Genomic DNA, 140,160 nt, shown 5'->3' with positions numbered 1-140,160 from the left:
CTCCTTCCCTGGGCACTCTGGTAAGTTCTGCCCCTTCCCACTTTTGCAAGCTCCGATTCCTGGAACCCTTGGACTGAGCTTGTTGCTTTTCCAAGCCTGTCTCCTGTGTTGGGAGCCCTGCCTCCAGCAGCCCTGCGAGGAGGCCTGGTGCCTCGGTGACCACGATAGGCAGCACAGTCTTCTTCTAACCACCTCTCCTCCTCCTTCCTTGTCCCGATGCCAGATTTCTCCTCCTCATCTTTCTCCTTCAGTCCCGGGGCTGGTGCTTTTCGCTCTGTTTCTACGTCCACCACCTTTGTCCAAGGACGCCGGATCACCACACGCAGGTAAGGGCTCCTTCTGGGGCCATAGAGGTGTAAGAGGTCTGCTGGGTAGCTGTATTCGAATAGAAAGTTGGCTCTTTGAGGGCAGGGCCCAGTCTGCACTCTCTACTGCGGTGGCCAGAACCGTGACCAGCACCTGCAGGAGTCCATCACTGCTCATTGCCTGAACTGTGCTATCTCCCACAGAATCATGGAGAACGGGCAGGAGCGGGTGGAAGTGGAGGAGGATGGGCAGCTGAAGTCAGTCACAATCAATGGTGAGGAGTGGCTCCACCACCCAGCCCCTGGCAGGAAGCCCCAGCCCCCACCTCAGCAGCCTCCTCCCCAAACTGCTGCTCTCTGAACTCGCTTGGGGGTTGGGAGGGAGTGGCAACAGGCCAGACTGGTAGGATCAGAGATGGCAATGCTGGGAAGGGGGCGGAGTCTCACGAAGCCATCGCCATCACTGTGAGTGGGGTGCCTTACATTTGCAAAGTACTTTACTATTTCTAAAGCACTTCCAGATATACGATATCCTCTGTATTCTTCAAGCATCTGGGGGAGTACACAGGGCAGATGGTATCCACTCAGTTTTAATTTGGGGAGCCTGAGCTGCAGCATAGTTAAATGACCCTAACTTCCAAGTAGCCCAGGCTCAAGACTCTTTTCTTCCAAGTAAGGGGAAGACCCAGGAGTCAAACTCAGGACGCATGATTCCCGGAGCAGAACTGTCTCTGCAACACCATGCTGTGCAGGACCGTCACCATAGCTCACCTTTCATGCCTGCTGACTCCGAGCACTGTGCACCAAGCCCTTTACATGGGCTGACATATTTAATCAGTGGAACAATTTGAGTATGAAGGCACGATCATTTGCATTTTCTTTTTCTTTTTTTCTTTTTTTTTGAGACAGGGTCTTGCTTTGGTGCCCAGCCTAGCACGATTATGGCTCACTACAGCCTCGACCTCCTCGGCTCAAGCAGTCCTCCCACTTCAGCCCCCTGTGTAGCTGGGACTACAGGCGTGTACTCCCATGCCCAGCTAATTTTTAAATATTTTGTAGAGATGGGGTCTCACTATGTTGCCCAGGCTAGTCTCGAACTTTTGGGCTCAAGCGATCCTTCTACCTCAGCCTCCCAAAGTGTGGGGATTACAGGCACAAGCCACTGTGCCCGGCCATCATTCCCACTTTCTAGATGAGAAAAGGGAGGGGTAGGAATATTGAGTGACTTGCCCAAGGGTAGGAGCTCCTACCTGGTAGAGCTGAATACTTCCCTGTGCTCAAAATCACAACCCTAGGTGCCGAAATGCATGTGTGCCAATTCCAAATGAGAGACTTTTAAGTGGTCAGGGTCATTACTGTGTGAGGCAGCCTGGCAGTAATACCCCTGGCTCAGGTTGGGGCCTCATGGTGGCTGTGACTCTTGCAGGTGTCCCAGATGACCTGGCACTGGGCTTGGAGCTTAGCCGTCGTGAGCAGCAGCCGTCAGTCACTTCCAGGTCTGGGGGCACTCAGGTCCAGCAGACCCCTGCCTCATGTCCCTTGGACAGCGACCTCTCTGAGGATGAGGACCTGCAGCTGGCCATGGCCTACAGCCTGTCAGAGATGGAGGCAGCTGGGAAGAAACCCGCAGGTGGGCGGGAGGCACAGCACCGACGGCAGGGGCGGCCCAAGGCCCAGCACCAAGATCCAGGCTTGGGGGGTACCCAGGAGGGTGCGAGGGGTGAAGCAACCAAACGCAGCCCATCCCCAGAGGAGAAGGCCTCTCGCTGCCTCATCCTCTGACCACCAGGCCCAACCTGACCTGATCCAGGTCTTGACTGGGGGTCTGGCTCATTGTGGGAAGAGCAGAGGGGAGTATCCTGAGTTGTAGGAACTGCTTTGCAACTCCATGCTCCCTCCACAAGTTTCCCTCCCAGGCCCCCCGCACCCCAGTGTGGACTTGGGATTTGCTGTGCTCAGCCCAGGACTGATAGGTCCCTGGTGAAACCCAGGGTGGGGGGTGTCAGGACAGTGGAAGGGCCCTAGGAGCCAGGTTGCATTTATTGGATGGGGAGCTCCAAGGGGCATTAGTGGTTTGGGCTGGGCCTTTTGTGCCCAGGTCCTCTGCCACCTGTGTTGCTGATGGTGTCAAGGAAGGAGGACTTGGCCTAGGGTTGTCTGAGCCGGAGCCGGCAGCTCCACTGGGGAGCAGCGCAGGCGGAGTGGAGCCTCCTGCTCTCCTGGTCCAGCTGCAGACCCCCAACCCTGGTTTCTGTGCCATGTTGTGCTCTGACCGTCTCTGTTGCTTCTCTTCTGGTGTTGCTTCTCCTCCCTCCCATTCTCTCTGCAACTCCCTGCGGGCCGCATCGCTTGCTTTCACTGCCGTCTGGCTAGGACTCCCTTCTTCCTTCCTTCCCCGAGAAGGCCTCAATGTGGCGAGGAAGATGCTGGGGCCGGTAGGGCTGTGAGGTCTTCTGGGGAGGCTAGCCGGGTGGGGCGGGAGCCTCTCAGCTGTCCAGATTCAGAACTGGAGCCCACTCCTCCTCCCTTCCTCCCGTTGCCTCAGCCTGCCCTCACCCTCAGGACTAGGCAGAGGTGAGGCTTGCTCACCCTGAAGAGGTGGGATAGGACCAGGGGGAACCAGGAGGGAGGCCTAAGTGGGGACTGCACCCGTACTGCTTCCCTACCGTACATCAGGGCTCAGGGAGAGGCCATGCGGCCAGCCCAGGTCTGCATGCTGAGCCCCGTCCTCCACAGCTTGCCGCTGATGCTCTCTCCTGTCACCCCGCCCCCGCTCTCTCCCCAGATGTGTTCTGAGCTGGATGCCGGGATCCAGAATCGCTGCACAGTTCCAACAGGACAGCGCCCTCCCCCATGCGCTGGGAGGGGACCCTCCATTTCTCCCCCTCACCCATGCTGAGTGTAGAGCCGGGGACTGGGTGGGGTGGGGGCTGGGTGGGAGGCGGCAGTAGTCTTAGCCTGTGCACTCTCTTCCTTGGGTGTTTCCGTGCTGGCTCCTGGGAACTACAAATCCCAGAGTGCGGTGCGCCCGGCCTCATTTCTGATAGATCCCGCTTGGGGGAGGTGGTGTGTGGTTACTGAGCTGTGCATCTTGGGACATAGTAGCCCAGGTCGGCTTGTCACTCGCTGTGAGATGGGGAGATTTTGTCTTTTGATTTATCCCTGGAGGGCTGGCAGGGTTGTAGATGAAGGAGGAATGATCTGAGCATTGGTTCCCCTGACACGTCTTGCTAGCCCTAGGGTTAGAGTGGGCAGGGCAGAACCGTGCAGCACCTGGGAGAGGTTCCTTTCCCGTGGGCAGCCTGGGGTCCCAGGAACAAGCCAGGGCGAGTAGCATGTCCGCCTGAGCAGAGTGTGGCCCCAGAAAGCTGAGGAGTGTGGGCTGGCAGAGAGCTTTGAGGGCAAGGCCACCCGCAGGGGCGTGTGTGTGGCGGGGCTTGGCATGTGATGGCAGCTCCAGGCATGCCGCTGCTTGTATGGCTTTCTTTGGCCTCTGACCCTGCTGCCCATTCTTTTCAACATCACAGATGAGCCGCCTCTCCTCCTCCCTGCCTGGGGATCCCGGTGGCCAGGGAGGGGAGTGGTGGAGCCAGCCGCTGTTAACACTGAGCCTCAGAGACGAACCAAAACCACCTGGGCTGAGCTCAGATCCAGGGGGAAATGCTGGAAGTCAATAAAACTGAGTTTTGAGAGCTCGGTGGCATGTTGTGTTCTTGTGTTCCTACTTTCCGGGGTGGCCCAGGAGGGCCTCTAAGGGACAGTGGGTGATACTTCAGGCCTCACACCTCCCTTTATGCCCCTAGAGCTAGGGGTGCAGGCCTTGCCAGTTGAAGGCAGAAGTGCCCTCTTTGACCAGGCTGCCCTCCCCAAGTATGTTATGGAACACCAGGCAATGCTCCATTCTTTGCTTTCACCTCTTGGGGGCCCACAACCAGCTTTCTCTAGCAGCTGATACTCCCCTTACGAGGGGCCTCACCCCCTAGTACTCCACAGCACAGCTAGGACCATACTCAGTTAAGACTTAACTGAGGCCGGGTATGATGGCTCATGCCTATAATCTTAGGACTTTGGGAGGCTGAGGCGGGCGGATCACTTGAGGCCAGAAATTTGAGACCAGCCTGGCCAACATGGCAAAACCCCGTCTCTACTTAAAAAAAAAACAAAAACAAAAACAAAAAGCCGGATGTGGTGGTGCATGCCTATATGCCTATAATCCCAGCTACTCGGCCGCTGAGGCAGGAGAATCGCTTGAACCTGGGAGGGAGAGGCTGCAGTGAGCCAAGATCAAGCCATTGCACTCCAGCCTGGGCAACAGAGTGAGACTGTCTCAAAAAAAGAAAGAAAGAAAGACTAAAAGCACAGAAAGCTGAGAACACACAGTAAAACCTTTAAACTGTACCCTCGCGAGGCCCACAGACTAAGCCCCTGGGCAGGTTTCATTGGCTCAGCCCAAGGTGTGAGCCAGTGGCACGTGGAGTGGCACGAGTCCAGCCCACCCAGGGCCCAGGGCCCACGGAAGAAAAAGCCAGGTACCCCTTCCCTTTCATCTCCAGCCACCGTGCTGGGACAAGCACCTTTCTGTTGTCAGGGAGGGCCGGGTGGCTCCCCAGGCCTCTCTTCCATTCTAGGACGGGCTCTTGCTTCAGCATCAATCACCAAAGGGCCTCTACTATATTTTTCTCAAAGCGAAGAAGCAGCCTACCCTGAAAGAGGAATTTCAAATTTCCATCCTGAATCGGGTGGAAGTTTGCAAATGGCTGTTTCGTCTATGTCTGTCTAGCCCTTGAGATGGCTATCACTGGCGCTGAAGCTCAGCAGAGTGTGGGTGAGACGGCGGGAGGGCCTGTGGTCAGCTGGCGGGTCCCTTCACTCCTGCTCCAGGGCAGATGGTGTTTGCCCTGTTTTTATTTAAGGAGACTGAGTCTCAGCATAGGTAACTGGCCCTAACTCCCAAGTAACCCCAGGCCTAAGGCTCTTTTTGCCTTATTTCATGTCCACCACTTCTGTCCAAGGACACCTCATGACATGCAGGTGAGTATACCTTCTGGGACCATACAGGGTGGAGGGTTCTGGGAGCTGTAGTGAGACAGTGTGTCCTTTATCCCCAGGGGAACGCCTGTCCTAGCATCTCACAGGCCCAGCCTGAACTCACTGTCAGAGTTTTGCTATAGTTTTGCCTAAGGTGTGGCAGGCACTTTGCTAATATCACCTTGTTCAGGCCTCACCTCAATCTGGCAGCAGAAAGGCACAAAGCAGCTGCCAAGAACTGAGAGGAGGCAGGGTGCGGTGGCTCCCGCCTGTAATCCCAGCACTTTGGGAGGCCGTGGCGGGCAGATTTTCTGAAGCTCAGGAGTTCCAGACCAGCCTGGGCAACATGGTGAAACCCCGTCTCTACTAAAAATACAAAAAATTAGCTGGGCGTGGTGGTGCATGTCTGTAATCCCAGCTACTTGGGCAGCTGAGGCAGGGAAATCGCTGGCGCCCAGGAGGCAGAGGCTGCAGTGAGCTGAGATCGTGCCACTGCACTCCAGCCCGGGTGACAGAGCGAGACTCTGTCTCCAAAAAAAACCCCAAAACAAAAAAAGAACTGAGAGGAGAGGTAGTAGAGAGGAGATTAGTCAGCCAGGTGCAAACTCTTAACTCCACCTTACTATATATATACACATATATATATATTTTTTATTTTATTTTATTTTATTTTTTGAGACAGAGTCTTGCTCTGTCACCCAGGCTGGAGTGCAGCAGCACGCTCTCAGCTCACTGCAAACTCTACCTCCCGGGTTGAAGCGATTCTCCTGCCTCAGCCTCCCAAGTAGCTGGAATTACAGGTGCCCGCCACCACACACGGGTATGGTTTTTTTTTTTTTGTATTTTCAGTAGAGACAGCGTTTTGCCATGTTGGCCAGGCTGGTCTCGAACTCCTGACCTTAGGTGATATGCCTGCCTCGGCCACTCAAAGTGCTGGGATTACAGGCGCGAGCCACCACGCCCAGCTAATTTTGTATTTTTAGTAGAGATGGGGTTTCTCCATGTTGGCCAGGCTGGTCTCCAACTCCTAACATCAGGTGATCTGCCTGCCTCAGCCTCCCAAAGTGTGGGATTACAGGTGTGCGCCATTGCTCCCAGCCACCTTACAGTCTTACAAGTTGTGTTATGTGTTACCACAAGCAAGTTCTGTGCCTCAGTCTTTCCATCTGTAAAATGAGACTCATCATGTAAAGCACCTTGGAGACTGCTGGCCATGTAGGAAGCCTCTTTGTAACCTAGCGTTCCCGCCTAGGAGGGCCTTACTGGCAGCTGGTGTTCTCCCGCTGTCCTCTCTGCACCTTCTGAGAGATCAGCAGGGACCGGCTCCAGGATTAGGCTGGGTTTGGAGTCCAGATGCCCAGCGGACAGAAATGTGTAGGAGTCTGGGTTGCAGCTGCACAGACAACACACTAACTTTATTCACACTGGTACAAAAGTAGATTTTTCTAGAAATGTTCTCTTGCACCAGAAGGAGAGAGGTTGAGCAGCACATGGTGGGAGGGTTGTGGGTGGAGGCTGGGCGTGAGGCCAGGGAGGGCAGAGCGCCCAAGTGTGAGTCAAGGAGGCAGGCCTGGGGCTGAGAAGCAAGGGGAGCCAGGTGTGGCGACCCTCCACCCTTTTCTTCCACATTGGAGCATAGAGGGGCACACATAGATGTTGGGGGAGCTCCCAAAAACACAGGAGAGCCACAGGAGAGCCAGGCCAGGGAATGTGGGCAGGAGAAGGCTCTGGGTAGAATTGCTGCCCACGTCCTTTCTTCTCCTGGCTGCAGCACCCCCGTGGGATGCCCCAGGCTCTGGGATGCCCCGGGCTCTGGCATGCGTGAGGCTGGGCAGGCGTGCCCCTTCTGGCTTCCCCTTCCTGACTCTTCTAGAAGGGCTGAGCATGCCCAAGAGGTGGCCGGTGGGGCAGTGAGGAGTGGGTTCACAGAGATGCGCACACAGGCAAAGAGGGACAGAGGCTGGGCTGCCTGCCAAGGGGCCCCAGGGTCTCACTGGGGCAGGGCCTTGAGGATGGCATTCACCTCCTCCGCCACGGCTGTCAGGGCAAATTCAAACTGGTCCTGGGGAAGGGCAGTGGCAGGATAGTCACGGAGAGGCCTTACCTCTGCTCTGCCCTCAGAGTGGGGGGTTTTCGGTGGGGGTGTGGGGCCCTGGGCAGGTCCCCTGGGAGGAGGGGAGTCCTCCTGGAGGAGGTACAGAGGCAGGTGGGAGAGGTTGGCAGCTGCTGCTTTCCCTGGGGTGGCGAGGAAGTGGGTGCTAGGGAAGGGTGGCAGCTGGGATTGGGGCAGGAAGGCAAGGTCACCTTAGAGCGGACAAGGCCAGGCCGCTGGTCACGGACATGCTCCAGGGTGGCAGCGATGTCAATCTCCTTCACTCCTGGAGATGGAGGCGGGGATGGGACTGCTCAGGGGGTGTCCAGAGGAGGACAGGACCCAGAAAACCTGGGGCCTCCTGGAGGCGAAGAGCTTTGGAGGGCTGGGCAGAGCCTAGAGGTTGATAACCTGCTCCTTCTGAGCTCCCAGGACCCTGTGTGCTGGGGAGCCTCTAAAAAGGGCCTGGGGGCTGTGGGCGCCATGGGGAAGCTCCCTACCTTTTGCCATGCGGTTCAGGACCATGTCGATGAGGATGTAGGTGCCGGTCCTCCCCGCACCATCACTGAAACAGGAGTTAGTGACAGGTTAAGCTTGCGATGCAGCAGAAAGGAGGAGGGACGGAGGAGGCCTGAAGGCCTGGGGGAGGGGAGGACACTGGGTGACCCTTTGGGTTGGCTTGGAGAGGGAGGGAGTGAGCCGAGGATGAAGGAAAGCTCATAGCACCTGCACGCTGGGACTTGGGCCTTGAGAGGGGAGTCTGTGACTTGTGGGTGTCACTTGGGCAATAGGACAACCAAAGAGGACAGCCATGGCTCAGCCCTGAAGCGTAGGCAACAGGAGGGAACTGGATGGGCCTCTGTAGCCTTCAGCAAACTTTTTGTGTATAGGGGGCCAATGGTCAATATTTTTCAACTTTGTGGGCCACATACAGTTTGTGTCACATACTTTTCTTCTTTTTTCTTCACCCATTTAAAAATGTGAATGCCATTCTTAGGTCTTGGCCATGAAGAACAGGTGGTGTGCTGGATTTGGCCCATGCCTGGTTTGCTAGCACCAAGGGGACAGGCAGGCAATGTGCACAGGAGACGCACACAGGGAGTCGGACCAGAGAGAGGGACCTCCTCTCCACCCACCTGCAGTGCACGATGATGGGGCAGGAGCGGCCCCGGTAGCACTTGTTCACCTTCCTGCAACAAGAAATGGGTGTGAGGGCCAGTGGGCACCAGCAGAGAGGGAAAGGGAAGCTGAAACACATGGCATGGGCCTCTCTTTCTTCCTTTTCTCCCCACCTGCTGGGGGCAGAGGGGGAAGATGGTCGGAGAAAGGAGCCAGGGCTGGAGGCAAAGAACCAGAGCTGGTGTGGGTGGCATTGGACTCGCCTTGCAAGCTAGGTGCCCAAGCTATGTGCCTGGAACAACTGATTTAACCTCTTTGAGCCTGTTTTCTTACCTGTAAAATGGAGGATAGGAAGAATAACCTCCATAGGGTTCTTACATTGATCACATGAGATAACCCATGTAAAGAGCTAAGTGCCAGGTCTGGCACACAATAGGTGCTCAATACATAGTAGCAACTATTAATGATAATACATCATCATATTAAGAGCTGCCTCTGCCCAAGTCCAAGGGAATAGGCTTTCTGGTGACTTCAAGGGTATCCGTCTTGCTACATCGTTGCTCTGCCCCTCTGCCATCCTCTATGACCACCCAGGCTGTTCTCCTCCCGACTCAGGCTCCAGTGGTCCTTAACAGTTGTGACATCAGGCTGCCCTGGGCATAGCATTCCCCGGGCCAGGGGAAGACAACCCCAACCTCTCAACTCGGGACATTGTGCTACTGTCTATCTCCCTGGAGCAGTCTCACTTCAGCACAGGCATTCTGTGGCCACATTACATTCAGACTTGGGGTCCACTTGGACCTCAGACCTTGCTCTGCTGCTCCTGACCACGTCTCAGTGAGGAGTAGGGGGCTTCTCCATCTCTCAATGAACCCATCTAACCTGCCCTTGTCCTTTATGACCTTTCTGCTTTGGGAGTCACCTGTATACTCTGATATCCCTGCAAGCCAGAACTAGGGAAGATCTTCTTAGGGGTTGTCAGATTGAAGTTTGGAACTTTGCAGTCCTTCAGCTATGGGACTAGGTGACTTAGAATGGCTTTATAGGAGTCCACATGGTTTTCTAGCTTGTTGGCTGTTCTGTCAGAGGGCTGGGGTAGAAAAGTAGTCACAATAGTTGTTTTTGTTCATTTAATAATGATGATAATAGGCAGCATCTAGAGTTAACTGAGCCCTTGCTATGTATCAGGCACTTATGCTAGATTTTACATACTTCATCAAATCTTGCAACAACCCTCTAAAGCAGGGGTCCCCAATCCCTGGTCCATGGACCGGCGTCAGTCTGCGGCCTGCTAGGAACTGAGCCGCATAGCAGGAGGCGAGTGGTGGGCAAGTGAGTATTACCGCCTGAGCTCCGCCTCCTGTTAGATCAGCCATTGCAGTAGATTATCATAGGAGTACGAACCCCATAGTGAACGGCACATGTGAGGGATCTAGGCTGCGAGCTCCTTATGAGAATCTAATGCCTGATGATCTGATGATCTGAGGGGGAACAGTTTCATCCCCAAACCACCCCCTCTCCCAGCCATGGAAAAATTGTCTTCTACAAAACCAGTCCCTGGTGCCAAAAAGGTGGGGGACCTCTGCTCTAAAGCATGTGTCATCATCCTCATCTCACAGGTAGGGGCATGGAGGGAGGCCAAGGAGCTTGCTCAGGGTCACTTCCTTAGGGTCTCTTTTATTAATTTGTTTTCCTTCTGGGGGGGCTTGACTGAACTGCATTTATTTTTTCTGTTTTTGTTTTTTTTTGAGAGGGAGTCTGGCTCTGTTGCCCAAGCGGGAGTGTGGTGGCACAGTCTCGGTTCACTGCAACCTCTGCCTCCCAGGTTTAGGAGATTCTCCTGCCTCTCAGCCTCCTGAGTAGCTGGGAATACAGGCGCTTGCCACCATGCCTGGCTAATTTTTGTATTTTTAGCAGAACAGGGTTTCACCATGTTGGCCAGTCTGGTCTTGAACTCCTGACCTCAAGTGATCCACCCACCTCGGCCTCCCAAAGTGCTGGGATTACAGGCGTGAACCACCGCGCCTGGCCCCGAACTACATTTATTAAGCAACAATTTATTTGTTCTGGATGTCTAATGCCAACTGAGTTTACATAATTCCAGCCTAAAGCAATCTTTTAGCTTATCTGTGCAGCTTTAAAACAGATCCATGCACTAGTTCTATCACGATTTTTTAAATGTGGAAAAAAGGAAATAGCTCTGATACCCTGGCGCTGCTTCAAGATGCCTATGTCTCAGGCCTCAGGGACCCCAGTTAGAAACTGCTGTCCAGAGGTTCAGAAACTATACCACGTCCCCACCCCCAGTTCTGCTCCTCTGTCCAGTACCTAGAGACATCAGACCAGCTTGACAAGGGACAGAGAACTAGAAGGGTGCAGTGCGGGTGGGCCCCTGCCCTTGGTGGCAGGCTTCCCAAGTACCTGTCTGGGGCTGGGAAAGGCAGGGGACGCTGGAGGGCTGACTTGTCTTGGTGTCATTGTTGGAAAAGGGTAAGCCCCTCAGGTAGCCCCTGTTTAGTCCCCACCTGCTCCACTGAGCCCCCCAGAATCCAGAGATCCTCACACACTCCTTTTGACAATCTTTGCCTCTTCCCTGTCCCCCTTGCTCCCAGCTCGGGGTGGTCCCCGGGCCACATGTCCTGTCTGTCCATGCAGCAGCCACACCTGCCAATGATCACTTTTGTGACTATGCAACTGGAGTGAGAATACTAGCTGCAGATCACAAAAATGACACTGGCAGCTGTGAGGGAGAGAGAGAAAGAGGGAAGAAGGGAGGGGGAAGGACAGAGAGAGAAAAGACACGCAGGGGGAGGGAGAGGGAGAGACGGACAGAGCGGCAGAGAGAAACTGGCAGACAGGGGAAGGAGGTGGAGAAAAACAGGGGAGAGGGGCAGAGAGGGAGAAATGGAGAGAGAAGGAAAGGGTGAGGCAGAGACAGAGTGAGACAGAGATGGGGAGAGAGAAGAGGAAGAAAGAGTAAAGTAAAAAGAATGAAAGCCACATAAATAAAAAAAGAGAGGCGGAGAGACGGAGAGGGATGAAGAAGAGGGATGGAGGGAGACGGGCAGGCGGGAGTGAGAGACGGAGGGGGCAGCGAGGCAGCGCAGTGCAGGGCCTGGAGACAGCGGGGCAGGAGGGACCAGGAAGGAGACAGGAAGCAGGGACCTCGGAGAGGGAGGGGAACCAGAAAGCGAAAGGCCCTCTGGAGGAAGCAGGTGGAGGAGAAGGAGCCAGTCCCGGGAGCGTGAGAGAGAGGGAGCGGAGCACCAGCGGCCGGCGCGGAGCTGGCCCACGCGGGTGGTGGAGGCGCGGGGACCGGCACAGCCGGAGCCTCAGGCCTGGTTTTAGGGGTGGGAGCGTGGGGTCTGGAGGGGGCGGCCAGAAGTCAGAGGCCCCAGGCTCCAGGCCCGACCCGGGGCTCCAAGCCGAGCTGGCGGGCGGACCTCGGCTCCGCCCCCGCCCAGGCGGCCCCTCCAGGCGGGGGCGCCCGCGCTCACCTGCGGAAGTCCAGTAGGGGCCGCGTGGAGGCCGGTGTGCCCTCTGCCGGCCAGCTGAGGAAGTGGAACTGCGTGAGCGTGCGCGTCTCCAGGGTCTGCACGTTCTTCAGGTAGAAGCTCCGCACCAGAAAGTCCTCGCACCAGATGTGCTCCGACACCAGGTTCACCTGCCCGGCAGGGGCCCAGACCTGAGCACCGCGGGCTGCCCCAGTCCCCGTGTTTGCGCGCGCGCTCCTCGCGACCTTCTCGGTCTCTCCAACCACCCCCCGGCCTCCTAGGACGATTCAAATGATAAGTTCCAGCGGTCCCAGGAACCCTGGCTACCTGTCACTTATCTACTGCTTAGGACTACTGGTAGCTTTTCCACCCAGACACAACTATTGTTGTGAGCCTCTCGAGGTCGGAGTTTCTCCTCCCTCTTCCTCGCAGGGTCTACCAGAGTGTCGGTGCTACGCGTGCAATAAACTTGGATGAAATTCTGTAATACTCTTATTGGATTTTCTTCATTAACCACCAGCAGGACCAATGTGCTTATTTGGTGGGGAAAAAAATTACTATTCAGGCTCATCTGGTGATGAGAAGCTTCTGTTGTGTTCTTAAAGTCTTTTGTCTTAGTGGGGGCTCACATTCTCCCATTTGTCTGAAATCTTTCTCTTTCCCCTGCTTGGCCTCTGCCCAGTTCCCCCTCCTTCTCCACCCCTCTGCCTAGTCTATCTCCGAATGAAAAAGTTTGTTTCTCTTTTACATTAGTAACATATATAATGGGTATTTCTTTCTTTGCTTTGGCCACCAGGAAACTCAGAGCTAAATTAGGCTCAATTAACGTAAGTCTTAATCTCAGTATTTGGGTATACTTATCTTCCCTGTCTAATATACACTTAGCTGTTAGCTTCTTACCTCGGTTTTGGTGGTTTTATAGTTTCATTTCTGTGCCTTTATCATAAGTCTCTATGAATGTTTTTTGACTCTAGACAGGATACACACACACACACAATGTATATATGTGAATATATGTGTATGCATATATGTGTTTATATATATTCATATATGTATGAATCATGAGCAGGGCCAATAAAAGTCTTTTTAAAAAGACTGTTGAGTGCTCATTTGGTGAAGACAAAGTTACAAAAAGGCCATCATCTACTCTCCCCACATCCATTGTCCCCTTGCTGTGGGGCCCTGCTGACCTCATATACATGATAGAGGGAGGCACCCTCATCTGGCCAGTAGCGGTCACACTGCTTGACACCATCCTCCACCAGCGGGGTCAGCATGACGATGACGGTGCAGCCGCTCTCCCACACCATCTAGGGACAGAGACCCAGGTGAGCTCCACTCTAACCTCCCTGGGACCTGGCTGGCCACAAGGACCCCAGAGAAGCCCTCCCTTTAAGAGCCCACCTGCCAGAAGTCTGCGATGGTATGGGACAGCGGGCCCTGCGTGGCTATGTAGGCTGGCATCCGAGGGTCATGCTCAATCTGGAGGCAGGAAAGATACACCATGAGCCAGTGTGGGAAATGCCACTATGGACAGGTGTGGTCAAAGCAAGTGGGTCAAGGTCTAAGAAGGCTGGCAATTCCCCCTTTCCTTGCTAGGATATCAGGCCCCACCACTCCAGGGGGTTGGCGGGGTGGGAGGTGACCATGGGGAAATGGAGTGCCTAGGGCCAGGATAATGATGGGGCAGAGGTGGGGGCTGGAGTCAGGGCCACTCACAATGGGGCTGGCGTTGATGTAATCGCTCCGAGAAGGACTGCTCTCCACTTTCAGTTTTATGCGGGCATGGTCATCTGTACAGACCCGACACCCCACCCCAGATGGCCCTCTGGTCATTGGCGTCGCGGGACCTCTGCCACTCAGCCTTAGCCAGAAGCCCAACCCCTTACCCCAAGCCCTCCAGACCTCACAGCAGAGAGAGGGCTGGGCCAGGTTGACCAGTAGGGTTCACTCACAGGGCAGGAAGTCAGGATGCCGGTTCTTTTTGATGTTGCCCTCCCCTTGCGCGGTGGCACAGGTGTTTGGCTCTGCTTGGTAGGCACAGAGGGCCTGCCACTCCTTGGCCAGGCGGTCCCGGTTCCTCAGGTGATCCTCCATGTATGCCTGTGGGGGCACCACGGTCTGGCTCTGGCCCACACAGCCAGCCTGGCCTCTCTCACCATCCCACTCCTTCACCCACTCTGGGCTCAGGCCCTGTCCTGACCAGAATCATGTGTCCCGTGGAGATGTCCATGTTGGCTTGGGCAGGCTCCTCGCACCAGGACGGAGTGCTGCTGTGGGAGCTGGGGCTGGCCTGGGCTGCGTCGCTGAACTGGGAGGACACACTGCTCACCCGTGAAGGCTCCGGCGGACCCTCTGCCCGGTTGAACAAGGACTTTGTGGCCATGTGCTGGCGGCACAGGTCCTGTGGAGGAAGAATCAGGTGAGGTCCAAGAGTCCCCTGAAACTTTTCAGCAGGGCCCTGGGTTCAGCTCTGGGCTCCCAGGCTTGTCCTTGACTGATTTTCAGTGAAACTCAGCTCCTCTAGGGTAGGGTCTTCTGCCTGGCCCTGATCCTTTACAGGGTTGTTCTGCTTGGGTGGTGCTTATGTCAACCTCAGACGTGACAGAGTGGAATCCCAGAACCCCAGAAGCACAGCACCAAGAAGAACCTTAGGCACTGTATGCTCCCAGTTCCCATGTGTTCATAAAGGCCCATACCATACTCCCTCCCACCGGGGCTTCTCCAGCCCCCACTGGACCTTCCCAGGGATGAGGGCTCACTCCCCATTCAGTTCCTACCCTTACTCCACACAAGACCCAGACTCCCAAGCCCCTTGCATTTCTTCTGCTCAATCAGCTTCTGGGGCTGCACACCTGGTACTCAAAGGTAGTGTCACCATGGGCCCCCTCAGGCCCCAGGGCTGCCAGGCGCTCCTTGTCCCGCTGCCGCGCATGCTGCCGCACACACAGAGCCACAGCCAAAGCCACCAGCAGCCCAGCCACACCTGCCAGGGCCACCAGAGTGAGCAGCACTGAGCGCATGGGAGAGGTGCTGTGAGCGATTCGGGGAAGGACTGCAGCTGCCTCCTCCCTCTGTGGGAACAAGGCTAGAATCAAGGGAGGCAGTGGCACGGGGAGATTTCAGAGCTGCTCCTCACCCTGGTCCCATGTCACACCCCTTGCTAGGACATCTCCTGGGGCAAAGCTGGGAGAGTAGGGGTATGCTGGTACAGCCAGATGGGCTCTCAATCCCCATCGGATCAACTCAACTACAGTGCAGTGCCAGAGGCCCCCACCAGGAGTGTTTGCATTTAAAAACGGACAGAGAACCCTAGGAATTGAACTGTAGAATGTGAGGCATCCATGTTGGACGCAGAGGACAAAGATATTTTGAGTATAGGCCGGGCGTGGTGGCTCACGCCTGTAATCTCAGCATTTTGCGGGGGCCAAGGTGGGCAGATCACCTGAGGTCGGGAGTTCGAGACTAGCCTGGCCAACATAGTGAAACCCCATCTCTACTAAAAATACAAGAAAAAATTTAGCCGGGCTTGGTGGCGGGTGCCTGTAATCCCAGCTACTTGGGAGGCTGAGGCAGGAGAATCTCTTGAACTTGGGAGGCGGAGGTTGCAGTGAGCCGAGATCCAGCCATTGCACTCCAACCTTGATGACAAGAGTGAAACTCTGTCTCAGACAAACAAACAAAACATATTTTGAATATAATGTCCTTTCTGTGCAAGGTGTTCCCTTGGAATTTGGAGACTTCGCTCCAGCAGGCTCTCAGGCCTTTTTACTGCATACGGCTGGTCCTGCAGGGAAGGGACAACTGCGCCATCTGCTGGTCAGAAAGAGAACTGCGGGGGGAGGGGCTGCTTGAGCGAAGGCCGCGCCCACCCAGCCGGGCCTAGGGACACATGAGGTTTCAGCTCCAGTTCTCCCCTCTGGTTTGCCTCCAGCTCTTGTGGACAATATCAGCCCTCGGGGGCCTTTGACTGATTCTCCAGTTAGCGCATACCTGTCCCACTCCTGTCTGCAAGATTTGGAGCCCTGTCCGTGCTTCCAGTTCAGACTTCACCAGCCCTGCAGGGAGGACAGAGGTCAAGCTCGCTCCAGCCCCATGTGGTCTCCGTCCTCTGTCTTGCTCTGCCAAGCGGCAGGCAGGGCCCATGTGGGCTGGGAACATTTCAAGGGGGCATCAGCCACAGGCCTGGATATATCCACTCAGGAATGGGGCTGGGGCCAAGCCTGGGATTGAGGTCGCAGAGATATTTACCTGCTTGTTGGGTCACATCAGCCAAAGACAAGTTCTGCTCATTGTGCCGGATGCGGAAGGTGAGGGCTGGTCCCACCACACTGCCAGATAGGAGCTATGTTACTGCCTTCTCCACCCAGACTGCAGCCCTCTCCCCATCAGAGCATGGGGCTGGAGCAGATCCGGCATGCCCTACAGGGGCGTCTGAGGCAAGGAAGATGCTGGGTGGGGCCAGCAACAGGCTGGGTGTGGCTGGACCTTCAACACAACTGGGAGCATCCCTGAGCTCAGAGCTTGTCTGCCCTTCTTCCCCCAAGCCCCTCCAGCCACCTCCTTGCTCAAGCTGCTTTCTAGATCTTGGCCACTGCCCCAGCAAGATGCCAGCCCCACCTGATGTTGATGAAGCTGCCCGAGGACATGTGCACATGCTCAGCCAGGATCTCCAGCAGCTTCACTCCTGCAGCCAGGCTCAGGGGCCTGGAGACGGGAGAAGGCAGAAGAAGGAAAGTGGGGAAACCCTCTCAGTCATTTTCTTAAAGCAGGCCACTCCAGGGGTGCAGAGCAGCCCTCCAGTTCCCTGTCCCTGCACATCTGCACGTTTTGCTCTCTGCTTCCAGCCAGGCAGGCCAGCCCAACTCCCAGCAGACCAGAAGGCTTCCCAGGATGCAGCCCTTACTTCTGGTCAGTGACGATGTAGCCATATTCCTCTGCTGCTGGTCGGGCTGAGGGCTGTCCTGCCACTGTGGGCTGGCTTTGGCCCAGTGGGCTTTTCTTCTCTAGCAGGACAGATGTGGCAGCGGGTCTGGCAGCTTCGGGAGGCTCAGAGGAGACAGGGCTTGGCACCTGCTGAACTTCACTGGAGGTGGGGCTGGCAGTGGGGTGTCCAGGCATGAGGGGTGTGCGGGCTGGAGGCTCTGCTGTGTCTCTGCTCTCCACTGGCCTCTCCATTGTCTGTTTAGAAGAGGGTGGAGGTGTGGCCTCTGGACAGTGCTGGGGGAACGGGTACCCTGGACTCAGAGCTCTCCACAGTGGAGCTCAGGACCTGCTTTTCGCTTTCTACCCCCAGGGACCACTGCAGTGCTGGATACAGAGAGGACACCAGAGCATCTGAGACAAGTAAGTGGACGCATGAATGAATAAAAGATTGAATGATTGAAAATGGTCTGTACTAATCCACAGAATGGGGCTGGAAAACCCCTGCAGCAAGAGAAGCTGGGGTGAGGGCAAAAGACAAACAGGCAGGCAATGCTTTCTAGACTTTTGTTTAGCCACAAAGTCTTAGAAATCCAACACGTGAAACAGAAAGAAGCAGAGCTCCTCCAGCTACAGAAGCTCAGGAAGGGCTCCCTGCTCGAAACTTCCCTCCTCCCCTAGGATGATCTGAAACGATTGCAGTGAAAAGAGGAATGAATTAAGAATTTGGTTTTCTAGCCCCAGTTCTACCATCAACTTGATGGGAGACCTTAGGCAATAACTTGTGGTCTCTGGGCCTTGGTTTCCCCCCAAAATGAGGGGTGGGAGGATACAGATTCTGGGTCCTGAATTTGAGATTTAGGTTTGGCGAGGGGGCGTGCTGCCATGGAGTGATTATGAGTCAAGGAGGTGCCGGGGACTCACTTTCTTGATATCAGCTCCAACATTTACAGCCCCTCCTGCAAGACAGAAAAAACAAGAGTCTGGAAAAATGGCTGTGGCCAAGGTCTACACAACACAAGTGGGAGGAAGGGCCAGAGACCCTGAACTTGGTACATTTGCTGTGGTCTTCATCTCAGTCAGTGACCATGACCCTGTTACTGTCTCATTCTAAGCCTGGCCTCATTCCTCTTTGCTTCCTCCTCCCAATTTATGGTTTTATTAACTCCTCCCTCTGCCATTGGCCATCTCTCTCAAAGCTACTCTTTGTTCAATTATTTCTCTACACATCAATTACTGGTTTCTCCTTAGCACTGGCTATGCCTGTTTTTAAGCCTTCATTCTCACCAACTCATCCTTCTCGATGCCTCCCTTTTCCTGCTCACACCCTCTGTTGGCTGCTTTTTCCATTACTTCCACCCTCTAACTCCTAAGCTCACCACCCTACCCCCTTGCTCCCTGTCTTGCTGGCAATGACCCTGTGTCTCAAAGGAACTCTCTCCCCTGAAGCCTGACTTTACCCCTCCAGGCTACTCCAAGTGGTCTTGAGGCAGGGCAAACGGCCTCCATGGAGCTGGGAGATGGTGGTCCCTCCCTCTGCCTGGACACTTACCCAGATTTCTTCCTGCACCCTTGGGCAGTAGCTGCAGCAGGGTCAGGAGTGTGGAGAGCTGCTCAGGGGTCAGCTGACGCAGCTCTACCCCATAGCCCGCCAGCACAGCAGCCAGCCTCTGCAGAGCCGCATCTGCTGAAAGTCAGACACAGAGCTCAGGGCTGATTGCGCGGTGAACTTGTGGGATGCTGATGAGTGAGTGAGGATGGGAGGGGACTAGCGTATTAAGAGACTCTTTCCAAACACCAGGACACCAAGGGGTACTCTCCCTTTCCCAGCCCTTGTCCACACTTTGGGGGAAAGGTCTTCCTGGGACCCAGATCAAACTTCAGGACATTTTGAGTCTCCACTGGAAAGAGTCACGTCAACTCCTCTCCCCACAGTGTCCCCACCACTTTCCTAGTGCCTGGCACAGAACAGCTTGTCAGTAGACATTCCTTAAGTGTATGAATGAATTTAAGGACAAGTTAACAAATGCGTGGATTGTCAGGGAAGGGCCCAACTATGGTTCCCCCAAAGCAGCCCTCACAGGGAGGTGGATGCTGAGGAGCTTGTTACCTGGCTGCACTGCTGGGGAAGCAGGCTTCTCTCCATGACCCCCTAGTCCTTCCTCCTCATAGCCTTCTGGGGAATCCTCTGCCTGGCTGCTGCCCCCTTGTTCTGGCAGCCTTGGCACCCTGGCCCTGCTGGGTGCTGGCAACTCCTGGGCCAGATAGAGGAGCCCAGAGTCCTGAAAAAGCTGGGCAGGTGAAGGCCCTGGAAGGTCCCCATAGGAGTGGCCAGGGTGGTCCCCAAATATGCCCTTGGAGGCAGTTCTGCTGAAGAGGGCAGGGGCTTCAGCCTTGGGCAGGGGGCCGACACTGACCATCCCTGGGGAGCCCTCTGAGACACGGGAGCCATCACGGGAGCCAAACTGTGAAAAACCAGAAATCTGGGTAAGAGCAGAAGTCCGGGCTGAGAGACTGCGGTCAGGGTGGGACCAGAGTCAAGGGCTTACCTGGTGGAACAGGTAGGGCTGCAGCAAGGCAGGTTCGTAACTCAGGGCAGGGTGGGGAGGCTGTGGGGGCAGCAGCAGGTGTTCCAAGAGAGGGGGGAGCAGCTCAGCCTGCAGAGGGGGCAGAGAGGAGCTGGCCCCAGCTCCACCTCTGCCCATTGGTGGTTGTGGAAGTCGATGCTGGGAAGCAGGGGCAGAGCCAGTGGGGATGTCCTGTAAAAGCACCTCCCCAGCAGGACCAGGTCTCCTGGGTGCCAAGCCAGACCTGTAGAGGAAAGCAAAGTGTGTGTGTTGGAGCCGGGAGAAGGGCATAGAGAACCTGCAAGGCAGAACTAGTCAGGTCCAGGCAGGCTCAGCAGTTAAGAGCAGGCCTGACCTCTTTAGAAACTGGGTGACCTCAGGGGAAGAGAGATGGGCTGGGTGGGCATGGGGAGGGACCAGAGGGCCAAGCTGAGGGCAGAGGTATCTGCCTCCCTAGCAGGCATGGCTGGGTCTCTGAAACAGCTGCAAAGGCTGGGTAATCATGAGGCTGGGGATGGAGAAGGGGCAAACAGGAGCAGGGGAAGGCAGCCAGGAATTTCTCTAGATGAACTGTGGCTGCAGCTGTCCCCATTGCCCCGTGTGCCATGTCCCCACACCTGGCTCTCCAAGTGTATGTCCAAATATTCGGGACTGCTCCTCCACCCCACATCACTATGCCGTCTTCATCCTGGTATTCACCATCTAAGCTCCGTAAACCTCATTTACTTTCTCTGCTTTGCAGAGTCTGGATGATGTCTTTAGAGGCCCTAACCACAAAAAGATGATGGTGGCTCCTGTCATATAGAAATTCACATAATAATGAAACGGAATATTGAACAACTTCAGTCCAACACAATTCTAATTTCTCCCATGATGACTACGTTGATGCTTCTTTTCAAGTATCCAAAGTAAAAGTTTTTCAAAACATTTAAAAAATGCCCCTGTTTTTCTGGATCCCTAGAGATAAGCTCAGCTCCTCTTGGCCATGTGAGCATGTCAGAGAGTGACCGTTCCTGCACCTCTTTACCTGTGTCCCAGCATGCTGGCCTCGGTGCCCACTTCCTTCCCCTTCCCTGCATCCATTAGGACAACCACAGACTCACCAGCCTCACCATTGCTAGAGTTGTCGAGAAACGCTGCCTACCTGTCCCTTGGACGGGGCTCTGGGGGGCGAAGCCTGGGAATGCGCTCCATCTCCTGAGAGATCACGTACTGGGTGAGGTCATCATGCCAGGACAATCCTGTCAGGAAAAAGGATAGCGTAAGTTGGTTCAGGAGTCTGGGGATCCAGTAATGGGGACCACTGGGGATCAGAACTGTACCCTCTGCCCTGCAGCTCGTGGGGTTTGTCAGAGTAGAGGGACAAACTCAGTGGGTGATCTGAGCTATCCTCTTCCCACCCTTAGGTACAGCTATTGGAGCCAGACCGCCTGGGTTTGAATCCTGCCTTTACTACTGATGTAACCTTGGGCAAGTTGCTGAACCTCTCCAAGCCTCAATTCCCTCATCTATAAAACGGGGATTTATACCTCCTAGGATTGTTATTATCATTAAAATAACACATATAAATATCAAACAGTTAGAATAGTGCCTGTCATGTAGTGAACTTTTAACAAATGCTATTACCATAATTATTATTACTATTGTTATTATTCTTTGTGTTGACCCTGAACCTCAACTTTCTCTGTAAAGTGGAAACGATACGCATTTCAGGAGGCTGTTGTGAAGATCAAGGGTGATCAGGGAAATCAAAGTGCTTAGAAAACTCTAAAGCACAATCCACATGTTTTAAACATGTATAATCATCTTCAGTGTTGTCATCATCATCACCATCATCATTATCATCATCATCTTATTCATAGACAGCTCTCCTGTTTGACTCTTTCCCCAGAAATCTCTGCTGTCAGGAGTTATTCTAAAGGAATAATTTCCCACTTTTCACCCTCATTTTTTCTTCTCTGGTTCTGGATTTAAAATCTGTGCTGCTCTTAACTTGTATTCTGGTATCTACCAACATCCACACCTGCCTCCTTGCTTATTCACATTAGATGAGCTGTCTGTGTTCCTATTTAAAGCCAGTTCCTCTGAGCTCTAGATTTCATTCCCTTTCACCTACTCAGGAATATTCTCCTTGCAATTCTCTCCTCTTTCCTACGTAATTTCCTTTGTTCTCTACTGAATTATTCACATTATTCCCATGCAAACAATATGCAATTTCTTCCATCTTAAGAAAAATACTGCTTGATCCCACGTTCTTCTCTAGCGATCACTCCATTTCTTTGCAGCAAGACTTCTAGAAAAAGTTCTCTGTACTGACTGTATCCAATTCCTCTCTTTCCATTCCCTCTTAATCCACTTTATTCAGGATTTTATTCCCAACTATTCTACCAAAGCTGCTGTCATCAGGATCACCAGTGACGTCTGCATGTCCAAATCGGGTGGTCAATTCTCATATCTTATTTTACTTATCCCATAATCATCATTTGACACTGTTGGTCACTCCTCCTCGTTGGTACACTTTCTCTTGGCTTCTGGAACAATGAACACTGTTGTTTTTATTCCTACTCCACTGGCTTCTCCTTCTCAGTCTCCCTGAGAGGAAGTTGATGGTTCCTCTTTTTCTCCTGGTCCTCTTTTTTTTTTTTTTTTTTTTTTTTTTGAGATGGAGAGTCTCACTCTGTCACCTAGGCTGGAGTGCAGTGGTGCAATCTCAGCTCACCGCAACCTCTGCCTCCCGGGTTCAAGTGATTCTCCTGCCCCAGCCTCCTGAGTAGCTGGGATTACAGGCACTTGCCACCATGCCTGGCTAATTTTTGTATTTTTAGTAGAGACAGGGTTTCACCATGTTAGTCAGGCTGGTCTTGAACTCCTGACTTCGTGATCTGCCTGCCCCAGCCTCCTAAAGTGTTGGGATTACAGGTGTGAGCCACCACACCTGGCCTGGTCCTTTTAATGTAAGAATTATCTAGGACTTGATCGTTGGTCTTCTTCATAGACAATCTTTTGGTTATCTCATCCACCTCATGGGTTTAATTACCATTTATATACCAAAGAATTCCAAATTTATATCTACAGTTGAGACTTCTGTCTCTCAGAATCCAGTCTCATGTACTCAACTTCCCACTTCACTTGAGTAGACATCTTAAACTCAACATATTCAAAGCTGAACACCCCCACAAAGTTGATCCATTTGCAAGTTTCCACATTATAATTAGTGACATCTCCACTGATTCAGTTATTCAGTAAATAAAACCTTTGACTCCTGGCTGGGCGTGGTGGCTCACGCCTGTAATCCCAGTACTTTGGGAGGCCCAGGCAGATGGATCATTTCAGGTTAGGAGCTCAAGACCAGCCTGGACAACACAGTGAAGCCCTGTCTCTACTAAAAATATAAAAATTAGCCAGGCATCATGGTGCGCACCTGTAATGTCAGCTACTTGGGAGGCTGAGGCAGGAGAATCACTTGAACCTGGGAGGTGGAGGTTGCAGTGAGTCAAGATCACATCACTGCACTCCAGCCTGGGTGACACAGCAAGACTCTGTCTCAAACAACAACAACAACCAAAAAACAAAAAAACCCCAAAAGATCTTTGACTCCTCTCTTTATAACCATATCCAATATTTCACGAAATAATGCTGACTACCTTAAAAATAAATGTAGAATTCTGTCATCCTTCATTCCTTCCCTGCAATCACCCTGGCCTAATCCATATTCATCTCTTATCTGAGTTATTGTAGTTTTTGTTTGTTTGTTTTAGTAAAGTGAAAGCAGTTTATTAGAGAAGTGAAGAAACAAAAGAATCGCACTCCATAGACAGAGCAACCTATTGTGGCTGTTTTTAGTGGTCCCCCTCACCAACTCTTGACTCCATCTATTCTAGTCTCACTACAGCAGCAAAAGTGATGCTTGTAAAGTGTAAATCAGATCATGCACCCCTATGCTCCAAATCTTGTAATAGTTTCCTTCTTTACTCAGAGTAAAGCCAATGTCCATACATTCCCCTATGAGGCCCTAAAGTGATCCACTTCCCTTCCCCCATTACCTACCTGACTGGACCTTCTACTCTTCCTCTCCATCATTCCTCTACAGTCCCCTGGCCTGCAAGGTGTTCTTCAGAATTGTGCTTTTGTCCTAGCTGTTTAGTCTGCCTGAAATACTCTTCCACTAGATAACCTTCTGACAAACTCCCCTACCTCCTTAAAAAGTCTGTTCAGATTTCATAGTCTCAATAATGTCCACCTTGACCACCTGATTTCCTGATTTAGTACTGTAGCTTTCTACCTCACCATTTTTACCCCTTTATCCTGCTGTGATATTCTATGCTATTTATCATCTTCTAAGACACTATGTATTTTCTAACTTTTATAATGTGTTCCCTCCCCTTATCCCCCAAACACAAACTCCGGTAAGCAGAGATCTTTGTTTTATTCCCTGACACATTCCAAATACCTAAAACTATGCCTGCTACATAGTCAGTACTCAATAAATACTTGTTGAATGAGGAATTGGGTGAGTGGAATATTATCCTGGCTGAGGATTCCAGAGTTCTTGGCTCTGCCAGGGAGAGGAACTGGTCCTAAGGAGATGGAAGCTGGCCTTTTCCAGTGACTTCTTCTAGAAGCCTCCTTTGGGCTTCTCCAGAGAGTCCATATGTGAATAGCCCATCTCTAGGGTTCCACCTCTCACTCCAGCAAGATCTGGGAAGATGAGGCTCCAGCAGTGGGGGTGATAAGAATATTCCTTGTAGAAAAATCTTCTTCCCCACTCATAACTAACCAAGTTCCAATCTCTGTCCTCCAGTGCACCCAGACCTTACCTTGAGACATGAGTTGTCGGAGTACACCTTGTAAGCGTTGGAGAACTGGGGAGGTGACTTGCAAAAGGGGCCGGGCCTGCCCCACTCCCACCTGGCACTGCCCAAACAAGCCATCTAAGGGCACAAAAGTGGTATCAGCAGGGGGCTTGAGTAAGAGGCCTTCCAAAGTCCAGGTTGCAAATGAACAGTACTCTCTTCACCTCCTCCCCTACCTCTCCTCTTCCAGGCAAGTCTTCCTTCTTCTCAAGCCCAGTAGCCCTCTTCCTTTCTGGGCCTTCTCTCCCCTTCTAGTTTTTTATTACCCCTCTCCCCACCCCCCACATCTTGTGAGTTCTATGCTTGGGCCTCACTCACCCTGAATACAGACTTCCAGGTGAGAGCAGAGCCTGCGGTCAAATAGACAGCCTGTAGAGGAACAGGTGAGCAGAGGCTCAGACACCCACACACAGAGAATGGGCAGATGGGTGGACAGGCTGGGAAAGGGAGAAGCAGATGCAATTTATTCTTTCATTCTAAAGAAGGCCTTAAGCTGGGAGGAGAGTAGGAATCAGGCCTGAAATTCTTAAAAGAAAGCATGAGATCTAGTTTTGGATTTTAAGAATTTGTGAGTCTGTATCCTTAAAAGCCTGTTTGCTTAACTGAGTGATGGGGAAGAAACCTTCCAGGTGCAGGGAGAGAGACTCATAGAATTACTGTAGGAGAGGTTTTGGCCAAATTCTGAAAGGGGAATTTCCTTCCCAAATATCCAAAAGCATCCTATAATGGCCTGGAACTCAGAAGAGGTGGAAACCCTAGCACACTTAGTCGGGGGAAAGAGGGTATGGGTGGGGCTGGGGAAGGTGCCTCTTAGGCAGCTCTTCCCGCGCTGTCCCGAGCCGCTGGCGCTGTCCGCGGTGCTGAAGCTCTGAGTCTGGCGCCGCCAAGGGCTCGCCTGGAGGCGGTTACCAGAGAGGAAGGGGTCACAAAGCGAGGACTGTCCACCAGACCTGAGCCCTCTGTTCTATTCTGCCAACCCACAGCGTCACAGGAAGTACTCTGCCTCTCGGGCCTCCAAGCCCGGGTGGGGAAAGAGGGCGCCAGGCGGCGAGGCTGCGCCCCTTCCCCCACGCGCCGTCCTCCTACCCCCACCCCCCGCCCGTGAGTCAGCGCTGACTGTCTCTGTCCGCACAGATGTGAGTCAGCACCAGGCCTGGCTGTGGGGAGGGGGACAGGAGAGGACCCTCCCCTCTTCATCCTCTTCTGCCCCCTCCCCGTGCTGTCCCCCGTTACAGGAGATCAGATCGCTGCAATCAGCCTTTCTAGGCTTACGGAGAAATCCTGGTCTCTCTCTCGGCGCAGCTGGGACTCTATGCCTGCGGCCCAGGCTTCCACTGCCCAGAGATCACCGTTCCCTCATCCTCCCCGCCACGTCCCCGCCCCCTCCTCTTCCCATTCCTCAGCGCCTGTCACCGCCTCCCAGGCGCCTCGGAGCAACTGGCTTCTCCTGTGGTCTCGCAGCCGGTCTCTAAGTCCCTCTGCCCACATGCACCCCGCGTCCTTCTCCCCAACCTGCAATTTTCCCCTGAGCCCAATTCTCTTAGGTCCCGCCCCCGTATTCCCAGCCCCACCTCCAGGCCTACGCCCCTTTCCTCCCAGATGCCCTCTCACCTTCCTCATCTCGCATGCCTCCCCCAACCCATATTCTACCCGAGCTTCATGACATTTCACCCCACCCCCACCGAGTTTCGCTCCAGGCCCCAAGCGGCTCCCCGTCCCCCACCACCCGCCAGCCCAAGTTTCCTCCTGACCGTGGGCACTAACGGCGCTGCAGCCCCCCGGGCGGCTGCTCAGCAGCAGGAGGCAGAGGAGCAGCCGGAGACCCCCGGATCCCCCGAGACTCCCAGGCCGCCGCGGGCGCCGCATCCTTCCGAGCTCCGGGCGCTCGCTGCCGGGCCGGAGCCGCAGCGACGCTGGCGGGAGCCTGCCGGAGGGGCCGAGGCGGGGCCTGCCGCTCCCCACCTCCCTACGAGGCGGGGTCTACATGCCCCTCTCGCTGCAACGCGGCCAACCGCAGGCGGGTGCTGACGACACCTCCATCCCCGACTCGTAAGCTAATTTGCGTCACATATGGCGTAAGAGCCCTGTCGGAGCGGGGGACCTACCCAGCCCATCCCTCCTTCGTCAAATAGTAGGCGCTTCGCTAGAATTCCCACTTGGCCCCACCCCTTTTTGACCTGTAGCCCTCTTCTAGGACCACCTCTGTCTCCCCGCCCCAGGGTGGGCGAAAAGGGTCAAGTTAAGTGGGGGGCCAGGAAAGATAGGTGGGTCCAGAATGATAAACCCGAAGACGAGAAGCAGAAAAGTGGGTAGAATAAGTACTCTTACTCATTGTCATTGGTGGTACTGGTCTCTTCCTTAAGAAGAAATAGTTAGGTGTGCCTAGATTCCAGTTCTAGCAGGGCATCTACTAAGGGTATGACCTTGGGCACCTTGTTTAAATTGTCTGCGTCCAAGTTTCCTGATCTGCAAAGTGGAGGTACTAATAGTACCTGCCTCACACGATGATTGTGAAGATTTCATTAGTTACACTAATGTGGATCACTTAGAAGGATGACTGGACTGGTACATACTCCATGCTCCATACATATTAGCTTTCATCATTAGCTTTTTTTATTTTTTATTGAGATGGAGTCTTGCTCTTCGGCCAGGCTGGAGTGCACTGGTGTGATCTTGGCTCAGGGCAACCTCCACCTTCTGGATTCAAGGCGTACTCCTGCCTCAGCCTCCCTAATAGCTGGGATTACAGGCACAGGGCACTTTGCCTGGCTAATTTTTGCATTTTTAGTAGAGATAGGATTTCACCTTGTTGGCCAGATGGTGTTGAACTCTTGACCTCAGGTGATCCAACAGCCTCCGCCTCCCAAAATGCTGGGATTACAGGTGTGAGCAACCAGGCCTAGCCTCATCATCAGATTTGACTCTCCTTTCTCTCTCGCTGTGCCACCTCAATCAATCATTTCATGGTTTTTGCCTGCAAAATACATCTCCCATCAGTCCACTTCTGTCCATCCTCACTACATGAACTAAAACACTGCTCTTTCACCACAACCACTGCAACAATCAGCTAACTGCTCTTTTGCTTCCACTCTGGACATCCAATAAGTAGCCGAGTGAGCTTCTTAAGTTCAAGTTTGATTTCCTTCCTCTTTTGCTTTCCAGTAAAATAAAATAAAATAAAATAAAATAAAATAAAATAAAATAAAATAAAAAAAGGACAGAAATGCATATTGAATAGCTACACACTCATCATCCACACTTATTGATGTTTTACCATATTTGCTTCTTTTTAGTATTTAAACATGAGTGATAGACATCATGACATTTCTCTTCTAAATATTTCATTATGCATCTCCAAGAAATAGAGACATTTTTCTGCATAACCTAAGTGCCGTTACAACACCTAAAAAATTTACAATAATTCCTTAATATTATTTAATGCTCAGTTCATATCCAAATTTCTCAGATTTTTTCCCCCAATGTCTTTTCTGTCCAGGTGTTTTGTTCAAAATAACAGTCAATTAAAGACAATCACTGCCTTTGTTATATTTCTTAATTCTCTGTAAATTAGCATAGACACCATCTCCTGTCTCCCCTCCCCCATTTTTGACATCGTCATGTTGATAGACTAGGTCAATTTTTCTTTAGAAGTCTTCTGGGTTTATCTAATTGTTTCTTCATGTTGTATTTCCCTATATTTCTCCAGTGTATAACCTGTATATCACCTGTATTTCCTGTAAACTAGAAGTTATATATGAAGTCTTGATTGTACCAAATTAAAGAATTTTAAAGCAAAATGCCTCTCATTGCATCATTTCAGGAAGTACATGATGTCTGATTGTTCTATTAGTGATGTTAAAATTGATCACTGATTTAAGGTAGAGACAGCCAGATCTCTGCATGTAAAGCAGTGTTTTTCTAATGTGACCAGCATGTGATCCTTGGATGATACTTTGGCACTGTGAGGCTATATAGTTCCTCATCAACTTTTCACCTAATGGCTTCACTATTCATTGGTGATCCATCCTTTATTAAATGATTTCATTAGAGGTTGCAAAATGGAGAGTTTTATAATCCTATCATTCCATTCACATTTATCGCTTATTTTATTTTGTAAAGAAGGGCTTTCTCTCATCAACTGGGTTTAGTTTACACTAAAAGGCAACTCCAACTGGAAAGGTAACATACATTCTTAGTTTTTTCTCTTTATCTTTTTGCAAAATAATGAGTCGGTGTAGTGTTGTGACCTCTAACAGTGACTAATACATTTTAAAACATTTATTTACTTATTTAGAGTCAGGGTCTCACTCTATCACCCAGTCTGGAGTGCAGTGGCAAGATCATAGCTCACTGCAGCCTTCAACTCCTGGGCTCAAGCAATCCTTCTGCCTCAGCCTCCTGAGTAGCCACCACCATGAACCACCATGTCTGGCTAATTAATTAATTTTTTTTTTTTTGTAGAGGCCAGGCACAATGGCTCATGCCTGTGATCCCAGGACTTTGGGAGGCCAAGGCAGAAGGATCACTTGAGCCCAGGAGACTGAGACCAGCCTGGGCAACATGACAAAACCTTGTCTCTACAAAAAATACAAAAATTAGCTGGGCATGGTAACACGTACCTGTAGTCTCAGCCAGGTGTGGTGGCTTATGCCTGTAATCCCAGCTACTCGGGAGGCTGAGGTAGAAGAATCGTTTGAACCTGAGAGGTGGGGTTGCAGTGAGCCGAGACTACGCCATTGCACTCCAGCCTGGGTGACAGAGTGAGATTCCATCTCAAAAAAAAAAAAAAAAAAATTGTATCCATTTTTCTGCTGATGGACATTTGGGTTTTTCAGGTTTGGTATTATTATGTATAATTTTTTTTTCTTTTTTTTTTTAGACAAAGTCTCGCTCTGTCACCCAGGCTGGAGTACAGTGGCACAATCTCGGCTCACTGCAACCTCTCCCTCCCAGGTTTAAGTGATTCTCCTGCCTCAGCCTCCTGAGTAGCTGGGATTACAGGTGCAACCACGCCTGGCTAATTTTTGTATTTTTAGTAGAGACAGGGTTTCATCATATTGGTCAAGTTGGTCTCTAACTCCTGACCTTGTGATCCTCCTGCCCTGGCCTCCCAAAGTGCTGGGATTACAGGCGTGAGCCACTGCGCCTGGCCGCTATTATGAATATTCCTGTACACATGTCTCTTGTGTACATATGTGTGCATTTCTCTAAGATAGTAGTTCTTGAACTGTGGTCTCTGGACCAGCAGTATCAGTATCATCTGAAAATTTCTTAGAAATGCAAATTCTTGGGTTCCAGAACTACTGAAGAAACAACTGTGAATGTGACTCTGACTTTAACAATCCCTCCAGGTGATTCTAAGGCATGCTGAAATTTAAGAACCACTGTATACCTGGGAGTTAAATTGATGAGCCCTAATAAGTGTATGTTAAACTTTAATGGCCAATATAAAACTGTTTTCTAAATTAATTGTACCAATTGGCTGGCGTAGCCAATTGGTACAATTAATTTAGCCAATTGGTACAATTTGGGAGGCTTAAGTGATCCTCTCCCACTTAAGCCTCCCAAAGTGTTGGTATTACAGGTATAAGCCACTGCACCGGGCCAGTGTCAATGATTTTAGATCATTCTGATTTTCGAATATATGCATTCATCACTATACATTTCCCATTAAGCAATGTTTTTACTGCATCCCACAAATTGTGATAATTTGTATTTTCATTTTTGTTTAATTTTAAAATTTCTCTTGGGGTGGGGCACAGTGGCTCACATCTGTAATCCCAGCACTTTGGGAGGCTGAGGTGGGCAGATCGCTTGAGGTCAGGAGTTTGAGACCAGCCTGACCAACATGGCAAAAACCTGTCTCTACTAAAAACACAAAACTTAATCGGGCATGGTGGCACATGCCTGTAATCCCAGCTACTCAGGTGGCTGAGGCATAAGAATTGCTTGAACCCAGGAGGCAAGACGAAGGTTGCAGTGAGCCAAGATTGTGCCACTGCACTCGAGCCTGGGTGACTGAGCAAGACTGTCTCAAAAAGATAAAAGTAAAAATAAAATGAAACAAAGTATCTCTTGAAACTTCTTTGACCCATGGGTTATTTAGAAGGGTGTTGTTTTTCAGATATTTGAGGATTTCAGATATTTGAGCTATCTTTTTGTTATTGACTTCTACTTTAATTCCATTGTGGCTGGAGAACATATTTTGTATAATTTCTATTCTTTTAAATTTGTAAAGGTGTGTTTTTATGGTGGTCTGTCTTGGTGAAAATTCCATGTGAGCTTGAGAAGACTATATTTTGGCTGGAAGCAGTGGTTCATACTTATAATCTCAGCAATTTGGAAGACTGAGGCAGGAGGAACACTTGAGGCCAGGAATTCAAGACCAGCCTGGGCAACATAGCTAGACCTCATCTTTTTTTTTTTTTTTTTTGAGACGGAGTCTCGCTCTGCCGCCCAGGCTGGAGTGCAGTGACCAGATCTCAGCTCACTGCAAGCTCCGCCTCCTGGGTTCACACCATTCTCCTGCCTCAGCCTCCGGAGTAGCTGGGACTACAGGTGCCCGCCACCTCGCCCGGCTAGTTTTTTGTATTTTTTTTTAGTAGAGACGGGGTTTCACCGTATTAGCCAGGATGGTCTCGATCTCCTGACCTCGTGATCCGCCCGTCTCGGCCTCCCAAAGTGCTGGGATTACAGGCTTAAGCCACTGCGCCCGGCCTAGACCCCATCTTTACAAAAAAAATTTAAAAATTAGCCAGGCATGGTGGCATACCCGATAGTCCTAGTTACTCAGGAGGCTGGGGCAGGAGGAGCTTTCAAGCCCAGGAGTTCAAGGCTATAGTGAGCTATGATCACACAACTGGACCCCAGCCTGGGTGACATAGTGAGACCCTGTCTCTAGAAGAAAAAGAATGTTATTTTGCAGTTTTGGGATGGTGTATTTTTTTTTTTTATAAATTTATAGTTTTATTAAGACAAAAACTGACAGTGTAGTATGAAGTTTACATTTAAACAAAGTTTACACAGAAATCTAACACATACTTAAAAGGACTTTACAATGTAGCTCTAGATGCAAGTCTAGATAATTATCAAGAACTGATGGATCTCATGACTCAAGACAGAGCATTTTGGGTACCAGTTACTTCTTAGGATTTCTTAAATTTGTGTGTGTGTGTGTGTGTGTGTGTTTTAAAGTGAACCACTGCCCAATATGAAAGTTTAATCTTCTCCTGAGACCAATGCTTTTGAAATCACTAAACTCTTGGATCAATTCAGTGACACTTGTGCTGTCAGTGACTGAACTCTGCCAACAATGGTTTCAGAGTTCAACGCTCAAAAAAGGGAACGGCTCCAAGAGTTCTCCCCACTAAAAATGGCTCCAAGAGTTTTCCCCACTAAGAGCATGGGCCCTTGTCTTTCCCTACTGTCTTATCTCCTCTACCACCCTCTTCTTCTTCCCTAACACCTCAGCCAGTGGCTTGGATGAACAAGCTGATATTTATAACTTCATTATTGGAAAAGAAAGGGTCTTCTAATTTCAGGAATTAGCACCACTGAGACAGAATAATCTGTTTGTATTGTATACTCTCCAATAAAAGACTGTCCCTCCTCATCAATTTCCATCTCCAAAATGGGAACTTTGGTAACTTATGAACTGGCTTAGTTCTTTGTGGGAACAGCAATAAGTTTAGGCAGGGAACACCTTGGCTAATAGGTTTCAGACATTCACAGCTTTTAAACAGTCTCTCACAGTCCTTATTTATGGTGCCAAGGACATTGTTTTTTAAGGTAAAATGTTCTGGACATAGAAGCAAATCATTAGTTGTCTGTTCTTTTCCATTGCTTCACCATTTCCCCTATCAGGCCCCAAATGTTAACCAAAATGATGCTACCCATCTCCCTTTCTCCCCTCCCCATCCCTCCCTCCCCCAAATAATACACCAGTAATAGCCAAAGACTGCACACATGCTATGCTCTAAAAATGCAGAGTTACCACTATTGGGAAGAAGGCTGTGGGCTGTGAAGATGCTCAGTGTAGATCTTCAATCTACAGTGATTTTTTGCTCTCCCACACACCCAATTTTGCAAGTTTTGTCCTTCACAGAAGGCCATTTGCTTTTCTCAGCAAAGTGCAGAAAACGTTGCCTTGAAACACTTATCCCCTTTCCCCTCCACTGGGATGGGTATGCAAACTATACAGTTTGAAACAGCTTTAAAGCACTTGGGCTGCTGCAGGGCACATAAACTATACTGGGTCTTCAAAGGACATCTTCTCAAGCCACCTCTATGGTGTCAAGACAAGTAGAACTCCTTCCCTTGGGATGGTGTATTCTAAATGTCGACCAGTTCTGTTCAGATCATTTATAGCCTTATAGATTTTCTGCTTGCTTCATCTATTAATTACTGAGAGAGTGGCGTTGACATCTCCAACCATAAAACTGAATTTTTCTATCTCTCCTTTAAGTTTGATCAGTTTTTGCCACGTGTATTTTGGCATATTTAGTTCTTTTAAAGATTTTTTTTTTTGTTTTTTTTAAGATCAAGTCTCACTCTGTCACCCAGGCTGGAGGTCAGTGGCTCAATCTCGGCTCACTGCAACCTTCACCTCCCGGGTTCAAGCGATTCTCGTGCCTTAGCCTCTTCAGTAGCTGGGACTACAGGTGTGAGCCACCACACCCAGCTCATTTTTGTTTTTGAATTTGTTTTTGTTTTTGGTTTTGAGATGGAGTTTCACTCTTGTTGCCCAGGCTGGAGTTTACTAATAATATAAAATAAATTTATTTTTTGTACATATGATATATATGTATATATACATACATATATATATATATATATCTGTGGTTTCTGGTTTCCTGTCAAAAATTATAGTTTGGTCTTCGTATGCTTGAATATAGTGAGCACAGATGTTTTATGTTGGAACCAATGTTTTTCACTGAAATCACTGTGAGTCTGTTTTTGTTATCTATTGTGCAGAGCATAGTATTTGGAAAATTATTTGTAGAAATAATTTAAGGTTTTGATAGATTTTCATTTATGTCTGCAGGTGCCTGAAAGCACTAGCAATCTAATATAACCTTACTCCAATTTCAGAGCCATACTGCAGACTAAGCAAGGGTTACTACTTTTGTATCTTTTTTTCTTCTTTTTTTGGAGACAGAGTTTTGCTCTTGTTGCCCAGGTTGGAGTGCAATGGCACGATCTCGGCTCACTGCAACCTCCGCCTCCTGGGTTCAAGTGATTCTTCTGCCTCAGCCTCCCAGAGTAGCTGGGATTACAGGCATGCACCACCATGCCCAGCTAATTTTACTTTTTTATCTTTAGGCTTGGAGTTTGTTTCTTGTTCCCAGGCCAAAACAGGGAGAAGTTTACTAGAATTCTTCCTTTCACAAGCCCTGGATTCTGACATCTACTCCTTTAGCTCCACAGGCTATCTAAATCAGTGTTTTCTCTACTTCTTTTTCCGAGAGAGAGGGTCTCGCTCTGTCACCCAGGCTGAAGTGCAGTGGTGCAACCTTTGCTTACTGCAGGCTCGACCTTCCAGGCTCAATCAATGCTCCTGCCGCAGCCTCCCAAGTAGCTAAGACTACCAGTGCGTGCCGCCCCGCCCCACTAATTTTATTTTTTGTAAAGATGAGGTCTCACTGCATTGCCCAGGCTGGTCATCTACTTCCTTTTTTTTTTTTTTTTTTTTTTTTTAAGACAGAGTCTTGCTCTGTCGGCCAGACTGGAGTGCAGTGGTGCGATCTCGGCTCACTTCAAGCTCCGCCTCCCGGGTTCACGCCATTCTCCTGCCTCAGCCTCCCAAGTAGCTGGGACTACAGGCGCCCGCCACAACGCCCGGCTAATTTTTTTGCATTTTTAATAGAGACGGTATTTCACCGTATTAGTCAGGATGGTCTCGATCTCCTGACCTCGTGATCCACCCGCCTCGGCCTCCCAAAGTGCTGGGATTACAGGCGTGAGCCACCGCGCCCGGCCAATCTACTTCCTAAGAATGGAAAATTTCTGCAGCAATTTCTGCAATTCTCCATTGCAGAAAAAGCCTGTAATTTCTCCATTGCAACATTGGGTCTACTACCTCTGGATTCTGTTCCTTTCTTGGATCTTGGTCTGTGTCAGTTTCTCCTCACTCTCTTGCTTGCTCCTTGATGGTTTAAAAAAAGATTTTGGTAATTTTTCACCCACTTTTTTTTTTTTTTTAAGGCAGAATTTCATTCACCCTGTTGCCCAGGCTGGAGTGCAGTGCTGTGATTTCAGCTCACTGCAGCCTTGGACTCCCAGGCTCAGGTAATTCTTACTTCAACTTCCCAAGTAGCTAGGACTACAGGCATGCACCACCATGCCCAGCTAATTTTTATATATTTTTTTGAAATGTGATTTTGCTATGTTTCCCAGGCTGGTCTCAAACTCCTGAGCTCAAGTGATCCACCTGCCTCAGTCTCCCAAATTGCTGGGATTACAGGTGTAAGTCACCTTTCCTGGCCTGAGTTATCTTTTAACTCCAGCCATTGCTGCAGCCAGCAGCAGCATGCAGGCATCATCTGACACCACCTGCCTCACCTGCACTAAATATCTCTTGTTTTTGGTTTGAGTATGCTCTGCTACGACAGTATTAGGCACTCCTGGGAATCTGTTCAGTCATTCTCATCCATGAAAAACCTGGAAGTATGAGGAAATTAACGTCCCACAGGCCAACTCTTGATCCAATGGTGGACGGAAACTAGAAGATAAATAGTTTTCTTTCTGAAGGACAATTGTTGGGTATATCTTGTACATGATGCTTAAAGAGTCCCCAGAAGAACTGATTCCCAGTGGCTTACAACTCATTCTCTTTCACTGTTTTCATTTTCCCACTCTTTTTTTATTTTCTTTTTTTATTGTTATACTTTATGTTGATCTTATGATATCTTCCCAAACTAAACAACCCCTATACAAGACCTTATTTCACAGTTTGACTTTGGGAGGAATCAGTCTAAGACAAGTTGTCTTCAGCGGAGGCCTGAGGAGTATGAGCTTGAGGTATTGACCTAGTGCATTATTATCAGAAGCAGAAATTGAGGAAAAAATAAATATAGGAGATATTACAACATGTGCTGACAAAAATGATCAGACATCCAAAGGGCTTGAGGTAATGACCTGGTGCATCATTACCAGAAGCAGAAATTCAGGAAAAAATAAATATAGAAGATATTACAGCATGTGTTGACAAAAATGATCAGACATCCAAAGAAAAGGTAATGAAGTAGGAAAGAGACAGGAGGACACAGCTGTGGTGATGTCCTTAAATGAGCTCCCAGCTTTAACTCTTCAGAGTCAATCAATTTTCCTTCTCCAACTAATTCTCCAGATATTCCTGTTCTGTGAATGGCACTTTAATTCCCTCGGTCACAACATCTCTAAATTCAGGTAAGGCTCCTCTCTCAACAAAGCCCCGTCATCTGCACTAGTTTGCTAGGGCTGCTGTGACAAAGTACCATAGACTGGATGGCTTTAACAACAGACATTTATGGTCTCACAGCTCTGGAAGCTAGAAATCTGAAATCAGGCTGTTGGCAGTGTTGATTCTCTCTGAGAGCTGTGAGGGAGAATCTGTTCCAGATCTCTCTCCTTGCCTTGTGGATGGTTTCCATTCTCTTTAACTTTTCACATCATCTTTGCTGTAGCTATGGCTGTCTTCAAATCCTGCCCCTGTCTTTTTTGAGATTGGGTCTCCCTATATTGCCTAGGATGGTCTCAAACTCCTGTGCTCAAGCGATTATCTCGACTCAGCCTTCTGAGTAGCTGGGACTACGAGCACTGGCCACTGTGTATTTCCCCTTTTTATAAGGACACCCATCACATTGAATTAGAGTCTGTCCCAATGACCTGATCTTAACTAACTACATCTGCAACAACCCTATTTCCAAATAACGTCACATTTGGAGGTGCTGGGATTTAGGACTTCAATATATGATTTTTTTGGGGGGGGGGTGGTGGACAGAATTCAACCCCTAACAGTTACCAAGACTTATTAACTCATCCTTCAAAATATCTCTCATACGTGTCCTCCTTCTCTCCCATTCAGGTTGTGTGTGGCACACCCCTACCGTTGCAACAGTCTTTCTAAAATGTTTCCACTTTCTCCTGTTCTCTAATCCATCCTTAAACAGAAATGTGAGGCTATGCTTAAGCACAACTTTCATCATGTTCTCTTGCTCAAAGACATTTAGTGTCTCCTCACTACCTATCAGATACTACCCAAATCAGATAACCTGGTCCTCTGCAATAGGAACTGAACCTGCTTTCCTTTCTAAAAACTCCCATCTTTCCTACCCATTCACCATGTCCCAGAATTATCAGATTATTTAATGTCCCTTATAGATTTTTCCTTTCCAACCTCTGCAACTTTGCTCTGGGCATGGGGGTGATGTTAGGAGGGTCAGAGAATGGACCACAGAGGAGAATTTAGATTTTTCAGATAAGATTGACAATGTGTGCTGGGGATGGGGCACTTATATGCAGAGGGAACTGCTGATACAAGGGCCCAGAAGCATAAACCAGCTGGGCATGTTTGGGGAAATGCAAATAGGGCTGAATTGCTGGTGCATATAGGACGGCAGAATGGGGGAAACACCGCAGTGTTGAAGAGGTTGGTGAGACAAGAACTTGAATGCTCTCTGGGCCAGATAAATTGCTTAGATTCTTCCCTATACCCAGGCAGTTAGTCAATGATTTATAAGAAAATCCATGGCAGTGGATACTCTGACTTGTTCACAACTGTATCCCCAGGGCCTAGAAGAGTGTCTGGCACATAGTAGGCTTGGTCTGGGTGAACCTAAGAGCACAGTGAGACAAGAACTTGGGCTGGGCATGTTGACTCATGCTGGTAATCCCAGCACTTTGGGAGGCCAAGGCAGGAGGATTCCTTGAGCTCAGGAGTTTGGGACCAGCCTGGGGAACATAGTGAGACCTTGTCTCTACTAAAAACCAAAAAAATTAGCCAGGTGTGGTGGTGAGCATCTGCAGTACCAGCTAGTCAGGCTCAAGTGAGGTGGAAGAATTGGATTCTTCCAATTTTTCACAGCAGCCTTAGTCTCTCGGGCTCAAGTGAGGTGGAAGAATCCCAAGAGACAGGCTGCTGTGAGCTATGATTGCACTACTGTACTCCAGCCTGGGTGACAGAGCGAGATCTGGGTCTCAAAAATAAATAAATAAATAAATAATAATTTGGGTGCAGGTAGTTCATGTGGGAGATGATTCCAGAAATCACAGATGAGGGACAGGGAAAGTAAGCCACAGAAGGAAGAAAAGTCAATAATATTAAGTGCGTTGCTGAACAGGTTACCACTGTGGGCGACTAGGCTGACTCTCACTAGGGACCCTCTGAAGAATCATATTGAACATTCCTCAGAATAGTCCACTAAGGGCTGGTGGAAGCTGGGATATTTTTGCACTAAATTTGGTCCTTAACTGGTTGAGAGTTGCCTCTAGGGGCATTACATCCCAGGTGCTTCAGGGCTGCCTGGGGCACAGGTGGGCAGTCCCTTGGCATTCCAGAAAGCCTGCAGGATGAGAAGCAGAATCCCACGGCATGAAGTGGGAAGGTTGACAGGTTCAAGAACTGTTCACCTGCAGCTGCAGGCAAATGGAGATGCAGGCCAGGAGATATGGGGTAGGGTGTCCACTGCATTCACTCCCTGTAGACACCTGAATGATGCTATGTTATATGTGGCTTACTTTCTTGACTATTTTTTTTTTTAAACAGCCTCACTCTGTCACCCAGACTGGAGTACAGTAGCACAATGATGGCTCACTGCAGCCTCGACCTCCTGGGCTCAAGTGATCCTCCCACCTCAGCCTCCCAGGTAGCTGGAACTACAGCTGCACACCACCACGCCCAGCTAATTTTTGAATTTTTGTGAAGATGGAGTTTTGCCATGTTGCCCAGGCTGGTCTCAAACTATTGGGCTCAAGTGATCTGCCTGCCCCGGTCTCCCAAAGTGCTGGGACTACAGGAATGAGCCACCACACCCCACCCTGACTACTCTTAAAGGTCTTTGAGGGCAGGAACCAAATATGTGACTCAGCATAAAGGCCAGGCACGGTGAAGCACATGATTACATACATGTTTGAAAATGAATTGAGAAAGAAAGGTGTAAGAAGGAAAGATGGATGAGTGGCAGGGGTTAACTGATTTGATGAGAACTAGGTACAAATGAGTATGACTGGTCTAACGTTGGCTTTAGCTACGTCCTTGAACACAACAAGAAGGGAAAGGGCAACCACAGTAGCATGACTGAGAATCTGGATCATTAAGAACTAGTCATGGAGTTTCTCTGGGTTATTTAAATGGGGAAGCTGTGGTGTGGCCAAGTTCCAATCCCTTAGAGAAACCCAGTGTTTTCTTTCTGTTGTTGTTGTTGTTGTTTATTTGAGATGGAGTCTCACTCTGTCGCCCAGGCTGGAGTGCAGTAGTGAGATCTTGGCTCACTGCAAGTCCGTTTCCCAGGTTCAAGCAATTCTCCTACCTCAGCCTCCTGAGTAGTGTGCCACCATGCCCGGCTAATTTTTGTGTTTGTTTATTTATTTATTTATGATGGAATCTTGCTCTGTTGCCCAGGCTGGAGTGCAGGGGCATGATCTCAGCTCACTGCAACCTCCACCTCCTGGGTTCAAGTGATTCTCCTGCCTCAGCCTCCCAAGTAGTTGGGATAACAGGTGTGCACCACTACACCCAGCTAATTTTTATATTTTTAGTAGAGATGATATTTCACCATGTTGACCAGACTGGTCTGGAACTCCTGAACTCAGGTGATCCTCCTGCCTTGCCTCCCAAAGTGTGGGATTACAGGCGTGAGCCACCGTGCCCAGCCTAATTTTTGTATTTTTAGTAGAGATGGGGTCTCACTATGTCGGCCAGGCTGGTCTCAAGCTCCTGACCTCAAATGATCCACCCGCCTTGGCCTCCCAAAGTGCTGGGATGGATTACAGGTGTAAGCCACTGTGCCTGGCCAAGAAACCCAGTCTTGATACCTGCCCATTTGGTTACACCTGTGAGCCTCCAATGTGTGTGGAAGTGCTTCAAGACATATAAAGCTCTGCAAATAGGACATTCTAGTGTTTGGTTGTTGGCTGAGCATGGGTGGCGAGATTACCAACTGCCTTTTAAGATTTTAAGCTACCAGGAGCAAACTGGCAAGAACAATCAGAATATCCAATGTGTGTACACTCTGACCTCAGCACTGATCTGTTGGTACTTGTAGAGAGGATGGGTGGGAAAGCCTAGCAGGGGCTATAATGCTGGAGGTGGGGACCCTCAAAAAACAGCAGGGGCCAGGCCTGTCTGGCATGAGGGGTAAAATAAATGAATATGGAGTCCACCTCCCCATAATGTGAAAGGATGGGTAACTAGACCACACAATGTGGCTGGGATGTGGCTGGGGGTTGGGGGGCTGCCATTCCAGCTGTGGTCTCACTCACACTTTCCCCACTCCAGGAATTATCAGTGGAAGGAAAACAAGACAGAAATCAGCCTTCCATCAGTCAAGAGTTGTGCTCCCCTCATCCCCACCCTATGTTTTCATCCCACCTCCCTCCCTTTGGAGGCTCTGGCCAAGTTCAACCCCCACCCATTTTGCCTCAAGACACGCTCACAGACAGTGTTTGCTTGAGAGTCTACTTTAATCATTCAGATCTGGGTCATCCAAGAACTGCCAGTTCTGAAGGTCAGTGGGAAGGGTGCTGGGGCAGGGAGGCTCCACATGAGGTCTCAATCAGCCACAAGGTTGCGGCCCACTCTGGACTTTCTCTGGAAATGGTCCAGAGAAGTCCTAAAATGAGAAGAAACAAGGGATCTAGAGTCAGGATGTGAGATGGTGGCTCCTCCCTCATCTGCCCTCCTTCCACAACTACTGTAGTAACAGCCTGATTTGAGTAACCCTTCAGCATGGTGACAGCTCACCGACTGAGAGCCTGTACACTTGGATCTCACACGTAGCCCCATCTCTCCATGGTTTGCCCTTAAGCTCAGGTCTGGAGAAGAATGGCAGCTCCTTGTTTGTTATTCCTGGGAGTACCAGGGCAACCAGTCCCCCACAGGTAGGTCTCTGTCACTTCTGTCACTGAGCTCTGATTATGTTGCCCCAGCAACCAATCCAGGCTTAGGAAGCCCAGCTGCCACATATGGAAGTAGGAATCCGTTTCCTTGGAGAGTATGAGGAGCTGGAACCCCCTGTGGTGCAGGTTGCCTTTAGATGGAGGGTGCAACCAGCCAGGGGTGCCCTGCTTCACTGCCACCACCCAAATCCAAGCCACCTCGGTCTCCCTGGACCAGGATGAGCCTCTCCTTATAGACTTCTCAGTTTTCACTCTTGCTGTCCTTACAGTTCATTCCTCAACATCACTAGGGAGGCCTTTTAAAATCATATCACATTGTGACATTCCTTTCCTTAAAATTTCCCAGTTAAATTCCCACTGCACTTAGAACAAAATCCAAACCTTTTGCTATGATCTGTGAGCCCCTGTGTGGTCAGTCCTGGGCCTAATTCTCCACCTTCATCTTCTGCCACTGACTTTTCTGTCCATTCTTTAACATGCCATGGTATGGGTGTCTCAGGACATTTGCAGTGGCAATGCTGTCTGCCTAAGATGCCCTTCCTTTACATCTTCCTCTGGTTGCCACCTTCTTATAAGTTAGGGCTTAGTCCAAAAAAAAAAAAAAACAAACAAGCAAACAAACAAAAAAAAACACCACACAAAAAAACAAAAAACAAAAAACTCTTTTTTCAATGTGGAGGAGTCTGATGTTTGGAATGACCCAATCCCATTGCAGTTCTTGAGAGGAAGGGCAGGGACTGTGCAGGGGAAAGAGCTGGAAATCAGGAGACCTGGGTCCAGTCTTGGCTCTGCCACAAACCCATGGTGTGGCCTTGAGTACGTCCCATGGCCTGGGCCTCAATTTCTCATCTATAAAGATGGATGGGAGTACTAGATGGGTGGTTTCCATTCTGGATTCTGAAGAGTTCAAAGATCCCAAGGAGATGTCTCAGAGCCTTGCCTGGGTGACTTGCCCAGGCCATAGAGTAGAGCAAGGGGGAGGCTGAATGTGAGGGTCTCTGAGCTGCACTTCCCATTCATCAAGGGAGTGTTGCTATCACTTGTTATATACAAAGGCATATATGGCAAAAAGGAAGACCTTTAATTTTGAAAACTCTGCAGTTTCAATGCCTATTTTAAACTCTCAATGCCTATTTTAAACTCAATGCCTATGCATGATCTTATAGATAATTTCTTCCTTAGAGGCTCCCAGCGCCTGCATCATGTCCAGCCCCCCATATGAACGCCTATAGGAAGTCTGAGAGATACAGGAAATTAGGGGTACCTTTGATTAGGAATGGAAAAATCTTTCCTTCAGCTGTCTGCCCTCACCCCAATGCCCATTCCCTTCTTTCTATCTGCCTCCCTCATTTAAACAGGTCCAACCTCCTGAGAAAAAGTGAGCCCCTTACCTTGACAGGGTTGGCCACCTCTTGTTTCAGGACCTTAGAAACCACTTTGGAGGTAAAGCACTGATCCCTGTTCACCTTGGCCAGGGGACTCTGTGAAGAGGGAAACCAGGAGTCGAGAAGGAGGCAGAAAAGGGTGAGAGGGCCCCACAGGAAAAGCAATTGGATACAAAGTCAGGGATTCACAATTCTTTTTTTTTTTTTTTTTTTGAGACGGAGTCTCGCTCTGTCCCCCTGGCTGGAGTGCAGTGGCGCTATCTTGGCTCACTGCAAGCTCCGCCTCCCGGGTTCACGCCATTCTCCTGCCTCAGCCTCCCGAGTAGCTGGGACTACAGGTGCCCTCCACCGCGCCCAGCTAATTTTTTGTATTTTTAGTAGAGATGGGGTTTCACCGTGGTCTCGATCTCCTGACCTTGTGATCCGCCCGCCTCGGCCTCCCAAAGTGCTGAGATTACAGGCGTGAGCCACCGCGCCCGGCAAGGGATTCACAATTCTTGAGAAGATACATGAGACTCACTGTGGGGAATAGGAATCGAAGTTTCTCCTCTTGCTTGCTTCTAGAAGAGACAGGGAATGACACACTGGACCTAGGCTTGCCACACCCACCTCCCCTCCCTTTGCAGATATCACTAATGGATCATGAAATTGTTCTCTGCTGATTCCAAACAGGACCTCTGAATTATTCTCCTCACAGTGCTCCTGGAAACTTCTACCCGCAGTTTTAGCACACATTCCTTCCCTGTTCCATCTGTCTGCCAGAATGCTTGGAATGACCACAGGTCTCACACACCTCACCCCAGAGGTTTTAGTGGGGAAAACTGCCTTGCCATCCTTCAGGCATGGATCTTGGGGATGCAGTCTGCTGGTGTGCTCCATCTTTTGGATCATGGCATCCTGGGTGATATCATCCTTCCAGAACAGACCTGCAGGATGAAAAGATGGGGTGAGTTGACACCTGGGACACTCAGATCCACTCCAGGGATCAGATCAACCTTTCCCTCAAGTACACATTAGATTACATTTTACAGAAAGAATTAAACAAGATGATGTATTAAAGTTGCTTAGCATAGTGCCTAGCATATAATATTCAAATTAGGATTATGATGACAGTCTCTTTGCTGGTTCATTTGATGCTATTGTGAGGATTAAATGAGGTTAGGAATGTAAAGAGTGCTTAGAAAATGCCAAGGCAGGCCGGGCGCGGTGGCTCAAGCCTGTAATCCCAGCACTTTGGGAGGCCAAGACGGGTGGATCACGAGGTCAGGAGATCGAGACCATCCTGGCTAACACAGTGAAACCCCGTCTCTACTAAAAAAATACAAAAAACTAGCCAGGCGTGGTCGTGGGCGCCTGTAGTCCCAGCTGCTCGGGAGGCTGAGGCAGGAGAATGGCGTGAACCCGGGAGGCGGAGCTTGCAGTGAGCTGAGATCTGGCCACTGCACTCCAGCCTGGGCGACAGAGCGAGACTCCGTCTCAAAAAAAAAAAAAAAAAAAGAAAATGCCAAGGCAGTGATTATCAAACTTTAGCGTGTGCATCAGAATCTCCTGCAAGGTCTGTTAAAATGCGGACTGCTGTTTCCCACCCCTAGGGCTTCTGAGGCAGTAGGTCTGTGCTGAAGTTCAAAAATTCACATTTCTAACAAGTTTCCTGGTGAAGTTGATGCTGCCAGGCCAGGGGTGCACTTTGAGAACTACTGCTCTAAGGCACTATGCACATATTAGGCATTAGCAGTGGCAATAAGAACTCAAGGAATATTTCCTATCTGACTCTCTCCTCCCCAACATTCATGAAACTCTGCTCCAAAACAGGGTCAGCCATAAGTTGCCAATGGACTCTCCACTCCCTTTCATTCCTTCCATCTGTTTGTCATACAATTTCCTACTCAGAGGCTAAAGTGGGTGAGTGTTTTCCTGGCTGAGAACTTGAGGAGTCCTGGCTTTGGGAAAGCTCATATAGTACCGGGGTTGAGGGGAGACTAATCTCAAGGAGTTGGATGCTGGCCTTTTTCAGGTGTTTTTTTCCCTAGAAGCCTCTACTGGGCTCTTCCAGGATGTTCTAGTGCAAATAGTCCACCCATCCAGATCCCACCCCTACTCCTGTCTCATCCCCATGGGGGTAAATGTGACAAGAAAGTTTTAAGTAGAGATATTTGGGGAACAGAAAGCCTGTCCTCAGGTCAGATAGCCCCTCTTCCCCCCTCCCCATATCTAACCAGGTCCCAACCTCTGTTCTCCAGCTTTTACTTACCTTGGAGTAAAATCTGCTGGAACACAACCTGTAAATGCTGGAAGACTGGGGTGGCAAATCCTTGGAGGGGCCAAAGCTGCCCTACTCCTACTTGGTCCTGACCATCTAAGGGCAAAATAGTGGTGTCAGCAAGGAACCTGGCCAGGAGCCCTCCACATCTCAGTTGAAGAGAAGCAGGTTCCTTGTACTGTTGCTCTTGGACCCCTGACCTCTGTTCCCCCTACCAGCACCTTTGCCTGCTTCAAGTCTTCCTTCTTTAATTTTTCCCTTCCTCCATCACCACTTGCCATATTCTTCAGCCCCCGGGCCTTGTTCACTCTTGGTACCAACTTACAGATTAGAACCAAACTTACAGGCAAAGGTAGAAGTTTAGGTGAGCAGAGACTCAGAAAGCTAAGCACATGGGAAAGGTAATCAGGTGGGTAGGTGGGGTATGGGGAAACAGGTAAGCTTCATCTTAGGGAAGTCATTGAAGTCTGGAAGTGTTAGGGAGGAGGCCTGGAATCATTAGAAAGAAAAAGTATTGATTTGTTTACGGTTTGAGGGTCTGGATCCTTTTCCTGAAACCCACAGTTTGCCCAGTTGTGCATGGGGGAAGGACAGGGGTTGGGAAAGAGAACCGCTAATGCTATGCACACCTTCCTTCTTCCAGATAAGTGAGATGGGGCTGGAGGACAGTCTGTTTTTTGCTATAGTGTAGTTACCATGAGCCATTCTGGACAGGTCTTTAAAAAAGGGAATTTTCCTACCCAATCAAGTGGATGTCTAATAATTTCCTGGGGGTGAGCGTGACAAGAAAGTTTTAAGTAGGCCGGGCGCGGTGGCTCAAGCCTGTAATCCCAGCACTTTGGGAGGCCGAGACGGGCGGATCACGAGGTCAGGAGATCGAGACCATCCTGGCTAACACGGTGAAACCCCGTCTCTACTAAAAACTACAAAAAACTAGCCGGGCGAGGTGGCGGCGCCTGTAGTCCCAGCTACCCGGGAGGCTGAGGCAGGAGAATGGCGTGAACCCGGGAGGCGGAGCTTGCAGTGAGCTGAGATCCGGCCACAGCACTCCAGCCTGGGTGACAGAGCGAGACTCCGTCTCAAAAAAAAAAAAAAAAAAAAAAAAAAAAAAAAAAAAAAAAAAAGAAAGTTTTAAGTAGAGACATTTGGGGATGAGAAAGCCTCCTTAAGGAAGGAGTGGAACCCCCAACACCCTGAGGAGAAGGAAAAGAGTTTCGGGAAGGGGAGCTGGTTCTCTGAGGCAGCGTTCCCAGACTGGTGGGAAGGAGTGGCGACCCGCACGGTCTCGGCCTGGACCCGGAGCGCGCCTGGCGCTGTCCGTGGGGCTGAAAGGTGGGGAAGCAGGCGTGGCGGCGCCTTGTGGGCGGAATGTGGGCGAGGCATCTCCGCAAGGCTTGGCGGTCCTTCCCCACGGCCCTCATCCTCTCATTGCCACCAGGCCTCCCCTCACAGTTGTTCCCGAATCCGCTGCATTGGCCTCTAAGCCCAAAAATCCGGCAGGGAGAAGGGGCGACACACTAGGTGTTTGCGCTCTCTTCCCCGCGCACTCTGCGCAGGAATTCTCGAGTTTGCGCAGTCGGGCGCGTGAGTCAGCGCGGGGTCTACCAGGGTTGGTGCGGGGGAGGGGGAGAAGGATGGTCCCATATCCGCTCCATCCTGCTTTCCCTCAGCCTAGCGGTCCCCTTATTGGAAATCGGATCACAGCACGAGGAAGCCCTGGCTCGTCTCCCGGCCCAGCCTTCTCCCTGGAGCCAAGACCCCGATACCCGCAGCCCTGGTCATCTCTTTTCTGGCCTTTCTTGCTTCTCCTGTGGCCACATAGGCCAGTTTTACCTCTCTCTGTCCATTTGTCTTTCCGACTTCTTTTCCAAATCCCCAATTTTCCCCTGAACCCCCTTCTCGTGGGTCCAGACCCCATATGCCCAGCCAATCCCAAGCCTATGCCTCTTTCCGCGAGATGCTCTCTACCTTTTTCTCTTCTCACGTCCTTAAGCACATTATTTTACTTCCGAGTTTCCTAGCCTTGAGGCCCCCTTCAGACCCCCACTTCTCAGGATCGCTCTCTGGGCACTGCCCGCACCCCCCAGGATTCCTTCTGACCGTGGGCACTAATGTCGCTGCAGCCCCCTGGGCAGCTGTTCAGCAGCAGGAAGCAGACAAGCAGCCGGAGCCCCTCGGAGCCCCCAGGCCACAGTGGGTGCTGCATCCTCCCAGGCTCGGCGTGCTCACTCCGCGGCCAAGTCTCAGTGAAGGTAGCGGCCGTGGCCGAGGGGCTGAGCGGGACCGAAGCTTCCCACCAGTCCGCGACGCGGAATCTGTTTAACCCTCCTCGGCAGTTCAGCCAATCGCGAGCGGGCCCTGCCCCTGCGGTCGCCTCCCTAGCTCCTTCCCCTACTGCCTCCCCACCCTCACCTCTTGGAATTCCTGACCCAGCTCCTTTTGGGCATTAGCTGGATCTCAAGAACCACCGCCTGTACTCCCAGTCCTAAGGTTGGAGAAACTGATGGCGTGTAAGATACGGGTGCTAATTGTACCTACTCAGGTTTGTTGTGAGAATTAAATATGAACAGCGATGGAACAGTAGGCACTCAAGGAATTTAGTTTGTTTTATTATCCTTGACACTGTCTTTACTCTGACCCATTTAAAAACCTTTAGAAATCATATAGGTTCGATCTGCAATATATATATATATATGGCACATCCATCCGCTGTACTCCACATCCACTGCCATCGCCCTGGTCCAAATCACTGTACACTATACGTTTTGTTTTTTTTTTTTGAGACAGAGTCTTGCAATTTCAGATCACCACAACCTCTGCTCGACCTCTGCTCAACCTCAGGCTCAAATGATCCTCTCACCTCAACCTCCAGAGTAGCTGGGACTATAAGTGTGCACTACCATGCCCAGCCAATTTATTTATTTATTTATTTATTTATTTATTTATTTATTTATAGAGACAGAGTTTTTCCATGTTTCCCAGGCTGGTCTCAAACTCCTAGGCTCAAGCAATCCTCCCATGTTGGCATTACTGGCATGAGCCACCATGCAAGGCCTTGGACACTGCACTCTTTAAAATTGAGCTATTGTAATAACTAACTAGCTAACTGAACTCTTGTTTTCACTCTTGTGTACTTATAAGCTAGTTTTTGAGCTTTCTAACTCCTAGACTGGCATTAAAAAATTTTTTTTTCATTAAGCTTAAAACATTTGTTAAACTGGGCTTGGTGGCTCATGCCTGCAATCCCAGCACTTTGGGAGGTCGAGATAGTGGATTATTTAAACCTAAGAGTTTGTGTACTGAACATTTGGGGTTGATACATTACAAAGGATTTTACAATACAATACAAAGAAATTATATTATTATCTTTAAAGGGTAATAGTTTGAGTTTGTTCTGGCAGGCAATTAAATTTTTGGCAAAAGTCTTGATCCTGTGGCAGTCTGTTTAGGGAAGGATTACTTCATCCTATTCTCAATTCTAGGCCATATCTCTTAGTCCTGGGATATGGTACTTATGGCTAAGGTGTGGTCCTTTTGGATTTCAACGAAACCCAAAGTCATTTACCAAAACTCTCTATTTTATGGGTCCTGAACTCCAAACTCGGTCACCCTAACACTGTGACAGCTGCCAAAATCTCTGTTCAGATATTTGACTTTCTCACTAGGTTCCTTGAAATCTCACCCTGCACAAGTGCCATTTAGAAGATAGCTAAGGATTTGAGGGGAGTTGGTATGCAGATTTTGAGTTCCTCTCTGTGTAATTTACTCATTTTCTAAATTTCCTCCTCAATTTCCAGCTGCTCTGGCATCTCTATACTCCAAAAGCTGCTTCCTCAGTTAGTAAGACTGCCACTTGCTGACAGAGCTGTTTCCCTGTGTACTGCAGTGAACTCTGAAGTATCTTCAGAGAAAAAGCCTATACACGTAGAAGTCACTTGGTGGACTTCCTTTTTTTGAGGATGATACTCCCTGTAGGTTTCTAACTGTTGATCAGTCTCCATACTTTCATACAGTTATTTTTATTATTTTGCCTGGAGTATATATTCAATGTTAGTAGGAGGGTCTGACACAAGTTTCTGTCTTGTCATGCCAGAAGCTAGAGGTTTATCTGGTTATCACTGATTATGTACTGGACATATTATTTTAAAATAAATTTACAGCAATAATTTGAAGCCTAAGAACAAATGAATGTGAATCTGCTTTGTGAAATATAATGCTCATGGAAAAAGGGAAATATTGGTCTTTGGGTGGGCCGAGCAAAGGTGAGTGTGCTCCTCTTGGTATTTTAAGATTTTAAACCACCAGGAGAATGGCTATCAAAATGATAAATGTACAGGAGCATTGATGCTACTCTTCTTTTTACTGTTCATTGGAGGGGTGAGAGTAATACCCTCAGAAGACTTAGGTTCTCAGGCCTATTGAACCAGGGGTTCATAGGAAGGAGCTTTCTTTCCCAAGAAGAAAGAACGACTACCATAAAGTGTAGCTGGGGAGAGTGGGCGAAGGAAGATTGTAATTCAGCTGTGGTCCTACCCTGCCTTACATTCATGTTACAAATGATATCTGGAAGGAGAAGGAGATCAGAAGCCCAGGCTCCATGTGTACTAAGGAGTTTTATTGTTTCAATCCCTGCCCCAAATGTACCCTCTGTTCTGGTTTTACATATTTTACTTCAGAAGCTCTAGCTGGGGCCCACTGTCTTACCTCCAGACAAGCCTGCTTAAAGAATTTTCATGAAAACCCACTTCAAAAAATCCAGTAGGAAGTTGTCCTAGAACTGCCTCTCTGCAGGGTAATGGGGCTGGGAGAGGAGGAAGGCCTCCCAATCTGTGACAGAGTTTTGCTCAGAGAAGGAAACAGTTCAAAGAAGCTCTAAAATGGGAGGAAAATGGGATTTGGAATTTGTGTGTATATATGCTAGGGGCTCCTCCTCCACAATATAAGCTCCCCTCACCCCACTATATAAGAGCCTCTAGTAGCAGTCTTGACTTGGGCAAGTCTTTAAGAACGGTGACTCAGCAACCACCTGAGAGCTAGCTTCCCCTTGGCTCCACTGTCATGATCTTCTATCCCTCCCTGATTTTTCCTTAGGTACAGAGCTAGCCAAGGACCCTAAGCCTGCAAAAGAAAGGCAGATTCTTGTTTGCATAATTAGTAGCACCATGGCAACCAGTTCTTATTGTGAGGATCAGTCATTTAGTGCTGATGATGCCACTCCAGCGACCAATCCAGGTAGGAGAAGTGTAGCTGCCATGGTGACAGGAGTCTAGAAGCAATTTCCTTGGAAGCATAAGAATCTAGAGCCCCTTGAGGTTCAGGCTGCCTGTGGGGGTAGTGCAGGGCCAGATGGAGGTGCTCAGCTCCACTGTGATTGCCTCGTCCAGGTCACCACAGTCCTTCTTGGACCAAGACAACACTTCCTAAGTGATCTATTGATTCTACTCTTTCTCCTATCATACATTCTCAAATAGCCTTTTAAAATTGTATATCACATCATTCTATTTCCTTCCTTAAAATCCTGAGTGATTTTTCCTCTGTACTTTGCATAAGATCTAGACACTCTACTGTTGCCTACAAAGCTCTGTCTAGGCAGTTTTGGGCTTATTTCTCTAGTCCCATCTCCTGTCACTGGTTGTTCTGTTTGTTCTTCCAATGTGCCATTTGAGAAATGAAAAAATATAATAACCAAAATAAAAACTCACTGGATGAGCTCCAAGCAGGATAGAAATGACAGAAGAGTCAGTCAACTTGAAGATGGGTCAACAGAAATAATCCAATCAGAACAAGAGAGAGAAAAAACACTGAGGAAAAAAAAGTTAACAGAATTTCAGAGACCTGTGGGACAATATCAAAAGTCCAAAATCAATGTCATTGGAATTCCAAATTGAGAGGAGAAAGTGTAGTACACACAAAAATTCTGAAGAAATAATGGCTGAAAAATTCCCAAATGTGTCAAAAGACATAAGCCTAAAGATTCAAGAAGCTTAATGAATGCCAAATAGAATAAACTCAAATAATTCTATATACTCTGACACATTATAGTCAAAATTCTAAAAACTGAAACAAAGAAAAAATCTTAACACACGACTAAAGAACAATGGGATTCAGAAAACTGAATTTTTCATTATAAACCATGGGGGCCAGAAGGAAGTGAAATAACATCTTTAAAGTTGTGAGGGAAATGAGCTGTCAACTAAGGATTCTATACCCAGTAAAAATATATTTTAAGAATGAAGGTGAAATAAGGATATTCTCAGATGAAGAAAAACTAAGATAATTAATTGCTAGTAGAAACATCAGGAATGAAGAATAGAAATGACAAGTGTCTGAATAAATATCATAGACTATTCTTCCCCTTGTGAGTTATTTAAAATATATTTGGTTAAAAGCAAAAATTCCAGCCTGGGCAACATGGCAAAACCCTGTCTCTACAAAAAAAAAAAAAAAAAAAAAAAAAAAAAAAAAAAAATTAGCCAACCATGGGGCACACACCCATAGTCCTACTTACTCAGGAGGCTGAGGAAGGAGGATTATCTGAGCCTGGGGAGGTCAGGGCTGCAGTGAGCCATGATTGCACTACTGCATTCCAGCCTAGGCAACAGAGTGAGACCCTGTCTCAATCAATCAATCAATCAATCAATAAAATAAGGTTGGGCACAGTGGCTCACACCTGTAATCCCAGTACTTTGAGAGGCCGAAGTAGGAGAATCACTTGAGCTCAGGAGTTGGAGACTAGCCTGGGTGACATAGCAAGACGTCGTCTCTACTAAAAATTAAAAAATTTCTAGCCTGGAAACATGGCGAAACCCTCTCTCTACAAAAAAATACAAAAATTAGCTGGGTGTGGTGGTGTGTGTGCCTGTAGTCCCAGCTACTTGGGAGGCCGAGGCAGGAGGATTGCTTGAGCCCGGGCGGTGGAGGTTACAGTGAGCTGATATCATGCCATTGTACTCCAACGTGGGTGACAGAGTGAGATGCTCCCTTAAAAAAAAAAAAAATTCGCTGGGTCTGGCTGGGTCTGATGGAACAGTATGCCTGTAGTCTTAGCTACCCAGAATGCTGAGGCAGGAAGATCACTTGAGTCCAGGAAATAGAGATTGCAGTGAGCTATGATCACACTACTGCACTCCAGCCTGGGCAACCTGTCAAAAATAAAAAAGCAAAAATTATAACATTGATAGAATTTTCAATGTATGTAAATGTAATTGATTCTAATAGACGATTACAGCATAAATGGGCAAGGTAAAGAGATCTGTGTCCTGGTAAGATTTATATATTACACTTAAAATGGTAAAATAGTGATTAAAAGTAGACTTGGAAAAATTAAGTATGTATACTGTAATCCCCAAAGCATCCACTGAAAAAATTAAACAAAGAAATATAGTAAAAAATTATAACAGATACATTAAAATAGAATATTTAAAAGTATTCCAATAATCTAAGGAAGGAATGGGGAGGAAAGGAACAACACAATGAAAAAGAGGAAACAGAAAGGAAACAATAAAATGGTAGATGTAAATCCAAAGATGCCAATAATTGTACATTGTCTAAACATATAGATTAAAAGACAGAAACGACCAGAATGGCTTTAAAAAATAACCCAACAACATGTTATCTACAAGAAACACACTTTAAATATAACTATGTAGATAGGTTAAAAGTAAACAAATGAGAAAAAGTATGATGAATCAAATAAAAATTGGAGTGGCTATATTAATATTAGATTAATTGACTTCAGCACAAAGAAAAATACCAGGGATAAAGAGGAACATTACATAATGATAAAAGGGTCAGCTCATCAAGAAGACATAGAACTCTTGATGTGTATGTACCTAACACCAGAGCCTCAAAATACATGATGCAAAAATGAACAATTCTAAAAGGAGAAATAGACAAATCAGTAATAATAATAATAATAGTTATTATTATTCGAGACAGAGTCTCTCTGTCACCCAAGCTGGAGTACAGTGGCATGATCTTGGCTTACTGCAACATCTACCTCCAAGGTTCAAGTGATTTTCAGGCCTCAGCCTCCTGAGTAGCTGGGATTATGGGTGACTGCCACCATGCCCAGCTAATTTTTGCATTTTCAGTAGAGACAGGTTTTCGTCATGTTGGCCAGGCTGGCCTCGAACTCTTGACCTCAGATGATCCACCTGCCTCGGCCTCCCAAAGTGCTGGGATTACAGGCATGAGCCACCTCACCTGTCCCAAATCCATAATTATATTTGGAGACTTCAACATTTCTCTCTCAGAAATCAAGAGAACTAGTATACACAAAAGCAGCAGGCTTACAAGAACTTAATCACACCACAAACCAGTTGATTCTAATTGACATTTACAGAACACTCCACTCAACAACAGCAGAGTACACATTCTGGATTTCTTTCTCTTTTTTTTTTGTAATCCTGCATATGTTTCTTTGGGATTTCTTTTTTTTTTTGAGACAGAGTGGCGCGATCTCAGCTCACTGCAACCTCTGGCTCCCGGGTTCAAGCGATTCTCCTGCCCCAGTAGCTGGGATTACAGGTGACCGGCATAATGCTGGACTAATTTTTGTATTTTTAGTAGGATGGGTTTCGCCATGTTGGTCAGATTGGTTTTGAACTCCTGACCTCAGGTGATCCGCCCACCTCGGTCTCCCAAAGTGCTGGGATTACAGGCCTGAGGCACCGCGCCTGGCCGGGAATTTTTACATTGAAGGCTTGCATATGTTTTTGTAAAACTCTAAGCCATTAATGCTAAGTATCGTATCTTCCCATTCTGTCTCACCTCTCCTTTTCAGTCTTCAGTGAAGTGCGTGTTAAACATTATTGCTCTATCCTATATAGTTTTTTTTTTTTTTTTTTGATACAGGGTCTTGCTCTGTGTCACCCAGGCTAGAGGGCAGTGGCACAGTCACAGCTCACAGTCTCAACCCCCTGGGCTCAAGTGATCCTCTCACTTCAGACTCCTGAGTAGCTGGGATTACAGGCATGTGCCACCATACCTGGCTAATTTTTGTATTTTTTGTAGAGGCAGGGTTTTGCCGTGTTGCCCAGGCTAGTCTTGAACTCCTGGACTCCAGTGACCCATCTACCTCGGCCTCCCAAAGTGCTGGGATTTCAGGCCTGAGCCACTGCTCCCAGTTCCTGTATAGTTCTTACCCTCACTTTTGTATTTTCAACAGCTTTCATCCAGTATTTTCTTCTTATTTGTACTCCAGTTTATGAATGAATTATCTATTCCACTGTTTTAATCTGTTATTAATCCTATCCCATGAATTTTTTAACTGGGGTAATATAAGTTTTTTTTTTTTTTTTTTTTTTTTGAGACGGAGTCTCGCTCTGTCACCCAGGCTGGAGTGCAGTGGCGCGACCTCGGCTCACTGCAAGCTCCACCTCCTGGGTTCATGCCATTCTCCTGCCTCAGTCTCCCCCGAGTAGCTGGGACTACAGGCGCCCGCCACAATGCCTGGCTAATTTTTTGTATTTTTAGTAGAGACGGGGTTTCACCGTGTTAGCCAGGATGGTTTTGATCTCCTGACCTCGTGATCTGCCCACCTGGGCCTCTCAAAGTGCTGGAATTACAGGCGTGAGCCACTGCGCCTGGCCAGAAGATTACTTTTAAGACACAAGTTACAGTTATGCCAATAGCAATAATGGCACCCAAAAGATACTATACTGATGTCCTCAATGTGCCAAAAGAAAACAATGGACAACCTAGAATTCTTTTTCTTTCTTTCTTTTCTTTTTTTTTTTTTTTGAGTTGGAGTGTCACTCTTGTCGTCCAGGCTGGAGCACAATGGTGCGTTCTCGGCTCACCACAACCTTTGCCTCTTGGGTTCAAACCATTCTCCTGCCTCAGCCTCCCGAGTAGCTGGGATTACAGGCGTCTGCCACCATGCCCAGCTAATTTTTTTGTATTTTTAGTAGAGACAGGGTTTCACCATGTTGGCCAGGCTGGTCTTGAACTCCTGACCTCAGGTGATCCACCTACCTCGGCCTCCAAAGTGCTGGGATTACAGGCGTGAGCCACCGTACCAGGACTAGAATTTTTAAATTCTAGAATTTTTCTTTGGTTCTTTTCCAAATTTGTTTTGAAATTTCTGATGGTTTTCAGTTCTGACAATATTTTCAAATTTGTCCTTTATTGCCATGAGCAGAGTAAGCCGTGATTTTTCATCTGTATCTGGCGACACTGTGGTACTATTTTTGTTTCCTATTATTTTTACTGCTTCTCACTCAAATTGTCTCATTTCCTCTTGTGACCGTTTATCTTTGATTGTGTGCTGGACACACCGTTTGACCAAAAACATAGCAAAGCAAAAAAAAAAAAAAAGCAGAAATAATTTGAGACCTACCTGCACTAGCAATCTAAAATCACCTTAATCTAATTTTAGGATTCCTCGGATGAGTTGAAGCTTGACTGCTTTGTGAACAAGTGCTAGTGTGCCTCTGTTTCGCCCTTCTCGGGTGTAACTCTGCGGTCCTAAGGGAAAATGAAGCTTTGTTCTTATTGTTTTTTGTTTGTTTTAAACCGGAGACCTTACTCTTCACAGGCTGTGAATTTCCACATTTGATTCTCTAGTTCCACAAGGCTGGCAGAATTCTAGCTCAGCCTCTCAGCTGCTTTTACCCAGTTAGCAAGCTTTCTTATCCCTCTGGATTCTGTCCCCTCCTGGATGCTGTCTGGCCCCATTATTTTCTCATTATCTTGATAGTTGCTTGGTGCATTAAGAAGGTACACTTTAGATCTCATCTATAATTTTTAGTTGCATATTAGACATGGCTCATGCTCCACCTCACATCCTCCCAGCCCATCTCTTTACTCCAACCATTGTTGTGGAAGCCAGATGGGAGCAGATGTAGCCTGAGAACAACTTGTCTCAGCTGTGCAGTCAATGCCTAACTTTCTGCCCCAAAACTTATCTGTCCCTGCAGTGCGGGGTGCCTGTAAGAATCTACTCAGACATCCTAATGCATGAACAAACCTCCTCTATATACAGATTTCCTTGACTTGGGCTATTCTTGACTAATCAGGGACAGAAGCTGGTCAATAAGCACTGCCCTCCCCTCAGTCTTAGGCAAACAAATCACAGGCGTATTCTCCTTGGCTCCTCAAGAGTCCCTGGTGAGCTTGAACCCTAATTGTCCACAGTGGTAAGTAGTTCAATTACACACTCTTACATTGATTTTCCCTACTTTCCAGTTTTAATTTCTCACTTCCCCAACCAACGCCTGTTCTTTAGGATCATAGCCAAAAATAAGCTACCTGCATGTAAGCCCAATTCTTGAACTCTTAGGGGAAGTTGGGGGCTAAACACAAACTAAGACAAAGTGTCTTCAGCAGGATTGGTATAAATGATCAAGTCTACCATTGCCAGGAGCAGAAATCAAGTTTTCTGTTGTTCTTTTGTTTTTAATATGGGAGCTATTCCAGGATGTTTGTATGTGTATGGGAGCTGTCTAGAAATGAGAAGAAAATGATAGAGAAAAGAGAGGACAGAATTTCTTTCTTCTTTTTTTATTTTTGTTTGAGATGGAGTCTTGTTCTGTCGCCCAGGCTGGAGTGCAGTGGCGCAATCTTGGCTCACTGCAACCTCCGCCTCCCAGGTTCAAGCGGTTCTCCTGCCTCAGCCTCCCGAGTAGCTGGGATTACAGGTGCCCGCCACCACGCCCGGCTAATTTTTGTATTTTTAGTAGAGACGGGGTTTCACCGTGTTGGTCAGACTGGTCTCAAACTCCTGACTTCTGGTGATCTACCTGCCTTGGCCTCCTTAAGTGCTGGGATTACAGGCGTGAGCCACTGCACCTGGCCAAAAGAGGTGAGAATTTCTAGAGTGATGATCCTGAACAGGTCTCTGGCTTGCCCCTCTTTTCCTCCCCCTGCCCCCTTCCCTCCCCTCCCCTTCCTTTCTCCTTTCTCCTTTCTCCCTTCCCTTCCCTTCCTTTCTCTCTCTCTCTCTTTCTTTCTTTCTCTTTCTTTCTTTCTTTCTTTCTTTCTTTCTTTCTTTCTTTCTTTCTTTCTTTCTTTCTTTCTTTCTTTCTTTCTTTCCTTCTTTCTCTCTCTCTTTCTTTCTTTCCTTACGTTCTTTCTTTTTCTTTCTCTCTCTCTTTCTTTCTTTCTTCTTTCTCATTCTTTCTTTCTTTCCTTCCTTCTTTCTTCTTTTTTTCCCCTAGAAATAGGGTCCTGCTCTGTCACCCAGGCTGGAGTACAGTAGCATGATCATAGCTCACTATAACCTCGAACTCCTGACCTTGAGGGATTCTCCCACCTCAGTCTCCCAAGTAGCTGGGACTACAGGCAGGGGCTATCACACCTGGCTATTTAGAAATTTTTTTGTATATATAGGGATCTTACTATATTGTCTAGGCTGGTCTTGAATGCCTGGCCTCAGGCAATCCTTCTGCTTTGGCTTCCTGAGTCACTGGGATTACTGGCGTGAGCCTCCGTGCCGGCCTCTGGCTTTAATTCTTAGGAGTAAACCAAATTTCTCTCTCAAATCCTTCCTTCTCCAGTCACCCCTTTTTCTTAAGTAGCATGATTATTTTCCCAGGCAATAGTTCTCTAAATTTAGGTGGCTTCTCTCTTTATCACTTCACTGAAACCCACATAGTTGCCAAGGCCTCTCAACTCACTCTTCAGCACAACTCTCAAAGGTGTCTCCTTTCCATTTGCTCCATCTCTGCCCAATTTCAGGCCCTTAGAGCACATGTACGTCATCGTATCACTGTTCTAATTGACTACCTCCTTCTCATGTATTTCCCCCTCTCTCCTCCTGCATTCATCATTCAAATATGTTGTTTCTTTGACTACAAAATGTCAGTGTTCCCCATGGCCTCTTAAAAATGAGACCTAAATTATAAAGCCTGGCCCTTCGTCATCAAGCCTAAACCTACTTTTCCAGACTTACCTCCAGCTGTTGCAGAATTACTCGTTCACCCACTAATCTTCCTGCTTTCCAACTTCTTCATCTTCTGTGCTATTGTCCATACTTTATCACCTCCTACTGAAGCTCCCCAGAGCTCCAGGGCCAGCTCACAAAGTTTCTTCCTTGCTGGGGCCTTTCCATATCACCCAGCTGCATGTACAATCAAGGGTCACAGACTGTCAGAGTGGAGAGGTCCATTTTTAAGGACAGAATTCAACACCAATTTCATGGATGGAGCAGTACAGCCTTCCAGCTGTAGCACTTTTTCTCCACTATATTTATTTAACTCTACTCAATAAATATGTGTTGAGTACCTGTGCTGTACCTAGGTACTATGCTGGGTACTTATGACATAGAGATGAGTCAGTCATATACAGTGACCCCAAGGAAAAGCAAGGTGTACCTACTTACAAGGTATAAAGTCAAACATTGAGTTTGCCTGGAGAGGAAGGTGATGAACACAGGTGGGAGAAATAATTGGAAGGTCAGAGAAGGCACAATAGAGAAGGGGATATTAAGCTCATATTTTTAGGATAAGATGGATGAGGTGTGTTGGTGGGTACTTAGAGGTAGAGAGTACTGTGGGTATAAGGACTGAGCAGTGTAAACTAGCAAGGCCCAATTTGAGAAACACAAGGAGGGGCTGAATTCCTGAAGCACCCACACAGGCAGAAAGGAGAATGCCTTTAAATGAGACAGGAGAGGCTGGCAGGAGACTGAGGGCCATATGGACCAAATAAGAAACCTGGACTTTTTCCTGTGGGTTATAGGGTCATTAAATAGCTCCAAGCTCATGGAAGCAAGGACTTTGTCTTATTCACCACTGTGCCTAGTGCCTAGGACTGAGCCCAAAACATAATAGATCATCTTAGTTTGGATTCACCCAAAAGGAAACTTGAAACGAGAATTGGGTGCAGGTGGTCTAGGTGGCCAGTCATCCCTGAAAGCACAAGTGAAGGAAGGGGAAAGTGAGAGAAGGAAAGAGAAAAACCAATAAATAGAATGTTAGTGAGCAGGTTGTTGCTATGGGCAATTGGAAATCAACCCTACTGGGGACTCCTGAGGATCCCTGTGGAAGTTGTCTCAAATTTATCCCACCAAGGGGAGGATACATTGGAATATTTACCCACTAACTCAGCCTTTTTCTTTTCTTTTCTTTTCTTTTCTTTTTTTTTTTTTTTTTTTTTTTTGAGACAGAGTCTTGCTTTGTTGCCCAGGCTGGAGTGCAGTGGCACAATCTTGGCTCACTGCATCCTCTGCCTCCTGGTTTCAAGGGATTCTCGTGCCTCAGCCTCCCAAGTAGCTGGGATTACAGGCTCCCGGCACCACGCCCAGATTATTTTTATATTTTTAGAGATATTGGCCTGGCTGGTCTTGAACTCCTGACCTCAGGTGATCCACCTGCCTCGGCCTCCCAAAGTGCTGGGATTACAGGCGTGAGCCACCATGCCCAACTAACTCAGCTTTCAACGTGTTGATGATTGCCCCTGAGGGTGTTAAGTCCCAGGCACTTCAGGGCTCTCTGGTGCACAGGTATGCAAGTTCTCTTGGCATTCCAGAAAACCCACAGGACAAGAATCAAAGTGTTTCCAAGGTTCGAGGTGGGAAGCTATCAGCACATCAACGTTGTCCACTTGCTACTGCAGGTAACCTCAGAGATGGGCCATTGGATATGAGGCAGGGCACCTGCCTGGTCTGCTGCACAGGTGTTCAATATCTATTGCACAAGTACGTTGTATGTATGTCTTACTTCCCTGCCTAGCCTTCAATTGCCTTGAGGCAGGAAGTATGTATTGCAGAGGCCAGGCACAGTGAAGCACAAATATTTACAAATGTGGGTTGAATAAAAGAAAGTAAAATGTTTGATGAGGAAAAGTAAAGTGTGTGGCAAGGGTCAATCTAGCTAATAAAAATAGGTATAAATAAATATGACTAGTTGAGCATTGTATTTATCGATATCCTTACAAGCAAAGCGACAGAAGAGAGGATATATATTGGTGGCATCATTGAACTTGTATACCAAAGGACTCTCTTGTAATTTCTCTGTATTCCATAGTGGAGGGGCTTGATATTTTCTCCTGTGCTCCCACTTATGAGGATTGAATGAGCTGACTACCCAATGAACACTGAAAATTAACAAAACAAAACGAAGTAAATGAGCTGAGTATGCAGGTGGTTTGAGAAACATGAAACTTGAGGCATGGGACCCACTGGAGCTTGGTTGGGTTGAACATTGGTGGCTAGACTCCCCTTTCCCAGGGGAAAATTGACCATAGGTACCAAAAGTGAAATGTGCATAGCATTTGGCTATGGAATTGTTTGTGGATTCTTGGGGTGGGGCTTGTATGACTGCTGTGTAGGGGACCCTAATGCTGAAAGGGTACCATGGACCTCTGAAGGCAGAGCAGGGTCCCAGAACGGCTTGACCAGGAGTTTGGAGGGGGAGATTTCCTTCTATCAGGGGAAGGAAGACCAGTAAGACACATCTGAAGGCTGTCTGGGGATGGCTGCCTTGCCACCCTGCCTTTCACCTGCTTTAGAAATGACCCATGGAAGGAAAAACGCATCTGAAATGAGGCCTTTGGACAACTAGGGGCTGGCTCTCTGCGCTCACTCCCCAGGCTTCCCTGCGTTTGGCTCCTACCTCTCCCAGCTCTCACCTGGAAGGTTCTGGCTTGGTCCCCTAGCCCACCCATCCTGCCTTCAGACAAGTCTGCTGAGCTTTTTGGAAATTGATTTTAATAATCCAGATTTGGTTCAGCCTGAAATTGTCCTTCCCGAGAGCATTAGGGAAAGTGTGAGGAATGGGAAGCTTCCCATGTGGCCTTAATCAGCTACGAGGTTGTGACTCAGAGTAGGGAATGGCTCAAAGACATTCTAAAATGGGAAGAAACAAGGGATTTTCAGTTAATGTACCCAGGCAGTAGTTGCCACTCCCCCGGCTCCTCTCCCCCACCAAGTGCAGAACCAATCTCAATAATAGTCTCAAGGCCCTTCCCTTGTTCCTCATCTCTAATCCCATCTCCTTCCTGGGATTTTCCATGAGACACATTAGGGATTTCTCAGGTTCCCTGAGCCTGAGGCATAGCAGCTCCTTGTTTGCATACTTGACAGAACCATGGCAACCAGTCCCCATCATGGGGTCAGTCACAGGACTAATGATGTGGCCCACCAGCCAATCCAAGCAAAGGAGCCCAGCTGCCATGGTGATGAGGGGCGGGGACCACCAGTTTCCTTGAAGGCTGAGGGGCTGGAGCACCTCTGAGGTACAGGTTGCCCTAATGGAACCCATCTAGAAGTTTTCCAGATCCACTGCCACGATCTTAGTCCCAGGTACCTAGGATCCCACCTGGACAACCTGGTTGCAGCAAACAGGTCTAGCTGTTTCCACTCTTGTCCATTTCAAAATCCATTTTCCAACAGCATCAGTGTGTCTTTATAAAATGCTTATCATATTGTCCTACTCTCTTCCTTTAAAATCCTCCAATGCCTTCCCACTACACTTTGAATAACACCCAACCCCCTGTCTATGGACTACAAGCCCCAAGTAGTCCTGGGACTATTTTCCAAGCTCATCTGCTGTCACAGGACTGTGTCTGTTCCCCCAACAAGCCCCGGAATCTCATCTAACAGCAGATGTATTTGAAAGCCTCTTTGCCTTGGGGACTTTTCCTCCAGATCTCCCCCTGGCTGCCTCCTTGTCATTTAGGTCTAAGTTTAAATGTGACCTCCTGAGGCCCTTCTTAGCCTAAGGTGTATGAAACAAACCAACCTCTATGGGGTCGCTGAGAGGAAGTGTAGGGGCTGTGCAGGGGTAAGGCTGGGAGTCAGGATATGGGGGCTAGTCCTGGCTCCACACTTGCCAGGTACAAGATAGGTAGTTTTCTGTTTGAGCTCCAAAGGGCTCAGAGGTCCCAAGGAAATGTCTGAGAGCCTTGCCCAGGTGACTTAGTCAACACCACAGACATGAACAAGGGGGTTGGGGGGCTGATGTGAGGGGCTCTGGGCCCTCCTCTCTCACTCAGGGAGAGAAGTGCCTCCCACACGCGTACATAGACATGCACATATATGTGTATACAGTGTATGTATATGTAAGAATGGGTGAGGTTGGGATTGGGGTCATGGCACACTTGGAATTCTCAGAAAAACAGAGAGCCCATATGTTTTTGTTGGTGGGGGGGTTGTGTTTTGTGTTTTTTGAGACAAGGTCTCACTCTGTCACCCAGGCTGGAGTACAGTGGTGCAATCACAGCTCACTATAAACTTGAACTCAAGTTCAAGCTAATCTTCTTGCCTCAGCCTCTTGAGTAGCTATGACTACAGGCATGTGCCACCACACTTTTACATTTTTGTACAGACGAGGATCTTGTTATGTTACCCAGGCTGGTCTCGAACTCCCGGCCCTGAGTGATCCTCCCAATGTGCTGGGATTACAGGCATATAAACCACCACGACCAGCCCACAGAGAGCCTATATGTTTTTTAAAAACATTGAAAAACCTCTGAAGCAGATTTCTGTAGACCCTTCAATTTCTGTGCCCATGATTGATGGTATAGGACCAAGCCATAGGAAGCCCCAGTCCCTGCTTCCTGAGTTGCGGCAATCTATGAAAGGGAGACTCTGAGAGACAGAGAAGGTGGGGCGCCCTCCAGTGGGGAAATGAAGAATTTTCCTTCCATCAAGAACTGCTGACTGGCCTTTATCATACATTGCCTTTAATCCTCACAGCAGCCAGGGAGGGTGGCCGTTATGACCACTCCACTGATGTGGAAGGAGGGCTTATAGAGTTTCAGTAAGGTCTTGACTGGGAAGCAGCAGTGCCAGGACTGGCCTGGGTCTGTCTGTGTGGAAAGCTGTGTTCCTTCCCATCCATCAGGCCCATGCTTCCAGAAGATTCTCCATGAGGCTCTGCCCTTAGTGAAGCCCTGTCAGTCCTCATGCTGCCAATGTCGATCCCCTCCATCACTCTGCCTCCCTCTTAAAATAGCCCTTGCTGGATTCAGGCTTCCTGAACAAGGCCAGGCCCTTACCTGCAGCGGGACCTTGGTGTGGCTGGTCGCCTCTTGGTTCAGGACCTCTGAAACCCCTTCAGAGTTAAAGCATTGCTCCCTGCTCACCCTGCTCGTGGGGCTCTGATGAGAGGGAAGCCAGGAGCCAAGAGTGAGGAGAAAATGGTGAACAGGCCCAGAGGAAAAGAGAAGGGGCCCAAGTGAAGGATTTCAAAATCTCTGAGGGAACCTCACCTTAGGGAAAAAGAGTCTCCTTGTGCTTGCCCCTAGAAAACAAAGATTAAGCAAGGATAACATATGGGAATTGTACTTTCCAGCCCCTTCCCTGTGCAGACATCACTAATGGATTGTGGATTCCTTCTGGTGGAAATCAGATGGGAGCTCTTATTGTTCCATCCCCTGAGCTCCTGATGGCTCCTACTTGCAGCCCTGATACTCATGCCCTTCCCAGATCCTCTGTCTACCGGCAGGTGCAGCGCGGACCAACCATAGGCCCAACACATCTCACCCTGGTGACTCTGGTGGGAAAGGCTGCCTGTCCGCTCCTCAGACAGGCCTCTGGGGCATGGAGCGAGCCAGGGCGTGTGCTCTGTCTGCTGGGTCCTCACACCTTGAGTGATGATGTCATCCTTCCAGAACAGTCCTGCAGAGTGAAAGGATGGGGTGAGTTGACACTTGGGGCACTCTGATTGGCCCATCCCAGAAACAAAAGTATGATTATAATTTTTCCTTTCTCCAAAATGCACAGGTACCAGTAGAGGGCCAGTGGAGGGGGTCTGGAGACTGACTGGGGTACAGGAGTTTGCCTTCTGCCCACTGCCATGGCTTAAATCCTTGCTCTTGCTAGCTCTGTGGCCATGAGAAACAATTAAACTTGCTGAGCTTATTTCTCGCTCATGAAGTGATGAACTTCATAGGATTGAGAGAATGAAAGGAGATAGTGCACACACATTTCCTAGCTTATTGTTTGGCAAGCAATAAGTGATCAAATAGGAACTATATTTTATTTTCACTTTAATTTTTTTTTTTTTTTAGTTACACCTGCTAGAAAGGGACAAATAGGAATTTTTAAATGATGCTGCTGTGAGAATCAAATAACATTAAAGATAAAAAGTATGCTTCCAGGCCAGGCATGGTGGCTTATGCCTGTAATCCCAGTACTTTGGGAGGCTGAGGCAAGCAGATTACTTGAGGTCAGGAGATCGAGACCAGCCTGGCCAACATGGTAAAACCCTGTCTCTACTAAAAATACAAAAGTTATCACGGCATGATGGTGCACGCCTGTAGTCGTAGCTGCTTGAGAGACTGAGGTATGAGAATCACTTGAACCTGGGAGGCAGAGGTGGTAGTGAGCCAAGATTGTGCCACTACGCTCCAGCCAGAGTGACAGAGTGAGACCCTGCCTCAAAAAAAAAAAAAAAAAAAAAAAAAAAAAAATTCTAGAACCTTAGGACATTACACTATGATTATTAGTCGTAATTTGAACTCAAAGCGGATCTCCCTTCTGAAGCCTGAAGCCACACACTCTGCTTTCAGGAAAGGTCAGATACTTTTCCCCAGGAAAAATATCCTTCACCCTTCACTCTGGCCTTTCATGTCTTCCACGTCTCATACTCTGAACTGCCCAACTCCTTAATTCAGAGTCTGAAGTATGTGTGTGGGGGTGGGAGGGGGATGGTTCTGGCTGAGGACTGCAAGATTCCTAGCTCTGGAACCATCAGACAGCACCAGGGGTGGTGAGCCAGACCCAGGGAGACAGATGCTGGCCTCTTCTGGGGACTTCCAGTGGCCTCTGCTGTGTTCCTCTAGAGTCCATGTGGGAACGACTCCCTGGCTTAGGTTGAACCATGACTTCTGTCTTGCCTCATCGCTAGCAGAGACTGGGCAGGTAACTCTCCAGAGGCGGTATGATAAGAAAGTTTCAGGCAGGGAAGTTTAAGGGAGGAGGTTTTAATGTCAAGCTGGAGAGTCCCTGTATCTGTATCTACCCCTGTATTTGACCAAACCCAGTCGCTCTCCTCCAGCCCTCCCAGGTCTCACCTTGAGGCACCAGCTGCCAGAATACACCTTGCTAGTATTGGAAGGTCACGTGGATGCTGTCTTGGAGGGACATGGCCTGCAGTACTCCTACCTGGGTCTGCCCCTCTAAGGGAACAAGAATGAAATGAGTAGGTAACTGGACCAAAAGCCTTCAAAAGGCAGCATCCTCTCCATTGTCACCCCCATATCCCCACGTCTCCATTCCTCTGCCGGTCCCCACTTCCCAGCTATCTATCCTCTCTCCCTCCCTGGCCACCCTCTTCATGTTCTGGGTCTCATGCACTCTTGGTACAGACTTCCAGGTAAGAACAGAGTCTTCAGGCAAAGAGGCAGCCTGTGGAGGGACAGTTGAACAGAGTCTCAGATGGCTACAGAAACTGAATGCACAGACAGGCGGGCAGGCTAGATAATGGGGGAAGTTCAGCTGCTTCCTGGGAGGAGTTCTGGAATCCTTGGAAGACTACAGTATGGAACCTAGCTTCAGACAGTTAGGGCTGGCGAGTCCAGATCCTTTTCCTGGAAGCCATGGTATACCCAACTCACAATGCGGGGATGACCTTTCTATGATACAGACCCTCCTCCTGGATACAGATCATCTCCATCCAGGTAGATGGGGTCAGGTGGAAGAGAAGTCAGGTTTTCCCATCCTAATTTTTCTTATCCTCCAGTTCACAAGCAGATCCTAACAATGATGCCAAAAAAGACGAGGGCCCCACAAAAAAGACAAATAACCCAATTTAAAATCTGAACAGACATTCTCAAAAAAGATAAACAACTGGCCAATAAGCACATGAAAAGATGCTGAACTCCATGAGCCATCAGGGAAATGCAGATCAAAACCACAATGAGGCTGGATGTGGTGACTTATGCCTGTAATCCTAGCACTTTGGGAGGCCGAGGCAGGTGGATCACTTGAGGTCAGGAGTTTGAGACCAGCCTGGCCAACATGGTGAAACGCCATCTCTACTAAAAACACAAAAATTAGCCAGGCATAGTGTCGTGTGCCTGTAATCCCAGCTACTCAGGAGGCTGAGGCAGGAGAATCACTAGAACCCAGGAGGTGGAGGTTGCAGTGAGCCGAGATCACACCACTGCACCCCAGCCTGGGTGAAAGAGCAAGTCTCTATCTCAAAACAAAACAAAACAAACAACCACAATGAGACACCACTTCACACACACTAAAGTGGCTACAATCAACAGGACAGTTAGTAACAAGCATTGGTGAGGATGTGCAGAAATTGGAATGTTTCCTTCCTTCCTTCCTTCCTTCCTTCCTTCCTTCCTTCCTTCCTTTCTTCCTTCCTTCTTTCCCTCCCTTCCTCCCTCTTTCTTTCTCCCTCCCTCCCTCCTTCCCTACCTTTCTTCTCCCTTCCTTCCTTCCTTCCTTCCTTCCTTCCTTCTTCCTTCCTTCCTTCCATTCTTCCTTCTTCTTTCCTCCTCTCCTCCCTCCCTCTTTCTTCCTACCTCCTCCTCTTCCCTCCTTTCCTGCCTTCCTTCCTTCCTTCCCTTCCTTCCTTCCTTCCTTCCTTCTTCTTCCTTCCTTCCTTCCTTCCTTCCTTCCTTCCTTCCTTCCTTCCTTCTTTCCTTTCTTTCTGACAGAGTTTCACTCTTGTTGCCCAGACTGGAGAGTCATGCCGTGATCTCGGCTCACTGCAACCTCTACCTCCTGGGTTCAAGCGATTCTCCTACCTCAGCCTCCCAAGTAGCTGGGATTACAGGCATGCACCACCATGCCTGGCTAATTTTGTATTTTTTTTAGTAGAGACAGGGTTTCTCCATCTTGGCCAGGCTGGTCTTGAACTCCTGACCTCAGGTGATCCCCCTGCCTTGGCCTCCCAAAGTGCTGGGATTACAGGCATGAGCTACTGTGCTGGGCCAGAAATTGGAATGTTTCTACACTGCTGCTGGGAATGTAAAGTGGTCCAGCTGCTGTGGAAATAGTCTGGCAGTTTCTCAAAATGTTAAACAGGCTGGGCACAGTGGCTCATGCCTGTAGCACCAGCCCCAGCACTTTGGGAGGCTGAGGCAGGTGGATCATCTGAGGTCAGGAGTTCGAGACCAGCCTGGCCAACATGGTGAACCTGTGTCTTTACTAAAAATACGAAAATTAGCTGGGCATGGTGGTGCACACCTCTAGTCCTAGCTACTCGGGAGACTGAGGCAGGAGAATCACTTGAATCTGGGAGGCAGTGGTTGCAGTGAGCTGAGATCGCACCATTGCACTCCAGCCTGAGCAGCAGAGCCAGACTCCATCTCAAGAAAAAAAAAAAAGTTAAATAATAGAATGACCATATGATCCAGCAATTTCACTTCTAGATATATGCTTAAGAGAAATGAAAACAGATATCCACACAGAAACCTGTACATGAATTTCATAGCTATATCATTCATAATAGCTACAAAGTGGAAACAACTCATATGTCCATCAATTGATGAATGGAGAAATAAGATACAATGGGAATACTCTTCATCAATTACAGGAAAAGAAGTGCTGATACACGCTACAACATGGAAGAGCCCTGGAAATATTATGCTAAATGCAAGAAGCTAGTCACAAAAGGCCACATGTTGTATGACTCCATTTATAAGAAATGTGCAAAACAGGGAAACCCAGAGAGGAGGTACATTGGTGGTTGCCTAGGGCTGAGGAGGGTGGTTGGAGGATGGAATGGGAAGTGGCTGCTAATGGTCACAGTTTTCCTTTTGGGGTAATGAAAATGTTACAAAATCGATTGTGGTGATGGTTGTGCAACTCTGTGAATATACTAAAAGCCATTTTAAATGGGTGAATTATAGTCAATAACGTTGTTATTTAAAAATCACTAATAACTGGCCGGGCACAGTGGCTCATGCCTGTAATCCCAGCACTTTGGGAGGCCGAGGGGGGCAGATCACCTGAGGTTGGGAGTTTGAGACCAGCCTGACCAACATGGAGAAACCCTGTCTCTTACTAAAAATACAAAATTAGCCGGGTGTGGTGGTGCATGCCTGTAATCCCAGCTACTTGGGAAGCCGAGGCAGGAGAATCGCTTGAACCCAGGAGGTGGAGGTTGCAGTGAGCCAAGATGGTGCCATTGTGCTCCAGCCCGGGTAACAAGACCGAAACTCTGTCTCAAACAAACAAACAGACAAACAACAACAACAAAAAACACTAATAACTTTAACGAAATGGAAGCACAGCTTTCCCCAAACTTTAGTTATTTGAGAACCACCAACATGATTTTTTACTTATCTTTGTACCACTATGCTATTACTGGCTTACTCTTCAAGTTGATGATTCATGCTTTTTATTTAAGTGAAATTATTTTAAATTTATTTATTTATTTAGAGACAGGGTCTTACTCTGTCACCCAGGCTGGAGTGTAGTGGTGCAATCTCAGCTCACTGCAACCTCCACTGGAACCTCCCGCTTCCTGGGTTCAAGCAATTCTCATTCCTCAGCCACTCAAGCAACTGGGATTGCAGGTGCGCAACACCAAGCCCAACTAATTTTTGTATTTTTAGTAGAGATGGGATTTCACTGTGTTGGCCAGGCTGGTCTCAAACTCCTGATCTCAAGTGATCCACCCGCCTTGGCCTCCCAAACTGCTGGGATTACAGCTGTGAGCCACCGTGCCCAACCAAGTGAAATTGTTTTAAAGGGCAACTTTGCTACTGTAAATGGAAAAACCGGTGTTTCTTGGCATAAGTAGACGCTAATTATAAAAAATAAACTCCAGAGAAAGAGAGAGAAGATAAAAATATATAGAGAGAGGCCCCAGCTCCCTACACGTGGGGAGGGACTTCAGGACTGAGGCAGCAGTCCCAGGACTGGCAAGTAAAGGGCGACCTTGGGCGCCGCCCCTGCTGTCATCGGCGCTGACACCCTGGGCCGAGGCAGCAGCGAGGTTTGGTTTGGAGGTGGCTCCCAAAGGCGAGTGCGGAGCGGGGGAAGTGAGAGCACCCAGGCATCCTCACAGGCGTGACCCTCTGCCCACCAGGCACCCTGCCCACACACCGCGCCGCAGGAAGCCCTCCGCGTTGGTGTCCAAGCTCCAGCACCAGGTGGAGGAACCCGTGGCCATCGGGTGTGGGGTGTGGGGGGTGCGGAGAAGCCTAGGATTCCTCCCAATCCTCTGCTGCGTCCTCCCCCAGATGCCTCCCTGGGTAGAGGGGAGGTCCCGGCCCGGGGGTGGGCTCTTCCGGCGGTGGGGACTGGATGTCCGCGGTCCGGGCTCCTTCTGCCGGAGATGCCAATTCCCCCAGCGCTGGGTACCTTGCTCTGACCCCTCGGCGCGTCTCGCATGACCCGGATCTCGGTCCCTTGGGCACTCCCTCCTGCCCGACTCCTAATTGGAGTTCTTCTAGTTCTAGTTTCCACCCCATCTTCCTACGTTTAAGACCCTGCCTCTGGCTTTCTCTTCTCATCCCTCACACTTTCCCGGCTTCTGAGCTGTGTGCGCGGCCAATCGCGGGCCGGCTGAGGCAAGGTCCCCAACCCCGGCTCTCCCCTGTCTTGGCGTCAGAGTCCTGCTTTTAAGAGTGGGGTGTTGCCTGAATATGGTCGACCTGTATCTAGAATCCCAACCCTCTACCCCGCTACACACACACGCACACCATATTGCCTGCCCCTCACTCCCACTTCTTATCACCAGGGATTAACGATGGGGGTGGGGAGTTTGATAAAATCCAGAATTGAATATTGGCAAATGGCACTGGGTATCCTTCTTGAGAAGCAGTGTCCCTTACTTGTTAAAATAGTGTGCTGGGACCGGGTGCGGTGGCTCACGCCTGTAATTCCAGTACTTTGGGAGGCTGAGGTGGGAGGATCCATTGAGCCCAGGAGTTTGAGATCAGCCTGGGCAGCATAGTGAGACCCCGTCTCTAAAAAAAATTCAAAAATTAGCCGGGTATGGTGGCATGCACCTGTGGTCCCAGCTACTTGGGAGGCTGAGGTGGGAGGCTCATGTGAGTCGGGGAGGTCAAGGCTTCAGTGAGCCATGATCCTGTACTCCAGCCTGGGCAACAGAGCAAGACCCTGTCTCTCTCTTCCTACCCCTCTCTCCGCAAAAAAGACAGTGTGCTGGAGCCAAATCCAAGTACCTGCAGGCAGTTTTTTGCTTCCTCTGTGCCCCAGTTCCCTCATCTGTAAAATGAGTTTGACAGTAGCATCTAGCTTACAGTGTTCTTAAAAGGATTAATAAGTTTAGCACCTTTGAAGGATTTAGAAATATGATGGGACCGGCACATCATAAACATACATCATAAGCATTCAATTCACGTTGGCTGGTACTGTTCTTTTCGATGCTCCTTCTCTGTCAGTGGCACCTCCTATGCATTGTTCAGGTTTCTCCCTGCAAAAATTTTCCCCTACAGTTTACATCTTTTCCCAGACCCAATGCCTTTGCCCTTGTTCAAACCACCATCATCTTTCTTTCTTTATTTTTTAAATGTTTATTAGAGACAAGATCTCGCTATGTTGCCTAGGCTGGTTTCAAACTCCTGGGTTCAAGTGAACCTCCTGTCTCAGTCTTATAAGGTGCTGGGATTACAGGCATGTGCCACCATGCCCAGCCGGCCATCATCTTTCAGCTGTTACTGAAATTGCATCTCATCTAGTTGCATGGAGTAACTAATGACTTGGGGTATGTTCTAGGAGCCTGGGATTGTGTCTGGTGTTCTGTAGGTGCTCAATCATTCTTGCTGAATATTTGTTGTTCCACTCTTGCCTCCCTATAATCTCTTAAGCACCAGGAGAAGCTTTCTAAAATGTAAATTAAAGCATGTTACTCCCTTGCTTAACACTGTCCAATGGATCACCTCCTTTACACTTTTGAATAAACGCTAAATTCCCGACCACGGCCTATGAGCCCTAGCATGATCTAGCCTTGCCTTCCTCTCCAGCCTCGTTTCCTTCTCTCGTCTTGCCCTCTCTGTTCCCAGCCTCCTTTCCATTCTTTGAACACCTGAGTCCTTCTCAAAGGCCATTTCTGCTTCTCCCCACCCTCCATTGTTAATCTCTTTGTTTTAGTATAAATCCCCCCTCCTCAAGTAGTTTCTGGTCCCTAGGAATGATTGTCTTCATTACCTTCATGACACTTACCACTGTTCATGACTTCTTCGTGTTTGTTTTTTTTTTTTGTTATTGTTTTGTTTGTTTTGAGATGGAGTTTTCGCTCTGTTGCCCAGGTTGGAGCACAATGGCAATCTCGGCTCACTGCAACCTCTGCCTCTTGGGTTCAAGCAATTCTCCTGCCTCAGCCTCCCAAGTAGCTGGGATTATAGGCGCCTGCCACCACATCTGGCTAATTTTTGTATTTTTAGTAGAGAAGGGGTTTCACCATGTTGGCCAGGCTGGTCTTGAACTCTTGACCTCAGGTGATCCACCTGCCTTGGCCTCCCAAAGTTCTAGGATTACAGGTATGAGCCACCACGCCCAATGGACTTCTTCCTTTGTTTGCTTGTTTATTTGCATCTCCCCACTGGAATGTAAATTTCAAGAGGACAGAAGACACGTCTGTTTCATTTGCTGTCACACCCTCAGTGTCTGGCTCAGGACCTAGCTCAGCCTGGATGCTCAAAAATGAAACAGACTTTGGGTCCTGAGGCACAGATGCTCTTATCTGTTAGACGGGCAGCTCATGAGGATGACTGTGAAAATGAAATGAGATGACTGACATGAAGCAGCCTCGTCTTGCACAAATGCATTGTGAGTCGAATTCTAGTTCCTTTCAGCTTCAGCCTCCCTGGAATTTGTAGGCCTTGGCCCATGCCCCAAGATTTCAAGGTGAAAGACCTTGAAACCCAGAAGGGCAGAGAGGCCTGGTCTGGTAGAGAATCAGGAGCAGAATCCAGGAGACCTGCCTTACAGCTCACCAGGGGGAAGGTGTGAGACAGCCCAGCTGACCCCCGGGAACAAAGGCTGCCCATCTTGATAGGGAGAGGGTGAGGCCTGAGCCAACCTCATCACAATTGAACTAGGCACTGGAGGCCGCTGAGGAGTTGCCTGTCTGCAGGTCATCTTGGCTGGGAGACAGTGAGGCACAGGCTGCCGTGCCTGTGCCTCTTCTTGGATAGCCAGTGGGGATGGTGCTATCATCGAGTTGAGGTCTGCAAGAGCCAGGCCACCACCCTTTGCCGGGAAACAAGGTCTTCCCTCAAGGACAGGATCACTTCTGGTGGGAATCTCCTAGAGAAGGGGCAACTCCTCAGGCCAGGTACGGTGGCTGACACCTGTAATCCCAGCACTTTGGGAGGCCGAGGCCGGTAGATCATGAGGTCAGGAGTTTGAGAACAGCCTGGCCAACATGGTGAAACCCTGTCTCTACTAAAAGTACGAAAATTAGCCAGGCATGGTGGCGTGTGCCTGTAGTCCCAGCTACTGCAGAGGCTGAGGCAGAAGAATTGCTTGAACCCGGGAGGCAGAGGTTGCAGTGAGCTGAGATTGCACTGCTGCATTCCAGGCTGGGTGACAGAGCAAAACTCCATCTCAAAAAAAAAAAAAAAAAAAAAAAAAAAAAGAGAGAGAAAGAGAAGAGGCAGCTCCTCAGAGATGGGTCAGAGTTCTGTGGGGAGCCTCAGGTGGGCATCTAGATGGTGATGAGCCTGAAGACTCTAGAAGTGGGTTCTCAGGACTTGCTCATGTGTACATGTGTTTATATGTGTGTGCATGTAGAAGAAGCCACTCTTTTCCTCTTTCCATTTAGAGTATGTGTGTGCATGTGTTTGTATGAATCAATGTATATTGTATGCATGTGTGTTTGTGTGTGCGTATGTAGGTTTGTATGTGGGGGAGATGTATTTGTGTATGTAGATGGGATGTGTGTGTCAATGTGTATACGTGTACGTGTAGTGTACTTGTATTCATTATCTATTACTTTTTTTAAAACTCCAGTTTTAGCAAAGAATATCTATGGCTTATTGCTACATGACAAATTACCCCAAAGCTTAGTGGCTTAAACTATAAACATCTGTCTCACAGTTTCTGTGGACTGGGAATGTGAAAGAGGCTTAGCTGGGTACTTTTGGTTCAGGGTCTCTCTTGAAGTTGCAGCGAAGATGTTACCCGGGGTTGGCTATAGCTTCTGCAGGCTTGCATGGGGCTAGAGGATCTACTTTCAAGATGACTCACTCACCCTCCTGGCAAGACGATGCTGGTTGTTGGCAGGAGGTCTCAGTTCCCTACCACATCAGCCTGTCCATATGGCTGCTTGAGTGCCTCATGACACAGCAGCTGGCTTCCTCTGGAGTGAGTGACCTGAGAGAGAAAGAGTGAACTGGGCAAAAGCCACAGTGTTTTTAAAACCTAGCTTTGGAAGTCCCATGCCATCATTTCTGCCACATTATACTGGCCACAGAGACCAACCCTGATACACTGTGGGAGGGACTACACAAAAGCATGAATTCTAGGAGGTAAGGATCACTGGAGATCATCTTGTAGGATGGCTGTCACGAGCAGTACGTGCATGTGGGTATGTGGGGTGTGTGTTTGTGGGTGTGTACGTAAAGCTGTGTGTGTGTATGTGTTTGTATGTTTTTGCATATGTATATATGGATAAATACATAGCAATATGTTTGTGTGACATGTATCTATATATTGTTTGCATATGTGTATGCTTGCATTTATGTATATGTGTCTGTGTATTGCACGTGTGTGTTTTTTGTGCACACGAGTATGTGTGCATGTATTATGCCTACATGCATGTCTCTGTGTTTGTATGTGTTGTGCATGTGTGCATATGTGTTTGTGTATGCCTTTTTGTATGTATTTGTAGTATGTGAATGAGCATATGTATGTGTGTGTGTGATGGGTTTGTATATGTATCCAGGTGTATATGTGTGTCTACGCCTGTGGCTGTATATGTATGCACATTGTATGTGCATGTGCACCTGTGTTGTGTGTGCATGTATGCTTATGTGTATGTGTTTCCATATAAATGTCTATGTGTAAGTCTGCATGTGTCTGTTTATGTGTGTGTAGGTATATATATGTTTATGTTTGTGTGTGAGGTGTATGTGTGTAGGTTGGAGAATATGTGTGTGCATTACCATGTACATATTGCACTTGTATATATAAATGTGTGCTGGCACATGAATAAAAGCTTAGTAGTGTCACCTGCTGTGGGAGGCAAGCCTGGAGTCGGGAGTGGGGAGACCCAGGGAGGATTCCCTCTTATTCCTGGGGTAGCCCATGCGTGGAAGGCTCTGGAGCCCAGAGAGCAGGCTCTCCCTTGCATTTAGGGTATGTGGATCCATGGTCCTCTGCATCTGGCTTTCCTTTGTTCAGGCTTTCTGTTGTTGTTCGTTTTTATTTGAACACTTCAGTCTTTCCTAACCTGTCAAATAAAGCAGCAGAGAAAGGGCTGTCTCTATTGCCTGGAAGTTGAGAGTTTGGCGTAGACTAGTGCCCCTTTGGGGCTGGCCTGGGGAAAACAAGGGGATTTCCCTGGAGAGTCCAGCTGATGCTCTCTCTCATCTCTTCTCTGCTCAAGGCCACTCTGGGAGCTTCTGCAGTTTATTGGGCAAGAAGCGGGGCATTTCTTTACTTCTAATAATCCAGTCATCTTAGAAGCCACTCTTTTCCTCTTTCCATTTAGAATATTTGTGACATCAACTTTTGTGTTTAGAAGCTTTTATGCTTTTTTCTTTTTTAAAAAAGTATTTTTACCTTTTGATTATGAAAGGTAATATACATGAACAGGAGTAGACAGAATGTAAAGGTACAGCTCAACTGATTATTAGAGTGAATAGCCATTTATACTATCCAATGACAGGGTTCAGGACATGTCACCTGAAAACATGGCACACTGGCATGTTGAATATTTCAAACTGGAGGGATCTGAAAAACAGCATGTGCAGGACAATCTCTCTGACCTCCCTGATCCTTCTCCCCTGAAGGGGGCCATGTGAAAGGTGTCCTTCCTCCAAAGATGGGGACACAGAGAGGAATCTGAACACAAGGGCCTTACTAAGTCTCTTGGGTAAATAAAATTAGTTTTAAGATTGTTGGCAGGCTGGGTGCAGTGGCTCACACCCCTAATCCTGGTACTTTGGGAGGCTGAGGCAGGAGCATTGCTTGAGCCCAGGAGTTTGAAACCAGCTTGGACAATATACTGAGACTTGGTCTTTACAGAAAGTTAAAAAATTAGGCCGGGCTTAGGGGCTCACGCCTGTAATCCCAGCACTTTGGGAGGCCGAGGTGGGTGGATCACTTGAGGTCAGGAGTTCAAGACGAGCCTGACCAACATGGTGAAACTCTGTTTCTATTAAAAATACAAAAAATTAGACCAGCATGGTGGTGAGCGCCTGTAATCCCAACTACTAGGGAGGCTGAGGTGGGAGAATCACTTGAGCTCAGAAGTTCAAGGCTGCAGTGAGCTGTGTTCACACCACTGCAATCCCGTCTGGACAGCAGAGTGAGACCTTGTTTATATATATTTAAAAAAAATATCCAGGCGCAGTGGTTCATGCCTGTAATCTTAGCACTTTTGGGAGGCTGAGGCAGGTTGATCACAAGGTCAGGAGTTCAAAACCAGCCTGACCAACATGGTGAAACTCCATCTCTACTAAAAATACAAAAATTAGCTGGGCATGGTGGTACACGCCTGTAATCCCAGCTACACAGGAGGCTGAGGCAGGAGAATCGCTTGCACCCAGGAGGCGGAGGTTGCAGTAAGCTGAGATGGCTCTATTCCATTGCACTCCAGCCTGGGAGACAGAGCCAGGCTCTGTTAAAAAAAAAAAAAAAAAAAAAAAAAAAAAAAAAAAAAAAAAAAAAAAAAAAAGATTGTTGATAAAATAAAAACAGAAATGTCTTCGGAGCTGTCAGCATTAGATAGAATGCAGACATACAGTTTTACTCTACCTGGGTTTACCGGTCAAACAATGTTATATTAGCTAGATGTTTAAAGCTATAAAACTACAAATCCAAACGAAGAATAAAATATACAATAAAAATAAATTGCTTGATGCATATCAAGCACAGCAGTTTATTTTTAAAAAGACAGAGAGGAACCATATATTTAACTTTTTAGATTTTTTGCTTCTGTGATTTTTTTTTTTTTTTTAAACAGGGTTTAGCTTTGTTACCCAGCCTGGAGTACAATGGTGTGATTATGGCTCATTGTAGCCTCAACTTCCAAGGCTCGAGTTATCCTTACCACCTCAGCCTCCCAAGTAGCTAAAACTTCAGGAGCATGCCACCATGGCCAGAGAATTTTTGTATAGATGGGGTTTGGCCATGTTGCCTAAGCTGGTCTCGAACTCCTGGACTCAAGGGATGGATCTGTCCACTTCGGCATGCCAAAGTGCTGGGGATTACAGGCGTGAGCCACTGTGCCGGGCCATTTTGTACACTTACCTGATTTGTCAACAAATGTGTGTGCGTGTGTGTGCGTGTTGTGTGTTTTGAGATAGAGTCTTGCTCTGTCGCTCAGGCTGGAGTGCAGTGGTGCAATCTCAGCTCACTGCAACCTCCACCTCCTGGGTTCAAGCGATTCTCCTGCCTCAGCCTCCCTAGTAGCTGGAATCACAGGCACGTGCCACCACACCCAGCTAATTTTTATATTTTTAGTAGAGATGGGGTTTCGCCATGTTGGCCAGACTGGTCTCCAACTCCTGACCTCAGATGATCTGCCTGCCTCGGCCTCCCAAAGTGCTGGGATTACAGGCGGGAGTCACTGTGCCCAGCCAGCTGTGGGTTTTTCATAGATGCCTTTATCAGGTTGAGCAAGCTCTTTTCTATTTCTGAGTGTCAAATATTTTTATTATGAAAGGGTTTGGGATTGTACTAAATGCTTTTTCTGCATCAATAGAGATAATGTGGGTTTTGTTCTTTATAATATAATGTATTACATTAATTAATTTTCATATGTTGAAGTAAACCTGCATTCTTGGGATGTCCACTTTATCATGGTACACGACCAGCCTAGCCAACATGGCGTAACCCCATCTCTACTAAAAATGCAAAAATTAGCTGGGCGTGGTGGCACGTGCCTGTAATCCCAGCTACTCAGGAGGCTGAGGCAGGAGAATCACTTGAACCCAGGAGGCGGAGCTTGCAGTGAGCCGAGATTGTGCCACTGCACTCCAGCCTGGGCAATGAGCGAAACTCCATCTCAAAAACAAAAACAAAACAAAACAAAACCAAATTGCCACTTTTGTCATAAACCAAGTATCAAATATTCATTTGTCTCTACTCTGTTCTATTGGTCAGTTTTATTCCTGAACCAAGAATATACTTTCTTAATTACTATAGCTTTCATAATAAGCTTTGACAACTAGTAAGGCAGTTGTCTTCTTCAAATCTTAAAAAAAATTTTTTTAAAAAAAGATATTGGGTCTCACTATGTTGCTCAGACTGATCTCTAACTCCTGGGATCAAGCAATCATTCCAGCTCAGCCTCCCAAGTAGACAGGACTACAGGCACGCACCACTACACCCAGCTTAAATCTTGGCTATAAAAAAGTATCAGCTTGTCAACTCCCACACAAAAAGAAGAAAAGCAAGGAGGAGAGAAACTGTTGACGTTTTTATTAGAATTGCACTGAATCTATATATCAGTTTGGAGGATAACATATTTTTACAATATTGAGTTTCACATCATGTATAAGAGATATCTTCCAAATTGTTTGGACCTTCTTTCATAAAATTGTCTCTATAGAGGTTGGGTGTGGTGGCTCACACCTGTGATCCCAGCACTTTTGGAGGCTGAGGCGGGTAGATCACCTGAGGTCAGGAGTTCAAGACCAGCCTGACCAACATGGTGAAATCCCATCTCTACTAAAAATACAAAATTAGCCGGGCATGGTGGCACATGCCTGTAATCCCAGCTATTGGGGAGGCTGAGGCGGGAGAATCGCTTGAACCTGGGAGGCGAGGGTTGCAGTGAGCCAAGATCACACCATTGCACTCCAGCCTGGGTGACAGAGCAAGACTCTGTCTCAAAACACACAACACACACACACAGATTTTCTCTGTCGAGATCTTGCATAACTTTATATTTATTGACAGGTACTTGATTTTTATGCTTTGTAGAAGTAAACCTTTTAAAAATTTCATTTTCTAACCATTTTTTGTTGGTATGTAGAAATAAAAGTGATATTTGTATGTTGATTTTTCAGTCAGCTGTATTGATAAACTCTCTTATTACGACCGGGTACAGTGGCTCACGCCTTTAATCCCAGCACTTTGGGAGGCCGAAGTGGGCCAGTCACGAGGTCAGGAGATCAAGACCATCATGGCCAGCATGGTGAAACCCTGTCTCTACTAAAAATACAAAAATTAGCCGGGCATGGTGGTGCGTGCCTGTATTCCCAGCTACTTGAGAGACTGAGGCAGGAGAATTGCTTGAACCCTGGAGGCAGAAGTTGAAGTGAGCCAAGATCACACCACTGTACTCCAGCCTGGGAGACAGAGCGAGTCTCGGTCTCAAAAAAAAATAAAAATAAATAAATAAATAAATAAATAAATAAATAAATAAATAACTTTCTTATTAATTCAAATAGTGTAACTTCTGAATTTTCTGCATAACAAATAATATAAAAAGAAAGTTTTTTTTCTCCCTTTCCACCTTTCTTTTATTCCTTTTCTTGTTTTAGTACATAGCTAAAGACCTGGAGTACAATGCTGAATCGTAATCCTTATCCAAAAATCTCAGAAGATTTCTAACTTAGTTTCAGTTTTCCCAGAAGCAGACCCCGAAACAAGGATCTCTGTACAAGGAATTTATTGAGAGGTGAAGGAACACGTTGGTTAGGGAGTGTGGAAGTGAGACAAGGAAGGGGAGATGGCCAATAGAGGCCTGTGTTATCAGGCTTAACTCTGGAGCGAAATTCTGCTGGGGGGCCTCTGGGAGCCAGTGTAAACTACATGCCTCAGAGTTCTCTCACCCCAGATGGGAGGGAGCTGCGGTATTCAGACACCAAGTCTTGCCAGTTATTGGTTAGAGCTGCTCTGGGATGGAGCTTGAATTCCCCTGTGCTTCCAACTGCCATGGGAGTGGAAAACTGTAGTCAAGCAGCAAAAGAAAGCCCTTGGGAAAGCCATCGGGCAAGAACTGCAGATGCTGGCAGCTGAAAACGGTACTGTGTACACTGAAATGGTAAAAGTGACGGATACAGGTAAGTTGCCAACAATGTCTTCTACAAACCCCTTCAACATTTTACTGCATTAACAAGTAACATTTGCAGTCCCAATACGATAACAGCAGCTGCATAAGTCCAGCCTTTCTAGATACTCTCCTAAAATCATTTTGTCAATAAGGAGAGAAAAGAAGGGGAAGAATACACATAATTGCTGGGCATGGTGGCTCACACCTGTAATACCAGGCCAAGGTGAGGGCATTGGTTGAGTCCAGGAGTTCAAGACCAGCCTGGGCAACATAGTGAGACTGTCTCTACTAAAAACCAAAAAAATTAGCTGGGTGTGGGGGTGCATGCCTGTAGACCCAGCTATTTAGGGGGACTGAGGCTGGAGGATCACTTGAGCCTGGGAAGTTGAGCCTGCGATGAGCCAAGATTGTACCACTGCCCTCCAGCCTGGGCAACAGACCAAGACACTGTCTCAAAACAAACAAACAAACAAACAACACACACACACAATCCATGCTTACAGCATAATTAGGAGACAGAAAACACCACAAACTATGATGGTAAAGTGTTGCCACCTGGTCACTGTTACTCTGAAGTCCTACTATCACCATTAACACCAGGAAGCTCAGTTCTCTGGTAGCATTCCCTGCTGTGAACTGGCCTACAAAGGACAGCCACCTCTCAGTGAAAGTCTAGTAACTGTCACACTACAGCATGCAGGGTTTACCACCACCACACTTAGCATTAACAAACAAATAAGAACCCTGGTACTTAGAAAATACACAGAATAGACTAAGTTAAGGAAAAAAGGAGACTGGACAAATACAAGAGAAAGAAGGCAGAGGAGGGAAAAAAAGGAGAAAAAGGAAGAGAAGAAAAAACGGGCTGGGCGTGGTGGCTCACGCCTATAATACCAGCAACTTTGGGAGGCTGAGGCGGGCACCCTGAGGTCAGGAGTTCGAGGCCAGCCTGGCAAACATGATAAAACCCCGCCTCTACTAAAAATACAAAAAAAAAAAAAAAAAAAATAGCTGGGTGTGGTGGCGGGCACCTGTAATCCTCACTACTCAGGAGGCTGAGGCAGGAGAATGGCTTGAACCCGGGAGGCAGAGGTTGCAGTGAGCCAAGATGGTGTCACTGCACTCCAGCCTGGGTGACAGAATGAGACTCTGTCTCCAAAAAAAAAAAAAAAAAAAGAAGAAGAAGAAGAAACTAAAGGAAAATTCTAGAAAAGGTAAACTAATCCATAGCGACAGAAAACAGATCAATGGTTGCTTGGATGTCAGGAGTGGAGAGAGAGATTGATTGATTGCAAAGGGGTACAAGAGGATGATGGAAAGGTTTTATATCTTGATTGTGGTGATGGTTTCCCAGGAGTATATGGTATATCTGTCAAAATTCATAGAATTTTACACTTTAAGTGTATAATTTATTATATTGAAATTATACCCCAATAATTTTTTTTTTTTTTGAGATGGGAGTTTCGCTCTTGTTGCCCAGGCTGCAGTGTAATGGCGTGATCTCGGCTTACCACAACCTCTGCCTCCCCGGTTCAAGTGATTCTCCTGCCTTAGCCTCCCGAGTAGCTGGGATTACAGGCATGTGCCACCATGCCCGGCTAATTTTGTATTTTTAGTAGAGACAGGGTTCCTCTGTGTTGGTATGGCTGGTCTTGAACTCCAGACCTCAAGTGATCCGCCCACCTTGGCCTCCCAAAGTGCTGGGATTACAGGCATAAGCCACTGCACCCAGCCTTCATGTATAACTTTTAACTCTCCGTAAACTTAATTACTGTTGACTGGAAGCTTTACTGATAACATAAACAGTAGATTACCACATATGATATATGTGCTATGTATTATACACTGTATTCTTACAATAAAATAAGCTAGAGAGAAGAAAATGTTATGCCTGTAATCCCAGCACTTTGGGATGCTGAGGCAGGGGGAATGCTTAGGACAGGAGTTCAAGACCATCCTGGGAAATGTAGTGAGAATCCGTCTCTACAAAACATTTAAAAAATAGCTGGGTTCAGGAGGCTGAAGTGGGAGGATCACTTGAACCTGGGAGGTGAAGGTTGCACTGAGCCAAGATCTTGCTACTGCACTCCAGCCTGGGCAACAGAGCAAGACACTGTCTTTAAAAAAAAAAAAAAAAAAAAAAAGCAGGGCAGAGAGAATATATTTACTATTCATTAAGTGGAAGTGGAAATGGCTCATCATAAAGTCTTCATCTTCATCGTCTTCATGTTGAGTAGGCCAAGGAGGAGGAAAAGAGGGGTTGGTTGGAGCATTAGTGGGAGAAGAGGTGGAGAAGGTAGAATAGGGGGTTGCAGGGGCGGGGGTTCAGAAGAGCCAGGCATACTTGGTATAACTTTTTTTTTTTTTTTTCCGAGACGGAGTCTTGCTCTGTTGCCCAGGTTGGAGTGCAGTGGTGTGATCTCGGCTCACTGCAACTTTCGCCTCCCAGGTTCAAGCGATTCTCCTGCCTCAGCTTCCCAAGTAGCTGGGATTACAGGTGCCCACCACCACAACTGGCTAATTTTTGTATTTTTAGTAGAGATGGGGTTTCACCATGTTAGCCAGGCTGGTCTCGAACTCCTTTCCTCATGATCTGCCCACCTTAGCTTCCCAAAGTGCTGGGATTACAGGTGTGAGCCACTGCGCCTGGTCGGTATAACTTTTATTGGAAAAAATCCACATGTAAGTGGATGGATTTGAATTGCACAGGTCCATTTATATGTGGATTTTCTTCCACCTCTGGGGTAACATTTCTATCACCCTCTCAAAGTTTTCTTGTACCCTTTTGCAACCAAACTCTCTCTTAATCCTTGACATTCGAGCAACCACTGGTCTGCTGTCACTATAGTTCAGTTGGCATTTTCTAGAATTTATCCCATGGGAAAAACTTAGGCAAATGTACAATAATATATTTATATTTATCTCAGTGTTGTTTAGACTTGTCAACTGGAGAAAAAAATTAAATGACCATTATTAACAGACTGTATAATGACCATCTACACAATAAAATACTGTACGCCAATTGTAAGAGTAAATATAGTGCTAAGGTAAAATTTTTTACATAAGTAATACATGGTACATTCTGTTATACAAAAGGAAACCATTACAAAAAGGGTAAGGCTCTTTTGTCACTCCCAACCCAGAAAATCACTGTAAAAGTTTGATGTGCATTTTTCCAGGCATTTTCTATGCATGTATACATCTACATGCATATTTATACACACATAAAAATATATATTAATTTTTTTTGAGACAGTCTTGCTCTATTGCCCAGACTGGAGTACAGTGGCATGATCTTGGCTGACTGCAACCTCCGCCTCCCCGGCTCAAGCTATTCTCCTGCCTCAGCCTCTCGAGTAGCTGGGATTACAGGCGCCCACCACCACGCATGGCTAATTTGTTTGTATTTTTGGTAGAGACAGGTTTCCACCATGTTGGCCAGGCTGGTTTTGAACTCCTGATCTCAAGTGATCTGCCCACCTCAGCCTCCCAAAGTGATAGCATTACAGGCATAAGCCACCGTGCCCGGCCATATAATAATATTTTGAAGGTACATGGGTTTTGCACAAATTCCTTATCCTGTGTCCAGTTCTGCAACCTGCCTATTCTACTCAACAATGTCTTTGTAATCTCTTCATGTTAGTACATACAATATACAATTTACCTTTTTCTCAATAGCTACCTATAACAGACATTTATTTGGCCTTGCCTTTACTGAGAAATCTTTAGATGAATTCTAACTTTTTGCCATTGCTAAGTTAAATTTATATGTATTGTTATAGAAATATCTCTATATTATATTAAGTTTTTTAGAAAGCTGAAGTGGAATATTTATACAGACATAAACTTTTATATAGATATCAAAAAAATTGGAAGGACACCAGTTTGTACAATTATTTTAGTGGAAGGAAGGAGATTGGTTTATAAACAGACTTTGACTTTTTCTTCTTTTTCTTTTTTTTTTGAGACAGTTTCACTCTTGTTGCCTAGGTTACAGTGCAATGGCACAATCTTGGCTCACTGCAACCTCCGCCTCCTGGGTTCAAGTGATTATCCTGCCTTAGCCTCCCAAGTAGCTGATATTACAGCATGTGCGACCACGCCCGGCTAATTTTGTATTTTTAGTAGAGATAGGGTTTCTCCATGTTGGTCAGGCTGGTCTTGAACTCCCAATCTCAGGTGATCCACCCGCCTCAGCCTCCTAAAGTGCTGGGATTACAGGCGTGAGCCATCGCGCCCGGCCTTTTTTCTTTGAGACAGAGTCTTGCTCTGTTGCCCAGGCTGGAGTGTAGTGGCACCATCTCAGCTCACTGCAACCTACGCCTCCTGGGTTCAAGATATTCTCCTGCCTCCAGAGAAGCTGAAATTACAAGTGTGCGCCACCATGCCTGGCTAATTTTTTTGTATTTTTTCACCATGTTGGCAAGGCTGGTCTTGAACTCTGACCTCAAGCAATCCACTTGCCTTGGCCTCCCAAAGTGCTGGGAATACACGTGTGAGTCATGGCACCCAGCCAGATTGACTTTTCCAATTTTTTCAGTGATAATCTTTTTTCCTGATAATATGTTCACAATCAAGTAATACCAGGAACTGCTGAGAAGTGGATGATGAAGGGTGATAAGGTATAGACTGTGCCCTTCTCTTTGCAGCTCCTGAGAGGGGTTGGGGAGGGACTGGGGGAGGTGGGAAACAGCTTTGGCTGCCCAGAGCAGCTCTGAAGGGGGCCCGATGCTGAACAGGATAGCTGAGGGCAGAGTGGGACACCTATTCTGGGGATGGAAGGAGGAAAGATGGTTGAGGCCACTTCCTAGGAGGAGGACTAGGGGTGGGAGAAGTGACCTTCGCTTAAGGATCCAGCCCACCCTTCACCCACTTCAGGTATGGACTTGAGATAGAGAAGAGATTTAAAATCAGATTTAAAACCATCAGCTCCCAGGAGTGTGGCCTCCTCCACCTGCTCCCCAACTGTTCTGGTTCCAAAGGTTCAAGCCAGGTTCAACTCCCACTCCTCTAGTCTCCAAATAAGCATAGCACGGAGAGTCTGAGTGAAAATCCACTTTAATAATCCAGCTTCAGCTCAGCTAAGAAATTCCCCTCTCAGGTGCAAAGGGATGGCAAAGAAGTCTTTCCAAGAGGGCTCAATCCACTAAGAGATTATGGCTCAGAGAAGGGAACAGCTCAAAGAAGCCCTATGATGGGAGGCAACATGGAATTTGAAATTAGTGAGTGACCAGATGGAGATGTCCTGCCACCCACCTCACACCCAACATATGTCCAGTAGGAGAAGCACCGAGGTTTCATCTGTTCTTGACAGCCACCCCAGTCTTCTCAGCCCTGATCCCCTCTTCCCATCCCTTCATTTTCCATTTCTTTGGGTCAGGGCCCCTGAGCCTTGAGAAGAAGAAGGACCCTTGTTTTATCTCTTTTTTCTCTTTTGTAGAGACATGGTCTTGCCATGTTGCTCAGGCTGGTCTCAAACTCCTGGCCTAAGCAATCATCCCACCTTCCAAAGTGTTGACATTACAGCATGAGCCATTGTGGTTGGCCAGGCCCCTTGTTTTCCTACATGGCCCCAGCAAGACAACCAGACCCCACTACTCAGGCCAGTCACTTTGTGATGGCAATGTTGTCTCAGCAACCAATCCAGGCACTAGAGGGGAAGGAGCCCAGCTGCCATTGAGAGGGTCTGGGGTGGGTTACCTTGAAGAGGGTGAGGGTCTGGAGGACTCCTGTAGTGCAGGCCATCTCCCGGATAGAGTGCATGGCCAGTTGAGGGCTGCCTAAATCTAGCACCCGCAGCCCCAGCCGAGAAGCCAAGATAGGTCCAATGGTGGTTCCACAAGGGGAGTCATTCCGGACCATGAGATCCTAGGGGGAGACGGAGACTCATGAGCAACATGCAGTGTGTGCTTATCAGAGCCAAGGAGGACGCCATCTTAGAACTGCAGGGCGGGAAGGGGCTTGGGAGACGGTCCATTTGGAGCAAAAATCAAAGCCAATGCTAAATGGCAGACCCCAAAGAGCAATATATTCTGAATTGGTCCCATTCTCTCTCCATCACCACTACCCTAGTTCCAATCCATTCTCCACACAGCAGGAAGGGGGATTTTAAAAATATCCATCCTTGTCACCCTCTTGCTTAATATCCACACCCACAGAAAAAGAATACTCAGTGATATTAATGTGTTTAAAAATATTGCTACTGACATTTTGAAATGATTTTCTTTATATTATGGTAAAAGAGTCAATAAGAAAATGAAAATATGATGCTAGATATCAAGGTTTTCAGTGTAAGAGGAAACAGAATTACAAAATCAAATAGGTAATAACTATTTAACTAAACAAGAATAATTTTATGAATAAGAATTACAGTATTTAGCCGGGCAAGGTGGCGGGCGCCTGTAGTCCCAGCTACTCAGGAGGCTGAGGCAGGAGAATGGCGGGAACCCAGGAGGCGGAGCTTGCAGTGAGCTGAGATCCGGCCACTGCACTCCAGCCTGGGTGACAGAGCGAGACTCCGTCTCAAAAAAAAAAAAAAAAAAAAAAGAATTACAGTATTAACTCATGATTTTTATTTAAACATTTTTATTTTATTTTGAGATGGAATCTCCCTGCGATGCCCAGGCTGGAGTGCAGTGGCACGACCTCAGCTCACTGCAACCTCTGCCTCCTGTGTTCAAGTGATTCTCCTGCCTCAGCCCCCTGAGTAGCTGGGATTACAGGCACCGCCACCATGTCCAGCTAATTATTGTGTCTTTGGGGTTTCACCATATTGGCCAGGCTGTTCTCAAACTCCTGACCTCAACTGATCCATCCATCTTGGCCTCTCAAAGTGCTGGGATTACAGGCCTGAGCTACTGCACCTGGTTTCATGATTTTTAAAATATGTACTTTTTTCTTGCTGTGTCCATGGAAATGGTCCCAAAGTACCATTCCCTCCCCAAAGAACAATGAACACTTGCAGTGCCAGAACATGGTCTCTAATACCATTGCTCGTCAAAAGCTACCGAGTCTGGGGGGTGAAATGAACAAGACACACCTGCAATTTTTGTTGGTCCAAAAAGCAAGGAGACTTCCAAGAGTCAAAGGCCACAGGGGTTATGCTGAAGGGGCTCCCATTGGTCAAAGCCATGACAATTCACACATCAAATATAATCATTATAGTGGACACTGAATAAATGAAATTCCATGATCTGTGATAGTCAGAAAGGGAAAAGCAGGCCAGGTGTGCTGGCTCACACCTGTAATCCCAGCACTTTGGGAGGCCAAGGCGGGCAGATCACATGATGCCAGGAGTTCGACACCAGCCTGGCCAACATGGTGAAACCCTGTCTCTATTAAAAATACAAGAAACAGGCCGGGTGCAGTGGCTCATGCCTGTAATCCCAGCATTTTGGGAGGCCGAGGCCGGCGGATCACGAGGTCAGGAGATCGAGACCATCCTGGCTAACACGGTGAAACTCCGTCTCTACTAAAAATACAAAAAAATTAGCCGGGCGTGGTGGTGGGCGCCTGTAGTCCCAGCTACTCCAGAGGCTGAGGGCAGGAGAATGGCGCGAACCCAGGAGGCGGAGCTTGAAGTGAGCCGAGATCGCGCCACTGCACTTCAGCCTGGGTGACAGAGCAAGATTCCAACTCAAAGAAAAAAGAAAGAAAAAAAAAAAAAAAAAACAAGAAACAGCCAGGCATGGTGGTGCATGCCTGTAATCCCAGCTACTCCAGTGGCTAAGGCATGAGAATCTCTTGAACCTCTGGGGAGGAGGTTGCAGTGAGCTGAGCCTGGGTGACAGGGCGAGACCCTGTCTTAAAAAAAAAAAAAAAAAAAGGAAAAAGGAAAAGGAAAAATCCTTCTTTGTCACTATTTGAGATGACATTTCACCTTGAAAAGTGGATAATGGAAAGAATTAGCATTTATCCTGCTTTCCAATAGGAATGATATTCCATGATAACCAAAGGACCCTAGTTGATTGGAGGGAAGAAGTTCCACTTCACAGAAGAATGGAAGACTGAAAGAATTCAGGGGAAGCGGGCATTTTTCAGTAAATTCTAATGAAATTACTGATTCAGGCAAGGATTACTGTAAGTGTTAAAACCATTAGGTGTCTGGTTAATAGGGAACTCATCACTTGTATGGGTCCCTGTCAGGTCCATAGTGGGAAAACCACCATATAACGAAGGGATAAGAGGCCATCCCTGGTCCAGTGGTCAATCTTTGCAAGGCTAAGGGTGGCCCACCCAGATATCATGTGTGTGATGCCATATGAATACACCAGCCATGTCTTCTAGCCAAAAATGTTTAACTTGAGGCTGGGCACGGTGGCTTACGCCTGTAATCCTAGCACTTTTGGAGGCTGAGGTGGATGGATCACTTGAGGTCAGGAGTTCAAGACCAGTCTGGCCAACGTGGTGAAACCCTGTCTCTACTAAAAATACAAAAATTAGCTGGGCATCATGGTGCACATGTGTAATCCCAGCTACTTTGGAGGCTGAGACAGAAAGATCACTTGAACTGGGGAGGCAGAGGTTGCAATGAGCCGAGATCACGCCATTAGACTCCAGCCTGGGCAACACAGTGAGACTCTCACTCTGTCAAAAAAAAAAAGTTTAACTTGAATGCATCAAGTCTTTAGAAATTCCAGTTGATAGGAAATACAGGACTTACAGATAAGCGAAAGACACAATGGGGCAGCAAGGAGACATATCCAGATGTTTCTTGAATAAGCCAATGTAAAAAGGGGTGGGAGGAACTGTGCTATGTTAGAAGACATTTAAGCAACATATTAGCCAAATATAATGCATGGTCCTGAGTTGGATACTAGGGTGGGCCAAATAACTGTAAAAAAATATTTTGAGGATAACTGGGGAAAACGGAAAGTTATCTGTGCATTAGATGAGGTACAAGTTTACTGAAACAACAATTTCCTGAAATGGGATTGAGAGTGGTAGATCATGCCTGTAATCCCAACACTTTGGTAGGCCAAGATGGGAGGATTGCTTGAAGCCAGGAGTTCAAGACCAGCCTGGGCAACATAACAAGAACCCCATTTTAACTAAAAATAGAAAATTAGCCAGCATGGTGGGATGCATCTGTAGTACCAGCTACTTGGGAGGTTGAGGCAGGAAGATCTCCTGAGCTCAGGAGTTTGAGGGTGCAGTGAGCTATGATCATGCCACTGCACTCCAGCCTGGGAGACAGAGCAAGACCCTGTTTCTAATTTTAAAAAAACAATTTAAAAAAAAAACTGAAATAGTAAGGTGAAGATGACTGAGTGAAAAGAGGCAACAAAAATATATCCAATATAATATCATTTTTAAAAAGTGTATATGAAGTTCATGCATAGAAAAAAATCTGGAAGACTACACCAAATTTCTGCAGATTAGTGTTTTACTTTCTCATCTCTATCTGTATTTTCTAATTTTCTAAAATACATGTGTCCTACTTCTGCCATAAGTTATTAAAGAAAAATCTCCCAATGTCTTCTCACTGCCTTAGAATAAAATTGAAATGCCCTTCCATGGCCTAGGTATTCCTGCATGATCACTGAGCTGGGCCTCTTCCCTGACCCCCTCCTGCTCTCATCCTGGCTCTACCATCCTGCCTTTCTCTCCTCCTAATAGACAGCTCATTCCTGGTCCCCTTGGGGCCTTTCTACTTATGCCCTCTGGCTGGGACGCTCCCATAGCTGCCTGTTTCTCAGTGGTTAGGTCTCAGCTCAAATATCACGTTCTCAGAGAAGGCTTTCTGGGGGCAGAACAATTCAGCTTTCTGTACAGCAGAAAGAGCCCTGGGCTGGCAGTCAGGATGCCGCGGTTCTACGCCTGACTATGCCAGAACTTGCCTGCTATGATTGTCACTGGACCACCAATGCCCGAGTCCCTGATATAGACAGGTAGATAGATACAGAAATAGACAGTCATGTACTACATAGTGACATTTCAGTCAAGGATAGACCACATGACAGTGGTCTCATAAGATTATAATGGAGCTGAAAAATTCCTGTCGCCTAGTGACATCACAGCTGTTCCAATGTTGTGGCACAATGCATGACTCACTTGTTTGGGACGACGCCGGTGTAAATAAATCTACTGTGCTGCCAGTCACATAAAAGCATAACACACACAATTATGTACAGCATGCAATACCTAAGAATGATAATAAATGACTATGTTATGGTTTATGTGTTTACTATATTATGCTTTTTATTGTTATTTATTTTGAGATGGCGTTTCACTCGTTGCCCAGGCTGGAGTGCAATGGCACCATCTTGGCTCCCTGCAAACTCTGCCTCCCAGGTTCAAGCGATTCTCCTGTCTCACCTCCTGAAAAGCTGGGATTACAGGCGTGCACCACCACACCCAGCTCAGTTTTGTATTTTCAGTAGAGACGGGGTTTCACCATGTTGGCCAACTGGTTTTGAACTCCTGACCTCAAGTGATCCGCCCGCCTCGGCCTCCCAAAGTGCTGGGATTACAGGCGTAAGCCACGATGCCCGGTCTATTGTTATTTTAGAATGTACTCCTACTTATTGAAAAAAAAAAAAGTTAACTGTAAAACAGCCTCAGACAGGTTCTTTAGGAGCTGTACCAGAAGGAGTTTTGTCCAGAAGGCATTGTTATCATAGCAGATAGCAGCTCCCTGAATGTCAATATCCCTGAAGACCTTCCAGTGGGACAAGATGTTGAGGTGGAAGACAGGGACATTGATAATCCTGATCCTGTATAGGCCTAGGCTAATGTGTATGTTTCTGTCTTGGTTTTTAACCAAAAAGTTTAAAAATTTTAAAAATAACTAAAAATTTTAAAAATCGAAAAAAGCTTATAGAATAAGGATACAAAAAAGAAATTACTTTGAATAGCTGTACTATGTGCTTGTGTTTTAAGTCAAGTGTTATTACAAAGGAGTCAAAAATTAAAAAAATGGAAGTTTATAAAGTAAAAAAGTTGGCCAGGTGCAGTAGCTCACGCCTGTACTCCCAACACTTTGGGAGGCCAAGGCAGGAAGATCACAAGGTCAGGAGTTCGAGACCAGCCCGACCAACAGGGTGAAACCCCATCTCTACTAAAAATACAAAAATTATCTGGGCGTGGTGTTGTGTGCCTGTAATCCCTGCTACTCAGGAGGCTGAGGCAGGAGAATGGCTTGAACCAGGGAGATGGAGGATGCAGTGAGCCGAGATCGCGCCACTGCACTCCAGCCTGGGTGACAAAGTGAGACTCCATTTCAAAAATAAATAAATAAATAAATAAATAAGTTACAGTAAGCTAATTTATTGTTGAAGAAATACAATTTCCAAAATAAATGTAGTGAAGCCTAAGTGTCCAGCATTGATAAAATCTGCACTAGTGTACAGTACTGTCCTAGGCCTTCACATTCACTCACCACTCAGGGCAACTTCGAGTGTTGTAAGCTCCATTCATAAGTGCCCTATACAGGTGGACCATTTTTAATCTTTTATAACATATGCTTGCTGTACCTTTTCTTTTTCTTTCTCTCTTTTTTTTTTTTGTTTTGTTCTGTTTTGTTTTGTTTTGTTTTTTGGAGACAGGGTCTCACTCTGTCATCCAGGCTGGAGTGCAATGGCAAGATCTCAGCTCACTGCAACCTCCACCTCCTGGGCTCAAGAGATCCTTCCCAAGTAGGGAAGGCCTCCCAAGTAGCTAGGACTATAGGCATGCACCACCACGCCTGGCTAATTTTTGTATTTTTTGGTAGGATGGGGTTTCACCATGTTGGCCAGGCTGGTTTTGAACTCCTGACCTCAAGTGATCTGCCTGTCTTAGCCTCCCAAAGTGCTGGGATTACAGGTGTGAGCCAACATGCCTGGCCTCCTGTACCTTTTCTATGTTTAGGTATATTTACCATTTTGTTACAATTACCTACAGTTTTCAGCACAGTAAGAAGCTGTACAGGTTTGCAGCCTAGGAGCAATGGGCTACACCACACAGCCTGGGTGCGCAGCAGGCTGTCCGTCTAGGTTTGTGTACGTACACTCCATGATGCTCACACAACAACAAAATTGCCTAATGATGCCATTTCCCAGAACGTATCCCTATTGTTAAGCAATGCATGGCAGTGTATGTGTGTATATATGTGTATATACAATACTGTGTTACATACATATGTGTATACAACATATATATGTACACAAACACACACACACACAAACACACTGAGGAGAAAGGACTAGATGGCTGATTTCTCAGGCAAGAGAGAAAATGAGTAGCTGGGGTTCCATACTCCCCAGCCCTGAACTTTCCCTGTGGAAGCCCCTAGGGTGTGTATGAGACACAGGAAAGTGGGGGTGCTGCAGGGAAAGACGGGCCTACCATGTGCCAGGAGCACACTGTACCTTCAGTCTTCATGGAAATCCAGCAAAGTAGGTATCACTATCACTATTCTACAGATGTGGAAACTGAGACTTAGAAAGGCTAGACTAGTCCAAGGTCACACAGCTAGCACCGCAGCAGAGCCAGCATGGAATCCAGCTATATCCCAAATCCCTACTTTTCTCACTCTACTGGGACCCCCTCCACTGAAGGCCATCTACCAGGTTGCCTGTTCATGGGGGGCCCATCTGTTTGTGTCCCCACCAAGCTCCCTCCATCACACCTTCCCAGGCAGGGCCCACCCTCACCTGCAGGGGGACCTTGACTTTGTTGGCCACCTCTCGGATCAGGGCCTCTGACACTGAGTTTGAGGCATAGCGTTGCTTGCTGTTCACCTTGATCACGGGGCCCTGGGGAGAGTCAACGGTGAGGCAGAAGTAATGACAGGCCCAAAGGGAATGAGTGGGGGCCCAGAACAGCCAGGCCTCCAAGTCCCTAGGAAGAAATGGCACATCTCACCTTGTGGAATAAGGGCCGGTGGTTCTCCTCATGCTTGTCCCTGTAAGAGACAGGTAAGGGCCAGGCATAGCAAACAGGAGGAGGCCTGTCAACACCACCCTCCCACGGCAGACATCACTAATAGATCACCACTCTTTCCTGCTCAGCCCAGTGGGACTTTAGAGTCATTCCATACACAGGGTTCCGGGCAGCCTCTAGTAACAGATGGAAACAAGTTTGTAGACAAAGGCTATTCCACACACCTGGGTTAGGCATTGCATGACTTTGATCGAGTTGGTCTTGGAGTAGTGAAAAGGAAGTGCCCCTGAAGCTCCCAGCAGAATGAAGAAGGGAGAAAGGAAGAGGCTGGGGCCAGGGCAGAGCCTTGAGGCAGGTTACGCTTGGGTCCCCAGTTATGTGAAGACTGTGACTGGCACTAGAGACTCACAGGTAGTTGGGATGCACAGCATGGGCCATATCTGCGCTGATCATGAAGGACTTGGGTATGGCTTCCTCGAAGGCCGTTGGGTACTGGCATGAGGCCGAGATCCGCCGCAGCACCAGCTCTGTCAGCAGTGACTGTGCTCCCTGTGCACTCTCAGACCCCACCTGGTGACAGCAGAGTCCTGACTCTGGGAATCTGGGCTCAGGGTCCTGATCTTGGAAGCCAGTGAGAGGGGCCCACTGCCCAACTAGCCCAAAACCCCACTGACTGGGTGTTCTTAGCAACACCCCTAACCTGGGGTCATCACTGAACACTGGACAGTGGGCTGAGGCCAAACTAACTCACAGTCTTAACAGTACTGATGGGTTTCCTGCACTACTCCCCTTCCTCCTCCTGTGACCCTCACATCACAAGATGACAGGGTCATCCTGTGACCCTCAGCAGAGGTGCCCCACCACACTGGTTAATTTTCTTTTATGCATATGACAGAGACTGCTAACTGTCCATATCTTTTATAACAGAACACCCAAGTCGTAGTTGAGCACTTAACTACCTAGCTAGAGATGACATTCCCAGGCTCCCCTGCAGCGAAGTTCTGTGGAATGTAAGCAGTGATGAATGTCATTTCTGGATCACGCCCTTAAAGCCAGGGGGTGTCTATTGCCCCTTTTGTATTTTTAGTAGAGACGGGGTTTCACCATGTTAGCCAGGATGGTCTCGATCTCCTGACCTCGTGATCCACCTGTCTCAGTGTCCCAAAGTGCTGGGATTACAGGCGTGAGCCGCGCCTGGCCTTCTTTTCTTTTCTTTTTTTTTTGCCAAATTCAAATTGCCCTTCCTACTCAGTGCAGACATGATGGCCAGAGCTGGAACGGCCACCCTGAATCCTGAAATGGAAGTCATGCGTTCAGGATGGCAGGGACCCCTCCTAAACTGTTAACTCTGACCTGCGTTGTTACCTGAGAGAGCACTATCCGTTCAAGCTCTCTTATGCAGCTGAGACTGTGCAGCCTCACACACACAGGCATCATGAGGACCTACTCTGTACTGAGCCCTGGGGCTACGAGGATGGACGGGGTAGAGTCCCTGTCCTAAAGGAAGAAGCTCACCATGTGGCACAAAGAGAGATACAGGAGAGACGGTCACCCTTGAATAAGCAGATGTATGCTGAGTCAGAGGAGACACCAAGTGCTAAGGAGGCCCAGGCAGCATCTCCCCTGTCTTTGGGGCCCCCAGAAGAGCGCTGGCTCATGGTGGATGCCTGGCACAACAAGTTGGCTGTGGAAGACTCTGCAGAGGGGACCCTCCCCAGAACCCTCCACGTACCTCTTCGTTGTCATACAGTGTGATCATGCGCACATGAGGCTCCGTGGCCAGGGAGCCAGGGCCTGCACAGGAATCTATCAAGGCCTGGTTCAGGGAAGGAAATGAGAGCATCATCTCCAACTTCCTTCTTCTGGAATTCAGCCCACCAGCACTTTGGGTGTGCACACTTCCCCGTCCACTAGCACCTTGGGTGTACACGTTCCCCTGTCTGCCTTCCGTGGCCATGGCTTTTATCAATTAGGGCACTGCCTGGCAGAGGGTGTGGTGGGGAGCTTTCTTTTCTTTCTTTTTTTTTGTCGAGACAGAGTCTCGCTCTGTCACCTGGGCTGGAGTGCGATGGTGCGATCTCAGCTCACTGCAAGCCCCGCCTCCAGGGTTCACGCCATTCTCCTGCCTCAGCCTCCCAAGTAGCTGGGACTATATGCGCCCGCCACCACACCAGGCTAATTTTTTTTTGTATTTTTAGTAGAGATGGGGTTTCACTGTGTTAGCCAGGATGGTCTCAATCTCCTGACCTTGTGATCCGCCTGTCTCGGCCTCCCAAAGTGCTGGGATTACAGGCGTGAGCCACCGTGCCCAGGCTTCTTTTCTTTCCTTTTCCTTTTTTTTTTTTTTTTTTTGCCAAATCAATAGCTACATAGGTAGAAACCTTTAGGGTGTGGTAGGGACCGACTTCTTTCCTTCCTTCCTTCCTTCCTTCCCTCTCTCCCCTCCCCTTCCTTTTCTTCCTCTTTTTGCCAAATCAATAGCTAGGTAGAAACCTTTTCAACTGGGACAGGAGGCACCATCCTTTGGGTGTTCTCTACCTTCCCATGCAAAAGCCAGTAGGAAAATGTGGAGGAAGAAGAGAGGAAGAGCTGAGAGTCTTGGAAAGTCAAAAGGCTACACAGATCACACAAACTGATTGGCCTCAGGGAAAAGGCTAACGTTCAAAGAGGTGACAGACTCCATCAAGGTGACATGACTGCCTGGCTGCCTGCAGAAGTGGATGCAGGTCCCAGGTCTGGCTCTGGTCTCAATTACAGCTCAAAGCCTATCTCCAGCCACAGGATTACAGGGAAGGAAAGGCAGAAAAAGGCAGAGGGAGATCAAGGGCAAGAGGAGAGAAAGGGAACTGACTAGGGTGGAGAGAAGGTGGGGGAACAGCAAGGTGACTAGGAAGACAGGCTACCTGACTGAGATCCCAAGAAACAGGGAGAAGGCTGGGGCTTAAGCCTGAGGGGTGGAGTAGGAAGCAGAAGGAGGTGGATGATACTGCCTTGTGGGATGATAAGGCCTTTCCCTGAGGCAGAGGTTAACTTCAGGAGAAGCAGCAGGAGCAAGGCTAGGACAAGACACCATGGTGCTCTAATCAACTTCTCAGCTTTCCTCTCACCTCAACCCCCTGACAGTGCAAGGACAGAGTCCAAAGGTAGTGATGCTGAGGCTGCAGCATTTAGGGCCCCCTCCTGGTCCATCCAGCACCAGCAGACTGAGCAGGCAGACAATGGCCCTCTCTCACAACCTGCTGGGGCTTTAGGCAGCTCTTCTGACCCCAAACATGCCATCTCTGCTGGTGGTATATACTGCCTAGGGTGCCCCAGCTCCTCACCTGCAGGGCACAGAAGCAACTGTGCAGATTGTCCAGCCGAGGAGCAAAGATGAACTCATCATAGGCACCACCCAAGACCTAGAGAGATAAGACAGTCAGCCCGACCTTCAACCCTCCACCCTCACTCACCTTTCTTTTGCTCCCAAGGGCCTCCTTGGTTTCTTGCGCAACCTCTCCCTGACCCCGGGCTTAGTGCACTATTTTCTTTTTTCTTTTTTTTTGAGATGAAGGTTCACTCTTGTTGCCCAGTCTTAAGTGCAATGGCTTGATCTCAGCTCACTGCAACTTCTGCCTCCCGGGTTCCAAGGATTCTCGTGCCTCAGCCTCCTGAGTAGCTGGGATTACAGGCACGCACCACCAGGCCCAGCTAATTTTTGTGTTTTTATTAGAGACGGGGTTTCACCATGTTGGTCAGGCTAGTCTCGAACTCCTGAACTTATGTGATTCCCCCTGCCTCGGCCTCCCAAAGTGTTGGGATTCTTTGCTGGGCAGGACTGAGCAGAGACTGGAGAAGGGGGCTGGGCTGGCGCTGAGGAACAGAAGGTTGGAGGCCAATAGCTCTTGACCTCTTCCTGTGGGTCAAGAAGAGGAAGGGCTGAATTGTTACCAAAAAGCCCAAAGAAGTAAACAGAGGAAACCAGTCAAAAAACAGAAACAGAAACTCAGCACATGTTCAAGCAGGACAGAGCATCCAAAGATTTAGCAATCTCTGACCATCAGCAACGGTGAGACAGAGAACAGATAGCCACATCCAGACCTCTTTCCCTAAGCAGTTCAGTGTCAGTGTGGGTCAAAGCAGACAGGGCCCACCTATAGAAGAAACTCCTGTGGAATCTGCAAAAAGGGCCAATTCCAAGACAGTCCTAGCAGGCAGGTCTGGGGTGGGGAACTTGTCTTTTTGAGAACCACCACCTAGAAACAGTGGGGGATGTGTCTACTGGGAAGAATAGGGATGAGAGTCACTGAGGGCTTGGTGGAGGTGATGAGTGCTTCAGCAGGACTGGCTATGGGTGGCTGGGATCCTGGAGGCCCTCCACCCACAGGTTCCTACAGCCAGTCCTCACCGCAGGCTGGGTGTCTGCAAGGCAGAGCTCCATCTCCACTATGTCCTTGGGGCTCAGCCCCAGATGGGCACAGAGCAGAGACATGAGGACCGAATGGTGCCGCTCATCCTGCAGAGCAGAAAGACGCTGGGAAGAGTCCATTCCTCCTTTCCTCCCCTCTTCTCAGGGGACTCTGCCGCCCTTCCCATGATCAGGGGACTCTTACCGCAGCACTGAGAGGCCCTGGCTCAGGAGTCCCCTTCTCCAGCTCCTCCTGGATGGCTGTGGCAAGAATGGGGACTCTGTGGGGAGACGTGGGTTGGGGGCGGGGATTGCGAGGAGGGCACAGCAGAGTGGGGCATCTGGTAAGTTCAGGTGCCTCCTGATGGGCAACTGCCCCTGCCCTTCAATTCCCAGCCCACTCCCCAAATAGCAAGGCTATGAGGACCCTTAGAAATTTACTGAGTCCTAAGAGTAAAATGTGACTGTGGCTACCATTAGGTAATAATCACCTGATATCATTCTCCATCCCTCCCAGCCACCGCAGCCCTGCCCCAGTCTCACAGGTGCATCTCCGTGTTGGGCCCAAAGTTCTCGTTGATGTTTCGCTGCAGATGGATGGCCAGGTGTGGGATGCGAAGAATGGGCCGCTCCACATGCACCAGCCGCTGCTCCAGCCGACCTGAGGTTGGGCACTGTGGCCAGCCAGACCAGGTCAGCCCAGGGTGCCTCCTACCCCAGTGGTCAGTCTTCACTTCACTCAGACTAAGCAGGGTGGTCCTCTGACCAGACTGCCTCCAGCCCTCTTCCCCACGGGTACCCTGAGGAGTGTGGCAGTCAGTCTTCCGAGGAGGCTCTGCCATTCCCAACCTCGGTTCCCACCTTGACAATGACGCGTCCAGCCAGAGTCAGGTCACGGTCAAACCAGGTGCTCCAGATCCCACCACCATAGGTCTCCACACCGACTTGCTGGAAGCCCACCTGGCTGCGGCGAGACCGACGTTTCACCTGAGTGTAAAGATGGAGACGAAGTCAGAGAAGGCTTCATGACGAGATGTGGAGATGAGACTTCAGCTACTCATAAGTAACAGACAGCGAATATTAGTGTCACATGAAAGACTCAAAGTGTAGAGGAAGAAGCCAAAAAGTTTACCTTCTCCCTTTGTCCAGGGGATAGAGGCCACAGTTTGTATCTCCTGGTTCTCTTTTGCCCTGTACTCCCCCTGACATCTCCTCCCACCCCAACACTGTCCCATTTCCTTACCCGGAGGCAGGGGCTGTCCGTGTGGGCCCCGATGAGGCTGAAGCCATTGCCAGGAACATACTGGCCCCCTACAGCAAAAGCTATGATGGTGGAGGAGTTCCTAGTCATGAAGTACTGAGGAGAAGGGGAGGAAAGACAGGGGTGTGAGTTGCATTAGCCATCTGGCACACAGGGCTTTGAGACCCAGCCTAGGGACCTGCCTTTCCATCCCCACCCCACCCCCAGTACCTTGCTCTCGGGCTTAATATTCCATTTCTCAGTCTCCTTGAGTTCACTGAAGCCAGCCTGGAGAAGGCGGTTGCGGCATTCAGCCACAGCTGTGGGAAAAGCACTCTCTCACAGCGATGGAAGCTGGTGAGGGGCACATCAGCCTCCACCCTTCTCCCTTGCCCTGGCCACCACTTACCGTGGAAAGGAGAGGGACTCCGGTTCACGAACTTGAGGAGTTCCTTGGCCGCAGTCTGCACCGCCTCTTGGCGGGCCTTACCGTTCATGGCCACCTAGGGGAGGGGGCGCTCAGACTTTTACGAGGTCTGGGATCCCTGACCTTTCACCCAGGTTCCGAGGATTCTCCCATCCCCACCCCCAGAAGTGAGCACTCCAAAGCACAAACCTCTGCTTACGCCCGTCCCCACCGACAGACCCAAACCCAGGACTGAAAATCTCCGTTGAAAGCTTCAGCCCGCCGGCCCAGGATCACGACCCGGGACGGCCCCTCAACCCGAACTTTAGCCCGACTCCCTAAGTTCCACCCCCATGTTCCTGCCCAGCTAGGAAATCCTGTTCTGCTCCCAAACTCCGGGATCCCAAGCGGGCCCTATACTCTGAGGCGGCCTGCATCACGTGCGCATCCCCAGCCCGGAGCCAAAGCCCTGTACTCCAAGGAACACCCTGACTCCTCCCCACCCACCCAGTCTCTCGCAGGACTCCCCCTTCCAGTCCCGGGAACGTCGTCAGATCACCCTCCGCGGGGCTTTCGGTTTCGCTTTAGGTCGGGCGGCCCCACTGCAGCACCGCGCTAAGCTTGGGCCTGGGAGAGCGCCGGACCCGGTTTGGGATCGAAATTCAAGCGGGGCCGTCGGGAGCCACCTACTTGCATGGCTCCGAGCGTGGGGCCGTGTCCGCTCATCCGGCCTCCGGGCTCGGCCCGCCCCCACCGCGCCGCCTGCCCCGCCCCTCACCAGCCCTGCAAGTCCTCCGAGTGCCCCTTCAGGCCGAGCCGCACGCGCAGGCCATCATCAGGCTTCCCCGGCCGCCCCGCCCCTGGCCGGGCCGCCCCGCCCACCTCGCTCCGCCCCGCCCCTCGGCGGGCTTACCCTATGCGCTCCGCCCCTAACTGGGCCCTCACCACCCGCCTTGCACCCGCCCTTGCTCCGCCCTTGCTCCGCCCCTAGCTTGGCCGCCCCGCCCACCCCGTCCCTCGCCAGGCAGCACGGCCCGCCCTGACCCTAGTCAAGCTTCCTCGTCCGCCCCGCCTCTCGCCAGGCTGCACTGCCCTCCCCGCTTTGCCCCGCCCCTCACCAGGTTTCCCCCGTCCGCTCCGACCCTCGCTGTACGCCCACCACTCGCCCTGCCCCCGCCCTTGCTCCGCCCCTAGTCTGGCCGCACAGCCCGCCCCGCCCTTCGTCAGGCCTTCCTGCGCTTCCCGCCCCTAGTCAGGCCGTGGCGCCCACTCCGCCCCGCTCCCCCCGAGTCTGCGCCACACGCCCCGCCTCTCGTCACGCTTCTTCGTCCGCCCCGCCCCTCGCTGCACCGTCCGCCCCGCTTCCGCCCCATCCCTCTCCTGGCCGCGCCTCCGCCCCGCCCCCGTCTCCGCCCCTGCGGGGGGCTGCTCGTCAGGCCCCGCCCCTTACCCCCCTCGCCCCCGCCGCACGATCCGCAGCCGCCGCCAGGGCCCTCTGCCGCCGCGGAGGTGCTAGGACAGCCGCGGACGGCCCCCTCCCCGTGCCCCGTGCAGCGAGGCCAATAAAAAACTCGCTCCCTCCAGCTGACCGGGTCCGACGGTTACAGTACAAAGTGCTGTCTCTCGCCACAGCCGCCCTTGTGACAATGAAAGCAATAAGGCTAATGTCTATGGGGAGCTCACGGTGAGCTTTAGCTTTATGATAAAGCTTGGTTGGTTACCTCGTTTAATCTTTACAACTGCCCCATCAATTGTGTACTCTTACTGTCCCTAGTTTATGCATGAATAAAGAAAGCTGAGATACGGAGACGTGTGATCCGTCTAGTAATAAATGGCACAGGTGGGGTTTGAGCTCCATCAATTTGATTGCAGAGGCTTTGAACAACCCTACAGGCTTCTCTCAGATTTTTTCTGGACCTTTTTCTATACACTTTGGTAAGTGTTATGGTACACAGGAGGTCCACAAGGGACACAGAAGTTGACTTGCCCAAGATCACATAGCTGTTTAGGTGAATCTGGGATTTGACTCTGATGTCTGTGCCCTTTCCATTTGTTAAAACAACAGAAAAAAAAAAAAATCCACATTGTTGGCATTTCCAGTATTCCCATGTCAGTAGTGAGTAGCACTTTTAAACCCTATGCACCTTCCTAGATGCAGGAACTGATCAGGACTCTTGGTGGCCTCTAGATCCAAAACAGGGCCCAGCTACCAGGGGTCCAATCAAAATTCCAGAGATCACAGGTTTATGGAGCAACCTGCCGTCTATATATGTGGGGTCGGGAGTGACAGGGTGGGTTAGGGAGAGGCTGGAAAGGTCCTGCAGCCCTCACTTCAAACTAGTAGATATGGCAGGGGAGTTTTCAAGAATTCACGCACTAGATGCTGGCTGAAATTCATGGCATTCCCTAACCGTTTGTTGAAATATCGTTATGGGCCTGGTGCAGTGGCTCATGCCTGTAATCTCAGCACTTTGGGAGTCTGAGGCGGGTAGATCACTTGAGGTCAGGAGTTCGTGACTAGTCTGGCCAGCATGGTGAAACCCTGTCTCTACTAAAAATACAAAAATTAGACGGGCGTGGTGGCGCGTGCCTGTAATCCCAGCGGCTACCTGGGAGGCTGAGGCAAGAGAATCACTTGAACCCGGGAGGCGGAGGTTGCAGGGAGCCGAGATCGTGCCACTGCACTCCAGCCTGGGCGACAGAGCGAGACTCTGTCTCTACATACACACATACATACATACCTACATACATACATACATACCATCATGTATAAAGCTCAATGCTGAGCAGGACATGGAGAGAACATTCTTGTCCTCCACCTCCTGGGGAGGGGACACATTCAAGGAGGACAGTGAAAGGGCTGAAATAAGGCTACAAAGTATAAGGGAAGGAGACAACCTGAATAAGGAACCACCTTTAATGTTCTTTCTGATCACAGAAAAGAGTACATGCTTGTGTAATAGATTCAAACATCACCAAAACGCATAACTTAGAAAGTGAGCCAGGCGTGGTGGTTCACGCCTGTAATCCCAGCACTTTGGGAGGCCAAGGCGGGCAGATCACGAGGTCAGGAGATCGAGACCATCCTGGCTAACATGGTGAAACCCCGTCTCTCCTAAAGATACAAAAAAAAAAAAAAAAAAAAAAATTAGCCGGGCATGGTGGTGGGCGCCTACAATCCCAGCTACTCGGAAGGCTGAGGCAGAAGAATGGTGTGAACCTGGAAGGCGGAGCTTGCAGTGAGCAGAGATTGCACAGTTGCACTCTAGCCTGGGCGACAGAGCAAGACTGTCTCAAAAAAAAAGAAAGTGAAAGTAAACATTTGATAAATTGAACCTCTATTCTTGATTTAAAAAAAAGAATTCCCTAAGAAACCAGGAAGAGGATAAAGGACATCTCCAAGAAATCTAGAGCAAACATTAGTAGGGAAATACAGAAGTGTTCCTATTCAAATCAGAAGTGAGACACTGATGAGCTATTACTGCTGCTAGACAATGTGGAGCTGTAGTCAGAGCCAGTACCACAAAACAAAATTAACAATTGTATACATGGAAGAGTAAAATTGGTCATTATTTATAGATTATATGATTACCTAGAATCCCCAAGAAAATAAACGATCAAGCTATTATTAGAACTGGTAGGAAGGGTAGCCTAATTTAAAAAACACTGACTTTCTTGTACAATAATTACGTAGAAAATATAAAAGTAAAAAAGGTTCTTATTGACCATTTTTGGTTTGGGTAAAATAGAAAAAAATGTAAAAAGGCTGTATTTATAAGAGCAAGAAATATTGTTAAATTTCTGGTTATGAACATATGAGACACCTAATCTTACTTTAAACAGGAAAATGCAAGTTAAAAATGAGATACTGGCTGGGTGTGGTGGCTTATGCCTATAATCCCAGCACTTTGGGAGGCAAAGGTGGGGGGATCATGAGGTCAGGAGTTCGAGACTAGCCTGGCCAAAATAGTGAAACCCCATCTCTACTAAAAATACAAAGAAATAGCTGGACATGGTAGTGGGCACCTGTCCCAGCTACTCAGGAGACTGAAGCAGGAGAATTGCTTGAACCTGGTAGGTGGTGGTTGCAGTGAGCCAACATCATGCCATTGCACTCCAGCCCAGGCGACAAGTGCAAGACTCCATCTCAAAAAATAAATAAATAAATAAAAATGAGATACCTTTCTTTTTATTTAGCAGATTAACAAAAATGGAAAAGATGGGTAATATCAAGTGTTGGAGAAGGCTTGGGGTAATGCAAGCGTTTTTTGGAGGCTAAAGCAACTCCTTCTGGGAAGCTAATCTGCCATGTTGACTTTTCAACAACCTCTGTTCCAGGAATGACTCTAAGTTTTCTACTTTACCTACTATTACCATAAATTCTGCCCTTAGGCAGATTCACATAGCATTCATGACTTTGCCTGAGGGTTCAACTTCAATTATTCAACACGTTATTTCCCTATGGAGCCCTGGGTTTGCAGGGTAATCTACCATTTCATCTCTGAAACTATGGCCTCTATTTATTAGACCCTATGAAATGTTTCTTTCTGAGAGACTGGATATGTCAGCCTCTTTCTTCGCTTTTCAGCTTCCCTGAACTTTAGGGGTATGTTTGCATAGACCTGCTCACCCCAGAAGACCTTTATACCCAAATTTCTGTGGTGTAAATGTTCCCCATGGTCGATTTCAAGCTGTTGAGATGATGTCACTGAATGGAGTTGGGAAGAGCTGTGCAGAAGCATGCCATTATGTAGATTTCCACCACGCAGACACAATAGATAGACGTAACATCAACAGCATAGATTTAAGAAGGCAGTAAAATGTTTGGAAAAGTGATGGATTTTTGTTTTTTATTATCTGTAATATAACGTATTTAATTGTAAGTGAATATAATTTAGTTTTTTTTTTAATGATTGCTGTGTTTAACAACGAACTCACCAAATTCCTGGAAATTTGACAATCAGTTCTCATGAGCTTGTCTAAGTTGGCCCCAGCACACTACTCCACTCATACTGTACATCTTTTCTACTAAATGTGTGATCTGTTGACCAGCAACATCAATAACATCTGGGAGGTTTTTAGAAATGCAGAACCTCAGGGCTTACCCCAGAGTTATTGAATCAGCATCTGCATGTTAACAAGATTCCTAGATGATTTGAATGCTTGAGACACAGTATTTTAAAGTGCTGTGTAGCAGTTAATAAAAATTTTTAAAAAGGAGGTCAATCGTCAGGAACTGTTACAGAAAAGAATTCCAAATATACTGTTGAGTGAAAAAAAAAAAAGCAATTTCTAGAATGTAAGGTGAGGACATTTAGATAAAACTCACACAATGAGCTAAATTTATATTTCTAGATGTTATATAAATACATATGTAAATGGATAGAAACAGGTTTGGAAGGATAATGGTCACTTCTGGGTAAGGGAATGCTAATGGATTTGGAGTTCAGGTGGGAAAGTCATGGGATGACTAGAGATCAAGAAAGAAAAAGTTTCTGAGAATCATTCTTGCCCTTGGCCTTCTGAGAAAATCTTCCCCGGCAGATCTTAGCTGATGTTTACAATGCTTCCGTTATTCATTCATCCTTTTGGTTTAACACATATTAAAGTGCAAATACTTTTGTTTGAACATAGCAGTCATTACATACACTTCAGTGTAAGTTGATAGGATACGTATGTCTTTTCTTTTCTTTTCTTTTTTCTTTTCTTTTTGAGATGGAGACTCACTCTGTAGCCCAAGCTAGAGTGCAGTGGTGCCATCTCAGCTCACTGCAATCTCTGCCTCCTGGGTTCAAGTGATTCTCCTGCCTCAGCCTCCCAAGTAGCTGGGATTATAGGCACCCGCCACCACACCCAGTTAATTTTTTTTTTTTTGAGATGGGGTCTCACTCTGTTGCCCAGGTTGGAGTGCAGTGGTGCCATTTTGGCTTACTGCAACCTCCATCTCCTGGGTTCCAGCGATTCTCTTGCTTCAGCCTCCTGAGTAGCTAGGATTACAAGCATGCATCATCATGCCTGGCTAATTTTTTATATTTTTAGTAGAGACAGGGTTTCACTATGTTGGCCAGGCTGGTCTTGAACTGGCCACGAACAATAACTAATTGGTCTAATAATAACACTAACAAGAACTGATGAGCTGAAAACATTTCAAAAATATCTCATAATGTTTTAAGAAGGTTTACAAATATGCGTTGGGCTGTATTCAAAGCTGTCCTGGGCTGCATGTGGTCCATGGACAGTGGGTTGGACAAGCTTGCCCTTTTTTAAAAAAAAATTTTTATTTTTATTTTTTATTTTTTGAGAAAGAGTATCACTCTGTTGCCCAGGCTAGAGTGCAGTGGCATGATCTCAGCTCACCGCAACCTCTGCCTCCTGGGTTCAAGCGATTCACCTGCCTCAGCATCTCAAGCAGCTCACAAGCATGAGCCACCATGCCAGGCTGATTTCTGTATTTTTAGTAGAGATGGGGTTTCACCATGTTGGCCAGGCTGGTCTTGAACTCCTGACCTCAAGTGATCTATCTGCCTTGGCCTCCCAAAGTGCTGGGATTACGGGTGTGAGCCACTGTACCCCGCCAGACAAGCTTGCTTTAAACTCAACCACTAACCTAAGTGTGTTCTTTGTACTGCCCAGAGGTCCTATTGCATCTCCTGGACCATTTGCTGCTTTGCTCTCCTGGAGGACAGTTTCATCCAGTGTCCTCCTCCATCCCCACTCTCAGCTGAGGACCATTGTTCCCATTTTACTGTGAAAATAGAAGCCTTCAAAAGAGAATTTCCGCAAGTTTTAAGCTGCCATGCCTAGGCTCCTACCAGGATCTGAGCTCCATATTCTGCTGTCCTCATTTCTGTGGGTGAACCATCTGTGCTCCTATCCAAGGCCACCCTCTCCACTTGTGCACAAGATTCCACCCGTCTTGCTTAAGTAAGGGCACCGTGTCAACAGTTCTTCCCTTTCTCCTGCATTATCAATCTCCACAGTTCTGGTGGGTCAAGCTGATTAGCATATACATGTGCTATAATTTCTCCCATGAAAAAATAATCCTCTCTTAACCCCCAGTCTCCCTCCAGCAGTGGCCTCATTTTCCTTCTCCTCTTTATGTAAATCTCTTTTAAAAAGAGCTATCTAGATTGACTGTTTCCCAATTCCTCTTCTCTCTTTCTCTTGTAAACCCTCTAGAGTGAGGTTTTACCACCATCATTCCGCCACAACTTTTCTTGTCAAGTTCAAAAACAACCTCCACAATGCTGAACCCAGTGGTCAATTTTCAGTCCTCATTGTCCTTGACCCATGGGTCCTATTTGACATAGCTGCTTGCTCTCCTGGGAACACTCTCTTCATTTGGCCTCCTAGACACTTACTACCCTCACCACCACTCCTTTGCGTCTCTTCTGGCTCCTCCTCATCTCCCATTGCTAATGTTATTATTATTTTATTATTTTCATGTTTTTAAAATAGAGATGAGGTCTCACTATGTTGGCCAGGCTGGTCTCCAACTCCAACCTCAAGTGATACTCTTACCTGGGGCTCCCAAATTGCTGGGATTACAGGCATGAGCCACCGTGCCTGGCCTCATCTCCCATCTTTAAATGGAAGGCCTCAGGGCTCAGTGCTTAGAAAGCTCTCTACCCTCACTCCCTTGCTAATCTCCAATCTCATGACTTTAAATAGCATCTATACCCTGACAGTTGTCAAATTTACATATCCCTAGCCCATATATCTCTTCTGAACTATATATATTCTCATATATCCAATTGTTTTTGCACAGTTTCCATGTGTGTGCCTAATAGGAATCTCCAGTGTAATATGTCTTAATCTGAACTCCTTGTTCCCCAAACCTATTCCATCCACATTCTTCCCATCTCAGTGTTGTGCTGAACCCCTGTCCACTCCAGTAGGGAAGGCCCCAGGTTCAAGAGGCCAAAGAAGAGACCCAGAGCCAGCAAACAAGACCAGATTGTTTTTTGAGAGGGAGTCTCACTCTGTCGCCCAGGCTGGAGTGCAGTGGTGCGATCTCGGCTCACTGCAACCTCCACCTCCTGGGTTCAAGCGATTCTCCTGCCTCAGCCTCCTTAGGATTACAGACATGCACAACCACGCCCAGCTAATTTTTATATTTTTAGTAGAGACGGGGTTTCACTATGTTGGCCAGCCTGGTCTCAAACTCCTGACCTCAAGCAATCTGCCCGCCTTGGCCTCTCAAAGTGCTGGGATCACAGGGGTGAGCGTCTATTGAGGAGAACTTACAAGATGGTCCAGTGGTGGTGAGCTGGACAGTAGAACCGCTGTCACCTGCAGAAAGCATGCATTTTCACTCAACACTCGCTCCATAACAACCTCCACCTGGCAACCTTCATTTAACCCAAAATAAAGGGCTTTGATCCCTGTATGGCCCTTGTTCCACAGGATGGGAAGGGGGCTCAGAGGTTCCTCATAGATGAGGATCTCTAGGTTGCCCACTCCAGGATTTCTCAGCTCAGAACTCCAAACACATATCAAGTATATCTGCCATTCAGGGTCATTCTCAGGGTGTGCTTCGGTTATTGCTGTCAGATGTGTCTGCCATACATTCAGTAAATGGCAACTCTGTCCTTCCTATTTCAGGTCCTAACTCTTGGTGTTAGCCTTGGTGCATCTCTTTCTCTTGCACCCCATGTCAGATCCATCAGCAAACCCTGCCTCCTGAGCTCCTTCACGAAGCCTTCCCTAGCATCTCCAGAGGGAAGTGCTCAGGGAGGCCAGTCCTCCCCTCCTAGCGCCAGTATCATCTCCTATCTTAGGATCCACAGGAAGAAGTCTCTGTCAACTGAAAGTAATCTGCTGACCTGTGACGTGTAATCACTTTTACTTTGCTGCTGCAATCCTCGGTGCCTGGCAGATAGTGGATATACAATAAACACTCACTGAATTAAAGAAATTTTGAAAAATAATTGTTCTTTGTGATAAAGGACCCTCATGGGATAATAGAAGGGGCAATAGAAAGGAACAAGTCGTTGCTAAATGCAGTACCGTGGCTGGATCTCAGGTGCCTTATGCTGAGTGAAAAAAATGACAAAATTATAGAGATGGAGAACAGATTAATGGTTGCTCAGGGCTAGGGAGGATTCGGGGAGGAATGTGTGTGACTATGAAGGGGTAGCTCAGGAACATCTTAATGGTGATGGATAGTTATATGTCATGATTATAGTGGTGGTTATGACTCTACCCGTGATAAAATTATAAAATTAGGGTTGCCAAATGAAATACAGAATGCCCAATTTATTTGAATTTAAGAAAAACAAGGGTCAGGCGTGGTGACTCATGCCTGTAATCCCAGCACTTTGGGAGGCCAAGGCGGGCTGATCACTTGAGGTCAGGAGTTTGAGACCAGCCTGATCAACATGGTAAAACCCTATTTCTACTAAAAATACAAAAATTAGCCGGGTATGGTAGTGGGCACCTATAATCCCAGCTACTTGGGAGGCTGAGGCAGGAGAATCACATGAACCTGGGAGGTGGAGGTTGAAATGAGCTGAGATCGTGCCACTACACTCTAGCTTGGGCAACAGAGCGAGACTCCATCTCAAAAAAAAAAAAAAAAAAAAAAAAAGATAAGGAATAATCTTTTCAGTATAAATATGTCCCAAATATTGCATAGGATATGCTTATACTAAAAACAAAATTTAACTGAGTTTCCTATATTTTCATTTGCTAAATCTGGCAAACCTAGAAAAAAATGGCATCGAACCCTATGCACACGCATTTTACCTGTGTCACTTTCCTGAGTGTAATACTGTGCTGTGCTTATCTAAGATGTAACCATCTGGGCAAACTGAGTGGCGGGCACACAGACCTCTGTGTAAAATTTCTGCAACCTCTTGGGAAGGTAAAATTATTTCCAAATAAAAAGGTTTTTAGAATGGCCCTCAAAGGAAAACCAACTGCTCCTGTTAGTGATGAAAACAAAGAGGTATAGGAAAGTGCTGGTTACTAACCCTGCATGCTTTATGGAATACTGTAAAATTGGCACTTCACAAAGGTCTTAAGATGTATCCCCCTTGAATGTCAATGCTCTTGTGTAGTTAGTGACAGTATAACAAAGTGGTTATGAGTGTGGGCTCGGGATCCACACACCTGGTTCACATCCTGGCTCCTGCATTTATTAGCTGTGGGTTGTGTTTGCTGTGTTGTGCCAGAGCCAGCCTCCCTCCCCTCCCACCCCCATCTCTTTCCTGTTCCACATTCAGAGATATCAGGCAGGAAGCTTGAGACAGGCCTGCAAGTATTTACACTACTGAGACTGGCAAACACTACAAATCAGGGCATTTTTTTTCTTCCAGAGAGCTAGTTGGTTTTTTTCTTTTTTTTTTTTTTTTTTTTTTTTTTTTTTGAGACGGAGTCTCGCTCTGTCGCCCAGGCTGGAGTGCAGTGGCCGGATCTCAGCTCACTGCAAGCTCCGCCTCCCGGGTTCACGCCATTCTCCTGCCTCAGCCTCCCGAGTAGCTGGGACTACAGGCGCCCGCCAGGTCGCCCGGCTAGTTTTTTTTTGTATTTTTAGTAGAGACGGGGTTTCACCATGTTAGCCAGGATGGTCTCGATCTCCTGACCTCGTGATCCGCCCGTCTCGGCCTCCCAAAGTGCTGGGATTACAGGCTTGAGCCACCGCGCCCGGCCGGTTTTTTTCTTTTCTTTTCTTTTCTTTTCTTTTCTTTTCTTTTCTTTTCTTTTCTTTTCTTTTCTTTTCTTTTCTTTTCTTTCTTTCTTTCTTTCTTTTTTTTTTTTTTTTTTGAGACAGAGTTTCGCTCTGTTGCTCAGGCTGGAGTACAGGGGCGTGATCTTGGCTCACTGCAACTTCTGCCTTCTGGGTTCAAGTGATTCTCATGCCTCAGCCTTCCAAGTAGTCTCCACATGATCAAGAATGTGGGTGGAATAGGTTTGGGGAACAATGAGTTCAGATTAAGACATTACACTGGAGATTCCTATTAGGCCCACATGGACACTGTGCAAAAACAATTGGATATGTGAGACTATATATAGTTTAGAAGAGATATCTGGGCTGGGGATATGTAAATTTGACAATTGTCAGGGTACAGTTGCTATTTAAAGTCATGAGATTGGAGATTAGCAAGGGTTACAGGCATGTGCCACCATACCTGGCTAATTTTTGAATTTTTAGTAGAGACAAGGTTTTGCCATGTTAGCCAGGCTGGTCTTAAACTCCTGACCTCAAGTGATTCCCCCACCTTGGCCTCCCAAAGTGCTGGGATTACAGGTGTGAGCCACTGTGCCTGGATACTTTTCTTTTTTTTAATTTTTAATTTTAGATGGAGTTTCACCATGTTGCCCACGCTGGTGGCAAGCACCAGAACTCAAGCAGTCCTCCCATCTTGGCCGCCCAAAGTGTTAGGATTACAGTTGTGAGCCATCACACCTGGCCCAGAGAGCTAGCTGTTAAACATCTACCATCACACCACAGACTTAGAGCCTTAGCTTCCTCATCTGTAAACGAGAGGAAGATAGTCATAACCTCGTAATGTTATGAGGAGTAAATGGGATAATGCATGTAGGGTGCTCATCACTGAGTTCTTCAAATAGTTAAGTGGACAGTACTTGTGAGCCAGTATTATCTCTCATTTTAAACTGTGAGCAACTTAAGCACAGGTCTATGAACCAGTTCTTGATATCTTTAGTGCCTGGCCTGACATGTAGTAGGATCTCAATGAATGTTTACTAAATTAGTGAATAAATGGCAAATAATAGTAACTTGGGGCCGGGCACGGTGGCTCATGCCTGTAATCCCAGCACTCTGGGAGGCCGAGTTGGGAGGATCACCTGAGGTCAGGGGTTCGAGGCCAGTCTGGCCAACATGGTGAAACCCTGTCTCTACAAAAAATACAAAAATGAGCTGGGTGTGGTGGTGCATGGCTGTAATCCTAGGTACTTGGGAGGATGAGGCAGGAGAATCGTTTGAACCCAGGAGGTGGAGGTTGCGGTGAGCCGAGATCGCACCACTGCACGGCAGCCTGGGCAACAGAGCAAGACTCCATCTCAAAAAAAAAAAAGTAACTTGGGGTAATATGCCTCTAGAAAACGTGGACTTTTTCAGAAGACTTTTAGGACACACTTCTTAATCTTTAAACATGAGGGTTTTCAGGCCCTGTAGCAGGATGCCAGGGGGCCTGGGGTGCACTCCTACCACCTGAGGGTAATGTCTGCCCTTGCAGGCCCAGCTCTGAGCCCCCAAGGAATACAGCTTCTGACGCACCCCCTCCAGGTGGCAGGCACAGGCCCTCGCCTTCCTCTGGGAGCCAAGATGGGGCATTTCTGGCTCTCAACCCAACTAGAGGTCATTTAATCCTCGCTGGATTTGTCCTGTTTATTTTAGTGAACAGAGCTGTTTACTTTCGGTTCGTGTTTCTAGGGATGCTTACTCATTTTACTTCCCGTTTATTTACTCTTTGCAAGCACTTGAGTTTGAGTAAATATGTCTATAAAGTTCCAGGGACTGGGTGATTCTGTGTCTGCTATTTTAATGGCTTTTAAACAGTGTCTGCTCAGGTAGGCATTTTATAGATGGGTTGAAAAGATAGAAAATTCTGTTCTCAGTGGCCTCTGACTCCTTTCCAAACTGACAGCTGGCCACCAGCAGCTCATGAATCATGGCTTTTCATCAGTAATAAAAATATCAAAGGCCAACACACATCTCAAACAGAAACCGACCCACCCTGGTCCACCAGACATGGGGCTTGGAAACTGGCAGGTGTTTAAACTCTAAGGCAGTGTTTAGGGTGCGAATCCCCTGAGTGCTTTTTAAACTGCAGATTCATGAGCCCCATACCTGAAGATCCTGATTTGGAAGATTTGGGCTGAGGCCCAGGGATCTCCACTTTTAACAGGTGCTGCAAGTAATTCTGCCATCTTTAGATCACCCTGAGAAACACTCATCTAAATTCTCAAAAAACACTTGTGCCGATGGGTGGGTTGCCCTTGAACTCAGTTGTTGGGCAATGTGGAGCCAATAGGGCACCAGACAGGATTGTTTGGAAAGATTAAATCATCCAAAGTTAGCCAAGATGATGATCAGTATTATTCTGTTAACCCACTTGCTGGAGGTCTAGTTTGTTAGCAGATTGAGAGCAGGGGACCCCATCTCATTCATCTCTTTATCCGCATAATGCCTAAGCCAGTGCGTAGCTCAGGGAAGGCCGGTGCCCAGGAACATGTGTCTGCACTGGCTGGGACACTCCCGCTGACCACAGAACTAGACAGGCCCCGGTTACCTTGTGGTAGCCATTGAGCCAGCTGTTGGGGACGAACATGGTGGAGAGGCTCCGAGCCATGGTGACCTATTCGCCTCCTCCCAAGGCCGGAGACTGGGTCTGAGTGGACAGGCCTGAACCAGGTGCCTTTGTTGCCAGATCATCCCCTTGCCTTGGGCCCCAACTTCCAGGGCTCTCCATCATCCCTAGAGCCCATTATGACATCATCAGTGCAATTTGAAGCAGTAACATCCTCAGGGAACCCCAAGCCTCAGGCTGACGTATGGTGGCCAATGTCTAAATGTTGGCACCTGACCTGGGGGCGGGGTGTCTTGTATTCTGGGAGACTAAGGATAGAGACTTTCTTCTTTCCTTGAAGAACTCCTCCTTTATTCTCCATTTTGGCCCCTTTGTTTGCTTCCTGCCAGCCAATGCTCTCATTATTTCACTAATATGTGTTTACTTTTTTATTGTCTGTCTCTCCCATCAGAATGTGAGTTCCAGGAGGACACGGCCCTCCCTGTTTCCTTGTTCCCTGCTGTGTCCCAGTATCAAGCACAGTGTCTGATGTAGTAAGTGCTCAATAAAGACTTTCTGGGGCATGAAGACATGAATAGAGGCTTCACTGGCTCTGGTCATCCATTCATTTATTCATTCGAAATGCATGCCTTGTGCATCTGTTGTGGGCCAGGCTCTTGTCGACCTGAATAACTTCTGTTTCTGCCCTGAGGAGCAGTCAACCTGGTGGCGGGCTGCTGGAGACACATCCTTTGTGTAATGCACTCTGACAGGGGCTATCTCTGAGCTATAACAGAGATGAGGTTGCTTGGAGGAGCACGCTGTGGCAATGACAGGCTCTTAAACCAGAGAAATGGTATCTTGTCTAGCAGGATTTCCCCCGCTTGATTCAGGGAGCCCCATCTGCCCTGAGGCCTCTGCCTATGCTGACAACCACTGCTGCTTGTTTCTGCTAATATTGCAGCAGGGTGCTTCTATAGAAGCAATCTATAAAACACCATTTACAGCCAAAACTGAACCACAAAAATCAATCCCCAACGCTCACTCCCATCAACAAACATGCTTTGAGGGCCTCCTGGGTGTGGCACACAGTTTGATGGTGCCCTGGGAGACAGAGGGATGAGTAAAATGAGGACTCTGCCCCTGGGGGAGGATGGATTTCGAATCTCCCACTGGAGACAGGCCACATGGGAATGGGATAATTACTGGACTCAGCGAAAGTGTGGATGCCAAGTAGAGGATGAAGGCTCTAGAACTGCACTGGCTAGTACAGCAGCCACCAGCTACACAGGGCTATTGAGCCCTTGACATGTGGCTATACCTTCAAGTACCTCTCACACTGAAAAGCGCTATACCTGTAAAACAATGTACACATTGGATTATGTACAAAATGTATGAAATATCTCCATTTTAAGATATTGCTTCCAGGTTAAAATGATAGTATTTTGGATACATTGTTAAATATACTATCATTGCTATATTAGTAACATTAATTTCACCTGTTTTTATTACTTTTTTTTTTTTTGGATACAAAGTCTTGGTCTGTCACCCAGGCTGGAGTGCAGTGGCACCATCTTGGCTCACTGCAACCTTCCCCTCCTGGGTTCAAGCGATTCTCCTGCCTCAGCCTCCCAAGTAGCTGGGATTATAGGCGCCTGTCACCACTCCTGGCTAATTTTTGCATTTCTAGTAGAGATAAGGTTTCTTCATGTTGGCCAGGCTCGTCTCGAACTCCTGACCTCAAATGATCCACCCACCTCGGCCTCCCAAAGTGCTGGGGTTATAGGCGTGAGCCACCATGCCTCGGCCTGTTTTTGTTACATTTTAAAATCGCAGCCACTAGAACATTCAAAATGACATACGTGGCTTCCATTGTATTTCTATGAGACAGCATTGATCCAGCAGGGGACCAATAGCCTGTGTGACTGCAGCTGCAAGAATTCTGAGGAAATGGGACAATGAGGAGCCTGCAAGGGGAAACCGAAGATGGGTGTAGGGAGGACATTTGAAAAGTCTGATCATGAAGGGAAGGAGGGAGGTGGCAGTTCCGGGAGGCCACCAGGGTCCCAGGGACAATCAGTAATAGACACTCACCAGGTCTTCCTCTCCCTCCTGCCGTCTTCCAGAAAGATAGACCCTGGGCACTTGCAGACATCCCCCCTGTCCCCGCCCCCCGCACACCCCTGGCAATGCTCTAGAGTGAGGCTCCTTCATTTCAGTCCTTGGCAAGGGGGAGTGAGCCAGAGATGGCAATATGCTGCATGTGGCTGCTAAGTCACGGTAAGTAACAGCCTTGGCCAGGCCATCCATTGCAAGGTGGGTTAAAAACACACCTCTCCTCCCTGACTCCCGGCTCTGGGCCCTGGGTAAAGGGCAATGGTGGGGAAGGAGAGACCAGGGATTCTGATATAGATGCAGCTGGGAGTTTGGTCAGTGTTTGAGATCAGGGAGGATTTCTCAGAGTAGCAGTGTGGCCCAGGAGGAGGAAGTCAGTTCCCTGACCTAGCCAGACAAAGCTCCCATTATGGATACGTTTCGTCGGGGGAAATCAGGCAGCCTGGATCTGATGTTCACTTCTCTGCCTGTGCCCCCCCCTCCGCCCCCTCAGCCACACAGAGAAGCTGTAAACACTCGAATACAAGGATTAACTCTGCGTGTGGTGTCTGGGACATTATGAACAACTCTTGGTGGCCGTGTTTGTGTCTGTGTTAAATTGATCTTTTTAACCCCCAGCACCTAGGACGTGAGGCTGCCAAGCTTGGTATTCAATAAATATTGATGGATGAAGGAACAATGGAAGAAAGGAGTGCATGAGTAAACAAATGACAAATATGTCAAAGCACGGATGCAGATCCTTAGAATGGGCTAATGCTGTTTTCTGCTAGATTTTTGGATGTGGGCAAGCGAGTTCTCTCATAATACAGATCCACAGTGTCTGGGTCAGAGGAGAAGTGATGCTCGGCATGGCATTTCACCATCCTGCCTGCCCACCTGCCTGGGGCCCTGGGCCTACAGGCTTTGAGGATAGTGTATGGCCAGGCTGCAGCCTTCCTGGGCTAAAGCTCTGCCTTTTAGTCTCTTATCCTACTTTTTAGAAGCCCTTTAAGGTCTTTGTAAAAGGAAATATAACGTGAAGAATTCTAGGAAAACTGAATAAGCCTGACTATGGGTGGGCATGGCTGAATTATTTCCCGGGCTGGCTAAGGAAGGGCTCCCCCAAGTTCATCGGAAGCCTGCAGCTTCCCCGTATGGCCACTGGAGGGCACTTGGACCATGAGATACCAGATCGTCTCGGCGTCCCAGGTCTTTGGAGATGTATGATTCAATTCAACAAACGTTTCAAAATCAACACCATAATGATAGCGCTTTTGTGTTGAATATCCAATATGGCGCTAAACACTTTATATATATATATATATGTGCGTGTATATATGAACTTGCTTAATATTCACTACAACTGTTGTGAGTTACTTAGGCTACTTAGGAAAAAAAATCAAGGCTTAAAGAAGTCAAAGTACTTACCCAAGATTGCTTAGCTAAATAAAATTTGGGAGTAAGGACTTGAACTCAAGCCCTTGGGCACTGACCATAAGTAATAAGTGCACACAAGACTGAAATGAGGACTCTCTTATAAGCAGGAAGACGCACACATCACACAAATATTATTGTTCCTGAACAACTTACACATTCTGAAATAGGAAGATGACTTATAATTTGTACATTACATGGTAATGTTTCTTTTTTCCCTTGAAATGATGTTATTAAATAAATGAAGTGTCTCACAATTTATGGTGTCTTAACTTGGAGGAAATAAAGTCATAGTAATACAAGGCAGGGAAAGATAATTTTCATTTAACATTTAAATAGCACTTACTATGTCCCCAGAACTATTCAAAGCACTTTACATCAAGGAACTCAATGAATCCTCATAGGCACCCTCTGAGAAATACGTTATCACCCTCATTTACAGAGGAGGAAATGGAGACACAAGGAGGAAGGCAACTTGCCCAAGGTCACACAACGAGGAAGAGCTGGGATCAGGGTCGCTGGTAGTTTGGTTCCAGTCTGGGCTCCAAGCTACTCTGGGCTCTGAGAAGAACTTGGGAAATGAGGCTGGAGCTGGCCCTGAGAGGGAGATGGTAAGCATTGCACCGGAAGAAATGCCCTGTGGAGGTGAGGGTGTTCCAGGCAGAGGAAAAGCATGAGCAGGCCGGGCGCGGTGACTCACGCCTGTGATCCTAGCACTTCGGGGGGCAGAGGCAGGCGGATCATCCGAGGTCAGGAGTTTGAGACCAGCCTGGCCAGCATGGCAAAACTCTGTTTCTACAAAAATATAAAAATTAGCTGGGTGTGGGTGGCAGGTGCCTGTAATCCCTACTACCAGGGAGCCTGAGGTAGGAGAATTGCTTGAACCTGGGAGACAGAGGTGGCAGTGAGCTGAGATTGCGCCCCTGCACTCCAGCCTGGGCAATAGAACAAGACTCCATCTCGGGAGAAAAAAAAAGAAAGGAAAAAACAGAAGTGCCCTGTGAAGGTGAGGGTGTTGCAAGCAGAGGAAAAGCGTGAGCAACCAAAGCCGGGAAGCAGGAAAGTACCAGGTGAGGACTTGGGCTGGGCTTGGAGATGGGGGCTCGGGCCTCGGGCCTGGGCTACTTAGAGGCTGGGACAGCAGAACAGAGGCTTGCAGAGCCAGAGGCCCTGGGGTGAGGAAAAAGAGAGGAGTAGAATGTTGAGGCAGGAAGGTAGGTGGTGCTTCAGTCCAGGGAAGAGCTGAGGCCACCCTGCCCCGGCCACTCTCCAGGGAAGGGCCATTTGGGAAGTGCAGTGCGTGCTCAGGAAATGGCCGGATTGGGTTACCGGGAAGATTAAAGGAGCTAAATCGGGCCTGGGCCTGGGAGAGGTGTCCAAGAAGGGAACTGCACAGGACCAGCAGCTGGAAGGCCAGGAGAAGCAGCCTGGGACCTAGGGGTGGGGGCAGGGATCCTAGTCCAGGCCGGAAGCCCTCTCAACACCAAAAAGCTAGAATGTGGGGTCACCAAATAAGGGCCTCCTCACTTAGATGGGGCTGGGGCTGGCGTGGAGTCCCAGAGGAGAAGAGGAGAGGTTGGGAGAAGTTGGAGCATAGATTCAGCGCCATTCTGAGCTGGTGCCTGGAGCTCCAAGCCCTGTTCTGGCTGGGGAGTAGGGGGCACTATTGCTTGTAGGGTGTTGGTGGGAGCTCACTGCACAGCACAGAGGATCTGCTGGAAACAGCCTGGAGCCCTCCAGCACCCTCTCAGTCCCAGCACCATCCTGCCCACTCCTCTCTGCCCGATCCCTCCCCCAGCCTGAGTGGCAGCACCGGCTGTGGCCCCTCCCAGCTCCAAGGGCAGGCTGTCAGTGGTCTATTCTGGTACCCAGGGTGGCTGGGGCACCTGGGAGAAGGCAGAGAGAGCACCTGCCCCATCTCTTTGAGGCTAGATGAGGTGGGGGCATTAGGAGGGCCCTTTGGGATGGTTGAGGTATACCGTTCTGACTGCTGTGGGTGGGGAGAAAGAAGGCCAGCACTCTGTTTTCAGCAAATTGTAACTCTGGGCACCTTTAATTGGGAAGGGAAGTGTATCTGGGACATTCCTGATGCACTCTGGGAGCATCTGGCACTCACGAGCTGGGGCAGTGGGAATCCCCAGGGGCTGGCAGTGGACCCCGGGATCTTTTTGGAAACTTGAGGCGGCAGATCAAGCCTGGACTTTGGTCTCAGTCCTCCTGGCAGCCTCTCCAGGACAGAGGTGTGGATGCTGCTACCCGAGGCTGCTCCCAGGCCGGTTGGGGGCAGTCTGGGGCCAAGGTGGACTGAGGGGAGCCTCTGTAGCCTGTGGGGAGCCCCGTGCCTGACTAGCCTGTGAGTGGCATAGGGCAGAGTGGCCCCCACTGGATTCTTTATCCCTTGGATGGGAAATTTCCAGTGTCCTCCCCACCCGCCTTTCCTGTGGGCTAAAGTTCGGACTCCTCTGTCAATGGGGCCTGACTCCCTGACAACCTCCCCCTCCATGCCCAGACCCTCTCTGGAGGGCAAGGGTTTTGGAGAGAGGAGCAGAGCAGAATGTTAGGAGGGACTTGTCCAATACTGGACAAGGGACTTTTTCCTGGAGAGTCCCTGGTGGGGCCTAGTTAAAAGGGGATGAACCTAGGGCTGTGTCTGCTGAATCAGTATGTGGTAAGGCCTTGGAAACCACACAGAGAAATAAGCAGGACTTCTAGGAGACTGACTAGGGTTCATCCAGGCTTTGTTTTTTACTTGCTGTGCAACCTTAGGAAACTTACCTAACCTCTCTGAGGCTAGTATCCACAGCTCTAAAATGGGGATAAGAGTTTCTTCAGTGTTGTGAGGATTAAAGAGACAGTGATTCTATATGGCAGCTATCCATAATACTGTACCTGGTATATAGTAGATGCTCAGTGAGGGGTAGCTGTGTTATTGTCAGAGGCACCACAGCCCATAGGAAGTCCTGGGTCTGAATCTTGCTCTTGACCTGCTGACCTGAAGCAAGGACTTGAGCAAGTCCTTGGCCCCCACTGAACCAGTTTCCTTACTGGTCAAAAGGGGATACAAAAATCACTCGTGACGGCGGGCACTTACTAAGCACTCGAAGTGTGCTGGGCGCTGTGCTGAGTGCTTTGCAGATAAGTTTCTCATTGAATCTTCCCAACAACCCGATGCTGTAATTACCATTCACAGATGAGGAAACAGGCTCAGAGACGTGAGGAAACTAACCCAGGAGTGGGAGAGATCCAGGATCTGAACTCCGGCCATGGCCTATCAGATGCTTCTCAAATTCCTCCCCTTGCCCACACCTCTGTAGAGTCCAGTGGAATTGAGGTCATGGGCTGCCTATCTGGCAGGTGTGAGAAGACAGAAGGATGAAGGGCTGGGCTACAAGAACATACAACACTGAGGGCCCATAAAAGGGTATTGTGTAGAACCCAACACTCATCTTCATTGTGTACTCGGATGGTTCAGAGAATAAAGCATCCCGCATAGCGGCAAGAACAGTTCAGGGTGCCATGGTGGACTGGGGTTTGGAGTGGCAGAGAAGGCCCTGGGGTCTGAGTGGACCCCAAGCTGACTGTGACTCAGCTGGTTGGAGGAAGAGGAGGATGATCCTATAAGGCTATAAATAGCAGCTGTGCATAGTGGCCCTGTGAGGTCATTGCCAGCTTGCTCAGGCCCTGTTTAAAGCCTCACAGCCTCAGAGGGATGTAGGAAACCTGGAAGGGGCCCAGGAGGGCAGGGATCTGACCAAACTGGAGGGGCTGAACCAAAAAAGCCTATGAGGCAAGATGAAAGGAATGGGGATGAATCAGGAAGAAGAGAGAATGGAGTGATGGCACCGAGATCCCAACAGAGAATTCCAAGGAAGGGGTGCAACCCCTTTTCTTCATCTAGGTTGAAATATAAGAAAGAAGGGGCCCAGGTGCAGTGGCTCATGCCTGTAATCCCAGCACTTTGGGAGGTCGAGGCAGGTGGATCACTTGAGGTCAGGAGTTCCAGACCAGCCTGCCCAACATGGTGAAACCCTGTCTCTACTAAAATATAAAAATTAGCCAGGCGTGGTGGGGGGCACCTATAATCCCAGCTACTCGGGAGGCTGAGGCAAGAAAATTGCTTGAACCTGGGAGGCGGAGGTTGCAGTGAGCGGAGATTGCATCATTGAATTCCAGCCTGGGCAACAAGAGTGAAACTTTGTCTCAGGAAAAAAAGAAAAAAAAAGAAAAAAGAAACAGATCTCTCACCCTCTCTTTGGGTCCAGAGTAGGGAGGTATGTCCAAGGATATTTCACTTTAAACAAGGATAAACCAAGACCCAGAAAGGGGAGGTGACCAGTCCAATGTCACACAGCTTGTCTCAGAGCTGGTCCAGGACAGGCCCCCAGTTCAGCCATGTGCTCCCAATGCATCAGGAAGCCTTCCCCGGGGCGTTTTCTTTTTTTTTTCTTTTAGAGACAGGATCTTTCTCTGTCACTCAGGCTGGAGAGCAGTGGCTCAGTCATAGCTCGCTGCAGCCTCGACCTTCTGGGTTCAGGCAATCCTCCTGCCTCAGCCTCCCTTGTGCAGTAGACTGCAGGTATGCACCACCATACCTGGTTAATTGTTTTAAAAAAAATTTGTAGAGACAAAGAGGTCTCACTTTGTTGCCCAGGCTGATCTTGAACTCTTGGGCTCAAGCAATGTTTCTGCCTCAACCTCCCAAAGTGCTGGGATTACAGGCATGAGCCACTGTGCTGTCCTGGGACCTTTCTTAATGCTACCAAAGCCCCCTTCCCTTCCGTTCACCCTTCTGTCCCATCCTCTCCTCCCTGTCATCTCTTACTGGGCGAATAACACCTGAAATTTACAGGGTACTGAGAGTCCACAAAGCCCTTTCATCTCTATCATCTCATGAGCTCTTCCCCCTTGAGGCCCAGCCTGCTTCTCCTCCTATCCTCCTTCCTGGGCTAAGCTGTCCTATTTGGTGGGAGAAGTTGGGGGCTGGGGAGGAGGTGAGATGAGCCCCAGACTTGTCCTACTTTGGCAGAAAGTCCACAGCACTCTGTGTCTGTAAAAGGAGCGTAGGGCAGGAGGGGGCAGGAGTCGGGGCTGTGGGGCCCTCCTTGGAGAAGGAGCAAGGTCGGGGTGTGGGGGTGATGAGGATGATGAAGGAGGGGTTGATGAGAATCGGGGTGGGGGTGCCAGTGAAGGAAGGGGCCCAGGAGAGGGTCTGGGGGCTAGAGGTGGAAAAAGTTAGGAGAGGGAGGATATGTCCCGAATGTCTTAAGCCAATGAGATGTGGAGCATGGCCGATAGGAGGGGGGTGGATTGCTGGCTGAGCCTGGGGAGGAGGCAGCGCACCAGGAGAGGGATGAGTTTCAGGGAGAATCCTGACGCCATCCCGGTTGGGCCCCCAACTCTCCAGCCTCCCCCCGGGTGATATCAGGCAGAAACAGCCGCCTCTGGACATTCCTTCCCTTTTACAGTCACTCCGACTCCTCAGCAGCCTGTGGAGGTCAAGCAGCTGCTCCAGCTGGGGGAAGGTGAATGGAGGGGATGGGGATGCATGGGAGAGGGCTGCTGGAGGGAGGGGCTCTGGGCAGGGAGGCCAGGGGACATCAGACAGTGAATCCCAAGAGAAAAACTCAGCTGAGACCACTCATTGTTCTCACCCCCTGCTGGGACCCAGCGTCTCAGGTTGTCAGAAGTTGAGGGGACCCCAGAGGTGACCTGGCCCCTCTCTCACATTGGGATCACAACAGGGCCGAGGCCAGGGACTTGGTAAACCAAGTTAGCTGGTAAACCCCCAGGATGTCCACCCATATCTTTGCCTCCAATTGACCACTTTACCCCCGACCCCTATGCTTGTGCCTCCTGCCACCACAGCCCCCTCACCCCTCTGCCAATGACCTAGTGCTACAGTTGATGAGGGCCTAGGCCCCCAGAGTTCATCCTTGCCATGCTGTCCCCAAGGCTCTCTCATGCAATGGCTGCCTCCTAGCCCAACCCATCTCAGGGTGGAAGCACAAGGTCCTCAGCTGGGAAAAAAAGAGAGGAGGAGAGGGGCCCTGGAAGAAGGAGTGGAGGGCGCCCCTGTGGGTGGGTATTAGTCCATGGAGGGAGGGCGCACTGCAGGAGGAATTAACACCGCCTCACACCTGGAATCCCAGAGCAAGTGATGCTACCCCAGACAGGGTAAAGGGCCAGTTCTCTCCTTTTTGAGTTATTTCAGTTTTTTCTAATCCAAATGCCCTATGCCAGCCAAGCCACTTCAGCTATCCACCCATACTAGCCACCTGCCCTCCATCCATGCCATGCATGGAATCTGGGGGCTCCTAGGTAGAGCCAGGGCCCTCATCTTCCAGAGAACCCTCTGCCGGGGCATCCTGATGCCCTCTAGGTATCATGCTCGGGGGACAGCAGGGAACAGCAAAGGCCAAGGTCTGGAGGCTGGAGAGAGCTGGGCAGCCTCACCCAACAGAAAGGAGGCTGAAGCAAGGGGAGTCTGAAGGAGAGGTGAGTGAGCTGCAGTTGACAAGGTGGGCAGGGCCAGTCCTGTGGGGCCCTCAGAAGCCATGACAAGTTTGGGTCTTGCTGGTTCAATCAGTCAGGGAAAGGAGAGAAGCTGGGAGTGACGAAACAGGCAGTGTTACAAAAGGCATGAGCACTGCCCCCAAATATTTGCAGGGCAGTTCCGTGAAAGGGGGGTTCTTGCTCTGCTTGGCTCCCAGGTTAGAATATGTGGCATAGCAGAGACATATCATCTGGCTTTGAGTATAAGGAAATGTTTTCTTTCTTTCTTTTCTTTTCCTTCTTTTTTTTTTCTATTTTGAGATGGAGTTTCGCTGTTTCACCCAGGATAGAGTGAAGTGGTATGATCTTGGCTCAATGCAACCTCCATGCCCCCAGGATCAAGCGATTCTCCTGCCTCAGTCTCTTGAGTAGCTGGGATTACAGGCCCATGCCACTACATCTGGCTAATTTTTGTATTTTTAGTAGAGACGGGGTTTTGCCATGTTGGCCAAGCTGGTCTCAAACTCCTGACCTCAGGTGATCTGCCCTCCTCGGCCTCCCAAACTGTCAGGTTTACAGGTATGAGCCACTGCACCCGGCAGAGAAAAGGTTTTCTAACAGCAGAGCTGCGGTGGAGACATGTTAGGTACTCAGGGACTCTTCGGGAATGGAATGTGCGGCCCAGAGACAGTAAGTTCCCAGGGACTGGAAGGATTCAAGCTGATCAAGTACTTGCTGGAGCCACAGTAAAGAAGACTTTGGACTTCAGCGAGAAGTGGGAGCATGAGACTGGTCAGCCTCATGACCTGCTGAGGTCCAAATGTAAGCTTCTAAAACTCTGAGGTTTGAATAATCTGGAAATATTTCAAACAGAGAGCAGGACTAACTTCTTTCCTTAATTCATTTAACAAAAGTTATTGTCAGTACCCACTGTGCAAGGCACGATCCCACATACACAAATTTATAAATTGTTCCCTTTTCTGGTAAATGCTGAATGAAATCGTTTGTCCTGGTGGACCTTTCCATTTCCAATATCAATTAAGGAAGAGGCCTGACCACTAAATAATGTGACATTATGTTTTTTTTTAAAAAAAGTGGCTGGGCGTGGTGGCTCACACCTATAATCCCAGCACTTTGGGAGCCTGAGGCGGGTGGATCACCTGAGATTGGGAGTTCGAGACCAGCCTGACCAACATGGAGAAACCCCATCTCTACTAAAAATACAAAATTAGCTAGGCCTGATGGTGCATGCCTGTATTCCCAGCTACTCAGGAGGCTGAGGCAGGAGAATTGCTCGAACCTGGGAAGCGGAGGTTGCGGTAAGCTGAGATTACACATTGCACTCCAGCCTCGGCAACAAGAGCAAAACCCTGTCTCAAAAAAAAAGTACCAAAATTTATGTTCAAAGGTGTCCTGAAGATGTTCACAGCAGCATTGCTTATAATAGCAAAAGACTGGAAACAACATAAATGTCTATCAATAAGGAACTGGCCAAAAAAATTATACCAAGTCTATGCAGTGAAATACAAATAAAGATGTTAAGAAAAATGACTCAAAACCCCATAACAAAGAAAAGTGCAGGACCAGATGGCTTAACTGGTGAGTTCTAACAAACATTTAAAGAACTAACACCTGGCTGGGCATGGTGGCTCACACCTGTAATCCCAACAGTTTGAAAAGCCAAGGTGGGAAGATCACTTGAGCCCAAGAGTTTGAGATCAGCCTGGGGAAACATAGGGAGACTCCCTGTCTACAAAAAAATTAAAAAGTTTGCCAGGCATGGTGGCACACGCCTGTGGTCCCAGCTACTAGGGAGGCTGAGGTGGGAGGGTAAGAGGATTGCTTGAACCCCGGAGGTTGAGACTACAGTAAGCCATGATCACACCACTGCACTTCAGCCTGGGTGACAGAGTGAGACACTGTCTCAAAACAAACAAACAAACAAACAAACAAACAAACAAACCTAACACCAGTCCTCAAAGTCTTCCAAAAATTAGAAGAGAAAGGAATACTTTCTAGCTCATTCTATTAGGCCAGCATCATCCTCATACCAAAGCCAGCCAGACAAAGACACTACAAGAAAACTACAGACCAATATCCCTTGTACATATTGATGTAAAAATCACAACAAAATACTAGCAAACCAAATTCAGCAGCAAATTTAAAGGACTACACACTATAATCAGGTGGGATCTATTCCTGGAATGCAAGGATAGTTCAACATATAAAAGTCAATCAATGTCATACTTCATGTTGACAGAATGAAGAAAAACCCCACATGATCATCTCAATGATAAATTAAAACAACTGCACTTACAATAGCATCAAAAACAATAAAATACTTAGCAATAAACATAACTAATGAGGCACAAGACTTGTACACTGAAAATTATAAAATATTGCTGGAATAAATCAAAGAAGGCAAAAATCAAAGGAAAGACATCCCATGTTCGTGAACTGGAACACTTAATATTGTTAAGAATACCATTACTACCCAAAGTGACCTATAGATTCAGTATAATCCCTACCAAAATCCCACCAACATTTTTGCAGAAATAGAAAAATCCATCCTAAAATTCATAAGGAATTTCAAGAGACCTCAAATAGCCACAAATTTTTGAAAAAGAACAAAGATGGAGAACTCACATTTTCTGAGCTCAAAATTTACTACAAAGGTACAGTTATCAAAACAGTGTGTGGTACCAGCATAAAGACAGACATACGCCCCAATAGAATATAATAGAGAGCCCAGAAATAAACCCTCACACATGTGGTTAAATTATTTTCATCCCAGGTGCCCAGATCATTCATTGGGGAAAAGGAGAGTCTTTTCAACAAATGGTGCTGAGAAACTGGATATCCACATGCAAAACAACAAAGCTGGACCTTATACCATACATAGAAATTAACTCAAAATGGATAAAACAGCCAGGCGTGCGTTGGCTCATGCCTGTAATCTCGGCACTTGGGAGACCGAGGTGGAAGGATCGCTTGATCCCAGGAGTTTGAGGTTGTAGTGAGCTATGATGGCACCACTGTACTCTAGCCTGGGTAACAGAGCAAGACCCTGTTTCAACAACAACAACAACAACAACAAACAGACAAGATACCTAAACATAAGAGCTAAAATACAAAATTATTAGAAGAAAACAAAGAGGAAAAGCTTCATGACATTGAATTTGTCAATGATTTCTTGAATATGACACCAAAAGCACAGGCAATAAAAGAAAAAATAGATAAATAGGACTTGATCAAAATTACAAACTTTTGTGCATCAAAGGACATTAGCAGCAGAATGAAAAGGCAAACCACAGAATGGGAGAAAATATTTGCAAATCATATATCTGATAAGGGATTAATATCCAGAGTATATAAAGAACTCCTGCAACTCAACAACAAAAAATCCCCAAACAACCCAATTCAAAAATGGGCAAAGGATTTGAATAGACATTTTGCCAAAGAAGATATACGGATGACCAATAACCACATGAAAAGATGGTCAGCATCACTGATCATTAGGGAAATGCAAATCAAAACCACAATGAGCAGCCAGGTATGGTGGCTTGCTTCCATAATCCCAGTACTTTGGGAGACTGATGCAGGAAGATCGCTTGAGACCAGGAGTTTAAGTCCTCAGTGAGGTCTGATCATGCCATTGCACTCCAGCCTGGGCAACAGAGTGAGACCCTAATTTTAAAAAACAAAATAAGGCTGGGTGTGGAGGCTTACACCTGTAATCCCAGCACTTTGAGAGGCCGAGGTGGAAGGATCACTTGACCCCAGGAATTTGAGGCCAGCCTGGGCAACATAGGTTTGGAGACCCCATCTCTACAGAAAAGTAAAAAAGTTAGCCACATATGGTGGCTTGCACCTGTAGTCCCAGGTACTCGGGAGACTGAGTCAGGAGGATCGCTTGAGTCCAGGAATTTGAGGCTGCAGTGAGTGATGATCGTGCCATTGCACTCCAGCCTGGGTGACAGAGTGAGACCCTGTCTCTAAAAAAACAAACAAACAAACAAACCATAATGAGGTACCACCTTACACCCATCAGGATGGCTACTATTAATATTATAAAACAAACAAACAAATAGAAAATAGCAAGTGTTAGCCAGGATGTGGAGAAATTGGAACCCACATGCATTGCTGGTAGCAATGTAAAACAGTGCAGCTGCTGTGGAAAACAGTATGGCAGTTCCTCAAAAATTTAGACATAGCATTACCATATAATATAGCAGTTCCACTTCTGAGTATCTACAGAAAAGAATTGAACGTAAGTATTTGAACAGATATTTGTACACCAAAGTTCATAGCAACATTATTTGCAATAACAAAAAGTTGGAAACAACCCAAATATTCATCAACAGATAAACAAACTGTGGTGTATACATACAATGGAATATTATTTAGCCTTAAAAAGGAAGGAAATTCTGACCCATGTCACAACATGGATGAACCTTGAAGATGTTATGCTAAGGGAAGGAAGCCAGTCACAAAAGGACAAATATGGTATGATTCCACTTGCATGAAGTACCTAGAGTCAAATTTGTAGAAACGGAAAGTAGAATGGTGTTTACCAGGGTCTGGGAGGAGGGGAAGGTGGAGGGTTATTTTTCATACATATGGAGTTTCAGCTTGGGACAATGAAAAACTTCTGCAGATGGATGGTGGGGATAGTTGTGCAACAGTGTGAATGTACTTCATGCCACTGAACTATACACTTCAAAAAAACGGCTCAAATCGTGAATTTTATTTTATGTATATTTTATCACAATGTAAAAGTGACTTAGCTGTCAATGTACCAAAATGGAACGATCTCTAAGCTCTACATCATTGAAAAAAGATTGATTCAGAAGTGGGGGCTCCACATAAGCAAATGTGGTTGTGTGTACATGAAGTATCTCTGAAAGGAACTGACAACAACCGAAACCTGGTTGTGTCTGAATCGGTGTTTGGGGTGGCTGGGCGTCAAAGTGGGAAGAAGACTTACTTTTCATTTTATGTCTTTTTGTACATCTTGAATTTTGTACCACGTACACTACCCATGCAAATAAATTGTCAGTATTTTTGGTGTGTCCCATCCTGAGTGGTCCTCTCAGGAGGCTGAACTCTCCCTCCAGTGGTGCTGCCCAGCTCACAGAATGTTTTGGAGTGCTCCTCTTTCACCTGCCTTCCAAGCCTCAGGGTGTTGATTTGCAACCCTCCATGGTAGCAAATCCTCAGGGGTGGAACTGAATTTTGAAAACAGTCCCAAGCGGTTTGGGGCCAAGTCTGGTGGTTGTTGATTTTGACTAGACAATAGATGGCATGATTTATTTGTTTTCTGCCTCATTTCACCAAGGAACTGAGGCCTTGGGCTGGTCCAAAGGCCAATTTCCTTATGTGGTCTGGAGATCATTTATAGAGAAGAGCTCCAGAAAGGTTGTCCCAGTAGCATCACAGAAATGGATGTAGAGTCCCCATCAGAAGATTAATCTGGTTCTTGGGGCTATAAGTGATCAAAGCAATACAAGTGCCTTAAATGAAAACAAAAAACAAACAAACAAAAAAAAACCGGGAAGTTTGTTGGCCCAAGGCCAGGAAGGACAGTGTAGGAGCTCAACTCACAAAGTTGAGGGAAGCACTGCAGGAACCAGGGGGCTGGCCCACTCCTCCTCTCCAACATTCTCTGCTTCTTGCATATTAACCTTTTTCTTCCTACTCCCCCAGGGGGCAGGAAACATGGCTTCCACAGGTTCCAGTTGAAGAATCCCAGTTCCATCTGTAAATTCCAGGGAAGGTCTCTGATTGGCTCTGCTCATTCCCAGGCCCATTCCTTGACCCAGTCACTGAAGTCAGCGGGATGCAGTAATAAGACTGGCTGGAATCAGGGTCTTTAGGGGTGGAGGGATGGGGAGGAGGCACAGCATGTCATCAAAATAAGGAAATGGAAAAAGAAAGCTTGCAGGCTACTTTGAATGACAATGAGAAAGATGGTGTTGCCTGAGTGTGTTAAGGATCCACATGGTCTCCAAAATCCTCCAGAAGCATACAGTCTGGGAGATGAGACACAAAAATAACGAGAACACAACAGCTTGCACTGACTCGAGGGCTGGATAAGAATATCTGGAACTCCCCCATCTATTTCAGAAGCTTGTTGCTTGGATGAAAATTAGACACTTAATGGGAAAGGGCTTTGAAAAGAGTTCAGTAACAAAGCCTCCTTTACAATTTACCTGGCACATTCACGCCCATCCTGGGGCCAAAGCACAGGCTGTGGGGTCAGACCGCCTCAGCTTCCTGAGCTATAAAATGGGAATGATGCTAGTCCCTACCTCCTAGGGTTGGAGAATTAGGGGTCATGGGTGTGAAGTGCTCAGCAGCTTGGCCCACTCTAGGTGATCAGTACATGTAAGGTATTACTGTTGCTACATGCATCAGTAGGGCCTGAGCCTCTTTAAACATTTATAGGGTAGCAGGGCAAGGCTAACCATTCTCACTTTATATTTGACAAGCTGGGGTTCAGAGAGGACCTGCCTGAGCTGTGGCTCAGACAAGGACATGCCTACTAGTAACCCCTCCAGCTGGTGATGGCAGGGCTGGGGTAGGACCAGTGACTGGCTCCTAACAGAGTGCTCTATTTCCAGGGTTTGCATTCCAAAAGGGTCAGGTCCAAGAGGGGCCTGGAGTGCCAGGTGGAGGTGTAGAGACACAGCCAGTGCCCATGGAGAATGGTGGATGTCCTTAGGGGTCAGCAAGTGTCCTGTACTAAGGAGAGGGCTTTGGAGGTTGGGCAGGCCCTCTGTGGGAAGCCATTTTTGTGGGCGGGGGGTCCTGGAGCATTATAGGGGGTGGGAAGTGATTGGGGCTGTCACCCTAGCCTTCGTTGATTATCTGACGCCCACCCATGCTTCCTCAGGTATCCCCTGCCCCCCACAGCTCCTCTCCTGTGCCTTGTTTCCCAGCCGATGCGTTCTCCTCTATAAATACTCACTCTGGTATTTGGGGTTGGCAGCTGTTGCTGCCAGGGAGATGGTTGGGTTGACATGCAGCTCCTGACAAAACACAAACCCCTGGTGTGTGTGGGCGTGGGTGGTGTGAGTAGGGGGATGAATCAGGGAGGGGGCAGGGGACCCAGGGGGCAGGAGCCAGACAAAGTCTGTGCTGGGGGTGGGAGTGGACATAGCAATTGGAAACTGAAAGCTCATCAGACCCTTTCTGGAAATCACCCTACTGTTTATAAACTTGAGGCCCCGCCATCCACAGTAGGGGGGAGGAAGAGGGCCTGCACTAGTCCAGAGGGAAACTGAGGCTCAGGGCCAGCTCGCCTGCAGACATACATGGCAGGCAGGCTTTGGCCAGGATCCCTCCGCCTGCCAGGCATCTCCCGGCCCTCCCTGCCTGCCTAGAGACCCCCACCCTCCAGCCAGGCTGGTCTTTGCCTGAGACCTCCCAAACCTCTTCAACTTCAAGAGAATGTTTAGGAACAAGGTGGTTTGGGGCCTTTCCTGGGAGCAGGCCTTGACCCTTTAAGAAATGACCCAAAGTCTCTCCTTGACCAAAAAGGAGGCCCTCAAACTAAAGGGAAGCCTCTCTTCTGCTGTCTCCCTTGACCCCCTCCCCGGCCAGGACGAGGAGATAACCAGGGCTGAAAGGGGCCCCCCTGGGGACTGCAGGCATGCTTGCTGCCCTGGCGAAGGATTGGCAGGCCTGCCTGTCACAGGACCCCCACTGGCTGACTCAGGGGCACAGGCCTCTTGCGGGGGAGCTGGCCTCCCCGCCCCCATGGCCAGGGGCCGCCCTTTCCTGGCAGGACAGCGGGATCCTGCAGCTGTCAGGGGAGGGGCGACGGGGGCTGATGTCAGGAGGGATACAAATAGTGCAGACGGCTGGGGGCCCTGTCTCCCCTCGCCGCATCCACTCTTCGGCCGGCCGCCTGCCCGCCGCCTCCTCCGTGCGCCCGCCAGCCTCGCCCGCGCCGCCACCATGAGCCAGGCCTACTCGTCCAGCCAGCGCGTGTCCTCCTACCGCCGCACCTTCGGCGGGGCTCCGGGCTTCCCGCTCGGCTCCCCGCTGAGCTCGCCCGTGTTCCCGCGGGCGGGCTTCGGCTCTAAGGGCTCCTCCAGCTCGGTGACGTCCCGCGTGTACCAGGTGTCGCGCACGTCGGGCGGGGCCGGGGGCCTGGGGTCGCTGCGGGCCAGCCGGCTGGGGACCACTCGCGCGCCCTCCTCCTATGGCGCGGGCGAGCTGCTGGACTTCTCTCTGGCCGACGCGGTGAACCAGGAGTTTCTGACCACGCGCACCAACGAGAAGGTGGAGCTGCAGGAACTCAACGACCGCTTCGCCAACTACATCGAGAAGGTGCGCTTCCTGGAGCAGCAGAACGCGGCGCTCGCAGCCGAGGTGAACCGGCTCAAGGGCCGCGAGCCGACGCGAGTGGCCGAGCTCTACGAGGAGGAGCTGCGCGAGCTGCGGCGCCAGGTGGAGGTGCTCACTAACCAGCGCGCCCGCGTCGACGTCGAGCGCGACAACCTGCTCGACGACCTGCAGCGGCTCAAGGCCAAGTGAGGGCCCGGCGCCCCAGACTCCCCTTTCCGCGGGCAGGGCACAAGAGGCTAGGCCTGGGGGCTGGGGTCCCGCTGTCAGCACATGCCTTCTCCCGGGGTCCGGGACCCTCTCCTGCCCCACGCGGGGAAAGGGCTCTCCACCCGTGTGTTTCAAGGGGCCGTGACCTCCAGGTCTCTCCCCCTGCGATCCCATCTTGCATAGGAGTTTTCTTGGGGACATAGATCAGGGGGTGGATATGGGAGAATTTAGGGGACCCGGTGCCATTTGGGCAGCCCCCTTAAAAAGCATTTTAAGATGCTGGGGCGATGTTTATGGGGTCAGGTAGTTGATGAGCAGAGGAAGGGCTGCAGGAGGCCTAGAGGGCAGTGTAGCCAGGGGGAGAAGTGAGGCTGATAGGAGACAGGGAAAGCAGGGCAAGAGCCCAGAGTCAAAGCAACAGCTCTCAGCTCAGCTGTGATGAGGCCTTGGGGAGGAAGGGTGGAGTGGGGAGCTTGACCCTGGGGCCTTGCTGAGACTGTGTTTTTACAAGGTGAATAGACAGGCTGGAGAAAAAGGGAGTAGGTGGGGGCCACAGCTCTCAGACAGCTTGGGAGGACCTGACTTTGGCCTCACCAGGCTCCTGAAACGAAAAGGGCAGCGAGTATAGCATATCTGTTGGTCCCACTTCTGACAGGCCAAGTGAGCAGAGTCACCCTCCTGCCACCAAAGTCATAAATATTAATTGAGCAGTTATACTGGCCAGGCTGGAGCTGGGAACCAGAAACACAGAGGCGGATAAAATAGACACAGTTTCTAACCCCAGGGAGGTCACACAGTCTGGTGGGGACATAGACTTCAAGGGTGTGGCTCCTGGGCAGAGATTGGGCCACTTCCTGTGCCCTCCCTGGATGGGTGGGGCCTCTCCACTCCCTTTCTCTCCTGTCTCTACCTAGCAGCCAGGCCCTCCTGCTCTGTCCCGTACCTACTCCCTGGTCAGCCCCCAGCCAGTCGTTTCCACTGCCAGCTTTATCGCCCACAACTGTCTGTCTTTCTGTCTGTCCCACCCAGGCTGCAGGAGGAGATTCAGTTGAAAGAAGAAGCAGAGAACAATTTGGCTGCCTTCCGAGCGGTGAGTGCCCTTCTTTTCCCCTCGCATGGCCTCTGGCCTTGCTCTACCCTACCTGGGTGGTGGTGACTATGTCCTTCTTGCTTGGCCTCTCCCAGGACGTGGATGCAGCTACTCTAGCTCGCATTGACCTGGAGCGCAGAATCGAATCTCTCAACGAGGAGATCGCGTTCCTTAAGAAAGTGCACGAAGAGGTATGCCTTGGCCCCTCTTCCTGGGGTCACTGGGCCATTGGGAAAGCAGCCAGAAAGTGGGGCTGGGGTGAGGCTCTGGCTGGGAATAGGGGTATGAGGGTGCTGTGTGGGCCCTGAGAGGGGACTGAAGCCCAGCCATGCCCTACAGGAGATCCGTGAGTTGCAGGCTCAGCTTCAGGAACAGCAGGTCCAGGTGGAGATGGACATGTCTAAGCCAGACCTCACTGCCGCCCTCAGGGACATCCGGGCTCAGTATGAGACTATCGCGGCTAAGAACATTTCTGAAGCTGAGGAGTGGTACAAGTCGAAGGTAGGTGGCCTCACCCAGGGACTGGCATCTCCGTCCCCCTGAGTCCCAGCTTGGATGTGCTGCCTGTGGCATTATCCATGGGAGGAGAGCCCAGAGGCTCCATGCTCCCTTGCTCATCCCTACCTGTGCCCTGCATCCTCCTCATTTTTGGACTCCTTTCTCTGCCCTTAGGTGTCAGACCTGACCCAGGCAGCCAACAAGAACAACGATGCCCTGCGCCAGGCCAAGCAGGAGATGATGGAATACCGACACCAGATCCAGTCCTACACCTGCGAGATTGATGCCCTCAAGGGCACTGTGAGTCCCTACCCACCTGGCCAGGCCCTGCCCCTTCCTGTCTGCAGTTCACACCCTCACTTTGTGACCTTGAGCCCATCATAAATCCTCTCTGGGCCTTCATCTACTTAAATCTACAATAGGGATAAAACTAGACAAGTGGATTCCAGTTGGATGCTAAAGAATCAGGGGTTCCTGGGGCATCTGCCTGTGTGCGGACTGTGAGGCTGAATACAGATGTTCCTTTTTATCTATTTTATTCTCAGTGTCCACATACAGATTTCATTTGAGTTCAGGGTTCAACATGTCCTGGACCTGACCATCTGGAGTTGCCTGCCAGCCCCAAAGCTGTGCCTTTCTTCATTTTGGGCTCCCAGTGTCCTCTTCCTTTCCTTGACTTGGGTTCCCCCTCTCCTGCAGAACGATTCCCTGATGAGGCAGATGCGGGAACTGGAGGACCGATTTGCCAGTGAGGCCAGTGGCTACCAGGACAACATTGCGCGCCTGGAGGAGGAAATCCGGCACCTCAAGGATGAGATGGCCCGCCACCTGCGCGAGTACCAGGACCTGCTCAATGTGAAGATGGCCCTGGATGTGGAGATCGCCACCTACCGGAAGCTGCTGGAGGGAGAGGAGAGCCGGTGAGGGGCCAGGCAGGAGCCGGAGGGGGGAAGTGGGTGGTGCTGGGTGGCCCATTCCTGTCCCCAGGAGGCTACTTCAACAAGACATGGAAACAATTTTTTTTTTTTTTTTGAGACGGAGTTTCGCTCTTGTTGCCCAGCCTGGAGTACAGTGGCACCATCTCGGCTCACTGCAACCTCCACCTCCTGGGTTCGAGCGAGTCTCCTGCCTAAGCCTCCTGAGTAGCTGGGATTACAGGCGCCTATCACCATGCCTGGCTAATTTTTGAATTTTTAGTAGAGACGGGGTTTCACCATGTTGGCCAGGCTGGTCTTGAACTACTGACCTCAGGTGATCCGCCCGCCTCAACCTCCCAAAGTGCTGGGATTACAGGTGTGAACCACTGCACCCGGCCTGGAAACAATTTTATACAGGAGGCCACTGCTGTATTAATTGCAGAGAATTAACCAAGGCCACCTGGGTAAAAAGCAATTTAATTAACAGCGTTTATAAAAAGAGAAATATAAGTATTCCCTTATCCACCTTCAGAATTAAGAACCAGTAGCAAAAAACCATATTCAGCAACCAATAATAAAATATTACTGCCAGTCAAGGGAGAGATGAAAGCAGAATGGGGAGAGATGAGGAGGGAAACAGAGGGAGCAGATAGAGGCAAATAGAGAGAGGGAGGGAGAGAAGCCTTGCACAGGGATAGGCTAAGAGAAGGTAAAGAGATGCATACAAAAGGCATGAGTGTACACACACATGCACACACGTAAGCACACGCACATGCTCGGAGGAAAAGACACAGACTTCATGCTCAGAGCAACCCACCTCTAGACAGAAAACAATATACAACTGGAAAGGGACACCAGGGAACCTTGTGGGATAACAGAAATGTTCTAATCTTTTTTTTTTTTTCTTTTTGAGACAGAGTCTTACTCTGTTGCACAGGCTGGAGTGCAAGTGGCATGATCTTGGCTCACTGCAACCTCTGCCTCCCAGGCTCAAGTGATTCTCCTGTCTCAGCCTCCCTAGTAGCTGGGATTACAGGCGTGTGCCACCATGCTCAACTGACTTTTTGTATTTTTAGTAGAGATGAGGTTTCACCATGTTGGTCAGGCTGGTCTCTAACTCCTGACCTCAAGTAATTCGCCTGCCTTGACCTCCCAAAGTGCTGGGATTACAGGCATGAGCCACTGCGCCTGGCCTAGAAATGTTCTATATCTTGATTTGGACTGGTAGTTACACAGACGTGGACATTGATCAAAACTTATTGAATTGTACATTAAAGATCTGTGCATTTCACTGTATGTAAATTTAACCTCAATTTAAAACAGATCAATTACTCCAAAAACTGGTACCCCCTGATACTCATAAAAATAATATCTGAAATTCTTAAAAAACAGAAGACATGTTTAGATATAGGTATATACATAAAGAGAAACTTCAGATTTAGTAAAATGACATCTTCATGTGATGGCCTTTGAAGGTAGCTAAAGGCATGTTACGTTTTCCCAGCATTAGGCCTAAATAGTAAGCTCTCAGAACTGGCCTGGCTGGAGGTGGGCATGAGCAATGGATATCACCCACAGCTGCTACTGATAATGACCTTCAGTGCCAGAAGCAAGAAGGAAATCCTGGTGCTCTGGAGGGCGCAGTGGGGTTGCACATCCTGGTGTCATGCCAGCAGGTCACAGTTGAAATGAATGATCCTTCCAGAAGAGACTATTCCTGGGACAGCTCTAGCTGACCTTTGACCCCATTCCTTGAGCAGTATGGGTGGCGGGAGTGCTGGGGTCCATGGGACTGGGACAGCTGAGGATGGGGTTTAGAAAGGACCAGGGTGAGCCTTGATGAGTAGTCTCAGGGAACGATGGGAGGTTTCTTAACTCTTAGGAGGCTTGGTCTCTTCCCTTTTAGGATCAATCTCCCCATCCAAACCTTCTCTGCCCTCAACTTCCGAGGTGAGTGTCTGCTGGCAGGCGGAGGCTGGAGTTGCAGGGGCCAGGAGTCCAGCATGGGCACTGCCTGAGGCCAGCCAGGAGGGAGGATGGGACCCTGGGGCCAGGGAGGACAGACCTGGAGTCTGGGGAGGAAAAAAGGGGCCCCTGCAGGTAGGTAGGGGAGTTTAGGTAGAGGTGGATGAGGCACCTTACGACAGAGAGAGCTTTTTATGTGATTATATTGTATTGTATTTACCATGTCCCCTGCACCTTCTTGGAGTATTGGGCATCAGGAAGCAGCCTCTGTTCTGAATCCCAAACTCTGAAAGTAGCAGGAGTGTCCTTGGGGACCTGGCTTCAGGAGGATCTCATACCACTTGCCTTCTAAGGCACCCACAGCCCATTGTCTGTTTGGCACATTGCCAAGCACCGCCTTGGTTGCTTGTTGAACATCTCCAGTTTGCTGGAGCAAGATGTTGGATGCACGTTGGAAAAGAAAAGCCAAATCTTAGCAAAGCCAAACAATGAAAAGAACGAGCTCTTAGGGCATTCTGCCATTCTGACATTAGTAATATACAGATCGGGTGGCTTTCCAACCCCAGAGAGCAGAGAAACACACGATAATGATGCATTAGGAAAGCAAGTCGGAGTCCTTGGCAGCTTCTCCTTTCCTAGATCAAGCCTTTTCTATCTTCGATGTACATTTCCATCAGGAAAAAATACACGCTGTGCTCCACCGAGTCACAACGTTCATCACAGGCTAGTTGCTAGCTAAGGAAATTCGTGAACACCAAACTCATAATACCAAGGACCTCCATTTGACCTTTCCTACACAACTCAGAGCCTCTCTTTTCAGTTAGTTGTTTATACGGACACCAAATATGAGTCTTGCATTTAAAACTTCATAGTACAAAAAACCCCAACCACATTGCACAGTGCTTTCCAAATCAATAGCTTTGTGGCCATGATAGGGCAAGTATGGTTGGCACCACTTCACTCTGAGTCCTCAGTGAGGAAACTGAGGCACAGAATGGCAAGTGACTGACCATCAGCACAATGAGTCAGTGACTGATTCCTGCTCCATCTCACTTTGATTAAGACATCAGGTTGCTCATCTGAAACTTTTTTTTTTTTTTTGAGACGGAGTCTCGCTCTGTCGCCCGGGCTGGAGTGCAGTGGCACAATCTCGGCTCACTGCAACCTCTGCCTCCCTGGTTCAAGCAATTCTCCTGCCTCAGCTTCCTGAGTAGCTGGGATTACAGGCACATGCCATCATGCCTGGCTAATTTTTGTCTTTTTAGTAGAGACGGGGTTTTACCATGTTGGTCAGGGTGGTCTCGAACTGACCTCATGATCCACCTGCCTCGGCCTCCTAAACTGCTGGGATTACAGATATGAGCCACCCCACCCGGCCCTGAAATCTTAAAGGGAGATGGGTACTGTAAGGTCCTCTAAAGAGTGTCTTGAGACTGGGCTTTGGGGTTCAATCTGGAAGAAGGGAAGTCCCAGGATACAAATGTGTGCAGGGCTCTCCTGGGGCCCGGGGGTGGAGAGGAACTAGGAGGTATGGGGAATGTCAATGCTGTGCAGCCTGGGCCTCAGGGGTCCCCTACCTTCCTGCACCGTCCTGCACATGGAGCAAATCTGTTGGCTCCTGAGACCCTCTAAACTATGGGACTGGCCCTGGGGACTGAAGAACAACCTGCTGGGTGCTAGGCTGAAGGACAGGTATTAAAGTCTTGAAGAAGTAACAAGCCTGTCTTGAGGGGGGTTGGGGTCTGCTAGGGCTCTGCCCAGTGTGGCCCCAGATGGACTCCCAGCCCCTGGTACAGCCCAGCCTGGACTTGATCAGGCTGAGTGTGCGATGGACCCTATTACAGAAACCAGCCCTGAGCAAAGGGGTTCTGAGGTTCATACCAAGAAGACGGTGATGATCAAGACCATCGAGACACGGGATGGGGAGGTGAGTGGTCTGTCTGGGCTCCTTACCCTTGGTGGGGGCTATGGATGTGTCTGGGGAGACTGTCTTCCACCCATTTGTGCTGGTTTACGTCCCTGGCTAGTGGGGCAAGAGAGATCCTGTGGCCCTAGGGTGGGGATGGCTCAGGGCTGAGGCTCTATTCTCTGGCTAGCACATGGTTGGACTGGGCTTCTCTTCTTCCCCAGGTTGTCAGTGAGGCCACACAGCAGCAGCATGAAGTGCTCTAAAGACAGAGACCCTCTGCCATCAGAGACCATCGTCACCCCTGTACTCACTGCTCCCTGAAGCCAGCCTTCTTCCATCCCAGGACACCACACCCAGCCTCAGTCCTCCCATCACAGCCTCTGACCCCTCCTCACTGGCCATCCCTCGTGGTCCCCAACAGGGACATAGCCCATCCCTGCCTGGTCACAGGGCATGCCCCGGCCACCTTTGCGGGCCCCAACCATGAGCCTTGGCTGTTGGCAGTGAGTGAGCCTGGCTCTTGTGCTGGATGGAGCCCAGGCTGGAGCAGTGGCCCTGTCCCTCCCACCTCTGTGACCTCAGGCACTAGCCTCTGGCTCTGGAGATAGCCCCAGAGCAGGGTCTGGGATACTGCAGGGCCAGGACTGAGCCCTGCAGACCTCCCCAGCTCCCAGCCCAGGAGAGAGAAAGCCAGGCAGGTAGCCGGGGGACTAGCCCCTGTGGAGACTGGGGGGCTTGAAATTGTCCCTGTGGTCTCTTATTTTCCTTTCCCCAGCCCAGGGTGGACTTAGAAAGCAGGGGCTACAAGAGGGAATCCCCGAAGGTGCTGGAGGTGGGAGCAGGAGATTGAGAAGGAGAGAAAGTGGGTGAGATGCTGGAGAAGAGAGGAGAGGAGAGAGGCAGAGAGCGGTCTCAGGCTGATGGGAGGGGTGCCCACCTCCCCACACCCTCCCCTTCCCTGCTACAGGGGCTCTGAAGAGAAACAATAAAGAGATTCGCACACAAGCCGAGCTGGCCCCTGCTGTCTTAACTGCCAGGTCTCCTGTGGGGCCCCTGGGGCCCTGTGATGCCACCTGTCACCCTCAGATGGACTGTACTGACCTCCTGCCCAGCCAGACTTTCTCCAGGGCCTCGCACCCACTCTGTTCCCAGAGCCTCCTGGCCTTGCTGTCTGTATGCAGCGTATGGGGCAGGGAGGGCTGGACAGGGGCTTTTGTTGGGGAACCACAAATACCTCTCATTAGGCCCCAATTCCAGGACTGCCCCACCTTGTGCTCCCTACTGCACCTTCAGGTCAGCCAGGCTGGGCGGACACCACCTGCTATTCTTTTTGAAGGATGTAGCTGCTACCCACTGACTGGCTCTGAAGTAGGGCTCCCCTAGTCCCTTCTCCAAAGATGTCAACAGCCCCCTTTTTTTCTCTCTCTCTTTTTCTTCTTGAGACAGGGTCTTCCTGTGTCACCCAGGCTGGAGTGCAGCAGTATGATCACGGCTCACTGCAGCCTGGACTTCCTGAGCTCAAGTGATCCTCCCACCTCAACCTCCCAAGTAGCTGGGACCACAGGCTCACGCCGCCATGACTGGCTAACTTTTTATTTTTTGTAGAGACAAGGTCTTTCTATGTTGCCGAGGCTGGTCTTGAATTTCTGGGTTCAATTGCTCCTCCTACCACCTCAGCCTCCCAAAGTGTTGAGATTAAGATGTGCACCAATGGCCTCTTTCTATTAACTCTTTCCAATACCATTTTTATACACAGGAGCCAATTCAGGAAAAATAATGTTTGGAAAAACGGAAAGATCTATTCTGTGCTTCAATAAGAAGGTTCAATACTCTGAAGAAGTCAATTCGTTCTCCATTCATCTATAATTTCAATGCCATGCAATCTCAATTAAAATACCAAATAAAAATTTTAAGAGAATTGGAGAAGATGAGAGGGGAGTGTAGGACATATGAAAAAAATTAGGAGGCTGGGCACAGTGGCTCCACCTGTAATCCCAGCACTTTGGGAGGCCGAGGCGGGAGGATCTCTTGAGCCCAGGAGTTTGAGACCAGCTTGGGCAATGTAAGAAGACCCTGACTCTACAAAAAATAAAAAATTAGCCTGGCATGGTGGTATGAGCCTATAGTTCCAGCTACTTGGGAGGCTGTGGTGGGAGGATAGCTCGAGCCCAGGAGGTCAAGGCTTCAGTGAGCTGTGATTGTGCCACTGCACTCCAGCCTGGGTGACAGAGTGAGACTGTCTCAAAAAAAGAAAAAGGAAAAAAATTAGGAAATCATAGAATAAAACATCAAAATTTATTAGAAGGATATGATAATTAACAGTTAATGAAGAGGAAATATACAAATATTAATGAACAAAATAGAGTGTTTAGAACAAGACTCACATACATGAGACATACATAAGTTAAAGGAGGCATTTTGAATGTGTGGGGAAACCTTAGTGACACAGTATAGGGTTTGGAGCACTTGGATAGCTAAGAGGTGGGGTAGGGGGCAGAGTGAAGTCTGTCTCTCTTTTACTTCTTCTAAAAAATATATTCTAGGGGATCAAAGATGTAGGAAATGATGGATCCATGTAGGCCTCAGCCTTCAAGTTTCTCCTCTGAGATTTCAGGGATTATCCTTTAAAGGAGTCAGGAGGAGGGTAGAGATCACAAAGATAATAAGCTCAGACAGTTTGTATGTGAAATAAACCTCAGGAGGTTTTAGTCTTAAGGTCCTTAATCTGACCTTCCAAACTGACTTTTCCAGAAACTTCCAAAAGCCTTTCTGGTGTCTCTTTCTTCCCCTTCTTTAATGTGGCCCTGGCTCACAAGTCACCCCTCGCTCTAAGAAGGCCCCTTCTCTGTTGTATTCTTCAGCTTTGCCCTGGGAGGAGCTGGGGTGTAGCCCCGGGTCCCCTCCCTCTGCCACTAGTGACTCATGGTCATTTCCTTCCCCCTAGTCCTCAAATATGGTGAACCCTACAGGCCCCAGAACTACCCCAATCAACCTGTAGAGAAACTCCACAATGACCCTCACAGGAAATAAAATTGAATGTCTCATTTCCAATGTCTTTGTACTGGGATGGAGGAGGAGGGATGGGTAAGGGGCTTCTTATCCTTGAGCCTCTTGGGGCCCCTGGAGTCTGAGCCAGCTTCTCTGTGTTGGAACCACCTGGACATGGCTGGGCCCAGGTGGATTAGAGGGGGTGTGTATATCTGTGAGTAGTTTCTGGAATCCTTCTTTTCCCTGAATGAGTTATGTGCACTTATCTGTCCCACAAAGGATAAAGGGACACATGGGTTAGGGGAGGTTTTGGAGGCAGTTCCCCTCCCGCCCCCCACCTCACCAAATGCTTAGGTACAGACTAGTCACTAAGGTGGAAGGAATGTAGAAGTCTCAGGCTCTCAGAGTCAGACCTCAGAAGGCTCCCAGGCAATTATCCTTGTGGTGCAGAAACTCCCTTTTCGACCCTGCCCCACATCCTTCATGAGCATTCCTTAAACTCTGCCTGAATGTCTCCAGAGCCAGAGAACTCACCGCTTCTTTTGTGGTCCCTTCCAACTGGGGACAGTTCTGAAATAAAGCTCTTCCTCCTCAGCACACCTGTCTCCTGTGACTGCTACCCACTCGTCCCCAGAGAAGAAAGAAGGCCCAGAACCACCCTCTATCCCCCAGTGCGGGGGAAGGATTCTTTGAGCACAGCCTATCTGGAACTAGAAATTCTGGTTCTGCCGGGCGCGGTGGCTCAAGCCTGTAATCCCAGCACTTTGGGAGGCCGAGACGGGCGGATCACGAGGTCAGGAGATCGAGACCATCCTGGCTAATACGGTGAAACCCCGTCTCTACTAAAAAATACAAAAAACTAGCCGGGCGAGGTGGCGGGCGCCTGTAGTCCCAGCTACTCGGGAGGCTGAGGCAGGAGAATGGCATAAACCCGGGAGGCGGAGCTTGCAGTGAGCTGAGATCTGGCCACTGCACTCCAGCCTGGGCGACAGAGCGAGACTCCGTCTCAACAACAACAACAACAACAACAAAAAGAAATTCTGGTTCTAATCTTTGCCTCTCTTCTTAAGAGCTGAGCAGTGACCAAAAGTACCCAGGGAATGGGCAAATACAAACCAAAAAAGATTTGGGTTTCAGCCGGCTGCAGTGGCTTCTATAATCCCAGCATTTTGGGAGGCCAAGGTGGGAGGACCACTTGAGCCCAGGAGTTTGAGACCAGTCTGGGAAATGGCAAGACCTGGTCTTTACAAAACAAAACAAAACAAAAACCCAACAACAGGGGCAGGGCGCGGTGGCTCACGCCTGTAATCCCAGCACTCTGGGAGGCCGAGGCGGGTGGATCACAAGGTCAGGAGTTCAAGACCCGCCTGGCTAACACAGTGAAACCCTGTCTCTACTAAAAATACAAAAAAAAAAAAAAAAAAAAAAAAAAAAAAAATCGGCCGAGCATGGTGGCAGGTGCCTGTAGTCCCAGTTACTTGGGAGGCTAAGGCAGGAGAATGGCATGAACCCGGGAGGTGGAGTTTGCACTCCAGCTTGGGTAACAGAGCGAGACTCTGTCTCAAACAACAACAACAACAACAACAACAACAACAACAACAACAAACCCCCCAAACAACAACAAAGCAAGCAGGGGTTGCTACAGGTGTGCACCTGTAGTCCCAGCTACTTGAGAGGCTGAGGCAGCTAGATCATTAGAGCCTGGGAGTTTGAGGTTGTGGTGAGGTATGATTGCGCCACTGTACTCCAGCCTGCACAACAGAGTGAGGCCTTGTCTCTTAAAAATAAAAAAAATAAAAATTTGCGTCCTGTGTGGCCGTATATAGACAACCAACTCTTCAGTGTGTCCCTCCCCAAAACATACCCACACATACCCATCACCTCC

At 48.6% G+C, this 140,160-nt stretch overlaps 5 protein-coding genes across 20 annotated transcripts in view; 2 read left to right on the top strand and 3 right to left on the bottom strand.

Annotated features, from left to right (window-relative positions):
- Positions 1-4,000, top strand: part of DNAJB2 (DnaJ heat shock protein family (Hsp40) member B2) — a 7,620-nt gene extending 3,620 nt beyond the window's left edge. The window contains exons 6-10 of one of the 2 annotated variants that reach the window (XM_010360303.1): positions 1-20; positions 224-326; positions 510-580; positions 1,732-1,935; positions 3,091-4,000. The exon at positions 1-20 is cut by the window's left edge and continues 73 nt beyond it. In XM_010360303.1, coding sequence (XP_010358605.1) covers positions 1-20; positions 224-326; positions 510-580; positions 1,732-1,935; positions 3,091-3,101 — 409 coding nt within the window. In that variant the 3' untranslated portion in view covers positions 3,102-4,000. The other variant, XM_010360302.2, reaches the window with a different exon arrangement.
- A 2,720-nt stretch (positions 4,001-6,720) lies between these two features.
- PTPRN (protein tyrosine phosphatase receptor type N) lies at positions 6,721-26,379 on the bottom strand. Its single transcript, XM_010360304.2, has 23 exons — positions 26,133-26,379; positions 24,700-24,750; positions 24,346-24,459; positions 20,673-20,769; positions 19,511-19,772; positions 19,072-19,426; positions 18,514-18,645; positions 17,886-17,920; positions 16,945-17,219; positions 16,659-16,745; positions 16,290-16,369; positions 16,032-16,096; positions 14,894-15,112; positions 14,242-14,442; positions 13,994-14,141; positions 13,758-13,831; positions 13,443-13,520; positions 13,229-13,348; positions 12,042-12,208; positions 8,562-8,615; positions 7,926-7,990; positions 7,638-7,711; positions 6,721-7,395 (listed from the first exon to the last, which is right to left on the bottom strand). Exons 1-23 carry the CDS (start codon positions 26,245-26,247, stop codon positions 7,324-7,326), a joined length of 2,940 nt encoding a protein of 979 aa, XP_010358606.1. The 5' UTR covers positions 26,248-26,379; the 3' UTR covers positions 6,721-7,323.
- A 15,238-nt stretch (positions 26,380-41,617) lies between these two features.
- On the bottom strand, positions 41,618-46,853 carry RESP18 (regulated endocrine specific protein 18). The gene is made up of 6 exons (XM_010360341.1): positions 46,837-46,853; positions 46,222-46,436; positions 44,113-44,217; positions 42,660-42,787; positions 41,868-41,957; positions 41,618-41,713 (listed from the first exon to the last, which is right to left on the bottom strand). Exons 1-6 carry the CDS (start codon positions 46,851-46,853, stop codon positions 41,618-41,620), a joined length of 651 nt encoding a protein of 216 aa, XP_010358643.1.
- Positions 46,854-77,653: 30,800 nt separating this feature from the next.
- DNPEP (aspartyl aminopeptidase) lies at positions 77,654-110,483 on the bottom strand. Of its 15 annotated transcripts, none has more exons than XM_030916719.1 (15): positions 97,761-97,931; positions 97,074-97,167; positions 96,896-96,984; positions 96,668-96,781; positions 96,286-96,411; positions 95,968-96,098; positions 95,630-95,705; positions 95,425-95,532; positions 94,361-94,438; positions 92,770-92,853; positions 91,447-91,607; positions 91,020-91,059; positions 90,809-90,910; positions 83,874-84,041; positions 77,654-78,156 (listed from the first exon to the last, which is right to left on the bottom strand). In XM_030916719.1, exons 1-15 carry the CDS (start codon positions 97,794-97,796, stop codon positions 78,076-78,078), a joined length of 1,488 nt encoding a protein of 495 aa, XP_030772579.1. In that variant the 5' UTR covers positions 97,797-97,931; the 3' UTR covers positions 77,654-78,075. The 15 variants fall into 15 exon arrangements, with proteins under 15 accessions (XP_030772579.1, XP_030772575.1, XP_030772584.1 ...); XM_030916720.1 differs by lacking the exons at positions 77,654-78,156; positions 97,761-97,931 and adding exons at positions 83,073-83,362; positions 110,330-110,483; XM_010360308.2 differs by lacking the exon at positions 77,654-78,156 and adding an exon at positions 83,073-83,362 and having other exon boundaries at positions 97,578-97,914.
- Positions 110,484-128,128: 17,645 nt separating this feature from the next.
- On the top strand, positions 128,129-136,294 carry DES (desmin). Its single transcript, XM_010360310.2, has 9 exons — positions 128,129-128,886; positions 129,938-129,998; positions 130,094-130,189; positions 130,338-130,499; positions 130,671-130,796; positions 131,196-131,416; positions 133,320-133,363; positions 135,223-135,305; positions 135,509-136,294. The coding sequence occupies exons 1-9, from the start codon at positions 128,309-128,311 to the stop codon at positions 135,548-135,550; spliced, it is 1,413 nt and encodes a 470-aa protein (XP_010358612.1). The 5' UTR covers positions 128,129-128,308; the 3' UTR covers positions 135,551-136,294.
- Positions 136,295-140,160: the final 3,866 nt, after the last annotated feature.

The sequence above is a fragment of the Rhinopithecus roxellana genome, chromosome 14, assembly GCF_007565055.1.
Source record: "Rhinopithecus roxellana isolate Shanxi Qingling chromosome 14, ASM756505v1, whole genome shotgun sequence".
Lineage (NCBI taxonomy): Eukaryota > Metazoa > Chordata > Mammalia > Primates > Cercopithecidae > Rhinopithecus > Rhinopithecus roxellana.
The sequence above is the reverse complement of the archived record's forward strand: the minus strand, read 5'-3'. Positions and strand labels throughout refer to the sequence as shown.

Excerpts from the sequence above, each read along its gene's own strand:
- PTPRN (XM_010360304.2), bottom strand. The coding sequence starts at position 26,247 with ATGCGGCGCCCGCGGCGGCCTGGGAGTCTCGGGGGATCCGGGGGTCTC. Across the intron at positions 24,460-24,699 it reads CCTGGAAGTCTGTATTCAGG|ATGGCTTGTTTGGGCAGTGC; the intron begins GTGAGTGAGGCC and ends TTGTGCCCTTAG. Across the intron at positions 8,616-12,041 it reads CCCCTACTGGACTTCCGCAG|GAAGGTGAACAAGTGCTACC; the intron begins GTGAGCGCGGGC and ends TTCTTGTTGCAG.
- RESP18 (XM_010360341.1), bottom strand. Across the intron at positions 44,218-46,221 it reads CAGCGACATTAGTGCCCACG|ATGGTCAGGACCAAGTAGGA; the intron begins GTCAGAAGGAAT and ends TTTTGCCCTTAG. Across the intron at positions 41,958-42,659 it reads TCCCCACTAAAACCTCTGGG|AGTCCCCTGGCCAAGGTGAA; the intron begins GTGAGGTGTGTG and ends CCCTCTTCACAG.
- DNPEP (XM_030916715.1), bottom strand. The coding sequence starts at position 97,796 with ATGAGCGGACACGGCCCCACGCTCGGAGCCATGCAA. Across the intron at positions 95,533-95,629 it reads CAGGGCCTCTCAGTGCTGCG|GATGAGCGGCACCATTCGGT; the intron begins GTAAGAGTCCCC and ends TCTGCTCTGCAG. Across the intron at positions 92,854-94,360 it reads GTTGCTTCTGTGCCCTGCAG|GCCTTGATAGATTCCTGTGC; the intron begins GTGAGGAGCTGG and ends TCCCTGAACCAG.
- DES (XM_010360310.2), top strand. The coding sequence starts at position 128,309 with ATGAGCCAGGCCTACTCGTCCAGCCAGCGCGTGTCCTCCTACCGCCGC. Across the intron at positions 130,500-130,670 it reads AGGAGTGGTACAAGTCGAAG|GTGTCAGACCTGACCCAGGC; the intron begins GTAGGTGGCCTC and ends CTCTGCCCTTAG. Across the intron at positions 131,417-133,319 it reads CTGGAGGGAGAGGAGAGCCG|GATCAATCTCCCCATCCAAA; the intron begins GTGAGGGGCCAG and ends CTTCCCTTTTAG.